This window comes from Perognathus longimembris, chromosome 1, assembly GCF_023159225.1.
Source record: "Perognathus longimembris pacificus isolate PPM17 chromosome 1, ASM2315922v1, whole genome shotgun sequence".
Taxonomy (NCBI): domain Eukaryota; kingdom Metazoa; phylum Chordata; class Mammalia; order Rodentia; family Heteromyidae; genus Perognathus; species Perognathus longimembris.
Window position 1 is genome coordinate 36,748,135 of NC_063161.1, and position 102,704 is coordinate 36,850,838.

The following is a 102,704-nucleotide window of genomic DNA, read 5'->3' on the forward strand; positions in this document are numbered from 1 at the left end:
AGTGAAAGGACCTCTTCAAACCATGGGAGAGGAAGTCACATTTAGCATAGTAACTACATGTGCATGTTTTTAAAATCCACTCCAAAACATGTCAGATTTATGAATTAGATAGCACTCACGGTTCAGGCCTCTAGACCTGAAGGATCAAGGTTCCAGGCTAGCTGGAGCAGAAGAGTCTGAGAGACTATCTACAATTAACCAGCAAAATGCCAAACTGGAGGTGTGGCTTAAGTAGTAGAGTGTTAGCCAAGAGGAAGCAAGCTGACAGAGAGTGTGCCCTACCAACATACCTACCAACTTAACTCAGATAGCTAAAATTGTGGTCTCCATTTCACAGGCCAGGAAACTAAATCACAGTGAATGGAAACAGCCACCAGGGTCTCAGCTCTTAAACACCCCAGCTCCACTGCCTTGGAATCTCTGAAGACCTAGGCATCCCCCTCTAAGTTCTAGGAACAGCATCTATACCTGAACTAAAGATCCTCAACCTTGAAAGACACACAGAATTCACCCAAGGATTCTAAAAACACACTTTCTTGCCAAGTGCAGTGGCTCACACCTGTAAACCTAACTACCTAACCTAAGTGAGGAGGCTGAGATAGGGATGCAGATGGGGATTTACAGGCCAGCCAAGACAAAAAGTTTGAGAGACCCTATCTCAACCAATTAAAAAGCTGGATGTGGCTTTGGGTATGTTCTCACAGCCATGCAGAAGGCCTAAGTAGAAGTCGCAAGGTCTGAGCTGGCCCCTGAGCAAAAAGCAAGACCCTAAACGGAAAAATAACTCAAGGAAAAAATGCAATGGATGTGGTTCAAGTAGAGGAGCCACCTACCTAGCAAGTGCAAGACCCTGGCTTCAAATTGTTTTATAAATCTGTTGCATTAATTTTGGGGGAGGCCCAATGCTATCTGAATGCTCTCTGAAATTGGCGGTTTCCAACCTTTCTGTATTCTTCAGACATTTCCGTGTCCTTGTGACCTGATAGGCCTCGCCCAGGAGGCTGCGAGGAGTCTTTCAGAGCACGACCACCATAGCACCCCATGCCAGCTCTCAGAAAAGTCACACAACCCTTACCATCTCCATACTGGCCTCCGCTGCTGACAGTGAGTGTCCCCTCAGCACTGCGCCCTAGGGCAGCCATGGACCAGGCCAGGGCACAAGTCCCACTTGGGGCACTGTAAAACACCGAGTCTGTGAGACGCCACCGCCACCACCGCCACCACCGCCCACCGCCCACCGCCCACCTGCAGAGGTGGCTGCACTGGCAAGGTCCGCGCCGTTTGGCGCACGGCGGCAGCGGCAGCAGCAGCAGCGTGGGCGCAGACTCCTAGGTGCGAAGGCGGACGAGGCCCCGCCCGCGAGGGACCTGCGAGGTTCCTGATTGGACCGTAGGAGGTTCTGGGGGGCGGAGCCAAGGCGCCCGCCTTCTGCCCGGGCTATAACTTTGGACCTTGCGGGCGGCCGCCGGCTGGCGGGCGGGCCACGACGCGCGCCTGAGCCGCGGTGAGTAGGGACGCGCGGCGCCGGGCGCAGCTGCTACAGCTGCCGGAAGGGGGCGGGCGGCGGGGCGAATGGCACCGAGGGCTGTCGGAGCTCTGGGTTGTTGGAGGCACCAACTCCCGAAGGTGTTGCTTCCCCAACTTTGTGCTCCTCGGGAAGCATCCGGGAGCGGGGCGTTGAGCCGGAGCGGGCCGCGTCCCCTGGCTTCTTGCGTCGCTTCTCGACTTTCTTCTTATTTGTATTCATCTCTAGAATATGGACTTCACATGCCTCTGGCTTGGGGTTCTACTCCCCTTGGTAGCTGCGCTGGATTTCAGATACCACCACCAAGAAGAGATGGAGACGTTCTTGAAGGGTGTTGCCCAAAACTACAGTTCCATCACCCACTTACACAGTGTTGGGAAGTCTGTGAAAGGTAGGGTCTGTCTCCTGCACACTTCCCCTTGCCCTGCCTGTTTCGTGTTAAATACCCCCTTAGCTGCATCTCCTCCACCTCCACCCCCGCCCAAGAAGCTAAGACAGCAACCTCCATACAGGTAAACCAGTGCCTCGCCAGGTGGTGATTCTCTGGTGTTATTTTGTTTTTATTTTGTCTTGTCTGGAGTGTAGGAGGGAGATCTGAATTTCACTGAGCCGCTGTTGTAATTCCTTGAGTCATTTCCATTATTAGAGTTCTGTGTTTAGGGATCTTACAGACTTTGTTCATCAGAGATGTGTATTTTAGTTCCTTCCCAAGATTAACAAGTCCAAAGAAGGCTACCATCCCTCGCAGTTCCCTTTGTTCTCATAGTAGGTGTCTTTAGGTTTTTCTTACACTAGAATATCAGTGTGGTTTCATTGATAAGATTACCTTGTCTGTGTAATAAACCCTGAGGCCTCAAGTTTTGCAAAACAACCCAGTTCTGTGACTAGAGGCTGTTTTAAAATTGTATCCATTTGAAAACAATTGCTAGGCAATAATATTGCTAGTGAGTTTTTACTCTTCCAACCTTTTCATAATTATCATTTGTTTTGGTGTTTTAACTTAGAATTACTCTTCTCATCTCTGGAGACTGAAAATTTGAACCATAGAGAAATTAATTATTTTGTTCAAATTCATCCAGATGGTGATTTTTTTCCCCCTCCAGTATTGGGAATCAAACCCAGGGCCTCAAACATGCCAGCAGGTTGTCACTGAGCTATATATCCAACCCTAGATAAAAAACTTTTTATCAGCGTTGACATTCAAGCTATTTTTCATGAGGCAAATAATTCCATCAGATGATATTATTTCTTAATCTTTTATTTCATCAGCACCCCTTCCAAGACATTACCAGAAAACTTAATGATTGAATTAAAGGCTTCATGAAATTTGAACAATTTGGATTTCAACTCTAGGTCTGTTTGAACTTTACCTAGAGTTTAGTTCCAAAATTTTAAGCTAGTTGGAAGTCTCTTAATGACCATATTCCTAAGTAGTCATTTTTCAAAAGAATTAAGGTTATAGTTCTTTTATTAAAAATCTTGAGTTGTGTGTAATAGTGCCTTAATTTTAACACACTGCTGAAGAAGTAGTGCCAGAATTAGTCTATATTGTTCTATAAGCCCAAATTATAGAGGTTGTATGTGTGAGAAATTGTATCTTAAATCAGCATATGTATTCAATCTTTTGAAATCATTTCCCCCTAGGGCTTGAGTAGAGCAATTTAAAAAGATCTAAGAATGCTAATTATATTAATAAAGAATATATAGAACATAACTAGCTTGAGTTATTGTTCAGTCATCATTTAAACTGCAAGATGATGATGATGATGTTAATTTTAAGTACTAAATGATTTGGTAAGTTTTCATTTTTTCAAATACAAAGTGTTTGTGAAAGACAATAGAAGAGTCTCTTTCAAAGTGTGAATCAATTATTCTGATCTATCCTGCATGAAATCAACCTACAGGAATAGTGAAAACGCACAGGCTTAATTCTCATTTCTTTTTTCTTTTTTCCAGTGGTAGGGCTTGATGTCAGGGCCTGGGTGCTGTCCTTGAAATCTGTGTGCCCACCTTGTGCTCTACCAACTTTTTGAGCCACAGCTCCATTTCCAGTTTATAAGTGGTTGATTGGCGAGAAGAGTCTCATGGAAGCCAGGCACTAGTGACTTATGCCTGTCATCCTAGCTACTCAGGAAGCTGAGAACTGAGGATCATGGATTGAAGCCACCCTGGGCAGGAAAATCTGTGAAACTCTTATCTCCAATTAACAACAACAACAAAGCTGAAAGTGGCACTGTGACTCATAAAGCTCCAGTTCAGTCCTCAAGCATGTGCCACCAGTGCCTGGTTCATTTGTTCTCTCTCTCTCTCTCTCTCTCTCTCTCTCTCTCTCTCTCTCTCTCTCTCTCTCTCTCTCTCTCTCTCTCTCTCTCCCTCTCCCTCTCCCTCCCTCCCTCTCCCTCTCTCTCTCTCTTTCTTTCTTTTCACTTGTGGGGCTTGAACTCAGGGCCTGGGCACGGTCCCTGAGCATTTTTGCTCAAGGCTAGCACTCTGCCACTTTGAGCCACAGTTCCACTTCTGATTTTCTGGTCTCACAAACTTTCCTTCTCCTGGCTGGCTTCCAACCACAATCCAGCCTCCTGAGTAGCTAGGCTTACAGGTGTGAGCCCCAGGCAGCCAGCTCTCTTTTCTATCTTTTTTAAAAAAAATTTACTTTGTTGTTATTATAAATGTGATGTGCAGAGGGATTACATTTACATGAGTCAGGTAACTAGTACATTTACTTTCATACAGCATCTTTCCTCACTGCCAACCCCTTGCATGTACTCTTGTGGTTAAAGGACTTAGAGGTTATCATTTAATAATAAAATGTAACACTAGCGGCCAAATGTTTGCATTGAGAATGTTTCTCTGAATAATTACTCAGATGAAGAAAAATCTCAAATATGCCTTAGGTTTTAAGTAGTAGGTTAAACTATGCCCCATTAACTCTGAGTCAGTTGCCAAAGTATCTGCATATGAGGGTGGTAACTGAAATGCTGTGCCTTTGTTGAAACTGTTTTTCCCTCAATAGGCAATTTCCCTAGTCACTGTGCCCACTGGTATAGGGTAAGTTTGCTAAGCAAACAGGATTTGCTATAAGTGTATCTTACTGATTTATTTTTATTATTAACATAGGTAAAAAGAAAGTAATAACCCTACCTAGATAGATTCATTTTGGAGTTTTGTATGTTTGTATCACATGTGTTTTCATTTTTGTAATTATGAATTATGTTCTGCTTCTTTTTCCATTTCACATGATTTCAGGAAATGAGAGAGTTCATTGCTGTATAGTATTTTAGCCTCTTTCTTGTGTAATTACTTCTTTATTCACCCCTTTAGAGGCAATTTCTCTCCTTCCTTCTTTCCCTCCCCTCCTCCCTGTCTCCCTCTCTTCTCTCTCTTTCTTTCTCTCTTTCTGTCTGTCTGTCTTTCTTGTCTCGGTCTCTCTGTCTCTGTGTCTCTTTCTTGCTCCAGCCCTGGGCACTCTCCCTGAACTTTTGTGCTCAAGACTAGTACTCCACTACCAGAGACACAGCTCCATTTCTGGCTTTTTTGGGGGGAGGTGCTTAACTGGAAATTAAGAGTCTTGTCGATTTTTCTGCCCAGGCTGTCTTCAAACCTCAGTCCTCAGATCTCAACCTCCTGAGTTGCTAGGATTACAAGAGTGAGCCACCAACATCAGCTAGGAATAATTTTATATAAGTAATGATGATACAAAGCCATTGATTTGTGTCATGATAATTACCATTATCATTGGGATTTTTTTTCACCTTTCATTTTCAAAATTTTGAAACCCACCCAAAAATTGAGTACATGTACTTATGCGCGTGTGTGTGCACACGTGCATTCTTGTGTTCACGCCAGTCCTGGGGCCTAAACTCAGGCCCACTTGGGTGCTGTGCCTGAGCTTTTTCTGTGCTCAAGGCTGGTACTCTATCACTTGAGCCTGACTTTCAGGTTTTTGGTAGTTAATTAGGCTTTGAACTGTAATCCTTGTATCTCAGCCTCCTGAGGAGCAAGGATTATAGTCATTAGCCACCAGCACCCAGCAAAATACATACAGTTTTTTACCTCAATTCATTTAGTAGATTGACTATATTTCAGTTGAGCCTTGTGAATGAATTGCCACTACCTGGTGACATAGTAAAGAAAAACATAGGTGAAAGAAGAGAAGTAACTTTAAAAAAAAAAAAGTATGGGTTGAGTTGACAAAAAAAATCTGAAAAGGTGCCACATTCATTCAATTTGTTCATTCTTTCCGCTGATCAGATAGGAATCATCTACCATTTTTGTTCTTAGCTCCTTTGTCTAGCAAGATGCTTGGAATATAATTAGTATTCTATATCTACTTAATGGATTGCATATTGGCTGAGCAACAAAATGTGTTCCATCTACTCCTCACCATCATGAACCCCCACTTTCCAATACAGATGTATTTTTGGACTTTTTCAGTGTTTCCACATCTTTCCAAATTAATTTAGGATTATTTTTGTTGTTTATTTTCTTTTTCCTAGAAAACACTGGGGCTGGGAATGTGGCTTAGTGGCAGAATGCTTGCCTAGCATGCATGAAGCCCTGTGCATGAAGTAGCGCTGTGGCTCAAAGTGGTAGAGCCTCTAGCCTTGAGCACAGAGAGGTTCAAAAATAGAGCCCAGGCCCTGATTTCAAGCCCAAGGACTGAAAAAAAAAGGAAGAAAGAAAAACACTTTTTACTACAGACTGACTTTCAAAGGAGCTGGTGTGTTGCCAATGAAACACCAAAGGATCTTTTTTTTTTTTTAATGGTTTCACATGGCATGTTGCAAATAATTACAATAGTGAGATAACACTTGTTTCTGTAACGTGGAGTTCATTTCACTTAGCATCATCTTATGTGGTCATAGCTATTATGTGGTGTAGCTATTGGGCTATTTTGATCTTTTGCTATGACTAACCTAGTCATGTACTAGCTATTCCCTATGAGGGACAACATAGGGTTTATGTTTCTTTGGGTCTGGGTCGCTTCACTTAGTATGATTATTTCCAAGTCCTTCCATTTCCTTTTTTTTTTTTTTCAAATTTTTATTATCAAACTTATGTACAGAGAGGTTACAGTTTCATACGTTAGGCATTGGATACATTTCTTGTACTGTTTGTTACCTTGTCCCTCATACCCCCCTCCCCCATTTCCTTATGAATGAGGCAGTATAATTCCTTCTGATAGAGGCATAGAATTCCATTGTGTATATGTACCACATTTTCCTGATCCACTTGTCTACTGAGGGGCACCTGGGTTGGTTCCATGTTTTAGCAATGACAAGTTGTGCTGCAATGAACATAGTTGTGCTGGTGGCTTTAGTGTTGCCTTGCTTGTAATCTTTTGGGTAGATGCCCCAAAGTGGGGCTGCTAAGTCGTAGGGGAGCTCTATGTTTAGCCTTCTTAGGTACCTCCACACTGCTTTCCAGGGGGGTTGAACAAGTTTGTATTCCCACCAGCAATGTAGTAGGGTCCCAAAGGATCTTTTTTTTTTTTTTTTTTTTTTTTGCCAGTCCTGTGCCTTGGACTCAGGCTTGAGCACTATCCCTGGCTTCTTTTTGCTCAAGGCTAGCTAGCACTCTGCCACTTGAGCCACAGCGCCACTTCTGGCCTTTTTGTGTATATGTGGTGCTGAGGAATCAAACCCAGGGCTTCATGTATACAAGGCAAGCACTCTTGCCACTAGGCCATATTCCCAGCCCCGCAAAGGATCATTTTAAAAGCAACTTCTACCACCTCTCTTTTAAGAGTTTTATCGGGAAGTGATTTTAAAAACTTCCTGATAAATCTAGTCTGTTTTGTCTAGGTTGGAAGGTTACAAAATGCTGTGATAATCAGCTCTGCTATCAAGTACTTTTCACAGGCTGTTTGAAACAGTATTTCAGTCCCTGCTGTTGAAAGTCACAATGACAAAATAGCATCTCTGCATTTACAGGGCATATCAAATGTAGGCAAATTAGTTAACCTGCTGAGGATCCCTGAGCTAATGAACATTAGGGGAAGATTCAAACTCAAGCTCCCCAATCTTCCAAGCACCTCCCTGTGTCTTCAGAGAAACACCTTGCCACAGATGGAAATGGCTACATAATATTTACTTTATTTATACACTTTTCCTCTCGTAAGCATTGTTATAGTGAATCTCCTCATAGCAAAGACAAGATATTCATTATAATTATTATAATACTATTAATATTAGTGTTGGATACACATAACTAAATTGGCTTTTAAAAAATTATCTTGATTTATAATTTCAAGAAATTTATATTAAGGGAAAAAATACCTCTTCTAAAATTTACAGTGTCTATGGTATGCTTGTTATAGTATCTAATTCTGTTGCTCATGCTTTTTCTTTTTTAGTGATACTGCACTTTGAATTCCATGTCTCATACTTGCTGCTGTGGTACTTTGCCACTTGAATAACACACCAGCCCCTATTTTTTGCTGGTGTTTCCAAAATAAGATCTCAAGAATCATTTTACCCAGGCCTGGCCTCCAGCTGAATCATTCTGCTTCAGCCTCTGAAGTAGCTAGGATTCTAGACCTGAACCAACAGCAACCAATACTAATGCTTTGAGAGATTATTATAGTATTTACTTGTCATTGTTATGTTTAAAACATAAGGAAATTTTTACTATGTCTCTTTCTGCAAGAACTCTCACGGTCACATATTCATTCAATAGCAGTTTATTGAATATTCTAGGAGTCCTTATACCCTTTGAAATGTTTAGAAATCTTCCTAAAGTTGACTTTGAATCTGGCCCTTACATTGCTTGTGCTATGTGTACATTCTGCCCTTGTTTGAGTAGGTTTTTGGCCAATTGCCTGCCCCCAGAAAAGAACATTATATAGAACATTTGGGCACAACACTTAGTTTTCTGTTACACTTTGTCTGTTTGCCAAATATGCTCCAGAAACTGGATGCAAATATTAACATATCAAGGACTAAATATCAAGAAAAACACTAAAATGTAAGAATTTCCACTAACGCTGGGCTCTAGTAGCTCATGCCTATAATCCTAGCTACTCAGAAGACTGAGATCTGGGGATTGTGGTTCAAAGCCTGCCTGGCAGAAAAGTCTATGAGCCTCTCATCTCCAATTAATCACCAGAAAACAGGAAGTGGAGCTGTGACTCAAAGGGGTAGAACACTACCCTTGAACAGAAAAGCTCAGGGATAGCTGAACTCAGGCCCTGAGTTCAAGCCCCATGACCAAACTCCACTCCCCCCACCCCAACACCCCGCAAAAAAAAAAAAGAATACCCACTACAATAAAGGGGTTTTGTTTGGGTTTGGTTTGGTTTGGTTTTACCGTCCTAGGGCTTGAACTCAGAGCCTGGGCACTGTTCATAATCTTCTTTGTGCTTAAGTCTAGCATTCTACTACTTGAGCCACAACCCCACTTCTGATTTTTTTGAGTAGTTTTATTGGAGATGAGAGTCTTACAAGGACTTTTCTGCCTGGGCTGGCTTCAGACTGTGATCCTCAGATCTCAGCCTCCTGAGTAGCTAGGATTACAGGTATAAACCGCCAGTGTCCAGCTAATACACATTTTTAATTTAAAATTATTTAAATACTTTTAACCTGAATAATAAGCCTTATTTTATGATTTTTGGGGCTTATAAAATAAACTATATTTTTTCTTGTAGGGAAATAAGTTAGATGCCCTCTATATTTTAACATGATATTTTAAGAGAATACTCTAAAAGTAACACAGAGGTTTGCTCTTCCCCCTAACATCTAATAACCATATTTATTCCAAATAAATATAGTTGAGCATCAATACTCTAGAGGCAAGTGACATGTGATTTTTTTTAAATACCGACACCCAGAATTTGAATTTTACTTTTTTCCTGTCACTTTGCATACATCTCATTCTAATAATGGTATGACACACCACTGCCATAGCAATTTATATGTTTTAACAAATGAGAATGAGGAAATGATCCCTTGTTGGTAGGTAATGCATGTCTGACTGGAACCCAAGTCTGTCTTGTGCCAAAGACTGAATCTCCAAGCATTTTTTTTTCTATCTCCATCTATTTTTTTTTTCCTGTTCTTGTTCCTACCTTGCTCCTGAACCTGCTCCCTCCCCCTCCCCTGGTCCCTATAATTCTGAAAGTTATCAAGCATTTTCTATCAACCAAGAAGTTGTCTGCATTAAGTCTACCGTCTGTGTTGAGTGATCTCTAATAGAATTCTTTGATTCCTTTTCATTGTTCTCAGTTTCATCCCAAATAGTTTTTTTGTTTGTTTGTTTGTGTGTTTTGTTTTGGTTTGTTTTTGCCAGTCCTCGTGCTTGGACTCAGGGCCTGAGCACTGTCCCTGGCTTCTTTTTGCTCAAGGCTAGCACTCTACCACTTGAGCCACAGCACCACTTCTGGCCATTTTCTGTATATGTGGTGCTGGGGAATCGAACCCAGGGCTCTGTGTATGCAAGGCAAGCACTCTTGCCACTAGGCCATATTCCCAGCCCCATCATCCCAAGTAGTTTGAATCCCAACCTTTGGTGTAGGATTTTGTTGGTCTTTCTTTTTTTTTCCCTCCTCTACTCTTTTGTTATAAAACAAAAAGAGAGGATTTGGTTGTGCTTTTCAGTTCTTGGAGCCTATCCACCAGATAGCCCTATTTAGTTTAGATGTTAAGAAAAAAAGGATTCTCATTAAGGACAGTGCTGCCCCCTAGGGGCGAATTAGGAAATGTGAAGAGAAGATTTGGGCCATAATTCATAGGTCTTTGGGGAGGGGAAGAGTTTCCTTCCTGATACATCTCGTTTATTCCACCTATCAGCAATATGAAGAATAGTTATGCACAGTGAAAGACTCCCCACCCCTCCAACCTTCTAATGTCCTCCATAATGAAAAGAGAATGTATGACTAAGCCTAAAATCAAACTGCTTATGTACCAACACGAAATACTTCACACTGTTTTAATATATACTGAATTTCCCAGGGACACAACTATATGTAAATGAAGTGGGAATAGTTTGTTTTGCTCTCAACTTCAGTGTGACATATTTCACATGCAGAAAATCCTACCACCAGTTCCCACAGAACTGAACCAGTCTGCATTTGTATGAATGCACTAGGACTCTGGAATGGAGATATAAGAATCTGACTCTTGGGGCTGGGGATATGGCCTAGTGGCAAGAATGCTTGCCTCATATACATGAGGCCCTGGGTTCAATTCCCCAGCACCACATATACAGAAAATGGCCAGAAGTGGGGCTGTGGCTCAAGTGGCAGAGTGCTAGCCTTGAGCAAAAAGAAGCCAGGGACAGTGCTCAGGCCCTGAGTTCAAGCCCCAGGACTGGCAAAAAAAAAAAAAAAAAGAATCTGACTCTCTGTTATGTCTTCCGGTGGCATGGTTCTCAAGTTTGCATGTATTGATGCCATAGTTTTATAAATAGCTTTCTTTTTTGTTTCTCATTTATACATAGTTTGAATGTTACATTGATCTTCTAGAAATTATGTATGTATATATGCAGATAAGGGTTGTGAATCATATGCCAGCATAGCAAAGTAAGAGTTGCAAAATATTAGACACAAAAAAGATGCAACATCTTAAAGAATTAAGAATTACTGGTCTAAAACTGCATGTAAGCACAGAACACTGATAAGGACACACTGCAAGTTTCTGTAGCCAGCAGCCTGAAAGTGGTTGGGTTTTCTCTCTCTCTCTCTGTGTGTGTGTGTGTGTGTGTGTGCTTGGTGAGACTCTGAATGAGCCTTAAAAGGTTTGCCATGCTTAGTAAATGAAACACAGGAGTCTAGAGATACTGTTCTGTTATCATAAATTATATGTGTATACAGGATCTATCTATATATAATTTTATATTTAGTCTCCCAAGATAGTGAAATTCCTTTCTTACATGGTAACCGCATTGGCTAAAACTAGTTTGATGGTAAGTAGTGTGATAACTTAGGTGGAATTGAGCTTCACAGTGATGTTTCAGTCAGAACGAGTCACTGGATTGTAGGGGGAGGTCTCAGAGAAGTTAGTGTCTTCAAGTAATAACAGACATAATGGAATTTTATATTCACTGAGGAGCCTGGCATTCTACCCCTACACAAACACCCTCTACCCCTCAAAGAGGTAATTCTAAGGAACAGTAGATTTTTTTTTGCCAGTCCTGGGGCTTGAACTCAGGGCCTGAGCACTGGCCCTGGCTTCTTTTTGCTCAAGGCTAGCACTCTACCACTTGAGCCACAGCGCCACTTCTGGCTTTTTCTATATATGTGGTGCTGAGGAATTGAACCCAGGGCTTCATGTATACGAGGTGAGCACTTTACCACTAGGCCATATTCCTAGCCTGGAACAGTAGATTTTTTTTTTAAATCTTTTTAATGGAAATAATTCACTTTAGCAGAAATGCAGACATCTGGAGATGTGGGGGGAAAAGAATTGGATTTAATATGTGACACTCCACAGGAGTTGTTTCTCTTGACTTTTTTTGTTTTTTGTGGCTGTTTCTTTTTGTTTGTTTGTTTGTTTGTTTGTCTGTCAATCATGGGGCTTGAACTCAGCGCCTGGACACTGTCCCTGAGCTTTTTTCTTTCTCTTTCTCTCTCAAGACTAGTAATTTACCACTTTAAGCCACAGCTCCTCTTTCAGTTTTCTGGTGGTTAATTGGAGATGAGTCTCAAAGACTTTCCTGCCACAGTTGGCTTCAAACTGAGATCTTCAGATCTCAGCATCCTGCATAGCTAGGTTTATAGGCATGAGGCACCAGTGCCGGACGTTATTTCACTTTTTTTTTTTTTTTTTTTTTTTTTTTTTTGCCAGTCCTGGGCCTTGGACTCAGGGCCTGAGCACTGTCCCTGGCTTCTTCCCGCTCAAGGCTAGCACTCTGCCACTTGAGCCACAGCGCCGCTTCTGGCCGTTTTCTGTATATGTGGTGCTGGGGAATCGAACCTAGGGCCTCGTGTATCCGAGGCAGGCACTCTTGCCACTAGGCTATATCCCCAGCCCTTATTTCACATTTTTAATCAGAAATTTTTATTTATACTTTCCAAACAATATTGAAGGTACATAGCATTAAAGTCCCAATATAAGCTGCTAAATTGGGGAGAGTATTTTTTTCTATTGCTCTTTGGGATATATAACCTTGTTGTAATAATAGATAACCTAGAGATAAGCTTTGTTGGCACATTCTTTGTTACTAGTATGTTCCTTTCCATTTGGGAGAAATAGAAAGATGAGGAAATCCCAGATCATAGCCTTCTAAATGGACACAATAAGTTTTCAAACTCTGTAGCCTACAGTCCTGACACAGAAACATGTTGAGCAGTGGCAGAGACTTTCAGATTTTTCATAATGCATGTTCTCTGACCAGTTGATTCTTGCTTAGGGATGAACGTGAGGCTTTCTCTGCTAGGCACTGATTTAGGTTAAGGCTACAGTAGCACATAAACAGGATTTCTACTCTGTTTCTTACATTGCCCTTGAGAAGGGGAAATGAGAGACAAAAGAAAGCACAGATTTTGATAATGGCTATGAGGCACTGAAAAAGGTCATAGAGAGTAACTATTACTTTTGAACTTAAGTACTGTGAAGGGGGCTGAGCCGTCCTACTAATTACAGTTTCTCCTTATCTCCAGTTTCACTTCCCACTGTTTAATTTACACAAGGTTAACTGTGACCTGAAAGAAGGCAGTGGAAAATTCCAGGAATAATTCATAAGTTTTAAATTACACACCATTCTAAATAGCATAAAATCTCATGCTATTCCTCTCTGTCCAGCCTGGCCTATGACCCATCCCTACCTGTCATATCCACCCCATATATGCTGCCTGCCCTGTAGACACTTAGTAGCCATCTCAGTTATCAGTCATTATGGTATCACAAATGCTTGTGTTTATATAACCCTTCTTCTACTCAATAATGATTCCAAAGAGCAAGTGAAGTAGTGAAGATGGCAATTATGTTGTAGTATATTGTTATCATTGTTCTATTTTATTTACATTAACTATTGTTAATATCTTATGGCATCTGATTAATAAATTAAACTTTACCATAGGGATATGTGTAGAGGGAAAACATAGTACATATTGGGTTTGATAATTCCCAAGGTTTCAGGCAACCATTGGGATCTTAGAACATATCCCCTGCAGTGCCTAGAACTGCCTGGAAATTATTATTGGTAAGAATGTGATAGGAATAAAAGATTGGAGCTGAGATGTGAAAAATGAGAATGGGCTCATTCTCACAGCTTAGTTTAGATGACACCACAAAGATCTCTAGGTAGACTGGGCTTGCTAAATTCTAAGAATAGAGATGAGACCAACATAGCTGGGGAAAGATGAGAGAAGATTTTTTTTAAGAAAAGTGGAGAGGTGTACAGAGGGCAGATTACAGAGCACCTAGTAAACCAGGTCTCACCTGTGTAGTCCAAATACTTTTTTGAGAACAATGGGGAAACATCAAATGGTTTTAATCAAAGAGTGATGCAATGTGATATACATTTTCAAAAGAGCATCTGGCTGAAGAACAGAGTTCATTAGACAGGGACAAGTATAGAGGCAGAGAGAATAAAATAGGTAATCCAGGCAAATGTTGGTGGTGGTAATTCAGATTAAAATGTTGTCTTAGTCATGGAGGGAAGCAGAGGGATTTGAGATTTGTTTTCAAAGTAAGTCCATAATGGATTGGACTGGGAGAAGGGTAAGTGTGAGGAAAACGAAAAATCAAAGGTGACCCTTAGATTTTGTGTTTTGGCAACTTAGTGTATGATGGGGGATATCAGAAGAGGACAAATTTGTAATAAAATGAAGGATGCTGACTTAGTCGATTTTCTTAAAATTTCAAAATCTTTAGAAATTACCCCGTTGGAATATCTGACAGGCAGGTGAGTATGTACCAGGTGCTCGGGAAAAAAGTTTGGCTTACAAGTCATAAACACTCATGGGATTGAAACCTATGGTAGAAATAATTAAAACAAGAGAGTGAGATAAACAGAAGACCAGAATAGAGCTTTGAGATGTGCCAGCTGAATCTGATCTACTGGTATCAACAGTAGAGGTGGAAATGAAGTTGGCAATGAGGAAGGAGGAAAACTAAGCGTTTGAGGCATCCCATGACCACCCATAGTGACTTTCTGAAAGGACTCACAACTCAGTGTAAGTTAGACTCAAAGCTAAGATCACAGAAAAGACTGCAGTACCAGATCCACAGGATAAGAACATGCGGTGGCAAAAGCTAGAGAAGGTAGTCCAGGCTTTGCTCCTTGTCCCATGTGTTTCCTCTAGCTGTGAAGTACAGAGACAACATGAATAACCCAGGGAAGTCCACTCAAGGCTTAGGTGATCAGAGTTCTTCAAGGGAGCTAACCCCAGAGTGTAGCCTCTCACTTGGTGCCTGCTACACATCTCCTCACGAGTGGTCACATTTACTTTCACAGTCCTTTCTTTAGGCTGGGTACATCCTGACTCACTCCTTAGTAGACAAAATAACTTCACTAATTAGTGAACATTTCAAGAGTTTAGTGCTGGGGTAGGAGTCAGGGTCATTGCCTTGACTGTGGGCATTCCCAGAGATAAGCCAGAACTAAACAAAGCAGATTGGTTATGTTAACTGTTTCCTCTCGTAGTCATGGTTAATGTTGAATGTGGCTGGAAGTCAACACTGAAAGTCATAAGGCTGAATAGGTTCCAAAGTATGGTGAAGGAAAGTCCATTTCTCTGTAGACAGACTTATTTGGCACTTACTGGATAACCATCAGAGTTGGTAGCATGTTCTAGCCTACTGTTATAGGGATGAAGAAGTTAGGCATGGCCCTGCCCCGCCCCCCCCCCCAACAGAGTTGGGGTAGACAGAATGGAATCGGCATCCACTAAGCACAGAAGTGATTAGCATGCAAGACCTGAAGGATCAAGAGCACTTGCTCAGGTGAAAGGGGAGGACAAGGCAATAGGTATTGTTTTTAAAAACCTGGATATAAAGGACCATATTGACCTTAAGGAACAAAACAAGTTCATTATGGCTGGCTGGAGAGGAGGGTGGAGGCTGTGACGAACCCAAGGGGGAAACTTTTTGCTTCATCCAAAGGGAAAGGCATAATCATCCTAGGAATTTATGCCTGATTGAAAAATGACATACTTGGTGGGATGTTGTTTTGTTTTGTTTGTAGTTATTTATATTTGTAGCTCTTTTGTTGTTGCTGTTGTTATTTTTATGATGGAATTTGTATGTGTATACTACATCTTGAACTCAAGACATTGCACTTGCTTGGCTTTTTCACTCAAGGCTAGTGCTCTACCACTTGAACATACCTCCACTCTCTTGTTTTGTTTTGTTTTTTAAGGTAAGGACTCACTTTTTTTCCCTAGGCCAGCCTAAACTACAATCCTCTTGGTTCACCCTCACTTAAAAGTATGAAGTTTTAGAACAGTTTTGTCATGGGGTTTGTTTTTTAAAACAAGTTGTTCAAAGAACAGTGATAAATAAGGAAAGTACTTCAACTCACGGAACATCTCACTAAAATTGGCAATATTTGTAGCCTCAGGGGAACTTTGTTTCCATAGGACATCCTACTGTCTTCAAAAATAAGAAGGATTAAAATGGTATTTGAAGATGAATAATACAAGTTGCATAGTGTGTGTGTGTGTGTGTGCGCGTGTGTGTGTGTATGTGTGTGTGCCATTCCTAAGGCTTAAACTCAGGGCCTGGGCATTGCCCTTGAACTTTTGCTCAAGGTTAGTGCTTAACCACTTGAGCTACAGCTCTGCTTCTGGCTTTTTTTTTTTTTTTTTTTTTTTGGTAGTTAATTGGAGATAAGAATCTGACAGATGTTCCTGCCTGAGCTGGCTTTGAACTGCAGTCCTTGGAACTCGGCCTCCTGAGTAGCTAAGATTACAGGTGTGAGTCACTAGCACCCAGCACAGATTCGCTTGAGATAACTGGGTTAGTAAAGAACAAAGATGGGAATTCAAACCCAGGCCTTTGAGGATTCCGAGCCCCAGTTGCCACTTGCAGTAGGCATGTAGGACCAAGCCGACTTCTGTGAAGGTGATGTGGCCACCTTCCTTAAACCAGAGCAACTCAGCTTTAACTTTTTGCATCGGGTTTCCATCTAAGACCTTACTGGAATGAAGGCTCCATGGCCAGTGATGAGCAGCATAATACATATTGCCTTGCCCTAGTACCTATCCAAGAGGAAACTGCGGCTGAATCACAAGTCAACGAGGCCGAGTCTGGAGGATGCCAAGAAGTAAGTCTTAGTCTTAGTCTTAGTCCCTGTGTCTAGTTGAGACATGTACATATGATGCTTTACAAAGAGGCTCACAGCCCTCTGAAACCAATCGAAACACAAGATGGTCGGAAAATACTGTATATATTCTCTGTATCAAGCCAAGTGCCTGGAGGTTATATAAATAAAAAGGTGTCTCAGTTGATTATGCTTACTCATGCTTACTCTTCCCTGGGCTGTATGTATGTTTGACTATCACAATGCTCAGGAGCATGTACTTGCCTCTCTAGATTTTCCTGAGCTCAGGAGCCTCCCTACTCACAACTGAGATTCAGACTAGGCTCCCTAGAGAGACAAGGTGGCGTGAGAAAGTAGGAGAGGAGAGGCAGAATGTGGCCATTAGGAACTTTGGGTTTTCCAGGAAGAATGGCGACTTTAGATGGAAAAAGTGCAGGCCCCCTAGTAGGATGCTGCTTGGTAGGATGGAACCCTTTCAACATCCTTCCGGTGGAAAGAGAAGAGGCAGGTGCAGTACCAGGGCACATAGGTGAGCACAGAATAGCCTTGCCTTCCATGCGGCCCTCACAGGGGGTGGTCAGGTGACACAAGTAAATGTCACTCACCATTTGGTAGAGTGAGGGGAAAAGCAGAGCCTTACCTTGTGTGCTATAAATGGAGAGAGGGGAAAATTAGGGAAGAAAATAAAATCACTCCTTGTCCTGGGTCGATTCAAAGAACTCAAAGCTGCCAGAACACTGGAATTTGCTCAGCTGGTTATCCAAATTCTAGTTCCTGGAAGGAACATACATGCTAGGGACTGATGTAAAGGTCAGTTCAATACAGGGAGAAGTCACTACTGGAGTGGAGTACAGCCTGCACAAGAAGTCATCCACCAAATACATGATTTCTAGAACTACAGTAGCCTCACAAGTCCATGTGGGCTAGAGAACAGAAGTGACCAGTAAGGAGTTTAATAATGCCTTTTCTTCTTTTCCTTGTTTTGATATAGACTTCATAACAAGTTATCTATTGGCAATCATTTAAAAAATAATATTCTAGAAACTGGGCATGGTGATACATGCCTATATTTCTAGCTACTTGAGAGGCTGAGGCTGGGGGATCCATGAGTTTCTACAGCCTGGGCAGCATATTGAGTCTCTAGAATGGGGGTGAGGAGTGAAAAAAAAAGTTTCTAAATTAGGTGGTAGGAGGACAAGTGTTTGGCAAAGAACTATCTTGATTTTCAAAAAATATGGACATTAGTACCAGACATTAAACTTAGAGAACTCTCAGGATAGGGGAAAATACCCAATTTATGCCTTTATAAAACACAGATAGTTGTAAACAATAAGGCAGTGTAATAGTGGTTATGAATATATAGACCTTGACTAGGTACAGTGGCATATCTCTGGAGACAGAGATCATGAAGACATTAATTCAAAGCCAAACCAGGCCAAAAACAAACAAATAAAGTGAGACGATATCTAGACATAAAGATGGGCTTGGTGGTCATTCCTGTAATCCCAGATGTGTGGGAGGCATAGGCAGAAGGATCAAGGTCTAAACCTGGTCCTGGGCAAAAAGGAAGACCATATATAAAAAATAAAACTAAAGACAAAAAGGGCTAGGTTATGGCTTACTAAGCACAAGACTCTGAGTTCCAATTTCAATATAAAAAAAATAAACACATTGAAGGGCACAAATTGTTTAAGTCCGAATCCTGGCTCTGCTGTTGAACAGCTGCCATCTTGAACCAGTGTCTTACCCTCTCAGTGTATGTTGCCTCTTATAACGTGGAAATAACATCTGCTGCTTCATAGACTACTAGGAACCTAAGGTAGTTAATAAATGGCAAGTGTTCAGAATGTGGTTGGCATGCAAATGCTGTAGAAGTATAGGGGACTTAATTGCTGTTACGTAAGTTGTGCTGGCTGGCAGCTGTGGAACGTGGAACTGACAAGCTTTGTTGTTTGAAACCTTCATCATTGCTAGGCACTGGTGGCTCATGCTTGTAATCCTAGCTACTCAGGAGGCTGGGATCTGAGGATGGTGGTTCAAAGCCAGCCCAGGCAGGAAAGTCCATGAGACTCTATCTCCACCAAATTACTCAGGAAAAAAGCTGGAAGTGACGCTATGGCTTAAGTGGTAGAAGAGTACTGGCCTCAAGCAAAAGAAGCACCTAAGTTCAAACTTCAACACTGGCACCAAAATAAGAGTTTACCAAGTATATCTTGTGTACCAAAAGTATTTTTGTCTTTATATACACAGCCAGGCAGTAATTCTGCCTTACTTTATGGAACCTTCCTATCAGCATGTAGTGGCAAAGGTTGCCTCTCCAAGGCTTAAGTAACCTGCCCTGTGCCACAAGACAAGCACCTGGTCAGAGTTGCAGGATGAGACTGATCTTGTGCCTGCCCTTCCTGTGCCAGCACCCCTGGGATCTGGGCCATATGGGTTATAGCACTCTGGCCAGCCCCTCTGTTGTATAACAAGGGACTTGAGGCCATGAAGTTAAGTAAATATTTAGAGGTCACTTTTGTCTGGCTAAGACAAGAAACCAGATCTAATGCCCATACTATGGGGCCCTCTATGGAGGGTCCAACTCCAGCAAGGTTGTCAGATACCAGATGATGTAGGCCGTTGGCATCTAACCATTTGTGCCCCGAGGTAGTGGGTAATAATCGCCCTTTGCTTTGATGGGTTTATGGCTATATACTTCACAATGGGAATGAACGTATAGAAACACGAGGCTGTGTTTAGGGATTTGCTTTTTCCACTTTTGAAAAAAATCTCTCTTAAAGGTTTAAAATTATGTTGAACAGCAATGTAGTCATCTTAGGAAAAGCCCAACCTGTTTTTCCACTGTTACCCTTTATATTGATGACTGTCGATGGCATTGAACTTTCTGTCCCATGGAAGCATTCATGTGAAGTATGATGAGGATGTAGATTTGCACTGCATATGTAAATATTTACACAATAGTAAAAACTAGAGCCAGGCACTGGTGGAATGCCTGTAATCCTAGCTATTCTGGAGGCTAAGGTTTGGAAGCTTGTGGCTCAAAACTAGCCAGGGGAGAAAAGTCTACAAGGTTCCATCTCTAACCAGCTAACTGCTACTGGGCTGGAAGCATGACTCAAGTAGAAGAGCAAGCATCTTGTCTAAGTATGAGGCCCTGAGTTCCAACCCTTGTACCCACACACAAAAAGAAAGAAAAAAACCTAGAAACATGGCCATCTAGTTAATGCTTCTGAGTTGTACACTTAAATAATTAAAAACGATAAATTTTGTTAGTTTGGCATAATTTTTAAAATAATGATGAAATACACCAAAATCCATTGAATCATATACTCATCACAAACAGGTGAATGGTATGCTCTGTGAATTTGATCTCAATAAATTTTTATGTTTGTTTGCCAGGCCTGGGGCTTGATTTCAGGTCCTGGGCACTGTCCCTGAACTTCTTTTGTTCAAGGCTAGAACTCTATCACTTGAGCCACAGTGCCACTTCTGTTTTTTTCTGTTTATGTGGTACTGAGGAATCAAACCCAGGGTTTCATACATGCTAGGTAAGCATTCTACCACTAAGCCACTTTCCCAGCCCAAATTTTTCCTTATTTTTTTTAAACATCAGTAGAAATTGAGATCTAAAGTTCTAGGTTTGAAGCCAGGTCAGGCAGGAATGTCTCTAAGATTTTTTTTTTTTTAATCTCCACTTAGCCACCTGAAAGCTAGAAGTAGAGCTGTGACTCAAGTGGTAGAGCATTAGCAATGAGAAAAAAAAACTCAGGGACAGTACCCAGGCCCTGAGTTCAAACCTCAGGACCAGCACAAAAACCTCTTGGCACCTGGCTGGAAGCTCAGTCCCCCACATTCTAACCAACACTTTGTTTTTCCTGTCCAGGTGGCAAAATACCAGCTCCACTTTAAATTCCTTGTTCATGACTGAAACTGAGAATGAGCATTCTTTCCTATTATTCAACATTAAATAAACATTGAGGTGCTGCTCTGGTGGCTCAGGGTGCTGGAGACAGCAACCAAACACAACCCCTGCCTCCAGGACCCTACAGTCAAAGCTTATTAGCCATTTGTAGTTCTTCCTGCCTTTTGTCCATATGTATCTAAGACTTTCACCAACCCCCTGACTTATCTACCAACCTTTGTTTTTAATGTCTTTGCCTTACAGCTGTTTTTTATTTGCACAAGGACATAGTCATCCTTCTTTTTCTCCAACTTGTGCATGTTATGTCTCATGTTAAGAGGACAACCTTTACCCCAAGCTCATAAATACATGCTGTACTTTTCCAATACTTCTTACAGTTACAGTTGTTAGAAACTAAATTCATCTGGGATCCATTTTGAGGAATGGAGCAGTATGTGGATAGATTTCCCTTCCTTTGTATATATTTCTGGAATGTTCAAGCTTTTAAAAATGTATAACTTTTGCCAGAAGCCAGTAACTTCTGCCTGTATGTAATTCTAGGTATTCAAGAGGCTGAGATCTTGGGATCGTGGTTCAAAGCCAATCTGAGCAGAAAAATCCAATTCATGAAACTCTTACCTCCAATTAATCACCTTAAAAAAACTAGAACTGGAAGTGTGGCTCAAGTGGTAGAGTGCGAGCCTTGAATGTAAAAGCTAGAAAACAGTGCCCAGCCCTAAGTTCAAGCCCCAGTACCACCACACACACACACACACACACACACACACACACACACACACACACACACACACACTAAATAGATGATAGATGGTAGATGGATACGTAGGTAGAGAGAGAGATCTGTCTCATCTTTTTAGCCCATCCATTGATGAAGTGTGGCAAAGTAGATGCAGGCAGCTTGGATAGGATTCCTGTCTCTGAATGCCTCAACTAAGGCACTGGGTCAGAGAGAAGATAAGACTGGCTACCAAGTACAGCAGATAACAGGTCCTAAGTTGTGATTTTTGCAGTGAGATAAATTAAGACTCCCTCTGCATACTGTGAGAAGTATCTAAAATCTGGGATGATTACATATCTAAAGGTCTAAGTCCCTGGAGTGGTTCTTATAATCCTTTGGGCTTCCTGCTATGGTTTCTTTGTCTTACCCTGGACAAACATAGGTCCCTCTCCAGAAGCTTGTCTTGAACTGTATGCACATGTGTGTGCATGAAATCAGCTCTAGGCCACTCTGGGAAATAGTCTGCCAGTGTGTAACGTGTGGTGTGACCAAGCTGCTTCCTCTCCTTGGAGAAATTGGCATGAATTGTTAATTAAATGAATGCAAACTAAGATGAAGATAAGATAGGATGTAATGGGCAGGTAACTCTGATGGCTCATTAACAGCTGCTTTTCAAACCCACATTTGAAGATAGAATATGGCCTAGATTTATCTGACCTTCAAACATGCAGTCCAGGCAAGGCAGTCCTATAATCTGGCAGATCGTTCAGAATCTTAGCACTCAGGGTTGTTCCTTTAGAGAAAAAGCTACACTCACTTTAAATGTCATTGTTAAAGCTATAGTCTTCTGGATACTAGCAGCTCACTCCTGTAATCCTGGCTACTCAAGAGACTGAGATCTGAGGATCATGGTCTGAAGCCAGTGCCAGAAAGGAAATCTATCAGATTCTCATGTCCAAATAGCCAGCAAAAAGCCAGAAAGTGGAGGTATGGCCCAAGTAGTAGAGTGCCAGCCTTGAGCTAAGGGATAGTACCCAGGCCCTAAAGTTCAAGCCTCAGTATTGGTCTACAGACACCCACACACACATACACACACACACACACACACACACACACACACACACACACACCTACAATCCTCAGCACGAGGAAAACTTAGGGTCAAGTAACTGTAAATGAACAGTCTAAGAAACAGTTGGGAAATTTCTGAGTTTCTAAAATAGAATGAGCCTTCTTTGTCTAGTGTGCCCAGACATACTTTAGAAATAACATTGACTTTCAGTTGGAGGCAGTTAGTATGTAGAAGCCCTTACAGACATGGAAGGAAATAAACTTATGACATTCCAGAGAACATCTTTTCAGTGATGATTCCAGTGCCACTACTGGTAGCATAACCTGTCAGTCATTGCTTCTTTAGGGTTGGAGGAGAGGTATAAGAGGTGAAGCTCTTGCTTTGTTTTGGGCATTTAAATACTTCAAGTTCTTTCTCCCAGGGAAGGTAAAGATCAGTTACATCTAAGGTGGTAGCAGAGGAAGCTATGTTGTACATGGGAAGAAAATATTAACTTTTTGATAAACAAAGACCAAGCCAAAGAAAGCCATGGCTACCCACATCTATCTTTTCATCTGGGAAATGAGGGCGATGCTTACTGCCTGCTTTCGAAATTATGTAAAATAGCAGGTTTTAAAGCAGGTATGATTGCCTGAAATCCTTTTCTATAACTACTACATCATTTAAATATGTTATGCTTTGTCATCCTAATCATCAAAACCTCAGTGATGCATTGCATAAAACCCCAAAGCACTAGGCATTCCTACTATAGCTGCTCAGCCTATAACCCCTGGATGAGTGGTAATTTTAATGGTCTGCAGAGGGCAAGTTTCCATTGCTCTGATAAGCTTGAGTCATTTGTTGGTAATTTTCTGAAGGCAGGGCATTAAAATGGTGGAATGACTGCTTGAAGGACTGGGATGTTTTACTCTTGTTTGTGCTGTATTGGGGTTTGAACTCATGGCCTGGGCTATCCCTTAGCATTTCACTCAGATTGACACTCTACCACTTGAGCCACAGCTCCACTTCTGTCGTGTGTGTGTGTGTGTGTGTGTGTGTGTGTGTGTGTGTGTAATTGGGGAGTCTCTCAGATATAAACTGTCGTGTGTGTGTGTGTGTGTGTGTATGTATATATATATTTGGAGAGTCTCTGACACTTGGAACTCTGATTCTCAGATCTCATCTTCTGGAGTAGCTAGGATTTGAGGTGTGAGTCATCCACTGGTGGCTGTTTGATTTTCTTTTTGTTTGTTTGTTTTGCTTTGAGTTTTAGGTAAATATATTTGTACTGACTTTTTAAACAATAGGCATGGAAAATTTAACATGCTGCTTTTGTATTGAAACTACTTAGCATCAACTCATGATTTAAACTCTCTAAAAATATAGTATAGAGTCAAAGTGGGCTCCTTTTCTTCTTGGCTATCATAAAAATACAAATAGTAAAAAATTCAAGGGGCTGGGGAGATAGCCTAGTGGCAAGAGTGCCTGCCTCGGATACACGAGGCCCTAGGTTCGATTCCCCAGCACCACATATACAGAAAAACGGCCAGAAGCGGCGCTGTGGCTCAAGTGGCAGAGTGCTAGCCTTGAGCGGGAAGAAGCCAGGCACAGTGCTCAGGCCCTGAGTCCAAGGCCCAGGACTGGCAAAAAAAAAAAAAAAAAAAAATTCAAATCAGTCTCATATATGTGAACTTCTTGGAAAGAAGTTTGAGTGATTCTTAAATTTGATGAAAATGTGCTAGGATTTTGTTAGAGGATAAATGGACAGGATCCTTGAAAGTAACAAATACATAGTTTTGCATTAACTCCCTTGAAGCAGAGCTCCTCAGTCTGAGTTCACAGGCTGGGTGACCTTGAGGCTATTTTTTTCTTGTACTTTCCTTCCCAGAGGGCCCCTACGTTCTCCTGAAGATCACCTCCTTCCCTTTCTTTCCTGCTATTCTTATTCCTGCTCTATTCCAGCCTTCAGATCCATTACTGTGTCATATAGAGTTAGTTCCACTGCCGTAAAGATCCTCTGTGTACCACTTTTTCATCCCTTTGTCCTTACTAACCTATTGCAGCCTCTGATATTTTTACTATTTCTTTAGTTTTGCCTTTGCCAGGACATCATATGCTTGGGATCATACAAGATGTACTCTTTTCTGTTTGACCTCTTTCCCTTAGTAATGTGTGCTGTTTCCCCCTGCATTTCATGACTCGATAGCGCATTCCTTTATAACACTAATATTCCATTGTCCAATGTACCACAGTTTATTTACCCACTCATTTACTACAGGAAATCTTGGTTGGTATAACAAGGAGTGATTGCTGAATCCTATAGTAAAAACAAATAAGTTTTGTTTTGTAAGAAACTTCCAGTTGTCTTTTAAAGTGATGCATTGTTTTGCATTCTTACCAGAAATGATGGTAAGAACATCAGAAGACCAATGATATAATGACCACCAACATTCAGTGGCATTGGAGTCACAGATTTTGGCTATTCCAATAGATGTGTGGTTTTACTAGTCATTTTCCTGTTTCTCTCCTTCACTGAGAGAAACAACATACGAGGTTTGTTTTAGACCATGGTCCTCTTGCTCCATTGCCGTTGGCCTGTGGTCAGGCAGAACATTTTGGCAGCTAGATCATGTGACAGAGCAAAGATGCTCATATCATGATGGCTAGGAAGCAGAGAGGGGAAAACAGAAGAGGCCACGGCAAGATACGCTCCCCTAGGACATGCCTCCACTGACCAACTTCCTCCAGCAAGGCCTTACCTCCAAAATAGTGCTACCCATGGGGACCAAGTCTCCAACATGGGAGCTTGTGGGGGAGACTTTTCATATTCAAATCCTAAAAGGGGCATCTCATTTTAATGTACATTTTCCTGCTAACATCAAATATGAAGCATCTTTCCATATGCTTACTTGTCATGTGTGTCTTCTTTGATGAAGTGTCTGTTCAATTCTTTGACCTACTGTTTAATTGGCCAAGTTTTTAATTGAATGGATTATTTTCTTATTGTCAAATTTTAGAAGTGCATTCTGTATTTTGGATACTAGTTCTTTATCCGATATGCTTTGGATACATATTTTCTCCTAGTCTGTGGCTTGTCTTTTATCCTCTTGACCCTTTCAGCTTATTTTGAAAATTTTCAATCCTACTGAAGAAAAAGAAAAAAAACAGTAAAATAAATGCCTCTATGCTCTTCATGTAGATACACCAGCTGTCAATATTTTGCCACATTTGTTTTCTCTCTCATGAGTGCTACCTGTTGCATTTACTGAATCATTAGAAGTGGTAAATAACATGCTACATATCCCTGAAGACTTCAGCATAAATCTCCTACATATAACTTCATGTGACCTCATCACAATAAACCGGAAAAATAATTTGATAATATCTAAAAGCATGCTGTGTTTCTAAGGTTTTTCAATAGTTTCAAGAATGCCTTCTATAGCCTTTTTTTTTTTTTTGCCAGTCCTGGGACTTGGACTCAGGGCCTGAGCACTGTCCCTGGCTTCTTTTTGCTCAAGGCTAGCACTCTGCCACTTGAGCCACAGCACCACTTCTGGCCTTTTTGTATATATGTGGTGCTGAGGAATGGAACCCAGAGCTTCATGTATATGAAGCAAGCACTCTTGCCACTAGACCATATTCCCAGCCCCACTTCTATAACTTTTTCCAGGTGGAGGTGTAGCTCAGGGGTAGAGTGCTTGTCTAGCACATACAAGGCTCTGTGCCATCCTAAGCACTGCAAAAAAACACAACTTCTCTCACACACAACATTTTTCTCCCAGAATCAAATTAAGGCTCATCCATTTGTTTGCTATGTATGTCTCTTTAGTCTCAAAATTTGGGACAGTGTTTGTGCTTTTGTTGATACTAACCAAGTCATATCGAATCAATTCTATGCCCTTGATTCGAGTTCTAACAAGTTCCTTGCTTACAAGCTCTAACCTTGCCTTCGTAAAATAGTGAGTTGGATTTTTCTCCACAGCAGCCAAACTGGAAATCCTCTACATGGTTTCCAACTTCATTTACTTTGAAAGAGTTAAAATCTCTATGATGGCCTCAGTCACTCTGGAGACAGGCCATGTGAGAAAATGTTGTGAAAAAATGTGTGTGTTGTTAATGATCCAGCACAGCAGAAGTGACCTGGCTTCTTGCCCCACCCTCAGAGCGATGTGAGAATGCTGCTTCCAGCTCGGGCACTCACTCTCCCCTGGAATTGTGCCCCAGAGAATTGTGAATGAGATTCAGTCAGTCTTTGGCTCTGAAGTTATCATTCACCTGTTGCCTGGTGGTGGTCATTTCTGTGATGGTTTTTGTACTATGACATTTTGAAGGACATGTTCTGTCAGAAGAAGTCTTCCACATTCTGAATTCACAGTCCAGTGTCTTTTCTCTTTTAACACTTAAGTGAGTGTTGGTGTATCCAAACTGAGATGAAGATCTAGAACATACATTTCTGCCAACTCTTGGTATAAGGCTTCCATCCATATATCATGTACACCATTTACATTTGACAACTTCCTTTGATTACTGCGATGCTACAGCTTCTGCCGTGACGTATAGCTTGTTATCAGCATCCCAGGAGTGCATTTTAGGCCCCCAGCAAACATGTGCTCACTGTTTCTGATGGCTTTGTTTGTTGGTTTTTTTTTTTTTATTCATAGCACTAAGGATAGAGCCCAGGGCCTGGAGCATACTAGGCAAGCCCTCTGTCACTGAGCTACACCTCCACCTCCCTGACACTATCTTGAAAGACTGAGATCTAAATGAGATAGCATCCCCCCACCCCCCAATAAAGTATATGTACTCAATCTCTTTGCATAGATGAGAAAAATGATTCACTCAGATTAAGCAACCTGCCAATACTACGGGGGTTTGGAAGTGCCAGAGCTGGTTGTAAACCCTGGCAATCTGATTCTAGGATCTGGGTACCACGTTGTTCTGTAAGGCGCCACTACAGAGTCTGCATAGCATTTAAGCAATCTCAAACTTTGTTCAGAGTGGCAGGTGCTATGCCACTGAGAAACTAGTTCGTTCACTGTTGTTTTTCCATGCTGGGGCCAGGATTCACTCTGCATCCCCAACCCTGAAATTCTGGTTTTGATGTCCTGACTAAACTGTGGATCCATTTGTACAGTTTAAACATCAAGATGGTGATCGTGGTGAGAAATCCATCTTTGTTAAGTCACCAGAGAGACAAGATTTAGGTCAAACCAGTCATGAGGTCCTAGAAGGAGCTTCATTTTGGCAGCTTCACACTTTTTCCTCTTGGGAACTCATTCATTCTAGACTCTGGCCTGCTTCACTTTAGGGCACAAACTTGGGGAGTAGGATGAGCTTCTGGGGAAATTAGCAAACTAATTGCCTGTGTTTCTTGCCACAATAAGACGAGTTCTTGGATAACAATAAATAGCAATAAGAATGAGCAGTCGAAGGAGGATTCATTGCCTTACTTATATAACAGTAAACCCCCTGTTTATCACCTTTACAATAAAATTTTTTTTTAACGGGAAAAAATAAATGGACCACCAACAAGCTGTCTTTTTCTGAAGTGGTTCAAAACGAACCTCATTATCAATTAAAGCTAGATGACTTTTGTAGCTGTAGACACACAGGTAGGAAATGAGACCACAAATGGGACAGGAAGAACCATAACCTCACCACTGAACCAGAAGGCCCCTGACCACCCAAGAGGAACCCCAAGTGGACAGTAAATGTATTATAGTGCAAGCTGGAAGTTCTCAGCTTTTTATAGTGTGGGGCCTCTAGTGGTTTTTAACTCTGGGGATTTAAAACCAAGTTTTCGGGCTGGGGATATGGCCTAGTGGCGAAAGAGCTTGCCTCGTATACATGAGGCCCTGGGTTCGATTCCCCAGCACCACATATACAGAAAATGGCCAGAAGTGGCACTGTGGCTCAAGTGGCAGAGTGCTAGCCTTGAGCAAAAAGGAAGCCAGGGACAGCGCTCAGGCCCCGAGTCCAAGGCTCAGGACTGGCAAAAAAAAAAAACAAGTTTTCTATCTTTATATGAAAAAAAAAGGACTGGAAAGGAACATAGAACAAAAAGTATAGTCAACACATGAGAACTATGTCTAATTTTTAAAACTCTGTGATAGAAAATTTCTTACACGTTTATAGTTTCTAGTTTTGGATGCTAAAAGGGAGGAAACGGATGCATTCATCAATCTCTGACTGGAACAGATTGAGCAGCAGAGAAGAGAGGGAAGGTGGAGGATTTGCCTGCCATCTTCTTGTTTTGGTTAGATAACTGCTTATAACAAGACTAGGTGCTCTGCTTCTCTGGGAGTCTTGACTATCTTGAAAACCAAAACAGAAAAAGAAAATTTATTCCAACCTGATGTGTCTTCAGATACTTCTTCTCCATTTTTTTTCAATAAAACAAGTGGGAATGTCAGGCTGGGGTTGTACTTTGATGGTAGAATGCTTACCTAACATGCACAAGCCCTGGCTTGGATCTCTGTAACACATACACACACACACACACACACACACACACACACACACAGGCATGCACAGAGGCATGCACAAAGGACAGCAATAGGACCTACATTCCATGTGCTAGTCAAGTAAATGGGGCCAATCTTAAGCAAGGCAGTCAGAGGAGGCCACATAAGCATGCGCTGAAATCACAGCCAGAGACAAAATAGTAATAGCTAACCTGCTGGAACCCAGCCCACCTGACTGGAATCAGAAACTGTCAGCAAAGACTCTGGTCCGACCACAGGTATGAGACCCAGCTGAGAGCAGCGGTCAGCACTGTGGCCTGCACCTGCGGCCTTGGTAGGGCAAATGCAGCTGCCTGGGGTGACCAAACCTGTTTGTAAATTCTGGCATGAACTTAAAAACAAAAAAATCAGTAGCCGGGTGCTGGTGGCTTACATCTATAATCCTAGCTACTCAGAAGGCTGAGCTCTAAGGATCACACTTTAAAATCAGTCTGGACAGGAAAGTCCATGAGATTCTTATCTCCAATAAACTACAAAAAAAAGTGCCAAGTAGAGCTCTGGTTCAAGTGTTAGAGAACTATCCTTGAGCAAAAAAGAAGCTCAGGGATAGCACCTAAGCCCTGAGTTCAAGCCCTGGGACTGGCACACACACAAAAAAAGTACATGTTCATTGTGTTAAAAAAAAAACACACACACTGTTTGATTAGTTAATTTAAAAATCAAATGAGAATGTCCCAGATTTGGACATTCCCAGATTTGAAAACCCTAAAGCGCCCCCCACCACCTGCTCAGCACAAAATTCTCAGGCATGAACTTGAAACATTAGTGCCATGGTGACGATACGTCAGCAAATGAAATTCTACCTTCCTATAATGATGGAAGAGTCTAACTTGAAGCCAGATGTTTAGCTGAGATCTCAGCACTTTCTTCTATGAAATATTCCAATTGAGTCCTTTCCAGAGCCCACTCATGAAGGCGTCTTGTAGACTCGTCACAGACATTTCCATCAATAGTGGAAACCAGCTAATGTCCATCTAATGTCTGAACCAGACATGTCAGCTCCTCTTGCTTATTAATTTAGCCACTCATCCATTTATTCAGGAAACATACATTGATCATCTACTGTGTGTGCTCCAGGACAACGCTTAAATTCTGCAAGCCCAGAAATCCACAGTCCCCTGTCTACAGGGGCCCTGTGGTTCCTCCCAGTTAAGTGTTAGACAATGGGTGACAGAGGAACTAGGAGCGCTCAAGGGAAGCATCTAAGCTGAGGCCAGCAATGGAGTGAGAGAGGTGTTGGGCAGGAAGGCAATTTTACATGAGCCTTGAAAAGACAGGTGGAAGGAAGTTGGCCACTTTGATCTGCCAGGCTAGGGATTTAGCATGCAGAAGGGAAAGCATATGTTACAGGTGTCACCTGGTGGGTGGCTCCTGTGGGGATTATACAGAATGAAAAGAGCTAACAAGGGCTGGGAATGTGGCTTTGGTGGTAGAGTGCTTGCCTAGCATGCATGAAGCCCTGAATTTGATTCCTCAGCACCACATAAACAGAAAAAGCCAGAAGTGGCGCTGTGGCTCAAGTGGTAGAGTGCTAGCCTTGAGCAAAAAGAAACCAAGGACAGTGCTCAGGTCCTGAGTTCAAGCCCCAGGACTGGCCAAAAAAAAAAGAGCTAAAGCTTGTTCTGTGGGACTATCATGGGAGACCCAAGGCGGAAAGATCGTGAGAGGCCTGTTCCCAGATGGGTGATCCCCCAACAGATGCTAGGTTTAGGTTTAGTTTACCAAGCATTATGCTTAAGTTGGTCTTCATTATGAAAGTTATATCAAAAACAGAAAATTAGTTGGGGGGGGTCCCTTTCGAGCAATGCAATCAGTTAGTGACTTGCATTTGTTTTATCTGGCCAAGTGCCAGGTTCAAGATAGACATCTATGAATATTTTTAAGTGGCTAAATGATTAAAGATAATTTTGTACCTGGTTACTGTTTACACAATGAACATATATCTGACTTTTGGTATTTTTTTTTTAAGTTCATGCCAGAATTTACCAACAGGTTTGGTTACCCCAGGCAGCTGCATTTACCCCACCAAGGCTGCACGCTGCTAAGGCCACCCTGCTCACCGCTGCTTTCAGCCAGTTTCATATCTGTGGTCAGGCCAGAGTTGCTAACAGGTCCTGATTCCTCCAGTCAGGCGGCCTGGGTTCCAGCAGGCTAGTGACTACCATTTTGATATGCTGTGTTTCAGTACTGGTACTTTTAATGAGATTGAGGCAGGCTGGTACCATCAAAAATGCCCAGGTTAAAACACATCTCTGGCCTGCATTTCTCTAGACCTCACTCTCAAGGGAGGAATTTCTTTTCTTACTTTTTTTGACTCTTGCACACCATATGCACTAGGGCTTCTAGAAACTTCTAGCATGACTGCAAAGTGGCCAAGAGAATAAAAGTCCTTGATGGTAAATTTTAAAAAGCCCAGGTTATAGGAGCTGACAGGTCTGGGTTTGAATTCTGCTTCTGCACTTACCTCATCTTCCTTGGTGACAATTGTGGATATTAACCACACAGCTCTCAAATAGCATGGAGTGCTTACTTAACATATAGTATCTAGACTTAGGAAGTGGTAGCAATTGGTATTCTAGTTTTTCTTGTGTGTGTATGTGTATATGTGCATACGTGTGTACGTGTGTGTATGTGTGTTTGCTATGACTGGGGCTGGAATTCAGGGCCTCACATTGTTGGTTAGTTTTTTTTCACACGAGCCTGGCATTATACCACTTGAACCACACCTCTCCCTCTAACTGGAGACAAGTCTCTTTTCTACCTGTGCTGGCTTCAAACCATGATCCTCAGATCTCAGCCTGCTAAGGAGCTACAGTTACAGGCACTGGTGAGTGCCCAGCTCTTCTTCTTTTATTAAAAAAAGATGGAAAAATGCTTTCAGACTGTTCAAGTAAATTATCTTATATGAGGTACACTAGAAAAATAAAGTTTACTAAATTTAAAAAAAAAAGATGGAAAAATGAAAAAAAAACTTTATATTTCTCACTCAATCCTTTGCTGTTTTCAACTCTTCTAAGGACTCTTCTATTTAAGTCTTTATGTGCTGTGGTATTATAGGTTTTTAATGAGTAATCTGTTTTTCATGGTTGGATATTACACAATTTTGCTTTCTGATTTTTTTTCACATTATAAACTATTTCAATTTTATAATTTCTGTATCTAATTGCCAGAGTTTGCATACACACCTGGAAATACTACTTGACTAAGTGGTAATGCACTCATATAATAAAACATTCAGTAGCTACACTAAAGATGTAGGAGAAGGGCTAGGAATATGGCCTAGTGGTAGAGTGCTTGCCTTGTATACATAAAGCCTTGGGCACCACATATATAGAAAAAGCCACATATATAGAAAGTGGCACTATGGCTCAAGTGATAGAGTGCTAGCCTTGAGCAAAAAGAAGTCAGGGACAGTGCTCAGGCCCGAGTTTAAGCCCCAGGACTGGCAAAACAAAACAAACGATGTAGGAGAAGTGAATTTCTTCACATAGAAGAAACATGCTCATGATTGCATGTGAATTAGTGGCTTTGTCTAAAGATCCACTTTCTGGACATCCACCAACTTGGCCTTGGTAGTTTCAAACTTTAATGGACCTCAAAGTTACCCAGCACTTGCTCAGTGTCTACCTGTGGTGTTTGGTCCAGTTTCTAGAGGCTGGGGCTCAGGAACCAGCATTTTTCACAAGGATCCCAGAAGAGTCTGCTGTGGGAATGGCACCCCTCCTATTTCTACCTGTGGAATCTTTGCTTACTTCTCCAAGCCTCTACTCCTTTTTTTCCCCCTAACTCCTAGAAGTTAGGGAAAAGTACATGGTTAGCACTTATTTGCTCTCTCATCTGGTAAATGTTAGTGAATCCTTCTAAACCACAAACCTTCTGATCTGCCATGTCACAGCCCAGGATTTGTGTGAAACCCTGAGTTAATACAGAATAATATTAAAGGATCTAGAAGCCACAGAACAGACAAGAGGCAGCAAGAGCACTTCAGAACTCTTGAGCACACCTATTAGCTGAAACTTTGAGGAATAAAGGGAGTCCTTTCAAACTTGTTATAAAAAGAAAACTCTAGCTAGGCATGCCTATAATCCTAGCTGAGATCTGAGGATCGTGGTTCAAAGCCAGCCCTGACAGGAAAAGTCTGTGAGACTCATATCTCCAATTAACCACCAGAAATCCGGAAGTGATGCTGTGGCTCAAGTGGTAGAGTGCTAGCCTTGAGCTGAATTGGTCAGGGACAGTGCCCAGGCCAAGAGTTCAAGCCCCACAGAAGGGAGGGAGGGAGGGAGGACTAATTACTCCTACCTTGGCAATCAGGCTGTTAAAAGTAAGAGGATGGCCTTTTGTATACTTCCTCTAGTTGACAGTTAAGGTGAGCTGGTCATTCCAAAAGAATTCTATGTGTTCCCAGGCTATTGGTTGGTTTTCAATTTTCAGACTTGGTCCCACTGAAATCATTCAGGCAAATTCCTCATCTTACAGTCCCTTGGAGGTCATTTGTGCTAAAATTGGGATTGATGTACCCACTCTAGTACTTCTTCACTTAGGTTTGATTTCCATCCTCATTTGAACTAAATATTATTAGATAACCATATTGTTGTTGTCTGTCCTGCCGTAATAGCTGAATATGAAGTAGAGATAATATTGAAATTTCCCCTTGCCTGTGAGGTGCCAAAACTATATTCTGTATAAATCTTGATTATTGTAGCTTTAAACGCATTAATCATTGCAGAAGAGGATTCTCCAAAAGTCCTTTTTGGCCTCACACAAAAATGCTAACTTTGTAGGACTAAAGTTCCAGATGACCAGAGAGAATTGATACCATTAGGGAATAGAGTGGTCTGGTTAATGAGCAGATGGAGTTGGACATCTCTACATGGGCAATGCATAGTCACTTTTCAGACCCTGTTCAGAAAGGTCACCTGTGAATCCATACATTGATGAAGTGTTTCAGCATCTCCTCCTTGGAAAAAGTTAACCATTTCTTTTATTCTACTCCATAACAGTACCCTGAGTAAAACCCACTAAGTATATGTATGAATGAATGACAATTCTGAACAGAAGGTACCAATCAGATGAACTATATTTTGTGGGTATTTCTGGAGAATTCCTGTAGTAGCTGAATTAAAACACCATCCTAGGGGGAGGGGGGTATGAGGGACAAGGTAACAAACAGTACAAGAAATGTATCCAATGCCTAACGTGTGAAACTGTAACCTCTCTGTACATCAGTTTTATAATAAAAACTTAAAAAAAACCCACCATCCTATTGTGGCAGATTTTCCTAAAATGTTATTCTAATTAATTACAAATAATTGTTGGAAAAAGACAAGTCCAATATTTGTTTCTTCCTCAGCCTCTCATGGTAACTAAATGTAGGGTCCCAGATTTAAAGAATGATATCTGAAATTCTATGGACACACCTTTTCAGTATTAACCCCTTACTTGCTGTTACTTTCCTGGGCTCCTACATTCCACATGAAGCTTAGTTATCACAGATATTTGGTTTCATGTATACATGCTGCATAGATGTCAACATACCCCAGTCACTGATTTTAGACTCTTATTTAAAGTGCCAGGCAATTTTAGAATTGAAAAGGACTACTTCATTTTTACTTCTTGGAAACAAAATCCCTTGAAAGATAGGTAGCTTTAGAGGTAGAGGAGCACTAGAATTGGAGTCCTGTTGACCAGGGTTCAGCTTTTGGCTTTAGGGTTCAAGTTATAACTTATTAGTGGCATTGTGAAGATTCGTTTTCTCACTTGTTGTTTGCTTAATAAGCCATCTCAATGGCTCATGACAAGGAATCGCCATTAATTATATGGAGCAGAGTGTCGACTGTAAAGTCTGCCTGCAGCAAATCCTCAGTGGTTTTCTTTTTGCCCTTCACTGGCCATATTGACAATGTCTGCCATGTCTGGGACTGAGTTTTCCTTGGCATTGTTAGCATGGGTTGTGGTTTCTAATCTACTTGGCAAAACCCATGCCCTTTAAAGATACAGCCAAGGAGCCCTGTCACATTAGCACTTGAATACAAGATTCAGAACTTCTTACTTTAAAAAAGCTCTCCTCCTGAATTAGTTTTATTGCTGTCATTTTTGTCACTTTTTTTGCACTTCAAATTATGACACCATACCAGTCAACCATCAACTGTAATTTAGATTGGTGTAATTGTGTACCTAAGCAAGATGGTTTCTATGAGAGTCTAAGATATCAGAGAAGGTATATAAACATTCTGGAAAATAAGAGCAATGTAACCTAATAAGTGGTCACATTTTAGAAGTCACATTGGAGAATAATAAATATTTGTATTACATTGAAAGGTTTCCTTAACTTCTGGCAGTCAGTGAAAATAATTTTAAACTGGAAATGTTAGCCAAATGAAGGAACTTAAGTCACCATGCTATGTGAAAGTAATCAGAAGGGAGACACAGCCTCGCTGGTCTCCTACTCTCATTCTCCCAATGTTCATTTGTCATTTTAAGAGACAACTTAATTTTCTCTTCTTTCCCCCCACCCCTGTAAAGGTAGAAACCTGTGGGTTCTCGTTGTGGGGCGGTATCCAAAGGAACACAGAGTTGGGATTCCAGAATTCAAGTACGTGGCGAATATGCATGGAGATGAGGTATGTACGTGCTGTGCATTTATGAAATGTCACCAGAAAAACTTCCCCTCGAGTGGCTGAGCTCTGGGTAATTGCTATGGAGGAAGCAAGGCAAAGTGTCATATTTCATAATAAAATAGCAAGGCCTGGAAGGTTCTTCCTGTGGGACCCCTGAGGGAACCTAAGAGGCCAGGTCCAACACATCCCAGCCACTTGCTTATGTGTTCGGTGCCCTCAGAGAGCAGCCAGGGCTGCTTTTATAGAAGGTGATGGACGAGCCACAGCGCTCAGCTCTGAACTCCTCAGCTGGGTCCCTTGACTCACTTCCTGGTTGGCATTAGGAACATACAGCATAGATTGGACACCAGTGGCTCACGCCTGTTACCCTGGCTACTCAGAAGGCTGAGATCTGTGAGCAGTGAAGTCTGTGAGCCTTGGGTCTACTTTCAACAAAAAGCTAGAAGTGTGGGGGTGGCTCAAGTGGTATCATACTAGGCCTTAAGTACTAAGTTACAGCACACAGGCCCTGAGTTCAAGCCCCAGCACTGGCATACTTACACACACATACACACAAAAGAAACAGTCACTGCACATTCCAATCTGCTCACACTGCCAACCTGGCACAACACTGGGGATTTTTTGATAGTATGAGCGGCATGCTCTAGTCTGTGCTGAGCTTCCTGACCTGGCTTAACCCCGACTTCATAGGGAATGGCTCCACCTTCATGACATACCTCTTGCCCCCGCCAGGCATGCTGACCAACATGCCCACCAAAGGGGAGACTTCTTGCAGCCAAAGCTTAGATGCACATACCTGTCTTCAAGGAGTAGGCCTCTGAACCAAATTCGGGGGTGGGTGAAACTCAATCCATCTGAGCATAATAGACTCGTTTTTCTAAGAATTTATGTTGCTGGAAGTTAAACCAAAGTTGCTTTTAATAAAACAACTGTTACACACAGCAGTGCAGACTTCCTGTTCCTTTTGCTATCTAGTCTATTGATCAAGGTCCCATGAAATCCATTTTTAATAAGAGACAGATGGCACTTATTGTCTCCTGTAGCTTGTTTATTGAATTCCTGGCATTTCAGAGCTTGCAGTCTGCTGCTCAGAAATTAATCCTCAGAAACTTCTAGAGATAAGCTCTTACTGAATTTGTTTGTTCTTTCCGTGCATTTCCCCAAATTTCTGGCATCTTTCTCTCTGGCTAGTTAGTGTTCCCCATCAAATCAAGACCTGCTAGTTCACCCTGATTCTTTGAGAAATGCCAAGCTCTGAGATTAGGCAGGAGAGGGAAAAAACAGTTTTCAGTGTGCTTTGGGGTGGAGACTTGATATACTATTGACTTCTTTTATGTCCCTGGTGGCAGGGTCTAGATTCTTTAGGGCTATTAAGAAATTTCTTATTCTGAATGTGAGGCTTTTGCATACTCTGCCCTCCTGGTGTCATTGGAGCTGGAAGACAGGAAAACCTGACTGAGGAACAGAGGAGCCACTGAGAAGTCTAGCCACCCCTTGTTTACTCTTGGAATTTAAAGAATTTTCAGTACCTTTCAAAGCCTTTCAAGGCTCTTAGTAGTACTGAAGAATGTAAGAAAGAAAATTATGGGTAGCAAAACCAGCTGAAAATGGCCATTTACAGACAAGTACTGGTGGAAGCGATAATATCAGTTGTAAGCCCACTCCTTAATTTTGTACATTTCTTAATGTATTTTCTTAGTCTTACAAGGATAAGATTGTTGTACTAGGGGCAAGGTCCATGGTGTAGGTAATTCTGATCGTGTGCAAAAGTCACAAGCTCTCAGGAAAGGCAACACTGAAGATCTGTCAGCTCTCTCTGTTCCACAAGTCTGCCTGTGCCCAGCGCCCTCTGCTGGACTACGGTGGAATCACCTTGAGGAGCTCACAGACACTAGCCAGGTGAACCTTTGTCTTGAGGACAGTATAGGAAGAACATTTTTGAGGTTCTGCCTTACTCATGTTAATGAGCCTACCTGGTGTGCTTCTGGTTCTTCCAGACCCTGGTTTGCACACACATCAGAATGTTCAAGTGTAGAAGCCCCAGTTCTAGGTTTAATTTATGTAGGCTGCTATTGACACACCTGAAGTTTAATCATTTTAATTGGAAGGGTAGAGCCAGCTCACACTGAATGGGGCTCTTCCTCTCCCTTACGTCAAATACTCAGATCATTTAGGGATCTTTTTATTTTTGAACAAATACTGGAGCTTGAACTCGGGGGCCTAGGTGCTGTCTTGTAGCTTTTTAACTCAAGGCTGGTGCTCCATTGGAGCTACAGCTCTGCTTTGGGCTTTAGGGTGGTTAACTGGAGATAAGGGTCTCATGAACTTTCCTTCCCAGGCTGGCTTCAAGCCTTGATCCTCAGATCTCCACCTCCTGAATAGTTAGGATTATATGTGTGAGCCACCACTGCCCAGTTAGGTGCACATTCTTCCATTGCTACTGATTTACTATCTAAAATCAGGCTTGTCTGAAAACTGTGTCCATACCCTCACACAAGAACAACTGACATCCTGATTGTTTCACAGGGAAGGAGCCCAGGAAGGTCTACGCCCCTCATCTCTTCCTCAAGCTCCCCTCAGTCTGTTTTGTGCCTGTCTTGGAGCCTGTGTTCTTCAGAATTTAGGAAAACATTTTTTCACCTGAGCAATTTTTTTGGCCAGTCCTGGGTCTTGAACTCAGGGCCGGAGCACTGTTCCTGGTTTCTGTTAGGTTTTTAAAGTAGGTAGCCGGTAAAGGAGAACGCCACGCAGTATTCAGGCAGGAGAGAACGTTTATTACCGAACTGCTGGCCTGTGGCCAAGATGATCCATGGCAGGAGAGAAGGGAGAGAGAGAGAGCGACCCCCACCCAGCCCTGCCTTTTATCTAGGGCAGGGGCAAGGGGTGTGGCCAGGTGGATTAGGAGGTGACCTCAGGGAAAGGGGAGGTAACTGCCTCCAGGCCTGCAGGTTACCCAGGTAACTGGGTAGAGACTTAATGAGGTAGGGGCATCTACATGGAGCCCTCAGGGAGAGGACCTAACAGTTTCTTTTTGCTCAAGGCTAGCACTCTACCACTTGAGCCACAGCACCACTTCTGGCTTTTTCTGTTTATGTGGTACTGAGGAATTGAACCCAGGGCTTCATGTATATGAGGCAAACACTATACCACTAGGCCATATTCCCAGCCCTAGCAAGTTCTGTTTTAATAAGATATTTCTAATTCCTCTCTAGTAGAAATATTCAAATGAGACTAAGTGTTTAAAGTTGTAAGTACCTGGGCCTGATCAGCAACTGCAGAGTCCTAAATTCAAACCCCAGTTCCAAAAGGAAAAAAAAAAAGTACCTAGAATTTGCAGCTAACATAGCAATGACAAAATGCAAGTCAGAGCCTAGGTCAGCTCAGCTCAGATTTCCTTGACCACAGTGTCCAATTCCTGATTACTAAAGTTGTAGAATGGATAGCTTCCTGGGTTTGTTTATTAAGCCTAACTGAATTATGATAGTAACTGGAGGGGGAAGAGGAGAGGAATTTTTTAAGCTTCTGAATTAGTTTTACTCTGACTGTATATAGTTTTAGGTATACAGACTCTTGAAAAGTGTACATCACATTAGAATTTCACATTTGGTGGCACTTACTTATATTCTAGGTACAAAAGTTGAAAAGAAAAAGATTCCCTGGATTGTTAGTGATTTATCACTCAACCTAAAAATTAAGGACTGATGATTCTTTACATATCTCCTAAATATAATAGTTCAAGATGCAATTTGTAGGCTTAAATGCTTGTGTTTGCAGTATATTTTAATTACTACATAGACATAATATTTGAAATTGCTCTTATCCTGGGAAAGTCTAGGATGTGTAGTCAACATGTAATAGGGGTTCCAGATTTATGAAAACAAACCCCCAAAGTAGCCACATGCCAGTGGCTCATGCCTATAAACTTAACTACTCGGGAAGATAAAATCTGAGGATCACAATTCAAAGCCAACACAGGCAGAAAAGACCATGAGACTGTTAAGAACTAGCAAACAGCTAGCACTGGAGGTATGGATCAAGTGGAAGAGAGCTAACCTTGAATGAAAAAGTCTAGCAAGAATTTAAGGGGGGCTGGGGATATAGCCTAGTGGCAAGAGTGCCTGCCTCGGATACACGAGGCCCTAGGTTCGATTCCCCAGCACCACATATACAGAAAACGGCCAGAAGCGGCGCTGTGGCTCAAGTGGCAGAGTGCTAGCCTTGAGCGGGAAGAAGCCAGGGACAGTGCTCAGGCCCTGAGTCCAAGGCCCAGGACTGGCCAAAAAAAAAAAAAAAGAATTTAAGGCTTGAATTCAAGCCCCAGTACCAGAGAAGCAAAGCTTGTTCTTCCCAATGTTGCTTACCAGTTTTTTTCTACCACTACTCTATAATAGCAAAATGATCTCAGTGGTGCAATGTTTAAATAATTAAACTGCTTCTTTTTTGAACCTAGACAAAGCTCTTTATTGATTATTCCAGGTAGTACATCATCTTCATTCTAAGCATATCTTAGATTCTTCAAGCAATGCTCTTTTATCCATCTCTCTTTTTAGTGACCAGACGCCCCAAGTTTTTGTCGTACACAGAAATGATAGCCCTGAACCATGTAACATTTGTTCAGTGTGGAAAATTCTTGGAACCACATTATTAATTGAGCACCTTAAGTTCCCATGTTTTTCAAAGTCCTTCCTCTTGACTTCCTCTTGACTTTGTAGGATTTGTCAACAATAGTTAATTAGCAGTTATTTATTAAGTACCTGGTATATCAGGAGCTGGGAGGAAATGGGTTAGGTTCCTGCCTCAAGGGCTAGCGTGGGGGAGTGGGGGGAGGGAGGGTCATTCAGGTGACTGTAGTGTACAGCATTAGTTAGCACAGAGGTGAGATGTGTGGGCCACCGCAGGAAAAGTTTGACAAATAAAGTAAACTCTGGGGTCTTGGGCCTGTGCGCACCAGGTTGTGAAAGAATTCACCAAGAGGCATATTGGCAAGGTGGCAAAGTGTCCACCATGGGCTTAAGGCTGGAGTTTATAAACATCATTGCTTATGGAGAGGAATGTGTTGTTGACATTTTGTTTTGTAATTTGAGTTCAGCTAGCTATTTTTAATTTATTTTATTAATTTATTTATCTTGGTAAGGGGGGTGGGGGGTTGTCTGTTTGTCCAATCCTTTCCAGGAATGTATTGTCAAAACAAGACATGGGTTGGGTTTTTGAGTTCAGAAGAACAAGCTCTCCAAAGGCAAAGCAAATAGCCTTCCTACCAGACAAAATGGAGTAAGTTAGACTAATTTGAGATGGGGGGAGGGTATCTCTAAGAGATAATGTAATATATCAGTTGATATATTTGTTTATTTGTTTTTTTTGGCCAGTCCTGGGCCTTGGACTCAGGGCCTAAGCACTGTCCCTGGCTTCTTCCCGCTCAAGGCTAGCACTCTGCCACTTGAGCCACAGTGCCGCTTCTGGGCGTTTTCTGTATATGTGGTGCTGGGGAATCGAACCTAGGGCCTCGTGTATCCGAGGCAGGCACTCTTGCCACTAGGCTATATCCCCAGCCCTGTTTTGTTTTTTTTAATCAGTTGATATTTGAACAAGAAGAACTAGCTAGGCAATCGGGTAAATGAATCAAATCTGTCACATACCACCGTGGAGTCCCAGAACTGATCATTTCCTCCTAGAAACTGCCTTGGACTATAGCATTTTAAAAGCAGTCCACCATTAGGAAAACCAAAGTTTCTCTCTCCATCTCTCCCTCCCCCCTCTTACACACACACACTACTACTACTATCATCACTACTACTTACTACCTGTGTTATGGTTTCTTCAAAAATTATCCTGTTCATAAGCATTCTTGGGAGAGCTAGACTCAGACTTATTTTTACCTACCTGGCAAATTGCACACTGGCAGAATTTGAACTAAACATGATAGGGAATTTGTGTTCTTCTTTCTGGATGATTGCCATTCTAACTGGCCTTGAGTCCCCCATAAAAGGCCCCAGAGGCTTGTGTGTGAGAGCTCTCTGATGCAGGATTCATTCTTGCAGTAAGGAAGCACGCACACAAAGGAAGTGCTGGCTGAGCAAAGGCATGCCAACCTGACCAGCTCTTTTTTAAAATTTGAACTCTCCAAGGCTACATATTCAAATATGTCATTTTAAAGTCTTAAAATTAGGAAGGGAAGCAAGTTTATGCATAAGACATAAATGAATACTGGAGATATTTATACTAAGGATGGGAAGAATTCATTTGAATAATATTTGGCATAAAACTACTGTCACAGAAGTATCAAATGTGGCTCAATATAAAAAGAGGGTTTTGTTTAACTCCCTCTGCAGTTTCATCTGTTTTCTTCAGTATTTGTGAAATTATCTGATGGTTAATTGGTTCTTTATCATTATCCCAGGAATGAAGAACACATGATGGTTGTGGAATACTGAGACAAAACACTTTAGCTATATGCTAATCTCCTGAACCGTGGCTTTAGTGTTTTTGTAAAAATAGCATAGGTTTAATTTTTAAAGTGGTAATAGAAAAATAAAAGTCACTCAAAATACTATAGCCATCCAAATAATTCTGCAGTAAGTGAAGGGAATTAAAAATATAAAATAAAAGGGGGAATGGAGATAGGAAAGAGTAATAAAGTGATTTGATCAAAATACATTATGTGAATAAAATAGCACAATGAAGCACTTCTGTACAACTAATATACTAACAAAATAAATTTAAAATAAGAGACTGTAAAACAGGTTGTATGGCATGTTGTATATATTACCTTTTAATAAGATGTATGAAATTTACTCATTTATATATATTAACCAGAGAATAAAACCAAATGATTGAAAAAGTCATGGTTGTGGGAGAGAAAAATGAGTAGGAAAAAACTGAAGTCAGATTTGAGTAACTTCCACTCTGAATTTTATTACTACCTGTGACTATAAAATTCACATATCTCAATTTTTAGACCCTGTGCCAACTATTCTTTGTTCATTAGGGTAACTAAGTATATAAAGGATGGCTTTTTTATGTGCCAGTGAGGTGGATAAAGGAAGAACAACCCAGGGGTCACTCATCCTGTGTCAAAATGATGCATTCCAATAGTGCAAACCCAAAGTAGCTTTGAGACTGCATTAAATGTTTTCCTGAACAGTACTAATATTCAAGTCCTTATCTAGCCTTTATCCCCCTTTGTCCTGGTTGCTAGCATCTGATTTTCTAACATCTGGTCTTCAGAAGCAGATTCCTCCAGCCCAGAGTTATAGATAAAAATTATAGATACAAGTCTTTCTAATAAAACTAAACCATTAATTTACTTTAAAAAAAATTTTTTTGCCAGTCCTGGGGCTTGAACTCCGGGCCTGGACACTGTCCCTGAGCTTCTTTTGCTCAAGGCTAGCACTCTACCAATTGTGCCACAGCACCACCTCTGGCTTTTTCTGTTTATATGGTACTGAGGAATCAAACCCAGGACTTCATGCATGCTAGGCAAGCACCCTACCACTAAGCCACATTCCCAGCCTTTACTTTTTTTAAAATAAGAAAAATTGTAAATTTCTTTTGGTATTATAAAGCAAGAACTCCTACAGGCCTTTAGTTTCTAGGTCCTTGATGGTACAGAAGATAATTTAGTTGAATGTAACAGCTTTTTAATATTTATATTCTTTTACTTGTTAGAAATATATGTATCTAGCAAAGTGGTGATGATATAGGGGTGTGTGTGTGTGTGTGACTTAGTTTTGAATTCAGGACCTCCTTCTTGCTAAGTGGGTACTATGCCTACTGACCAAATCTCTAACCCATTTTTATACTGGTTATTTCTGAGACAGCCTCACTTCCTAGGCATGCACCTATGTGGATCTCGATCCATTTATCATCCTACAAAGCCAGTATTAAAGGCATATCCCTTTAATACACACACCCAGCTATTGGTAGAGAAGGAGGTTACAAGAACATTTTCCCCTCTGGACTGACCTCAAACTGTGATCACCCTGTCTCAGCCTCCCAAGAAGCCAAGATTGCATGCATGAGTCAAGGTGCCTAGCTCAGTTTTGTTTTTACTATAAGCAAAAAAGTGAGTTTGTTTAAAAGAAAATAATATCTAACAAAAAAACAGTGGAAAATAGGCCAATGGCCTATTCAGCAACATCAAATGGGAATCAGAAATGCAAAGTCAGAAAAAAAAAACCCACAGAAATGTGCAAGAGGACTTGTATTAGGAGACTGTGGACATGTGAAACCTGTTTAAATTATTAACTGGAGTGATAAATTTAATCTCAATCTCTACAATGTTACATGTAGTAGTGGTGTCCATTCTCACAGACAACACAATTGCTGGCCTTTTCTGCTTCTTTCTTTACCATTTCATAAGCATCGTGGATGACAAGCAAGTAGAAAATACTTTGATCAGAACACATACACTTAACTCATTCTTGAAAAAATAAGTTATTCTTGGCTTAATCTTCACACATATACACACACATGTGAAATTATTTACAAATCAGTGCTTAAACTTGTGCTAGCAAATACATTTCAGCACACCTCATAATTGACTTACTTGTCAGCTTCAGAAACAGCGGTCTCAAAAACTACTTTGGGGGGCTGGGAATATGGCCTAGTGGCAAGAGGGCTTGCCTCCCATACATGGAGCCCTGGGTTCGATTCCCCAGCACCACATATATACAGGAAACGGCCAGAATTGGCACTGTGGCTCAAGTGGTAGAGTGCTAGCCTTGAGCAAAAAAGAAGCCAGAGACAGTGCTCAGGCCCTGAGTCCAAGGCCCAGGACTGGCCAAAAAAAAACACAAAACTACTTTGGTCTGAAAATATCATATGTTACAGACCCCTGTTGGGGACTGTTTTGTGGAAACTGTTTTCCTTATTGCATCTGATCTGATAGCACCCCTTTTCTCTTCCACACAGACTGTGGGGCGGGAACTGCTGCTCCACCTGATCGACTATCTCGTAACCAACCATGGGAAGGACGCTGAGATTACAAAGCTCCTCGACAATACTCGGATACACATCATGCCTTCAATGAACCCAGATGGCTTCGAATCTGTCAAAAAGCCCGACTGCTTCTATAATAGCGGAAGGTAAACGATGAGTAGATCTACTTGATTAAAAGCAAGACAAAATAATGAAAAGGCTCTCCTCATCAGGCAGGTCCCTGTCAGCCCAGAGAAGACAAAACACAGAATGGTATTGCCCCTGAGAGACTGTCATGTCAGGGGTGCTGATGCTCTTAACTCCTGCCCTTGACTGGTAGGATGAAACATGGAGTCCTGAGGATTCATGTGCCTTTCTGTCCCCTCCACCCTCTACCCTCAGATATACTACTCAGCCCCCTCAGTACCAGCCTCTCATTGTCTTCTATCTCCTGGACATTACACAAACATCCCTCTCCCTCTCTTTGCCTCTCCCTCTGCTTCAGTAGCAGCCCCTCAAAGATGCCCCTGACCACGTGTCCTCTATCAGGTCCCCTGGAAAACTCCAATCCCAGGCACTTTACCCTCAGAGCACTTTTTTCTAGAGCTTGATCGTAGGGCCTCAGTACAGTCCCTTAGCTTTTTCACTCAAGGCTCTACCACTTGAGCCAAAGCTCCACTTCCAGCTTTTTGATGGAGATAATAGTCTCACAGAATTCCCTGCTCTTGGCTGGCTTTTAACCACAAGCCTCACATCTCAGCCTCCTACTAAGTAGCTAAGATTACAGGTGTGAGCCAGCAGCACTCAACTCCAGAGTACAATTTTTGGTGTCTGATTTCTTGTTTAATGTCTCTTCTCCCTCATCACGACCACCCCACCCCCGGGCCATGGAACTGGAAACTACTAGAAGGCAGAATCCTCTCCATTTATCACAGCTACCTTATTCCTAACACAGAACCAAGGTCCTCAATAATTAACTACCATTGATTTACTAAGCCAGTTGTCTAAGAACTAACCAGAGAAAACTGGATAAGTTCTGGTTTGAACAATTTATTTCATTTCATGCTAACTTGGGAGGTTTAGAATTTCTCGGATATCTAATATTTCCCTAATATCTATTATACATGTGTAGTTGTACAATTTATCATTTTTTTTCTTGCCAGGCATGATGGATCATGCCTATAATCCCAGCACTTGGGAGTCTGAAGCAAAAGAATCATGAATTCACACCCAGTCTGGGTTGCATAGTGAGATCCTGTCTCAAAAAAAAACAATTTTTTTTCATTAAGAAAAAGAAATAAGGGGGCTGGGAATATGGCCTAGTGGTAAAGTGCTCGCCTCATATACATGAAGCCCTGGGTTCAATTCCTCAGCACCACATATATAGAAAAAGCCAGAAGTGGCACTGTGGCTCAAGTAGAAGAGTGCTAGCCTTGAGAAAAAAGGAGCCAGGAACAGTGCTCAGGCCTTGAGTGCAAGCCCCAGGACTGGCAAAAAAAGAAAAAGAAAAAGAAATAAAATCTCACCACTGGATTACTTTCTTTTTTTTTAATTAAATTTTATTGACAAGGTGTTGTGCAAAGGGGGTAGTTATGTAATAAGGCAGTGACTACATTTCCTGTGGTATCTTACACCCTCATTTTTCTTTCCCTTCCCTAGATCAGGTAGGCATATATACAATAACTAGTGTACCAAAATCATATCACAGTAACCACGTAGGGTACGCCAAAGGAAATTCATCTAGAACTTTAAAAATAACGTCAACAATAGAATCTTCCTGTGTCCTTCTCTTGGAGTTGTTTTTGCTTATCCTCATTTTAAGGATTACTTTCAATCTTGTTTTTCTAGTATATCTAACACAACTACTTCTCACAAATATGTTGGTATAAAGTGCGTGGTCTCCATTGTTTCTCAGATGCTGTGTAAGAAGCCATCCCCAAATTTGATGACTCAAAACAACAACCTTGTTATTTAATCTTGGTTCTGTAAGTCAGAATTCCAGGCAGGACAGAACAACAGCCAATCTCTCAACCTCAACCCAGCCTGTCTGAGACAACCATCCCTGGGACCATATGTCTGGGGTTTTATTCTGGCCTTCACTGCAGTTTTTCACTTCCCCATGGGGCCTCTCCAGGTGACCATCATTGGAATCTGAAGTTCTCAAAGGAAGTAAGCCAAAGTCCCAGATGTAAGCCTCTGCTTGTTTCATGATAGCCAATGCCCTATTAGTAACAGCAAATCACAACCGAAGGGACTACCTAGGCAAGCATGCCAGGTGTGGTTCTGGGAGGCCACCCAGGCCACAATCCACATTTGCATCCACATTTGGGAAAATATTCAAAGCCCGACCTAGAGGTCCAGCACTGTGTGACCATTTCCCTCCCACACCACTAATAAGCCCCAAAACATTCTTTCTTTTAAAGGGGAAATTCTAATGACTATGACCTGAATAGAAATTTCCCGGATGCTTTCGAAAACAATAATGTATCAAGGCAGCCTGAAACTCTGGCAATCATGAAGTGGCTGAAAACCGAGACATTTGTCCTTTCTGCGAACCTCCATGGCGGTGCCCTAGTGGCCAGTTATCCATTTGATAATGGTGTTCAAGGTAAGCCATCTAGGTCTGCTCAGTTTTTTCCGCGTGCAGGCAAGAGCTGCAAATGCTGTGACGCTGAAGGACGATGACAACTTTTTCTGGCTGGGCTAGGAGGAGCCTCATTTCCCCAGTCCTGAGCCTTGTGACTCTTCGCTAGGAGCAAGGCAGTGAGGATGAGCTGACAATCAACTTTGTATTTGTTAGTGAAATGGTACTATCAAGTGTAGATAATCTCCTAAGAGGTAACTTGGCTAAAAGCAAAAAAAACCAGAAGAACTTACCTTTCTTCCCTGACCAGATGGACTGGGATCGCTCACTCTCTTTCGATCTCTACATCAGGATAGATCGCTCCAAGCTTTAGGACAGCAGTGGCTTCCTATGGCCCATGTGGTATCTTAAGGAAACTACACACCTCCATAGATTAGCAAGGGTGACAAAAAGCAGATTTAATTTTTAGACTGTTTCAAGAGGAATCTGCCTTGTTTTGTGAGATATCACCATATATTAAAAAATAGAAAAAAATAAAAAATAAAAAAAATGGAAGACTAGGGCTGGGGATATGGCCTAGTGGCAAGAATGCCTGCCTCTTATACATGAGGCCCTGGGTTCGATTCCCCAGCACCACATATATAGAAAATGGCCAGAAGTGGCATTTGGCTCAAGTGGCAGAGTGTTAGCCTTGAGGAAAAAGAAGCCAGGGATAGTGCTCAGGTCCTGAGTCCAAACCCCAGGACTCGCAAAAAATAAAATTAAAAAATAGATAAATTTATAAAGAAAATAGAAGACTAGGCCAGGCACCAGCAGTTCATGCCTATAATCTTAACTGCTAAGGAGGCTGAGATCATGGTTCAAAGCCAGGCTGGGCACAAAAGTTCATGAGACTCTTATCTCCACTAACTAGCCAGAATTGGAGCTACAGCTCAAGTGGTAGATTACTACCCTTGAGTGAAAAGCTAAGGGACAGTGCCTAGGCACTGGGTTCATGTCCCAAGATTAGCACAAGAAAAGAAGGAGGGGGGAGGAGAGAAGATGAAGATTACAGTTCAAAGTCAGCATAGGTAGAAAAGATTGTGAGATTCTTGTCTCCACATAACCACCAAAAAGCCAAAAATGAAGCTGTGCCTCAAGTGGTAGAGCACCAGCCTTGAGCCAAAAAGCCAAGTGGTAACACAAGGCCCTGAGTTGAAGCCCAGTACCAGCACAAAAATCAAAAGAGTAGAGGAAGCATTTATGGAAGTGGGTAGATTGCCTCTAGGGAAATGACAGCATGTGTGCTTGTTATTACTGTGGTGTGTATTTCCTCTGCTTCTAAAGTCAACTGAAAGGTCTTCTCTGACTTTTAAATATAGCCACTGGAGCACTGCTGTCCCGAAGCCTAACTCCTGACGATGATGTTTTCCAATACCTTGCACATACCTATGCTTCAAGAAACCCCAACATGGTGAAAGGAGACCAGTGTAAAAATAAAATGAACTTTCCTAATGGAATTACAAATGGATATGCTTGGTATCCACTCCAAGGTAAGTCTCTCTTCATTTCCTCCATTCTCCATATTGATTTTATTTAGAGGTGCCAGCTCATTAATTCTTTACCCAAACATTGTCCAAAGATCTTCAGGCACAGCACAGGTCCTCAGTGTGTCTCCATATGCTGAAGTGTAATGCACATAAATAATAGAGGTATCAGTGTGATTTAGAAATAATACAGCATAGCTGTCTGGGAATGTGGCTCAGTGGTAGAGTACTTGCCTAGCATACATGAAGCCCTGGGTTCAATTCCTCTGTGCCACATAAACAGAAAAAGCCAGAAGTGGTGCTCTGGCTCAAGTGGTAGAGCTCTAGCCTTGAGCAAAAGAAGTTCAGGAACAGTGCCTAGGCCTTGAGTTCAAGCCCCAGGACTGGCAAAAAAAAAAAAAAAGAAGAATACAGCATAGCATACAGGTATAAAGCATAGGAAATAGAGAAGATCTTGGAGAAATGTACCACCTAGGTCCCTACTAGATAGGCAACTGATACTGAAATCCAGGTAATTACCACTATGCCAAAGTGGAAAGCTAGTATTGCCAGACCTTCCAGTTCATAAAGGAAGCTGAATCACATGCAGTTCCATGGTTTCAAAAACTACTATTGAACAGGCTAAACAAAAGAACTTTTCAGATAGAAAGAGCAAGAGGGGCTTCCAGTTTTCTACCCTTGGAATAGGGATGGCCGGGTCAGGGAGGGGGTGATTGCCATATAGGGTATATGGGAAGGAAGGATGTTTCTTTTTTTTTTTTTTTTTTTTTTTGGCCAGTCCTGGGCCTTGGACTCAGGGCCTGAGCACTGTCCCTGGCTTCTTCCCGCCCAAGGCTAGCACTCTGCCACCTGAGCCACAGCGCCCCTTCTGGCCATTTTCCATATATGTAGTACTGGGGAATCGAACCGAGAGCTTCATGTGTAGGAGGCAAGCACTCTTGCCACTAGGCCATATTCCCAGCCCAGGAAGGATGTTTCTTGCAAGAAGGAATTATAGCAAAGTGCCATGGACTGTTACTTTTGTGTCTGGCACACTGCAGCCTTTCCTGATAGTGTAAAATACACATAGACCATGACCGATCATGGTGCAGGCCTCAGGTCCGACTAGACACCACAACACCTCGGACCTCTCTGCTATCCATAATCTGCCCCTCCCCTAGGCCTCCATTAATTAACAGGGGCCCTGCCCTTGCCTCTTTGTGGCTAGCAAAAGACCCTTCAACCAGTGGCAGGGTAATCCTTCATGGGGACAAACCCACATGTGTAGAAAATGTACTAAAACTCACAGCTGCTATTGGAAATTGTTCCTAAGTATGTATATGAGAGTTCTATAACCACAGAAAAAAAGCAGCAACTTGAGAAGTTCAGAGCCAAGCCTCCTGACCCACTTGTAGGTTCTGCTGGCCATACCTGACTGGCTTCATCCAGAGTTGAGCATTCTTTCCCCATTCCCTGTGCTTGGCATTTCCAAGCCCAATTACTTAACTAGGGATCCTTAACATGCTTGGGATCCTTGATATTCTCAGCCTGCTGGCGTGAGCACATATCTCTCCTCTCTCTCTCTCTCTCTCGCTCTCTTTCCTCTCTTCCTCTCTTCCTCTCCCCCTCTCCTCTCCCTCTTTCCCTCTCTCCCTCTCTCCCTCTCTCCCTCCCTCCATTTTCTTTTTCTCACATAGGATCTCACATTTTTGCTTGAGTAGGCATGGACTGTGAGCTTCCTATTTATCTCTCCCACATAACAGAGATGGGGGAAAGGGCCTTGCTAATTTATTATCCAGGCTGGCCTTGAACAGTCATCCTTCTGATCTCTGTTTCCTAAGTCCTTGGGATTCTAGGCAAAAGTCATACCAGCCAGTCTCCTCACTTAATTGTGAACCACAAATGAACTTCAGTCATCTCTGACCGAGACATTCATATGGGAATATTTAGGATTGACTGGTCGTGCCTTGGGTAACGAGATATGAAGCCTTGATGTTATCACGTTAATATGTCAAATTCATGTTTTCCTGTGCCTTTTCTTGTAAGCCTCTCATTCACTTGTCCCCAAAGAATGTGATACTTGGTACCATTCCAATTTTAGACATGAACAAAAATTAAATTTGCTTGTTTTTAGGTGGAATGCAGGACTACAACTACATCTGGGCCCAGTGTTTTGAAATTACCTTGGAGTTGTCGTGCTGTAAATATCCTCGTGAGGAGAAGCTTCCGTACTTTTGGAATGATAACAAAGCCTCGCTAATTGAATATATAAAACAAGTGCACCTAGGTCTGTAAGATTTTACTGATTCCTTGCTAACGCAAAATAGCATATAGCAGGCCCACTGGCTGGAGCACATGTATGCTTCCTTCTTCATTATGCTATCGAACTTTGTTTGGGTCCTCTGTTGTTTCATATTTCTACATGAGGCATGTATCAACTTAACCTCAGTATATTACCCTGCAAATTCTTTTCTGAAATCCCTTTATCAGTATCAACAGGAGAATGCAACTGAGCAGGAAACACAAAGCTCTGCAGTGGAAGGGTGACCTTCAAAGTATAGTGCTGGCAGAATGTTGCCAGTGAAAGAGCTTTGTAAAATGGTAAATAACATAGAACTTGCAGCATAACAGCTGCTGTTATTAATTTAAAATTTTATTTAACCGGATACCAGTGGGCTCATGCCTATCAGCCTTACTACTCAGGAGAGTAGTGGTTCAAGTCCAGCTTAGGCAGTAAAATTCTTACCTCCAATTAACCACCACAATGCCAAAGGTAGAGCTGTGGCTCCCACCAAGTGGTAGAATGCCAGTCTTGAATAAAAAAGCTAAGGGACAGGCCATGAGTTCAATTAGTACTGACATACACATAAAAAAGTCCATTTAAGGCTGGGAATGTGGCCTAGTGGCAAAGTGCTCGCCTCATATACATGAAGCCCTAGGTTCGATTCCTCAGCACCACATATATAGAAAAAAGCCAGAAGTGGTGCTGTGGTTCAGAGGTAAAGTGTTAGCCTTGAACAAAAAGAAGCCAGGGACAGTGCTCAGGCCCTGAGTCCATGCCCCGGGACTGGCAACAAAAACAAAACAAATAAAAAGTCCATTTAAACTTACAAAACCATATGGTGTAAACCAACTGTACAACTCGTGGAGGGGGAGAGAAATAGGGAGGGGGAGGCGGGGAAAAATGAGGGAGGAGGTAACAAGATGGATAAGAAATGTACTCATTGCCTTACATATGAAACTGTAACCCTTCTGTATTTCACATTGACAATAAAGAAGAAAAATAAAGTCCATTTAACACTCTATTTTATGAGGAATATGAAGAACATATTTATTTATTTTGTTGGTCATAGGGCTTGAACTTAAGGTCTGGGTGCTGTCCCTGAGCTTTTTCAATCAAGGCCAGTGCTCTACCACTCTGAGCTACAGCTCCACTTCCAGTTTTCTGGTGGTTAATTATATATGAGATTCAAGTGCTTTCCTGCCTGGGCTGGCATCAAACTGCAATCCTCAGGTATCAGTCTCCTGAAAAGCTAGGATTACAGGTGTGAGTGACCAGATGCCCAGCTTGAAGAACATTTATCTACCTTCCTGTTCCTATAATCTGATGGAAACAACACAGTATTTGCAAACATACATCAACCCTGCCCCCTTGTGGTTTAAGACAGAGACAATTTTTTCCAAGTTTAATAATGAAATCATGTTTCAAAATACTGGTGCATGTGGTTATTACTTATAGAAATCTTCTCTCCCCCTTAGTGCCAGCGTATTTTTATTTGGAGATACTGGGGACAAGCACCCTCTTGTTGAGATTCCTGTAGTTTAAGAAAATTACTGGAATTGGTCAAGCTGTGTTGCCTTAACCATTCACCAAGAGGTTTCTGAGTCTGAGACTTTGACACACCTGTGACTGTCTTGTCGGCCTCTGTTTTCATGGAAGGTCTGGCCTGGAGGACCACTGGTTGGGGAGTTCCCAAGCTGTTTTGTCACCTGATGTATTTAAGGCTGGAACCACACTTGTCTGGACCTCAGCTTAGCCAGATGAGGGATTGTTTATTGTGCTGGAGATCAAATCCAGGACCTTGGGCATACTAGGCAAGCACTCAACAACTTAGCTATGCTTCAGGCCCAAACTGTTAGTGTCTAATAATATTAGACAACAATAACAATGTCTAACTTAGTGTTGATATGAAGATTCTAAGAGAAAAATGTGCCTTAAGCATAGAGCCAGGAGCCCACTAAGCACTTATAAACACTGTCTTAGTACTATTAAGTCTTCTGTCAATTCCATCCTTCAAGTAACCTGTGATTATAGCTTTCTCCACAGTTCTACCTGACTGTAAGAAAAAAACCATCAGGTTCCTTGTATAGATATCTTATAAATCGGGCTGGGGATATGGCCTAGTGGCAAGAGTGCTTGCCTCCTATACATGAGGCCCTGGGTTCAATTCCCCAGCACCACATATACAGGAAATGGCCAGAAGTGGTGCTGTGGCTCAAGAGGTAGAGTGCTAGCCTTGAGCAAAAGGAAGCCAGGGACAGTGCTCAGGCCCTGAGTCCAAGCCCCAGGACTGGCAAAAAAAAAAAAAGATATCTTATAAATCAATACACTGGCATTTTTTTGTTTAGGATTTTGTAAAATCCACCAATGGCACATTAAGTATGCATTAATGCTTGATCAAACAACTTGGAAATGATAGGAATGTACTTAGATGGTCATCTTTGTTTGTTCATTTTGATAATATGTGCAATGAGCAGAATAATCAAATAAACCTAAATAAAGCTGTAAATCAGACTGGGAGCTTGACTATAATGTAGAGATTAAAAAAATACCTTCCCTTTTGTAATACATTATTAACTCAAAACAGCTAACAAATACTGAGCATGTTTTTCTTAGTTACAGGAAAAATACTTCCTATGCCACAAAATATGATGCTTATATTCAATTTTTCTTTTGTCTTATAGGTATAAAAGGACAAGTTTTTGACCAGAATAGAAATCCATTACCCAATGTAATTGTGGAAGTCCAAGACAGAAAACATATCTGTCCATTTAGAACCAACAAACTTGGAGAGTATTATCTACTTCTCTTGCCTGGTTCCTATACAATAAATGTAAGTATGCAATCCCAGTTGTTTACAACAGTACAGAACTCACAATACTCACCCAGGAGAAATCTAAAATAATCCTGGAAAATTCAAAAACAGCATTAGGCCTGCAATTGGAAGGGGTAGAAGGCCAACAGAGATAGGAATGATAGGAACAAACCAAAAATAAAATGTTACTGACAATTTTTTTTTTCATTCATGAGGCTGAACTCTGGGCCCTGGGCTCTGTCCCTGAGCTCTTCAGCTCAAGGTTAAGCACTCTACATGAGCCACAGCACCACTTCAGGTTTTCTGGTGGTTAAGTGGAGATAAGAGTCTCAGACTCTCCTGCCTGGGCTGGCTTTGAACCATAATCCTCAGATCTCAGCCTCCTGAGTAATTAGGATTATAGGTGTGAGCCACCAATGCCCACCTCCTAACAATTTTTTAATTGAAGCCAAATCCTCATTTGTATGATATCTTTTATGATAAAGATGCCTCATTAATAACAAGATTAGAAGGGAGTCCATGTGGTTGTATGTGACTGCCAGAGAGAAGTCAGGACAGAAAAGAAATTTTATTTCAAGCGTAGTAATGAGGGAGGACTCTGAAAGCCAGCAAAGTGACAGGAGCCCTACCTGCATGGATATTGGAAAGGCAACCTAGAAAAAAGAACAAAGCAATCGGCACTTTAATCTTGGACTGAAACTGCTCTTTAAGGTCAGCAGGAAAGTGCCAGAGACCCTTAAGTACAGCGGTAGATTACTTTTCAGCTTTAAACCCAGTCTGGAGAGCTGGCTGTTCTAAAAATGACTCCTCTGCTTCAAAGAAGGTTCTCACTTTCAACTACCCTCAACTCTCAGAACTCAAATTACTAGGAGAGCTATTGCTAGTCACCATCTTGACTTAGGAGCTAGTAGCTTAGCCTTGACCCTGTCAGGAAATTTGAGCTTTTGCCTACTTCTCAGGGCAGCAGACAGCTGTCATCCTGTAGCTTCGAGAACAAACAGCTGTATACCCATACAAGTTCACAACCTTAGACATGTAGCCAGTGTTGCAAAGTCCCAGATTCACCCACATCTGTCCATGGGGAGTGTGGAAATGTCAAGTCTAGCTCCAGGAATGCAGCCACTGTGACTCCACTTCCCCCAACACCGGTACTCACCTGGTCTCCTTCCCAGCCCACAGTCATGGGACCACAGCTGTGTCTACAGAAACCTTGGCTTTCACTTTAACTTGTACCTGAGGGGGCATGGGAGAGGCCACTGCACATTTTTTTAGCTCCGGGACTGAAATTATTAACATCATAAGACATGTTTGTCCCCATCAGAGTTTACACTATATGACTGAGAACATACCCACCCACATCCTTCAGCTCCAGAACTAAAGATACAAAGCCATAAGTGCCATTAACTCCTGTTCTCAATCCATGGGTCCAAGAAAAGGTCTCCATCAGTTGCCTACACACAACTCTAGGCATGTGGGTACCAGTGCCACAAGCCCAGACACTATGCACTCATACCCCCAGAAGACCTAGGAACATCTTCACAGCCTGCAGACTTTGGAACACAGAAGTGGGATCATTTCTGATTATCTCATGGAGCCAGGAAAAGGTATGATCTGAGTTCCACTGCTACATACTAGTGGCTAAGGGTGCTAGATGCCTAGTACTACTGCAGCTGCCATGAGACCTAGAGATCTCCTCTGGGTTCCAAAACATTGAGTTCACAGTTATAGTGCCATGGATCCCAGAACTTTAAAAGAACAATGATAACTAATGAGGTTGAAACAATAATTAAAACATATCTTCCGAGCACCAGTAGTGCATGCCTGCAATCTTCAATTAACCACCAAAAAGAAAAAACCCCACAAAACTGGAAGTAGAGGTCTAGTCCAAATGATAAGACTGCCAGCCTTGAGCAAAAAGCTCAGAGATAACTCCCAGAGCTGAGTTCAAGACCCAGGAACAACACAAAAAACAAACAACAAAAATATCTCCAATCTAAATAGTCCAGGATTTTACTACCTCACTATGATATTCTAGAAAACATTTGAAGAACTAATTCTATTATTTACTTACACTAGTCCAAAATTTTGAAATGGAAGAGACTCTGCTAACCTATTATAACAGAGGCCAGCATTACCCTGATACCAAGGAAAGAAAAATACAGAACCATATCCTTGATGACACAGATAGAAATACAAAAAATTCTTGATAAAATTGTAGCAAGCTGATTTCAACAGTATATCAAAAGATAATATAGGGCTGGGAATATGGCCTAGTGGTAAGAGTGCTTGCCTCATATACATGAAGCCCTGGGTTCGATTCCTCAGCACCACATATATAGAAAACCGCCAGAAATGGCTCTGTGGCTCAAGTGGCAGAATGCTAGCCTTGAGCCAAAAGAAGCCAGGGACAGTGCTCAGGCCCTAAGTTCAAGCCCCAGGACTGGCAAAAAATAAAGAGCTGGGCGCTGGTGGCTACTAGATACTGAGGAGGCTAAGATCTGAGGATCAAGGTTCGAAGCAGCCTGAGCAGAAAAGTCCCGGTGAGAATCTTATCTCCAGTTAACTACTCCAAAAAGCCAGAAGTGATGCTGTGTTTCAAGTAGTAGAGCACTAACCTTAAGCACAAAGAGGCTCAGGGACAATGCCCAGGCTCTGAGTTCAAGCCCCAGGACCGGCAAAAGAAAAAAAAAAGGCAAAAGAATTAAGCCCTTCTCAAAAGAAGGTATTCAATTAGCTACAAGACATGCATGAAAAAAATGCTCAACACTGTTAATCAGGGAAATGCAAGTCAAAACCACAATAAGATAGTATCTCATCCCCCTTAGAATGGCCATCCTCATAAAGAAAAAAAGCAAGGCTTATTGTCAGGTGCTTGCATTCTCAGCACTCAGAAGACTTAGGATAGTAAGTTTGAGACTAGCCTAGGCTACTCAGCAAAACCTTGTCTCTAAATAAATAATTGAATAGCAAATTCCAAGAAGGATACAGAGAAAAGAAATCTTGTGTATAACTGCAGCACTAGAAAGGCTTAGGCAGAATTAGGAATTCAAGGCCAGTCTGGGCTACATAGAGACCTTCTGGAAGGAAAAACTGACCTTTTAAAGGAAGATTTATACACTTCAATCAGCAAGGAAAATGGGAATTGAGAAAAGGTACAGTTGTGATTTCCAACAAGGATATTAAGTATAGACTTGGGACAATAACTCACCTTTGCCCTCCACGAAAATGGCAGTAAAATCAGCTTACTGCTTGCTTCTTTCTCCTGACTTACATCACTAGATAAGGTGTGTGTCTTTCATTCTGTAATTCTTGGCAACAGTATTAACAACTGATCTACATCAGTAGGCCTTGGATAGCTTATCAGTTACCAGCTCATGAGGCCTGGCAGATTGTTTCATGTACTGCACAAAGGCTGCATTTTAGTGGTGGGTATCAATGTTTTCAGTATTGGCATTACAAAACATCTGAAGTCACTCATACAATTGTTTCTTGTTTCTCCCTCCCCCTCCCCCACCTCAGGTTACAGTCCCCGGACATGACTCACACCTCACAAAGGTGGTTATTCCAGAGAAATCCCAGGATTTTAGTGCTCTCAAAAGAGACTTTATCTTTTCATCCCAAGGGAAATTGGATTCTATCCTAGTATCAAATCCTTCATGCCCGATGATTCCTCTATACAAAACAATGCCAAGCCACTCCACTGTAACAAAGCCTAGTTTGTTCTTATTTTTACTGACTCTTATACACATATTTTTCAAGTAAAATGTGAAACTCAACTACCATCATCACCTGGAATCAGGGATTGGTCACTCCAGGTCACAGCAACTCTTCACTCTCTTTGGTGGTACCTCAATTGGATAAACTCTGCGGTCTTCCCTAAGAAGAGAAATGGATGCTCCCAATGTGTGGGGGGTACTAATGAATGATTCACTTTGGAATGGAAAAACTATCAAGTATTTCCCATTCACATTTAATCTTGAAGTAGTCTTAGAAATCAAGTTGAATTTGAGAAGCAAAACAGAGGGAACCAATTTTGTATATGAAAATCAAGATGAATACAAGCCAAGAGATGAACATTGACCACCTATTGCATACAAGACTTTGCCAAGTGCTATTTGTGAAGAAACAATGCTATACCTACTTCTCCACAAAGGAAGAAATGATCAGAAAATCGAATATTTAACTTTGCTAATGTTCTAATAAGGAGCCAAGAGACAAAATAGGCAAACGTCTCAGTGGCCCAAGAAATTATGATAGGATGGCAAAGTTATCTACAGAGCCCCAAGGCAGTACATCGGCTTGAGTCTTTCTCCCTCCAGAGCCTGCACTCCTGCCTTTCTGCATCTGGGTGTGTTTCTGAGGACATCCTAATGTGTAACTCTGCCTTCCTTTAAGCCTCAGATTTATGTCCAGCTGTCCACTGGACATATACATCTGGAGATGACCCATAGGTACATCACTCTACATTGAACATTCAGTAGTTTTCCCCTTCTTTATTTTCTATCTCAATTACTGGTACCACCACAATAGAAATCTGAGTTATCCTGAGGCTTCTTTATTCTTCATGCCCTATGTTCATAGGTTCATTAAATAACAGTATAAATGTTGGTAAGTTCTAGCCAAGCACTGCTGGCTTTCACCAATAATCCTAGCTACTTAGGAGGCTGAAATGTGAGGGTTGAGGTTCAAAGCCAGCTGGGGCAGACAAATCCAAGAGACTCTTATCTCCAATTAACCAGCAAAAAGCCCAGTAAGAGCAAGAAGCCCTGAGTTAAAGTCCTAGTACTGGCAAGAAAAACAAAATCAGCTGCTTTGTTTCCTAAACACTTACGTTATTTCTGTATGGGTCTGGAAAGACATTCAGATTCACTATTTTGTTTTCTGATCCTCTTTTAAAATGGCATTCTAGCTGGAGGCAGGGCATGGCTGAAGTGGTTAAGTGCCTCTGTAGCACGTGTAAAGCCTTTAGTTCAAATTCAGTTTGGGGCTTGGAAGGAGAGCAAGGGTGAGGAGATGAACTTTTACATAGCACTTCTAGCAGGAAGACTTTGATGATCATCCCATGCAACCCCATTCCATTCCTTTAAAGGAAATCTGGAGTTTGAGGCCCTATCTCTTTGCTTCCCCCAGATCAAATTGTTGACCTTGACTACTGAATTTACAACACTATAGTATGATCTGCTTCACATGGGCTTTCTTAGTAGACAAGCTCTTTGAGGTCACAGTCTATTTGGGTGAAAAATTCATGTGTATATCCTCATAGCCTAAAAGTACGTACTAAATGAACAAAAAAGGGTTCCAGGGCTGGGGATATAGCCTAGTGGCAAGAGTGCCTGCCTCGGATACACGAAGCCCTCGGTTCGATTCCCCAGCACCACATATACAGAAAACGGCCAGAAGCGGCGCTGTGGCTCAAGTGGCAGAGTGCTAGCCTTGAGCGGGAAGAAGCCAGGGACAGTGCTCAGGCCCTGAGTCCAAGGCCCAGGACTGGCCAAAAAAAAAAAAAAGGGTTCCAGAAACCTGCTGCTCCCAGATACTTCAGGAAACAGTAAGGCTTTAGATCATTTTATGAGAGTGTGCTTCTACAATCTCCAGCTCACTAGTAATAACTGACAAGTGTTTGCATGTACATATAAACAGAAAAATCTAAATGCAGTGCTTTCACTTATATGTCACAAAAAATTTGCAGAAAGGATGTTACCTAAACCAGTATAAGCTACCCTTAAAAAAATCAGAAAGCAATATTACTTTACTTGAAAATGCTCACTTTCAAAGGAGCTATTTTCCACTAAGATTTTACCTATGTTAATGAGTTATATGTAGGAATTAAAGGGGAGGGAAAGTCAAGTAAAACAAGTAGAGTAAGGGGTAAAAACAAGTAGAATAAGTACTGTGTGTTTCTAAGCACTATGAGTTGCCTTTGTTCTCAAATTCTACGGTAGTGGAAAATGAAACTACACTGGGCTTGGAATTCTGTGGACTGAAATACACAAACATTTAGGTGCCAATCTTATTCTATGCACAAAATCCATGTTATTATCAGTGGTATTTTTAGTTTTTAACCAAACTTATAAAATCTAGTAGTGTCCTAAAGTCTTGGTCATTTTTAAGCAGTAACATATAATTGAAAATATAATGCAAAATTTGATTTTTATGTATTAAAGTGTTAAGACTGGGGCTGGGAATATGGCCTAGTGGCAAGAGTGCTTGTCTCATATACATGAAGCCTTTGATTTGATTCCTCAGCACCACATATATAAAAAAGGCCAGAAGTGGCGCTTTGGCAAGAGTGCTACCCTTGAGCAAAAAGAAGCCAGGGACAGTGCGTAGGCCCTGAGTCCAAGCTCCAGGACTGGCAATTAAAAAAAAAAAAAAAAGTGTTAAGACTACTTGATTTGCCACCAAGCCCTGTACCACTTTTCAATTGAGAATTCTAACTTTTCTAAGAGCAGTTTTTTTTTTTGTTGTTGTTGTTTTGTTTTGTTTTTGCCAGTCCTGGGCCTTGGACTCAGGGCCTGAGTGCTGTCCCTGGCTTCCTTTTGCTCAAGGCTAGCACTCTGCCCCTTGAGCCACAGCGCCACTTCTGGCCGTTTTCTATATATGTGGTGCTGGGGAATTGAACCCAGGGCTTCATGTATACGAGGCAAGCACTCTTGCCACTAGGCCATATTCCCAGCCCAAGAGAAGTTTTTAAAGGAACATGAACTAAAATCTGAATTGGGTTCATAAACCTTAAGGTGAGTTACTTTTTCTAACCCAAAGTTTGTATCTAAATCCAATTTAAAACCAGTCATTCCAAGACAAATAGGATTAGGCTCAGTGGTGGTATGTGCTTAGAAATTTATGAAACTCTGGGTTCAATCCCCAAGACTCCAACCCTTTTTCCCAACAGACACAACTAGGGGATTCTGTATCAGAACAGGCCACCAGGCTCCCTAACACCTTTCACTATTCTTGGCCTTCTTAGACTGCTGGTTACAGTTCTCAAGCTCCAGGTTTAGATGTAATCCATTTCTAGAGAAACCAACATGATTAAAAAGTTTTCAAGAAGAATGCAGGAGTAAAATGGGAGCTAGGATGTCAGGAGCCCTTGGTTCAAGTGCAGCACACATGTAGTTTCCTTAACTGCAAAATGAAGACCTCAGCTCTCCTTGACTGATTACTAGATGCTAGAGACATCATACACTGGTGCTTTTAGTGCTTGTCCAGATGAAGCAAGGACAACTCATATTCAGGTGGATACTTTGAAGGCAGTGGAACAGACCTTATTTATTATAAACGGAATCTTGACCTTACATAAAAATGAAGTTGTCCTGAAAAACATCTTAACATTTGTTAGTGCAAACAATCATCTGATAGTCAAAGCTTTCATGAAGAGACATTAGCTTTCTTGGGTGCCTACTCTGAATTGATCAATATTAACAGACTTACACAGTGGTGAAGCAGTATTCATAAACCTGAATCTAAATGGGAAACACATCGATCACAAATGTATTTAAGAGAAATGTTAAATCACTGTGGACAAAAATGTCAGTGTTGATTTTGGTGCTTAATCGCAAGAGCTGCTGAATGTCAGAAATGTTGAAAGCCTCCTTTCAAGACTTCTGAGTTTTCTTCCCCGAATGAAATTTACATTTGTAGTCTATCTAAAAATGGTGTTAAGTTAGCTCTATGTTTAGAAAGTATAAACTGGTGCTGGATTGCAAGTATATTTTCTTAGGAAATCTAGAAAAATAAACATAGCATATTGTCTTAATTCCAACAGTGTAAATTCTCTATTGAGACATTTCTTATTCTATATAATAATACAATTAGTTGTTCATTTTATGAGCTATCATGTATATCTTCCTCATGACTAGGCGGAGGGGAAGGAAGGAAGGAAGGAGGGAGGGAGGGAGGGAGGGAGGGAGGAAGGAAGGAAGGAAGGGTGCCAAGAATTCCTAAAAGAGAAACAGTACTGCAAACAACCATCTTATCATACTTAGTATATTAATAACTCCACACAGCCTTTATAGATTTTATAACTAATTTTATAAGCTTTCACAGTGTCTTCCTTTTATACTATAAGAACTGATTAAAATGTAAAAACAGATTGTGAAGTTTATTTGGAAGGGGACATGACTACCTCTGGGTTTAGTAAGTGTATTTTATTCTCAATAAAGAATATTCATATACTGAACACTGCTTCTTTCCAGTGCCAAAATAAGTTTATCTTCCAAATATAATCAAGTTTACGTACTAGAGAAAACTGATTACCACAAAATAAGCCCTAGGGAAGATCAAATTCAATGTTCTTTATTAGACAATAATAATGCAACATCTCTTCTAAAATCCATAGTCCTTCCAGAACACTTTTTTTTGGCCAGTTCTAGGGCTTAAACTCAGGGTCTGGGTGCGGTCCCTGTTTATTTGCTCAAGGCTAGCACTCTACCACTTTGAGCCATAGTACCACTTCTGGCTTTCTTGTAGTTTAGTGTATACAAGTCTCATGAACTTTCCTGCCTGGACTGGCTTCGAACCACTATCCTCAGATCTCACTTTCCTGAGTAGCTAGGATTACAGGCATGAGCAACTAGCACTTGGCTTCTCAATAGTTGAAGCACAGAAGTTAATTAAATCACAGTCTACAAAGATTGCCTTTTTCTTTCTTTTTTTTTTTTTTAACCAGTCCTGGGGCTTGAACAAAGGGCCTGAGCACTGTCCCTAGCTTCCTTTTTGCTCAAGGCTAGCACTCTACCACTTGAGCCACAACACCACTTCTGGCTTTTTCTAGGCAAGCCGCTAATGCTAGGGCCACATTCCCAACCCAATGTTGCCTATTTTTTTTTTAAAGGAAATAAAAAGCACCAAAGCAAGCCTGGTAGTCTATTTCAATAGGAGAATGCATGCTTAATACATAAGGCCCTAGGTTCAATCCCCAGCACAAAGGGAGGGGAAAAGGCAATGAATTATACAATCCTGTCTAAAAATGGGGTAAATCTAGGAAGTTATAAACAAAAATCAAACACTAAAATTTAACTCCCATAAATGTGATTTTTTAAAAATTGTGGGCCGAGGACATGGCCTAGTGGTAGAGTGCTTGCCTCCTATACATGAAGCCCTGGGTTCGATTCCTCAGCACCACATATATAGAAAAAGCCAGAAGTGGCACTGTGACTCAAGTGGTAGAGTGCTAGCCTTGAGCAAAAAGAAGCCAGGGACAGTGCTCGGGCCCTGAGTTCAAGCCCCAGGACTAGCCAAAAAAAAAAAAAAAAAAAGCCAGGTGCCAGTAGCTCACACTTATAATCCTGTTACTCAGGAGACTAAGATCTGAGGATCTCAGTCCAGTTCCAAGCCAGCCTAGCAGGAAAGTCTGTGACACTCTTACCTCCAATAAACTACTCAGAAAAAGCAGGAAGTGGTGCTATAGCTCAAGTAGTAGATTGCTAGCCTTGAGCAAAAGAAGCTCAAGGCGAGTACCCCGTCCCAGAGTTAAAAGCCCCAGGGTGAGGGGAATTTTTTTTTTAATATATAAATACAAAAACACAATTCAGAATCCAACCAGAAAGTAGAACTGTTATCTTTTTATAGTACAATGCCATGGCAACTTGTTTACTATGAAGAGTCTATATACCTACATACTAAACTATCTGAAAGGCTTACCACCCTAAGAAAAGTCTAAGCTAGCTGGGGTGCTGATAGCTCACGCCTGTAATCCTAGCTACTCAGAAGGCTGAGATCTGAGGATCATGGTTCAAAGACAGCCAGTAAAGTCCATGAGACTCTCATCTCCAATTAGTTACCAGAAAACCAGAAGTGGCACTATGGCACAAGTGGTAGAGCAGTAGCCTTGAGATGAAGAGCTCAGGGACAGGCCCAGAGTTCAAGCACCAGGACTGGCAAAAAGGGAGGGGGAGGGAAGGAGGGAGGGAGGGAGGGAGGGAGGGAGGGAAGGAAGAAGGAAGGAAGGAAGGAAGGGAGGGAGGGAGGGAGGGAGGGAGGGAGGGAGGGAGGGAGGGAGGGAGGGAGGGAGGGAGGAAGGGAGGAAGGGAGGAAGGGAGGAAGGGAGGAAGGGAGGGCAGGAGGATAATGTTGAATGATGCTTGGAATTAATCCTCTAGCTTTTGGACCTGAGATCTATATGTCCTTGTTTTAAAGCCAGCTTCAAACCCAGGTCCCAGCTTTAATATTATTACTGAGCACCAACATATACACATCACAACCCAGAAGATCTAGGCTTCACAGAATTGAGTTTAGAAGATGACTAGAGACAGAAACAGGCAATTACAATAGGCCCAAATCTTACACTATCTCTTGTGAAAAAGCTATTCAGCCTACTAGTTGGTGTCCAAGTGAATAGCATATAGGGCAAATAGCATGTTCAGCCCCACTCACCTGGCACATCAACCTGCTCTTATTCAAGCTCTCAAAAGCTCCAAAACTGTATCAAGCTACCCAATGACATGTATTTTCTAAAGCAGAAAGGCACAGTCACTCCCAAGAAAAACATTTAAGTTTGTGTCTTTGATTACACAAACAGAAGAGTACTAGGAAAAAAATCCACAACTTTATAAGAGCCAATAATCACATTCTTGCAGTTCTTCATCATTTATTTGCAAATAAATAAATAAGTCATATACTAAACCTAAAAATTTAGACAAACAAGATTAGCCACCCATAAATAAGCATGTACAATGAGAGACAATCTGTTCAGCTGAATGCTGAGTCGACAGCATTCATGGCAGGCACTTTAATTTGCATCAGTTATCATCTACTAATTTTCCCCAGAAGGATGAACTTTTCTTAATGCTCTTTTCTTCTTGAAGTACTAAGTCCCAAATTATTAAAGCTCTCTCCTTTACTTCATGAATACTAAAATATTGATCCCATCTGCTGTTTTTTTCCCCCCATTTAAGATATGCTATCAATGGTAAGTCAGGGCAGAGAGGTGCTTTTCTTTTACTCAACAATTGACTGCTAGAAAAAGGCTATGCAAAATTATCCTTGGATCTCTTCTAAACTTACAGATCTAATTGAGGAATATATATAAAATGTCAGACACAGGACTGGAGCCTTAAGATCAAGGTGATTATTTTTCATTTTCTGAAGATGCTTAATTTAAATCAAGAAGTCAATATACATGGTCTAAAAGATCGTTTTATAGTGTCGTATTCTAATTCTTTCTTAACAGAAAGTGGACAAACTATCACCTTTCCAGCTAGTTTTTAAATGAATTGTTTATCAAATTTCTGAAATAATCCTTCTCAATTTATTGGTTTCTAAAACCAGACACAAGCACAAATCTGAAACTTAAAACAACTATCAGAGGCCATTGAGGCCAAGAAGGTACTTCCAAGTGTCCTACAGTTGTTCCAACTTAGAACAACAGATTCCATGAAACCCTAATTAAGTGTGGAAAAGAACCTGATATGCCCCAGGAAAATTCCACACTTCAAAAAAGGGAGCCTTAAAAAAGTTTTAGCCAGGGGCTGGGAATGTGGCTCAATGGTAGAGTGCTTGCCTAGCGAAGCGCTGGGCTCAATTACTCAGTACCACATAAACAAAAAAGGCTGGAAGTGGCACTGTGGCTCAAGTGGCAGAACACTAGCCTTGAGCAAAAGAAGCTCAGGGACAGTGCCCAGGCCTTAAGATCAAGCCCTATGACTGGGGGAAAAAAGTCTGAGCCAGGCATTGTTCAATTGCCTGTAATGCTACTCAGGAGGCTGAGGATAGCAGTTCAAAGTCAGCCAGATGGGAAAGTCTAGGAGACTTTTATCACCTAACCACCAAAAAGCTGGAATTGGGTCTATGGCTCAAGTGGTAGAATGCCTTGAGCAAAAAACAGTTCCGGGACAGAGCCCAGGCTGAGTTCAAGCCTCAGGACTGGCACTATTTTTTTTTTTAATTCTTTTTAGGGCTAATGGCTATCCTCAACTGATAACATTACTGTATCCCACACTATAGTAAAAAGCCTGAAAAATAAAGATGTTTTTACTTATATAGCACCAAATATAACACAACTTCTAAAGAGAGCTAAGGATTGGCAACTTTAATAGGAGTACCTAAAACAAATATTACATCATTATATATACTTTTTCTTCTTACATGAAAAGTATGTTCATGTGTCTTGGCCTGGCATGGTGGTGCACATCTGTAATCCCAGCTACTAGGAGGTGGAGGTAGGAGGATGGTGCCCCACAAAGGAAGCAATGAGCCCTGTCGTATAGTGGAAGTAGTAAAGTGCTTGCCTAGTATGCCCAAGTGTACAAGGTCCTGAGTTCAATCCTCAGCATCAAAAGGGGAAGGGGAAGGGGAGAGAAGAGGTCTTGGAGTTTTAAAAATTCAGATACTTCGCATGTAACAGAAAATTGCCTTATAAGAGAAAAAGATAAAAGATGGCCACTATATATAACACATTGAAATTCAAAGATAAAACATAATAGGAAATTTTCCTTTTTGAAAGGAATATTCACTTTCTCCTCCCAAAATAGGCAAATTACACTACAAAGAACTTTCCATGGACCCATATACTTTGTTTTGAATATGTAGAGTAAAATAAAATCTATGTTGTTTATATATTTTTAGGGCTATATAAGTTAACAATATATAATTCCATTTTGAGGAACGAATCAGCTAGCTGAAATAAGTTAGCACAATCATTTGAATTGGTTGTCTACATACTGGGCAGGGCTTATTCCTTTTCTTTAACTTCTTTGCACACGTGAAACATGACATAAGGTGTCCTGTTTTACCATGAACAATACACCCATTTTTAGGTCGACCTTGGCAAATTACACATGGTTCAATGGCATTAAGAGAAAAGCTAGATTTCATACTTTCTTCATCTTGTGTTTCTTCTTTCTCAGTGTCTTTGACGTCTTCTTGGCTATTATTGATAATGGTGCTGGAAGTCGATGGTTGAGAATAGTCCTCACTTTCTTGTGATTGGGAAGCTTGCATGAGTTCATCCTCATTTTCCTCAACACATGACTCTTTGGACTCACTCACCATCATTTTTTTACCATCAGGCACGTCTAAGCCCTCTTCTGCCTGAGCTGAATTTTCTAGTTTGGCTTTCTCATAGATTTCCTTTTTATCTTTCCCTTTATCTTCTGGAAGCCAATTCTCACGAAGGGCCCAACATCTGTTGCAATGTGACGGAAGGGGAGGATTCATTTCATTGCACGAAGTACACTTCCAATAGTCCTTTAATGAAATAAGACAGACTTAATTTCTCTACCACTTTAGCTACTTATCAGGCTAGCAACTTCAGTATGTCAAAAGTAGAAACTATCACATGGTTTAATTTTCAGCATTTCATGTTTGTTTTGTTGATGCGTGTCATGGGGCCTGAACTCAGGGCTTTGGCACTGAGTGTTTTCTCTCAAGACCAGCACTCTTTTTCATGTGAGCCTCAGCTCCACTTCCAGCTTTTTTGGTGGTTAATTGGAGAGTCTAACAAACTTTTTTGCCTGCGCTGGCTTCAAACCATAAACCTCAAATCTCAGCCATGTGAATAGCTAGGATTACAGGTATGCACCACCAGGACCTGGCAGCATTTCATGTTCCACATGAAACAGTCAACAAAACAACATGAAATCTACAGTTAATACTGTATTTACTAAAGAGTAGATCACACTCATACATACAGAAGAAATGTAAAATAATGGGTATCACACTGTGACTAAGTACTGGGGGTGAACTGCTATACAAAGGAGGGGTGGGGAAACACACAAAGACAACACTGGAAGTGGGAGTCTGGAAGAAGTCAACAGTGTCTCCTCAAGTATGTGATTGTAATTTAATTTTAAAGTACTTTTTCCATGCTGGAAAATCCTACAACTAAAATGGTTTTCAGTGTAATATTAATCATACAGTTATAAAGTTATATGATACACAGATGTTAGCTGACTCAACTAGATGAAGCAAGTACTGTAGGATCTTTCCTCTGGATTAAAGCCTACACCCAATTCCTTTATAAAGGCTCATTCATTCCTAGGCACGGGGCACAGATTCTTCCCAATCAATCTAGATGAAACCTGTCTCCTATAGGAAATACTTGTAATCCAGCAGTGACTGAGTATCCTTAAGACAAGGGAAATGCCAAAAACAATTATTTTCAGCAGCCACTACTAGCTAAAGCCTACAATCCTGGTCACAATCCAAAATATATGCCCTTCAAGCCCCACAACTGATTAAAAAAAGGGTGACAAACTCCTCTACATCTCTACCTCTTTACAGAACATGTCACTATCTTCTTGCCTGAGAACACTTTACATATAAAACCTGCTATGAGGTGCTTCCCACTATGAACAATGACATGACATAGTAGCACTAAGGATGAAGACCATTCTCCCATACTGCTTTTTTTTTTTGGCCAGTCTTGGGGCTTGAACTCAGGGTCTGAGCACTGTCCCTGGCTTCTTTTTGCTCAAGGGTAGCACTCTACCACTTGAGCCACAGCGCCACTTCCGGCTTTTTCTATATATGTGGTGCTGCACAATCGAACCCAGGGCTTCATATATATATGAGGCAAGCACTTTACCACTAGGCCATATTCCCAGCCCCCATACTGCTTCTTTTAAGTTGTCAAAGGTGGTTTCTACTAACTCCAAAATCCAAAGATAAAATCTTGCAATGGAACTCTCAAATAAAACACTGAAGTTCGAATTCCCAACAGAAAACCAATGGGATGTAGCTCATAGTGATTGCCTAGTAAGTACAACACTCTGGGCTCAATTGCCAGGCCCAAAAAAGTTTAAGTCAAGTGCTAGTGGCTCATGCCTGTAATCCTAGAGGTTTAGCCTCCTCAGGAGGCTAAAAACTGAGGATCCCAGTTCAAAGCCAACCCATGCAGCAAAGTCTATGAGACTCGTATCTCCAATTAGACACCAGGTAACTGGAAGTGGAGCTATAGCTTAAAGTGGTAAAACACTACCCTTGATGAAAAAGCTCAGGGACACAGCTCAGGCCCTGAGTTCAAGCCCCAAGGCTGACCAAAAAAAAAGTTTAAAAATGTAGGGCCTTGCACTCTCACATTGTTTTTTCTCTCATCACTGACACTAACATTTAAGCCACACCTCTAGTCTTTCATTTTTGCTTATTAGATAAAACTTGAGGACTTTACTCTCAGGGTTAGCTTCAAACTGAAATTCTCAGATCTGTCTCCGGAAAAGCTAGGATTTACAAGTGTGAGCTATTGGTACCAGGCTAAAACTTCTAATTTTATAAAAATCACCTCTTTTCAGGAAGTAAATTAAACACATTTTTCCAATTTTGACCATGGTATTTTTTTATTCCTTAAAAAAAGTACACATATACTTACAGCTACAGAAATTTCAGGATCTTCTTCAAATGAATCTGTATCACTTTCCCCTGTCTGATACACAGTAACTCGATATACCTACCAAAAAAACCAAGTCACTAGTCACCTTTTAAACTAAACTTAAACCAGAAAGGCTTCTTAGCAATGTCATAAACAAATAGCAATGTACTACCATGTATGAAAAATTCTAAGACAAAGGTCAAAATGGAGTGAGTATAAAGGAGGAAAATAGTAGAAAATGAAATCCTTACTCATCTTGGCAAAAGCTAACAGATTAAACAGTTTTAGGGATATTTGAATTTTAACTATTTGAATGTGTTGATTTTATAAGAAGCAAGCTAATATTAAAAGGGAACTGAAGGCTCATTAAAGTCTACTAACTTCTTGGTACTAGTAATAGAAGGATATAGTTAGTTGGACAATAAGTAATTATGAAAGTCTCAAGTCCACAAACCAATATTCTATTCTGAATAAGCCATGAAAAGGACTTCAAATGAGTCTGAACACATCTTCAATCTCATCAAAGTCAATGAACACAGAAAACATTTAATAATCTTCTAATCTAACTAGAAGGGAAAATTACCTCATCATCTTCATCTGAGAGTTCTTGTCCTTCTTCACTAAGGCTATAATCTTCTGAATCAAGAGATTCAACTTCAAATTCTACACTGAACTGATCAGAATCAGCAACTGAATCCTGATCCAACCAATCACCTGAATGTTCACTGACACCATCATCAAGATCCTAAAGAAAAGAAAAAAGAAAACTTAGTATACATTATTTCTTAGCCTGTTAAAGATCTTGTGCCTGTCAATTCACAATAGCCAAAATATGGAAACAACCCAGATGCCCCTCCACAGACGAATGGATCCAAAAATTATGGTACTTATACACAATGGAATACTACATAGCGATTAGGAATGGTGAAATATTGTTATTCGCAGGGAAATGGTCAGAACTCGAACAAATAATGTTGAGTGAGACAAGCCTAGAACACAGAAAACAAAGGGGCATGATCTCCCTGATATATGACTGTTAACAAAGGGAGATGGAGAGACAGTAGAGACCAAGTCTGTGAATACTGTATATGTTCTTGATACATTGTATATTGCATATATGTCTACCTGACCTAGACAAGGGATAGAAAAACAGGTCGTAAGATATCACAAGAAATGTACACACTGCCCTACTATGTAACTGCACCCTTTTTGCGCAACACCTTGTAAAAAAAATTTATGTTCAATTAATAAAAAAAAATAAAATAAAATAAAAAGATCTTGTGCCTGTTTCCTCCTCAGACCCATACAACACTGGCACTAGATTAAGGTTCAGTTATACATTAATATTTTTTCCCTACTCAAAATCCCATTACACATAGGAAAAGTCCCCTGCACTGAAGGAAAATAGTCTGACTCTTTTAAACACTTTCATCTCTAACTAGATCCCTTCCTCCCTTACTAAATATGTGGACAATCCAATCATATCTACAGTTCCCTTGACACTTGTATTTCTATACTTTACTTCACTAACTTGAATTAATTTGATAGTTTCTAAATCCTACTCATCTTTCTTTGGCTAAACCTCTACCAATACATATACACACAGCCTTTCAACTTTTAATTATCTTTACTACTTATTGGTTATTGATGATATATTCATACATAAGTTATGCAAGGCATAATTCCATGGTTCTCATGGAATATAGGTACTTGAACTAATGCCAGTTTTAATCACGCTTATATATTCAGAAAGACAGAGTGCTAGTTAAGACATATTCAACCCAGGTGCCCATGGCTCAAGGATCCTGTTTCAAAGCCAGCCTGGGAAGGAAAGTCTGTAAGACTTATCTCCAATTAACCAGTAAAGGCTGGAAATGAAGGTATGCCTCAAGGTGCAGAGCTCCCGCCTTGAACCCTGAATTCAACACCAATTAACACACACACACACACAAATTTGGTCTTTAATTTTTTTTCAATGAACTTTGAGAATGACAATGTTTTTAAAAAGAGAAAAACCACACTTAAAAGTTTGTGTACTCATCAAGTTTTAACTAGATCGAACTTTCAGATCATGCATAGTCACTTTTAAGAACCTATAGTTTTTCATAGGACTAATTAAATACTTTAATTGTTGATACCCATCTCCCATTAAGTCAGGAACCACATCTACCTACCACTGTATCAGCCAATGCCAAATATGAAACCTGGCAAAGATATGACACATTTACTAAATATAGAACTTGTTTGCAGACTGCATAGGAGCTCATCATGCCATCTGGTGGCTTATATGAGTAAGTACATACTCTGGAGAACATCTGTACTCTACATAATTGCTTTGAAAGAAAAAATGCACAGAACGTACAGAAATACAAGAATACGTAAAAAGAAATAATGAGGTTTTATCACATTGGTTCAGTGTTCTAAATATAAAATCTTCACTATTATTCAGAATAATAACTATAAGCATCATTGTATCACCAAGGTTTCAATTTGTAAAACATTTTAAAGGGCTAGGGATTAACTTCAGGTAGAGAAGACTGGCCAAGCACAAACAAGGCCGACTTTGATTCCTAGAAATGGATAAATTTTAAGGTAAATGTTTCATGATGGAGAAAATATCTCACTTGTCAAGCATTTTGCTAACAATAATACTGTCATTTGGGATATTTTGGAGTTTTAGTGGCACATAAATTATCAGCAAATAATTACTCTTTCATATCCATGCAATATTATGCCTACATTTCAGAGCTACTAGTAAATACACTTTTCTTTATGTCTAGACTTATGTATTCCAAATGTTAAAAACTGAAGCTATGGCTGGGTTAAAAGTTCTTTTGATGTTTTCTATGGATGTTTTGGGTGGTGCTAGGGACTGAACTGCCAGGATCTTGTACATGTTAGGAAAGCAAGTGCTCTACTACTAAGCTATGCTTCCCAGCACTTAAGACACTTACCCTAAAAATTCTATATACATGGGGCTGAATAATCAAACCCAGGGCTTCATGTATATGAGGCAAGAGGCCATATTCCCAGCCCCTCAGACTTAAAAGTTTTTAAGAACCTTGATTTATTTAAAATAAAAAACTTACTGGATTTGAGGGAGTCTCTGTTGATTCACTGCTACTGCTTCTTTCACGACACATGTGCCTTATTGCACACATATCCAGGCTTTCATCAAAGGAAAGGGAAATACTATCAGATTTGTGGCGCTTCCTTTGTTGTTCAGTAGATAATTCATCTGAGTTTTCCTCTAAACAGTAAGGAGAAAAATGGGTAATTAAATTCTGTTCTGTGGTTCAGAAGTTGAGATGTCTTGAGTACGTATACGAAATAAAATTGAATTTCAATAAAAACACAGAAAAACAGTAAATTGTTATTAATGTTTCAAAAGCCAACACTTTTTATTAGAATTGTCTTAGAGTTATAGCAGAAAACTGTGTTTTTTAAAGGATGTCCAGCCAGGTACCAGTGGCTCACACTTGTAATAGTAGCTACCCAGAAGCCTGAGCCCTGAGAATTGCAGTTCAAAGGCAGGCCAGACAGGAAAGTCCATGAAACTCTTTATCTCCAATTAACCACCAAAAAAGACAAAAATTGAGTTATAGTTCAAGTAACAGCTCTGAGCGAGAAGTCTAAGGGATAACCCAGGCCCTACTTTTAAACCCCCGTACCAACAATAGCTTCCCAGTAAGAATTTTATCTCTACAGTAAGTCATAATAAACTCAATTCATCTAGAGCTTTTACCAATCAGTGAGCCAAAAATTTGTAGGAGACTGCAAGGCCCTTGAGTTTGTACAAGCAGGCACACGTGAGTGCACACACACACACATACAAAAATAACTGCAACAACAGGACTCCCCCCCCCCCGATTATTAGGGTAATAATATTTGATTCAATACAAAAAACCTGTAAGAGGAGCCAGGAGTGTGGATGGTAGACCATTTATCTAGCATCCACAAGGCCCAAGGTTGAATTATAGCAGTAAAGAAAAAAAGAATAGGAGGAGGAAAAAGTTAAGAAGAGGAAAAAGACAAAAATATAAATAATCTATAATGCTACCATTGAAATAACTGACACTTATATTAATGCAAAATAATTTAGCTACTTCCTTGAAAAAAAAAAAAGACTAGGGGGCTAGCTCAGCAATATAGTTCTTGCTTAGCATACAAAATCAAGGCCATGGTTTTAATATTTTAAGCCTTACCCAAAAAACCAAAAACACATTTGACTCATGCTCTATGTTTTTTTCTTAAATATTTTATGTTTCTTTGTTTTTTACTGCCAGTCCTGGGCTTGAATTCAGGCCTGAGTGCAGTCCCTGAATGTTTGCACTTAGGCACTCTACCCCAGCTTCTGGCTTTTTGGTGTCTCACTGGAGTTAAGAATCTCAGGGACTTTCTTCCTGTGCTGGCTTAGAAGTAGGATTCTTTGATCTTACCCTCCTGAGCAGCTAGGAGTACAGGCTACTAGCACCCAACTAATATTTCTATACATAAATCTTGCTTTTACCTGATTATATCCCTAGGATAGACTCCTAAAACTGGACACTAGGGTAATGGTAAGAAATCTAAGTCTTTTCATAATTCATAAAGATATAACCAATTCATATCAATGGGCCTTAACAGTTATTAGTGCCAATATACAAATGAGCAAGGATAAGGTTTTTGTTAATTTAAGAGACTAGATTTTTATTACTGATAATGCTAAAATTGCCAAAATTGTCTTCACATACTTGTCATTCATAATCCTTGTGAGAAAAAGGTATTCCTACTTTTCTGCCCTTTTTCAATTTGAACTTTTAATATTTCTCCTATTGATCTTAGAGTAATCCTAATGCAACAAAGATGTTAACACTTAAAATTCTAGTCCTTATATTCTATTTCACTTTCTCTACTCTTTTTTTTACACTGGATTCATAACTTTACTTATCATAACTAAATAGAAAACAATGGCCTCATCTTTTCTCTGAAAAAAGTTTCGCCTGTTTTCTCTTCAAGTATGTACTGGTACGAGGGGCTTTAACTCAAAGCCTTGAATTTGCTTGGCTTTTGCTTATGGCTGATGTTCTATCACTTGTACCATGCCTCCAACACTTTGCTGGTTAACTGGAGATAGTCTCACCGACTTTTCTGCCTAGCTGGCTTTGAACTTTGGTCTTCCAGGTCTCAGGTTCCTCAGTAGCTAGAAAGTATGACCCAATTACACCTGGTTCCTCTCTTTAATTTCTAAGTTTACCTCCTATTTAAAACTCATTAGTGTTTTAGGATTTAGTAAAAATAATAATAAAAGGACTGGGAATATGGCCTAGTGACAAGAGTGCTTGCCTCATATACATGAAGTCCTGGGTTCGATTCCTCAGCAGCACATATACAGAAAAGGTCAGAGTAGCACTGTGGCTCAAGTGGCAGAGGGCTTAGCCTTGAGCAAAAAGAAGCCAGGGAAGTGCTGAGGCCCTGAGTTCAAGCCCCAGGACTGTCAATAATAATAATAAAAACAACAATTTGAAGTCTGATATAGCAGTACATATTTGTAAACCCAGTCATTTAGGAAGCTGAGGGCAGGAGAACTTCCACATCAGTCTGGACTACACACCAAGATCTCATACCAAAAATAAAATAGAAATTGAAGGCCAGGTGCCAGTGGCTCACACCTGCAATCCCAGCTATTCAGAAGGCTAGTCTAGATTTCAGTTCAAAGCTAGCCCAAGGCAGACAAATTTGAGAGTCTCTTAACTCCAGTTCTTTCTTTTTTTTTTTTTTTGGCCAGTCCTGGGGCTTGAACTCAGGGCCTGAGCACTGAGCACTGTCCCTGGCTTATTTTTGCTCAAGGCTAGCACTCTGCCACTTGAGCCACAATGTCATTTCTGTCCATTTTCTATATATGTGGTACTGAGGAATCGAACCCAGGGCTTCATGTACACGAGGCAAGCACCTTTGCCAGTAGGCCATATTCCTAGCCCTCAACTCCAATTCTTGAAAAGCCAGCAATGGAGGTGTGATTCAAGTGGCAGAGTGCTAGTCTTGTGGAATGGAAGCTAAATTGCAATAATGACAAAGATAGTATGGCTAAGAGTTTGTAACCTTGTTCCTATTATCTTGGTAATACACACCTAGGTAATGATTACTTCCAGTTGAATAAAATAATCACCTGTTGTTATAATTTGTAAACCAAATAAAACTATAAAATATTAGAAATTCATGAAACTCATCCAACCCAGTCTTGGGATATAGTTTAGTGACAGTGCATTTGCCTGCATGCATGGTTTGGTCTACAGCATTGAAGGAAAAAATATAGAATTAATTTGACTAAACAACAACAAAACAAAAAACAATTTCATTAAGCTTAAAAGTTAAGCTCATTTCACTAGAGAAAGAATATCAAACCACTGTTTAATTTGCCAAATATTCATATCTACCTGTCTCACTAATTGCTCTCCTTCTAGATGAGGTAGATGATCTAGAAACCAAATGTGAAGATGAAGGCTTCTCTTCCTGCAGCTCTTGCCCAGGACCCTAAGCATCCAAAAAAATAAAATAAAATACAACAAACTAAACTTCTAACATCAGGAAGCTAAAGTATGCTTTATACACTCCTTTCAATTTTCAAGAAACATTATAAATATGTTCAGATTACCTTCTGATCATTCCCACTCTCAAGATAGCATCTGTTCTCATTCATAGATGTGACAGATTCTGATGTTTCTAAGAGAAAATAAAAACACAATAAACAGAGCAATTCAAGAGATACTAGGTCAACACATACCCCATATACAATTTAACCTTTCAACAAACATTAAACATTTCCCAAAAGCTACTCACATGTTAAATGCTGGAGACAAAAATAAAAGAATTCAATTTTAAAAAGAAAACACATGAAAGTAAATAAACTCTTATCATATGGCATATTAGCAAAGAAAACATAGCAATAATTATTTGATAATGATAGCAGAGAGGGAGTTTTAAGGATTAAAGACTCAGGAAAGATTTTATAATAGAGTATATGGAAGTAGGATTAGGAAAGACATTCCAGACCAAGAAAATACCACGTTTACATGTGTTTACGCATCCAGAAACAATCCAATAAATAGTTCCTGTTGCAGTTTATTATACTGGAATAAAAGCAGGGTCAGGGTGTAAAAGGCCCTACTCATTAAGCCAAACAGCATTGATTTCAACAAAGAATGCCATCACACACTCTTCCCAGTTACTTCAAAATCATTCCTACAGCAGTCTTGCAAGTTTCTAATCACTTAGAAGTTTCTAGATCAAGTAATAAAACTAATTTCCTAGCTCAGAGAACTATTATCTCTTAGGAGCAATCATAAAACTCCTATGAGAAGAGTGGAAAAGTAGAAAAGTCAGCTGTAATGGCACATGTCTAAAATCCCAGCTACTTAGAAAGCTAAAGCAAGATTGCAACTCAAGGCCAATCTGAATAATTTCACAAGATCTGTTCTCAAAATACAATGAATAGGGTTGAGATTGTACTGTAACTAAAGTAGTAGAGCACTTGCCTAGCATGCATAAGGTCATAGGTTCAATCTCTACTAAAATTCGGAAGGGTTAAAATAATACATAATATTAATACCAATTCTAATACTCAAAAGTATTAAGACAACTGCAATGCACATCCAGAAAAATTAAAGATATGAAAACCAACAAATGAGCAGGGAATATGGCCTAGTGGCAAGAGTGCTTGCCTTGTATACGTGAAGCCCTGGGTTCAATTCCTCAGCACCGCATGTATAGAAAACTGCAAGAAGTGGTTCTGTGGCTCAAGTGGCAGAGTGCTAGCCTTAAGCAAAAAGAAGCCAGGGACAGTGCTCAGACCCTGAGTTCAAGGCCCAAGACTGGCCAAAAAACAAAAAACAAAAAACAAAAAAACCCATGGGGCTGGAAGTATGGCCTAGTGGCAAGAGTGCTTACTTTGTATTCATGAAGCCCTGGGTTCGATTCCCCAGCACCACATATATAGAAAACGGCCAGAAGTGGCACTGTAGCTCAAGTGGCAGAGTGCTAGCCTTGAGCAGAAAGAAGCCAGGGACAGTGTTCAGGCCCTGAGTCCAAGGCCCAGGACTGGCCAAAAAAATAAATAAATAAAATAAAAAAACAACAACTGGGGCTGAGAATGTGGCTTAGTGGTAGAGTGCTTGCCTCACAAGCCCGAAGTCCAGGGTTCGATTCCTCAGTACCACATAAACAGAAAAAAACAGAAATGGTGCTGTGGCTCAAGAGGTAGAGTGCTAGCTAGCCTTGAGCAAAAAGAAGCCAGGGACAGTGCTCAGGCCCTGAGTCCAAGCCCCAGGTCTGGGGCTTCAAATAAATGGCTCATAATTTGGTACAGTTTGATATTCAAAACAAAATGTTAAAACAATAAACATAAATGGCATAAATGAAAGAAAAACAAGACCTAGGGTCTGATATACAACATTCCACCTGGGTGAGTAAGTACATGATACCATTCACTAGAGACAAGCACTTTACCACTAGGCCATATTCCCAGCCCGGTACCATTCACTAGAAACAAACTTTAGGAAGGTAAATAATTTTGATGAAAAGAGAATGAACTCAAATTTATTACTCAGAGACGTATAGTATGCAGTTAGATGTTTAGCATCAAAATTCCAGATTTGGGGTATGTATATATACAAAGTCACAGTCAAATACTCTTCACTACCTTGGAAACATGATTTCATAGTGAAGTCTTGCTTGAGCACTAACATTTTGAAATGATACATTATAATAGTTCAACTTTTTTTACATTAAGAGTAAAACATTGACAGGAGAGAAAGATGGCGCCGAGACAATAGGGAGGCACCCCGACTCGCACCAACTGAATAGCGAGCTGGGAACTCCAACACCCAACACTCCACCAAGAACCCAGCAAAACCAGCATCCAGAAGCAGTGGAGAAACGCAGGAAAACAAAAAGGAGCAAAAAAGAAGAACCGAAAACCTACACGGAGCCGGAGATTCATCGGGGCACCCTCCCCCCACCAGCCGGCCCTGGCCCAAACAGGGTCAGGCTGGGAAAGGGAAACCCGGCGATCGGCAGACAGGTTGCCAGGAGCGCAGAATCCATATAGCGGGAGACCCCACGGACACAAAGCAGGGTGCGGACCAAGACACACCCAGCAGCGACGAGAAGTTCGGGTCCACACCGGATTCGGACAAGGGAACCCAGCGCGGCAGAAAGAGGGAACGGGGGAGCCACCACGACACTTCGCCAACCCCTGAAGGGCCAACGGCGGTGCGGGACACACACACAAAGCAGCAAAAGTGAGTCCCCCATAATCCCTTCCCCCAACGGGAGACCCAAGCCCGACAAAGACGATATATCTCCCTCCCTCCCCCTCCCCACTCCCGTGGGAACAAAGATTCCCCAAATCAGGCGGGAAGCTCCCAGCAGGCACTGGGAAGCCAGTCTAGCAGGGGAAGGGCGGAACAGCCCCAAGCCCCCAAAGGTTCCTGAACTGGCAGAACCGGCCCCGTCCCCTTCCCAACAGGGGCCAGGGACGGCCGGCAGGGCAAGCCCCACCCGAGGCGCCTAGACCTTGCGGACTCTTACAACTAAAATCACAGGCGCTGGTGGGCAATACCAGCCCAGCAGGGTCACCTGAGCCTGATCTCGTTCCCCCTCCTCGAAGCGGAGGCGAGGTCTGAGGGTGCCAAGCCACACCCGGACAGTCGATCCCACTGGGCCCCACACATACTGCTTCCCCCCCCCAACGGACTCGCGGGAGGGCGCAAGCACAACCCAACAACCCAGGGCTCGCTCTGGGAGGCAGACCCCACTTAAGTGCCTGTTGTAGGGGACTCACAGTGCACAGGAGGGCGGGGCCCCGGCGAAAGCGCCCGCTCTGATAGGCGTGCCCTGCACTGGTGGGCGGGGCCACAGCGACAGCACCTGCTGACGCAGACACGCCTACACAGAAGGGAGGGAAGATCTACACAGACTTCCAGATGCGCAAATCACAAAGAAACATAACTCAGTTCATCAAAGGACAAGCCAACTCGCCAGCTCCAAAAAGCAGCACGACTGGAGAGGAGATGGAGAATAAAAAAGCAAATGAGGACATGTTAACAGGAATGATCGAAACCGTCAGAAATGAAATCAGAAAACAATTCCAGGAGTTTAGAGCGGAAATCTGGAAGGACACCCAGGAAGCCAAGAAAGAAATGGAAGCAAAACTGGATACAATGCAAGCCTCGTTTAAAGAAATGGAAGCAAAAATGGATACAATGCAAGCCGCCTTTAAAGAAAATCTCCACACCCTGAGAATTGAAATGCATGAAAAAATAGATTTAAAATACAACTCTTTAAAGGAAGAAATTTCCACGATCAGAGCTGATATGACAACCATGAATAGCTCTCTGACATCCATAAACTCTGCAATTGAAACCATAACACAAAGAGTGGACCATATGGAATCCAGAATCTCTCGCCTGGACGATGAAGCAGCTGACAACAACCAGAAAATGACCACACTCCAAGAAAAGGTGAAGCTTCAGGGAAGATTACTCCAGGAACTAATGGACAAAGACAAGAGATATAATCTGCGCATAATTGGAATAGAAGAAGGAGCCGAATATCAGAGCAGAGGGCTTAATCATGTTCTCAATAAAGTTATTGCAGAAAACTTCCCCAATCTCACAGGGGACCCCATCCAGGTAACCGAAGCCTATAGGACACCTGGCAGGCCAGACCCCAGGAAAACCACCCCAAGGCACATAATATTCAAGACTACAGACCTCAAGATTAAAGAGCAAATTCTGAATTCAGCCAAAGCGAAGAAGGAAACTTTTTTCAATGGGAAGAGGATTCGAATAACATCCGACTTATCCACACAAACTTACCAAGCTCGAAGTGAGTGGAAGAACACCATCCAAGTACTTCAGAATAACAATTTACAACCTCGGATCAAATATCCAGCGAAACTGGAGTTCACATTCGAAGGGAGAACCAGATCTTTCCACACCAAAGAGGAGCTAAAGGAGTATGTGAATAAAAAACCAGCCCTACAGCGAATATTAAGAGGGGAAGCCCACCCAACAGAGATCGTAAAAGACACACAGACAGATTCAGAAAGAAACTTCAATAGCCAAAGTCCAGCAGAAACACAAGCTCACTAAAGACAAGAAGAAAAAAAAAAAAACAACAGGAAAAAACAGCCCAACAAGAAAATGGAAGGAGAAAAAACACCCTTATCCTTGATCTCTTTAAATATAAATGGCTTAAACTCCCCGATCAAGAGGAGCAGACTGGCAGAATGGATCCGCAAGCAAAAAGTTGACATCTGTTGTCTACAAGAGACCCACCTTACAGCAAGGGACAAAAACAGGCTTCGAATGAAAGGATGGAGCAAGATCTACCAAGCAAATGCACCCACCAAAACGGCAGGTGTAGCCATCCTGATCTCAGACAAGCTGGATTTCTCTTTAAAGTCCACTCAAAAAGACAAAGAAGGACACTACATATTGATACAAGGAAAAATCCAGAATCAAGACATCACGGTGATAAATGTATACTCACCGAACAAAAGAGGCCCGACATATGTCAAGCAAATTCTCACAGAATTACAGAGCAAGATAGATGCAAACACAATCATAGTGGGTGACTTTAATACTCCTCTCTCTCCAAGAGACAGATCCAACACCCAGAGGATTAGTAAGGGAGCTGAGGACCTAAATAACACCATTGCCCAAATGGATCTAACAGACCTATATAGAACCTTCCACCCTACAGAGACCCAATACACCTTCTTTTCAGCAGCCCATGGATCATATTCCAAAATAGACCACGTCATAGCCCACACAAAGAACCTCAGCAAATACAAAAGAATTGACATCATCCCATGTATTATATCTGATCACAGTGGATTAAAGGTAACCCTCAACAACAAAGGATACCACAGAGCCTATACACACTCTTGGAGGCTAAACCCCACGCTGCTATCCAACACTTGGGCCACAGATCAAATTAAAGATGAAATCAACGAATTCATAAGCCACAATGACAAAGAAAACACATCACAAAGAAACCTATGGGACACAGCTAAGGCAGTACTGAGGGGCAAGATCATTGCACTCAGTACCCACATTAAAAGAATGGAAGCAGAGCAGGTGAATACCCTCACGATGAAACTAAAACAACTGGAGAAACAAGAAATGACAGAATCTAAAACGACTAGGAGGGGAGAGATTACAAAGATTAAAGAAGAGATAAATCTGATTGAAAATAGAAAGACCATTCAACAAATAAATAAGACTAAAAGCTGGTTCTTTGAGAAAATAAACAAAATTGACAGACCCCTTGCAAGACTCACAAAAAAAAGAAGAGAAGAGACTCATATTCGTAAAATCAGGGACTCCACAGGAAAAATTACAACAAATACACACGATATTCAAACAATCATAAGGAGCTATTTCCAAAACCTCTACTCAACAAAAAACAATAATTTTACAGAAATGGATCAATTCTTAGAGAAGTACAAACTGCCCAAACTGAACCAAGAAGAAATAAATCAACTAAATAAACCAATAACTTACGGTGAGATACAGGAGGTAATCAAGAACCTCCCTACTAAGAAAAGCCCAGGCCCAGATGGATTCACCAATGAATTCTACAAAACCTTTAGTGAGGAGCTAATTCCAATACTCCTCAAACTCTTCCGCGAAATAGAAACGGAGGGAAAAATCCCGAACTCATTCTACGAAGCTAATATCATACTCATCCCCAAACCAGGCAAAGATCCAACAAAAAAAGAGAACTACAGACCAATATCACTAATGAACACAGATGCAAAGCTCCTCAATAAAATATTAGCTAACAGGATCCAGAAAGTGATCAAGAATATCATACATCATGACCAAGTAGGCTTCATCCCTCAGTCACAAGGATGGTTCAACATCCGTAAATCAATCAATGTAATTCACCACATAAACAGAACTAAAATCAAGAATCACATTGTTATCTCAGTCGATGCCCAAAAAGCCTTTGACAAAATACAACATCCATACCTATTAAAAGCTTTGGAGAGAACAGGAATAGAGGGAACATTCCTCAAAACAATAAAAGCCATATACAACAGACCAACTGCTAATATCATATTAAATGGAGAGAAACTTAAATCATTCCCCCTAAACACAGGAACAAGACAAGGATGCCCACTCTCCCCACTTCTGTTCAACATAGTACTGGAATCCCTAGCCATAGCAATAAGGCAAGAGGAGGACATCAAAGGGATACACATCGGCAAGGAAGAAATCAAGTTATCCCTATTCGCAGACGACATGATCTTATATCTCAAGGACCCAAAAAACTCAGTACCCAAACTCCTACATCTAATAAACCAATTTGGCAAAGTAGCAGGATACAAAATCAATCCACAAAAGTCAGCAGCTTTTCTGTACACCAGCAATAGACAAACAGAAAAGGAAATTATGGAAACGATTCCATTTACAGTAGCCAAAAAAAGAATAAAGTACCTAGGGATCAACTTAACCAAGGACGTGACGGACCTATTCAATGAAAACTACAAAAATCTAATAAGGGAAATCAAAGAAGACACAAGGAGATGGAAAGACCTCCCATGCTCATGGGTAGGCAGAATCAATATAGTGAAAATGGCCATACTGCCCAAATTGTTATACAAATTCAATGCAATACCTATCAAAATCCCAGCCACATTCTTCACTGAAATAGAGAAACCAATCCATAAATTCATATGGAACAGCAAAAAACCTAGAATAGCCAAAGCAATTCTAGGCAAAAAACATAGTGCAGGAGGTATCACCATACCAGACTTCAAGCTCTACTACAAGGCCATCATAACAAAAACAGCATGGTATTGGTATAAAAACAGATCGGAAGACCAGTGGATTAGAATTGAAGACCCAGAAATAAAACCGCACTCTTACAGCCAACTGATATTCGACAAAGGAGCTAAAGACATACAATGGAATAAACATAGCCTCTTCAACTACTGGTGCTGGGAGAACTGGGCAGCCATATGCAGAAAACTCAAAGTAGACCCAAGCCTATCACCATGCACCAAGATCAACTCAAAATGGATCAAGGACCTCAACATCAGACCTGAATCCTTGAAACTACTGAAGGACAGAGTAGGAAAGACACTAGAACTTATAGGCATAGGAAGGAACTTCCTGAATAGAGTCCCAGGGGCACAACAAATAGGAGAAAGACTCGACAAATGGGACTACTACAAATTAAAAAGTTTCTGCACAGCTAAGGACATAGCCACCAAAACAGAAAGACAGCCAACGATATGGGAAAGGATATTTACCAGCACAGCAACAGACAAAGGCCTGATATCGGTCATCTACAGAGAACTCAAAAAACTAAGCCCCTCCAAGCCCAATAAACCTATTAGGAAATGGGCAAAAGAGCTAAAGAGAGACTTCACAAGAGAAGATATAAAAATGGCAAAGAAACACATGAGGAAATGCTCAACATCCCTGCTAGTAAAGGAAATGCAAATAAAAACAACCCTGAGATACCACCTCACCCCAGTTAGAATGGCCTATACTCTGAACTCAGGAAACAACAAATGCTGGAGGGGCTGTGGGGAAAGAGGAACCCTTCTCCATTGTTGGTGGGAGTGCAAATTAGTACAGCCACTTTGGAGAACAGTATGGAGGTTTCTCAAAAAGCTCAATATAGACCTACCCTATGACCCAGCCATACCACTCCTAGGCATCTATCCTAAACAGCAAAACCCAAGATATCAAAAGGACATTTGTACTTCCATGTTTATCGCAGCACAATTCACAATAGCCAAAATTTGGAAACAACCCAGATGCCCCTCCACAGATGAATGGATCCAAAAAATATGGTACTTATACACAATGGAATACTACATAGCGATTAGGAATGGTGAAATATTGTTATTTGCAGGGAAATGGTCAGAACTCGAACAAATAATGTTGAGTGAGACAAGCCTAGAACACAGAAAACAAAGGGGCATGATCTCCCTGATATATGACTGTTAACAAAGGGAGATGGAGAGACAGTAGAGACCAAGTCTGTGATCACTGTATATGTGCTTGATACATTGTATACTGCATATGGGTCTACCTGACCTAGACAAGGGATGGGAAAACAGGTTGTAAGATACCACAAGAAATGTACACAATGCCCTACTATGTAACTGCAACCTCTTTGCACAGCACCTTGTAAAAAAAAAAATTTATGTTCAATTGATAATAAAAAAAAATTAAAAAAAAAAAAAAAAAGAAATGTACACACTGCCCTACTATGTAACTGTACCCTTTTTGCACAACACCTTGTAAAAAAATTTATGTTCAATTAATAAACAAATAAAAAAATCCCAACACCCCAAGTAAAAAAAAAAAAAAAAAAAAAAAAAAGAGTAAAACATTATACTGATTTTTCTAAAATTAAGAACATAGATTGTATTATCCAGAAATTTTGCCTTAGTATATTAGCTGCAGAAGAGGAGGGGAAAAAGAAAACTTGAATATGGAATGGTGGGATCAAAAAGTAGTCAAATCATTCTGAAAACTATCAGTTTCTAAGAGTAGTTTTTTGTTGTTTTGTTTTTTGTGTGCATGTGCCAGTACTGGGGCTTGAATTAAAAGGCCTCATACTCTCACTTGGCTTTTCTACTTACGGCTAATGCTCTTAAGGAACAACAACTCCACTTCTGGCTTTTTGGTGGTTAATTGGAGATAAAAGAATCACACAGACTGGCTTCGAACTGTGGTCCTCAGATCTCAGCCTCCTGAGTAACTAGGATTACAGGCATGAGCTATTCAGCAGGAGCCGTTTTTAATTTTAGGGACGGGTTTTAGGAGAGCTATAATGTGTCAGAGTTAGCTCATAAATATTATGATAAACATTATATCTCTTCCCAACTCAATGTTTGTAATCTAAAAATGAAAATATACTTGGAAATCAACAGCCCTACAAATGAGAACTTTGACCAAGGAAAGTGAGCTCATTCATAATCACAACATTATACATTTGGTGTTCAAAATTTAACTTACCCTGCTGATTGACTACTATCAAATTTCTGTAGATCATTGTATATATTTTCCTTGTAAAAAGAAAAAAAATCAATATACATTTTAAAATAAAAATATATTAAACTGGATTCAACAAGATTTCAAAGTATATTCAGCATGAACACATACAGTTTCAATGACATTATATCATTAATAAGATCCTAGGTCCTAAAAGCACCATAATTAAGAGACATAATAACGTTCATATACAGCTACTTTATTTTTTTATTTGCTAAGTGTGTTTCTATTCAAGTGGTGTACATCTGTCATTATTGAAAACTAGCCCCAAATTCTATAATATTTTAATGTTCTCAAGTTAAATAAAATATACCAAAGGTTTGATGATTTAGCTTGTTTGTGCTGAATCACTTTTTATTTATTTATTTATTTATTTATTTTTGGCCAGTCCTGGGGTTGGACTCAGGGCCTGAGCACTGTCCCTGGCTTCTTTTTGCTCAAGGCTAGCACTCTGCCACTTGAGCCACAGCGCCACTTCTGGCCGTTTTCTGTATATGTGGTGCTGGGGAATCGAACCCAGGGCCTCATGTATATGAGGCAGGCACTCTTGCCACTAGGCCATATCCCCAGCTCTAAATCACTTTTTAAAACTTTATATTTGAGGCATTTATTATAAAAAGTTGGTACTCAAAAATTAATATGAACTTAAAATTTATCATAAATTTACTTCATTTTTTAGCTTGACCTTCTAGTAAATCTTTAGCTTCATTGATTCTGGCTGCTATGTAAGGAGATCTTCCTTTGTCTGGGTGGTTTAAGAGCATAATTCGTCAATGAGCATCTCTTATCTTTCCTTTATTGGCAGTAGGGCTTACACCTATTATTAATGCTGCTTCCTGTTTTGTCATTTTGGGTTCAAATCCACCTCTGTAATAGCCACCGCTGAAGGCAGATTTTTGGTAAGCTTTGAAAAACTTGTTTTACTTGACACTCCATATGCTTCATGGCTTGTAAAACGTAACGGCCTGCAAATCCTGCAGCAGCCATCGTCAGCCCAACTGCTACCACTGTACTGGCCATGGCTTAGCGCTGCTGTACTGCCTCCACCAGAAGTGCGTCTCATGCTCGCCCGAAGGCCTGGACCTTCACCTCAGGTGCAGCCCCTACAGCTACTTTATTTTTATTTTTTATTTTTTGGCCAGTCCTGGGACTTGGACTCAGGGCCTCAGCACTGTCCCTGGCTTCTCTTTGCTCAAGGCTAGCATTCTGCCTACTTGAGTCACAGCGCCACTTCTGGCCATTTTCTATATATGTGGTGCTGGGAAATTGAACCCAGGGCCTCATGTATACGGGGCAAGCACTCTTGCCACTAGGCCATATCCCCAGCCCCCTACAGCTACTTTAATCATGGCTCCAAAACTACTTTCTCTAGCTCAAAGACTCACAGCTCCATTTCCTGATTTGTCCTTTGTTAAACCTTATTAAATGACCTCTAAGGAATGAAAGTGCACAAACAGGAGGCAGATTAGCATAGCTATTCTTAACAATTTGTAAGCACTGTGCTTTAGAAGCAAACTACCTTTGAAAATAATAGGTTATCCCAGGACCGGCATATATACACATATACACATGCATGTGCCTGCACAAATATACAAACACATTATACACTCATTAAAAATAGATTTACTTTCTTGATCTTATAATTTTTAAAGGCAAAGCAGTATGCATTTATTTAATAAATTCAGATTGAGAAGTAATTATATACTTGGTCACTTTTTTAGATACTGGGGAAACAAAAGACTGACAAATCTCTGCCTTCATGGAGCTTATAATCCAATAAGACGACAATCACCTATCCCAGTATTCACTCATGTAGGACTTTTTGCTTTTGTTTTTCAACTAACATGCAATGTTTACCAGTCCAATGATAACATTTCTGGACTGGGAATGTGGCTTAGTGGTAAAGTGCTTGCCTAGCATGTATGAAGCCCTGGGTTCAATTTCTCAGTACCACATAAACAGAAAAAGCTGCAAGTGGCACTGTGGCTCAAGTGGTAGAGCACTAGCCTTGAGCAAAAAGAAGCCAAGGACAGTGCCCAGACCCTGTGAGTTCAAGCCCCAGGACTAGCAAAAGGTAAGGCGGCAGGCGGGCGGATGGACGGAAGGACAGACAGAAGAAAGGTAAGACAAATTCTCAAGGCTAAAGGGAAAGTATCACTCCATCTAATTTCTACCTGAGGATTAATACTTTTTTTGTTTACAGTGCTGGAGAAAGAATCTAGGACCTCACACATCAGACATAAGCTCTACTGCTGAGCCACACCTTAGCCTCCAATACAGCAATTGAAACCCACAAATCATATTCCCATTCATATCCTTTTTCAAGTCAGTAATTTCCCCAGTCTCTAATCTCTCAATTTAAGATTCAAATCAATGATAATTATGGATGTGGGGGGGGAGAGGGAAGAAGGGAGAGAGGGAGACAGAGAGGGAGGAAGGGAGGGAGGGAGAGGGAGGGGGAGGGGGAGAGAAAGAGAGAGAGAGGGAGAGAGGGAGAGGAGAGGGAGAGGGAGGGAGAGAGAGGGGGGGAGAGAGGAGAGAGAGAAAGAAACTGAAAAAAGAGAGTGGGAAGAAATATCTTTATACCCCATGAAGGAAAGAGAAGTTAAAGACTCTGAATCAAGGATAACCTTAAAGATTATGCTTTTCCTATTAGAAATTATACCTCCAAATATTATTAGGAAATCAAACACACAACCAATATGAAATCAAAAGCTATTTCTTAATAAAGTTAAATTTTATATCCCAAAGCCAAGTATAAAATAACATGAATGAATATTAAACACAGAATTTAGTAATGGAATGATGCTTCTATGTTATATTACAAAACAATATGAAGGCTGGGATGTAGCTCAGTGGTAAAACATATGTTTAGCACTCAGGAGGCCTTGAGTTCAATCCCTAGCACCAAAATATAAGTAAAATTTAATATAAACACCTTTCATTTATAAGCTACAGTAAAATTTTTCTGCTTCTACTGAGTGTTGTCTTTTCCTAGTGCTCAATAATGTATACTGATTATAAATTGAAGTTGTAAACATTCCATTTACCGTGTGTGGTTACGTACTATTTTTCTGTGTGATGCTAGAGACCAAACCCAGAACCCTGTATATGCTAGGCCAGTGCTCTACAACTGAGCTATGCTTCTAGACCTAGTATTATTATGCATGAAATTAGTGGAATCTGAGTGTTTAAGTAAAAAGTATCCATCCTATATATTAAGGTATAAATGTTAAGGCTCAACAGACTTGAGTATGCTAAAGTAATTAGAATGAGTAATTCCAAATAAGGTTAATAATGACTAAAGTCTTCAGTTATCAACAGAATATCCTAAAATTAAAGTTATCTGGATTAAATTCAGCTGATTAACTGCCGTAATAGGGGGAAAAATGACTTCTAAAGTAATTGAGGCTCAAATTTAACCCTTTACTACATGTAAAAGCCTAACTTTGGAAGTCAATAATTGATAACATATAATGACTAGTGCTAGTATGTGTAAGGTTTCCATGTGCCAAAAATGTTTTTTACACAATGTCTCTTTGTGAGATACTTGTCACTTCTGCACAAGGCATTTATATTGTGCTATTTCATAAAGAAGGTAGGGTCAATGTACCTATACACAGAACTAGTAAATGTCTGGGCTAGATGTCGAAAACAAATTTCTAAGATTCCAGATGGGCTGGAAATATAGCTCAGTAGTTTAGTGCTTTCACAGCATGTGCAAGGCCCTGGGTTTGATCTCTACACCGCAAAAATAAAAGAAAATAAAAAACGAAGGATCAAGGCCAGTTATAGTACATGCCTGTAATCCTAGCACTTGGGGAGACAGGATAATCAAGAGTTCAGGGGCAGCGTGGGCTACACAGTGACTTCAAGACTCTGTCTCAAAAGAAAAACAAAACATTCAGAGATCAGGTTCTCAAAAAATAAGTATAAAGCTAAGATACCCAATTTCAGAACTAGGGTTGTAGCCTAGTAGAGTGACTGCCTAGCATGCAGTAGGTCCTAGTTAGATATCCAGGGATACCAAAAAAGAAACTAAACTTCAGCAATTTGTGTGTATAGTAAACCAATTTATATCTGATAAAAAGGAGGACAGAGGTGAGCAGCAATACTTGCCTACCTGGCTTTTTACAATGCACTAAGTAGAAGAATTTACCTGTGCTCTTTCACAGAGAAACTTGGCACTCCAAACAAATCTCCCAGGAGATCATTTGAGCAATATACAATGTGTTGTTGTTTCTCATCATATAATCTTTTCGTCATAATATATTGGCCAAGATAAAAAATGACCTACAATAGAAATAGGATTTGAACATTAAATAAACATAAACCAATTGTTGTTTACAAACATATTCAGTATCCTAGTTATACAAAAAACATTAACAAACAGCAAACACAGCCACAACCATGTCAGACAGCAACCTTTTTTTTAATTGATGGAAACAGAAATATTAGGCATTACAAGTAACCCAAAGATGATTTAAGTATAGGGGAGCAAAGGTTATATGTAAAACCTAAACCTAAAACTTTTTTTGAGGGGGTGCCATTAATGGAGCTTGTTCTCATACCCTCATTGAAACTAGCCTCCAGTCAAGTTTTGACTTTTCCACATATGCTGGCTTCTAACCGCAATCCTCAGGTCTATTTCCTAAATATCTAGGATTACAAGTTTAATAATTCAGTGGTGTATAGCTTAAATCATCTGATTACACAAGAGACTTGAACTTTGAAAATGAAGTCCTGGAACCAACCAATACCCTAAACAGCAAAAGAAGACTTTAAATTATTTCTGCTACATAGCGTAAGCGTTCTATATTATGATGCCTCTAATCTATTTTGTTTCTACCTACTGCTTAAATCATATTTTTCATTTCCTTAATTGATTATATTAAAAAGATCAATTTTAAGCATTAAAAACATCATTTAATAATTTGGTACTTCTAAAAGGAGCACTTTTTGTTTTTACATGTTTTGTGGTATGGGGTTTAAACTTGGGGCCTCATCATGGTTACTAAGGCAGGAACCAATCTTAAAGGAATATTCCTACAAAATTATGGATTGGAGAAATTATTGGCAACTAATAGTAAAAGAAGGAAAAGAATCTACTTTTTGTTCCTACCAAACATTCCTTGAGGAAGGTTACAAAAGTGTAGCTAAAAATGGAAAAGGTTCTGAAATTTCTTCCTGCCCCACTGTTTTGTCATAAGAAAGGACCTTCAGTGTATTCAGAAAATGAGTCCTGCAATCTAAAGTGGGTGAGATGAGGAACAAACACATTTCAGTCACACTGAGATTTTGCTAAAATGCCTGATGACTCACTGAAAATCTTACTTTTCAAAAGAACAAATTTCAATGTAAAGAATAATGCACTGTATCCACTAAACAGAAGGTATGTTCATGAATCAGCTCACCTCCATCCCAGAATTTCAGTACAATATATTATACTCATGTATCTAGTGCAGAAGTTCTTAACCTGGGATCCAGGAATGCCAAAGAAGTCCTTAGATAAAATTCAGGGGGGTCCATTAATTTGGGAGGTGAAAAAAATTCTACATTTTCACTATATTTGAAATGAAATTTAGTTCTTCCTTTAAGTACAGATGTAAGTAACAAATCACAACACTACTAATAGTACTTGTGATTATCAATAAAAATCAAAATGTTTTCCTATCACACTATGCTTGTGGCAAACATCAAAACTTGTTTTCTATCCCTCACATCAAAATCACATTCTTTAGATCTATTACTAAATTTCAATAAAGTGTTATAAACCACATATCCCAAACTTCTTACTGCACTGATAACTGTATTTGAGTGTGTTACTTTTGTAATCATATATATTTCACTTCATGGATTTACGATATGATTCTGAGGAGTTACCAATCTGGGAAATTTCTAATCAGTCTGTCAAATAAGTTCACAGTACAGCAAGGCCAAGTAGAGCTTATTAGTCTTTTTTTATTTTTATTTTTAACACCCAAGTAAAAACTTTATTTGTTCACACTAGGAATTAATTGTGTAACAGAAAAAACAAAGCAGGTGGAAGGATAGGTATACACAGTAAGCCCCTTGTTCACATTATGATCATCAGGGTGTTAAAGTCAACTCTACCAGTAGGCACAAACTGTACCAGGAAGGCCATTTCCTCTTCCTCCTTCACTTATGTCTTAGTTAGCAGGCTCCCTGGCTTGGCAACACCAGCACTGAAGTACCTTACTCACTCCTGTTATATCACTGGCCTATGAGTTTAACGGCGCTTTACGTTCATTCGTCTGTCCACTGGATCCTCACAACACCCCTGTGAGGTAAGGAGGACAACAGCTTCCCCCTTTAGATAAGGAGCCTGAGTTATGGAATGGCAAAAGGCTTGTCTGAGTGTATCCAGGCTGCATAACGGTTGGGCTTGGAGCTTAGGCAGGATTCTCAGCTTGCTTTCTGGAATCTGGGCTCCCCTACTGCAACTTCCCTCCCCTTGATGGTTTTGCAGAGCTTTTGTGTTTTGTTTATTTCTTGGGGACCCTTCCTTGAGTTTCATATATATTATGATTACTACGCCCCTCGGATTTTTTTACAATACTATCTGTAAACTTAACTCCACTGCTACTCTTTAGAACTTCTCTTACTCAAAAGAAATTCCTAAGTATTTTGCTACCATTAGTAGAGTATACTTTCCTGTTTCCCCAGGAAATTTACTTATGTACTCATCTGTACTAGTGTTACATTGCTGAAAGGGACACATATCCCTTCCATATAATGGCCTAAAACAAGTGACACAACATAAACTTACGTATCCATCTCAATGCCTTAATACGTGCTTTCTAAAAGTAAGCACTCTGTACTAGTGTGATGCTTAAAAGTTCCAGAGCAAACATCAACATCCAGAATGCAATTGTTAAAATACAATTTCCACCAATATTTCAAACATGGAGGAATATGTCACTGTAACTGCAAATGGTAACTTCGCACTTTTTTTTTGGTGGTACTGGGGTATAAACTCAAGTTTTGTCCATGACAGACAGGCATGTACTCTACCAGCTTGAGCCACTCCTTGAACCTGTATTTTGCCTTATACTATTTACATATTTTAGAACTCAAGATACTAGGAAAACACCAACCTAGTACAAATCTCTTGATTTAAAGATAAAGAACTTGAGGCACCATAGGGGCAAGTGATTTTGCCCAATGAAACCACTGCAAGAGAACTACAGTCCATGAGTTCTATACTATATACCAGCATATTCTACCCCTCACCTGCCACTTACACAGGCACCAGATGGGTCCCAGTTTTCTTGTCCATTTCTTCACCTATTGCATTGTCAGCAGTTAGGTTACTACCAGGTTATGTATAAAACATAACCTCTTCCAACACACCCTCTCATTTCTTTCCCAGCTTGACTGCAGGAAAGCCTTTTAAATAGCAGACAGTGTGTTCCCTGAAAGTATGTGAACTATTATTGAGTGATGGAAAAAAGTGGGAATGTTGCCTTTTACCTCTCCCAAAGGTGGTATGTGTTAGGTGAGGGCTTGTGCTTATTAAAAGAAGTCTCTATCCACACCACCTCCAGTGTTCTCAAAGCTAAAGGGAAAACAAAATGGGTCTATTTTGCCATCTGCCAATAACCAGATCAACTTTTACCTAGGTCATCTGACAAAAAAATTAACCTTGACAAGTTCCCTAGAGGAAAAGCTTTCTATGACCTAGATAACATAGTAGGCAAAGACATAAAAACAAAACAAACCAAAAAAACAACAAGCAAATAGGAAAAAATGAAATTAACTAAAAGCAGATTGCAAACTGGTACAATTCAAATTGTTTCTATAAGGTTCAAAGGGCAACTAAAACTTACACACAGAAAGGGACCCAAATAATATGGAGCTATTAGTCTGGTAGAGCAAAGCACCCCTGTAAAGATTCCTCTAGTCTCCAAGTTCCTACTTGAGAAACTCATACAAGAATTAAAATTTTCAGCTTCAAAATACAGTCCAAATGATCAAAAGCAATGTTGGTACTTACTGAAATCTCTAATAGACAATTTCTCCCATGATCTTGAAAACTGTTAGGCATGGTTATATATATAATTAGTAAGACATTAGCTTTCTTAAACTCAGCTTACCTCTTTCATAGTGTAGGTGTCTTTTTGTGCACCAACAGACTTTAACAACTTCAAAAGCAATGGCTTTGGTCTAACCTGTAAAGAAAAAAGACCTGCTATCATGTAATTGCAAAACTGTTCTGAAACTATAAATGGCCTGAAGGAAGCCCAATAAAAGTAGCAAACTTTATTTTCAACAATTTGAGAAATTTAATTATCGAAAAGTTGTAATAATTTACACTAAGTACAAGAGACTAGGCAAACTAAATACCATCAATAATCATGGGGCATGAAAAAAATACTGGGGAAAATCTAATATAATGAAATCATCAAGAATTGTGACCAAAAACAATACCAATTTCAAGACAGTAGACACTATTCTTTCTCCTCCAGCTATGTCTGTTATCTGCTGACTGCCATGTCAATAATCATAAATGGTTAAGACCCAATGAAACTACTACTCTGTACAGATTCAATCAGCTCATTGTAAGCAAATTTACAGAATCTAAGAGAAAAAAAATAAAGTGTTAGGGTGAGTACGGTACCAATCTTTTATTAACTAGGTTCCTTACTTCTAGAGAACTTAAATAACCCAAGCTGAGAAGGGTAATTAAGAACAAATCAGAGCACTCATTTTCCTCAGCAACAACTTGCATTTCTTTCTGGATGGTCTATAATTCAAAACTCCTATCACACACTTATTAGGCTTCTACTATGCACCAAACAGTACTAGCTAAGGCAAAGAATAGTGATAATGATTTACAAATAAGATATACAATGTATTTTAAGTTTGCTAACTAGACCCGGGTACACTTCTTTCTATGAAGAGACTGACAGCAAATATTTGGATATTTTCATGTCAGATGGACTATCTGACTTAGAAACACAGATATTATATACACTAATGGGAATGGCTGCATTCCAATAAAATTTTATTTTCAAAAACAGGTGGCAAGCCAGGTACTGGTGGCTCATGCCTGTAATCCTAACTATGCAGGAGGCTGAGTTCTGAGGACTGCAATTCAAACCAGCAGGGGCAGGAAAGTCTGTAATTATTTCCAACTAACCACCAGAAAACCAGAAGTGGCGCTGTGGCTCAAAGTAGTACAGCTAGCCTTGAGCAAAAAGAGATTAGGGACAGCACCCAGGCCCCAAGCTCAAGCCCCACAACCAACTGAAATAAATGAATGAATGAATGAGTGGCAGCAGGCTACATTTAGCCCAGTCTACCTGCTTGCCTGAATTGTGACATTAAGAAAATACATAGGGCTGGGGATATAGCCTAGTGGCAAGAGTGCCTGCCTCGGATACACAAAGCCCTAGGTTCGATTCCCCAGCACCACATATACAGAAAACGGCCAGAAGCGGCGCTGTGGCTCAAGTGGCAGAGTGCTAGCCTTGAGCGGGAAGAAGCCAGGGACAGTGCTCAGGCCCTGAGTCCAAGGCCCAGGACTGGCAAGAAAAAAAAAAAAAAAAGAAAATACATAGCATGCTGGTAAAATGCTCGCCTCATATACATGAAGCCCTAGGTTCGATTCCTCAGCACCATATATATAGAAAAAGCCAGAAGTGGCACTGTGGCTCAAGTGGTAGAGTGATAGCCTTGAGCAAAAAGAAGCTAGGGACAGTGCTTATGCCCTGAGTTCAAGCCCCAGCACTGGCACAAAAAAAAAACCAAAAAACAAAAAAAAAACAAGAAAATACATAGCTCAGGTGGTAAGATTAAAATACTGCTCCTTCTCCCTCCTGCTCTGCTCTATCAGCATCTGCAACCTCAATTTTACAGTATGCCACAGACACACAAATCTGTTTCTATACCTCTCATCAACCGCCCATCCTGTATCTAACTCTGAAATGCTCAAAAACAGGTTTTAAAACACTGCTTATTTCCAACTTATAAACAAATCACTTAAGTGAAAACCTAAAATAAGAAATGTAGAACTGCTTTGGTCACATACGTTTTTAAAAAATGCATGTATTAGAAGCGGATATTCAGGCTAAAGAATTCTCAGAAAGGAGTTGAAAATTGCTTGTTTATTCCTAAAGTTTTTCTCTCTATGAATTTGTATGTTGTTATTAGCAGCAGCCATGCTAATCTTCTATTGTTTCTATTGTAGTATATGTGCTGCCAACCTAAGCACTCTCTAAATCTTTCTATATGCTATGTTAACTTCAAATTACATAAAATAACGCAAAGTAAAAATGGAAAACTTGTTTTTGTTGTTGTTTGTTGTGGGGCTTGAACTCTGGGCCTGGGCACTATCCCTGAGCCTCTTTGGGCTCAAGGATAAGCTCTCTACCACTTGAGCCACAGCACCACTTTCTGGTTTTGAGTGGTTAATTAGAGACAAGAGTCTCACAGAGACTTTTCTGCCTGGGCTGGCTTTCTCAGATCTCAACCTCCTAAGTAGTCAGGATTATAGGCCTGAGCCACCAGCGCTTGGCTCCAGTTTCTTATTAAGGTTTATATAACACAGATTAATATGAAAAACTATAGAAAATATAATTTGTAATATTACATTTAAAAACACAAATTCCAGATGAATATCTAAGCATGAAAGTTGAAAATATAGAATATATTCTGTATAATTTGGGCCTGGGAGAATTCTTCTCAAGGGTTATAGGAAAATCCAAAAGCCAACAAATGTGACTTCATAAAATGTCCTAAGTGGGGAAATACAATAACAAAGTAAATACAGAATTTCTAAACAAAAGTTAAATGCTTGAAATATAGAGAACTACTCAAGCTATTAATATTAAAAACTCAGGGGCTGGAAATGTGGCGGTAGAGTGCTTGCCTAGCATGCATGAAGCCCTGGGTTTAATTCCTCAGCATCACATAAACAGAAAAGGCCAGTAGGGGCTCTGTAGCTTATGAAGTAGAGAGCTAGCCTTGAGCAAATTTCAGAATAAATAAGTGATTTAGCAATAGAAAAGATGCCCAACCTTACTAGAGACTTGAGATACTCATATTTAAATAGCACAGTATCTTATAACTCCAAAAAAAGGCAATGATAAAGACTAGTTCACAATAATTATACCTTTTTATAAAAAACCAGAAGGGAAGTTGGGCTGGGGATATGGCCTAGTGGCAAGAGTGCTTGCCTCGTATACATGAGGCTCTGGGTTCAATTCCCCAGCACCACATATACAGAAAATGGCCAGAAGTGGCACTGTGACTCAAGTGGCAGAGTGCTAGCCTTGAGCAAAAAGAAGCCAGGGACAGTGCTCAGGCCCTGAGTCCAAGCCCCAGGACTAGCCAAAAAAAAAAAACCCAAAAAAACAGAAGGGAGTTTAATGGGTCTCATCAAAGAAATGGTATGGTTTTTAAGGAAATGGAAATGTTACCTTAATTTGGTCATTACACATCAAACACATGTATCTAGGTATCAGACTATAACTTACAAGTATGTACAATTACATGACCATTAAAAAAAGCTTCAGTGTTAATGCCTGTAATCTTAGCTACTCGAGATGCTTGAGATCTGAGGACAACAGTTTGAAGCCAGCTAGGCAGGAAAATCCATAAGACTTCCATCTTCAGTTAACCAGCAAAAAGCTGAAATGAAGCTGTGGCTCACATAGTGGAGCACTAGCCTGGAGTACAAAGTTCAGGAACAGTGTAGAGGTCTCTTGAGTTCAAGCTCCAGGACTGGCACAACAACAAAAGCTTGTCATTAGGAGTGACAACTCACAACCTTTTGGTTATCAAGCTATAATTAGCAATCAAATATGTGCATAATTCAAGATTCAGTTCTATATCTGTATCTTTCTTACAGAAATACCCACATAGTACTTATCTTAGAATTTATGTACAAAACAGTACTATTTACAATACTCAAGAAGTCAAGTCTTAAAGTCTGTCAGCCTAGTCAGGTACCTGTGACTCATACCCATAATTCTAGCTACTCAAAAGGCTGAGATCTGAGGATCACAATTTAAAGCCAGCCCAAAATACCTTAGACTTTTATCTCCAATTAATCACTTAACCTGTGGTTTACATGGTAGAGCACTGGCTTTGAGCTAAAAAACCTCCCAGGTCCCGAGTTTACACCGCACGACCAGCCAAAAAAAAAAAAAAAAAATCTACCCGTGGTAGTATGTGGTAGTTAAGTTACAGACTAGTTTCATGGTGTAGTCTGGATTCAATCCCTAGTACTGAAAAAAAAAAATTATTTCAATTTTAGAACACTGTCAGGACATAACTAGTAAAATATTAATGTTATCAAATACTAGAAAGTACTAAAATAAAAACCCAACCTCTAGAGAGCTTATTTCTGTAGTTTAATTCTGATGAGTTGTAGAACACTTTAGTCTCATCTTGATCCAACATACACTTGAACACAACATACACTTAAATTTAAATGTTAATATATATAGGTGCATACAGAGAAAAAATTTAGAAAGAGGCATGGGATAAAACACTGGAATTTTCAGTTTTTACTCATTTCTGTAATGAATACCTTTACTTATAAGTATGAACTATTTTTGTGACTTTTTTTGGCCAGTCCTGGGCCTTGGACTCAGGGCCTGAGCACCGCCCCTGGCTTCTTCTTGCTCAAGGCTAGCATAGCACTCTGCCACTTGAGCCACAGCGCCGCTTCTGGCCGTTTTCTGTATATGTGGTGCTGGGGAATCGAACCCAGGGCCTCATGTATATGAGGCAGGCACTCTTGCCACTAGGCCATATCCCCAGCCCTTTTTGTGACTTTTTGAAACCACTTAACAAATACTGACAAGCCAAACTCAATTATGTAAGTCACATAGTATTCATGGCTGAAAAATATAATGGATTCATTAAAAAAAAAAAAAACTTGTGGTAACAGGGCAAAGAAAGTAGGTATTTGTATAATCTCACATTTAGCTCTGATGCAATTATGCCGGTGAAAGCAGACGGTAATTAAACATACACTTAAGTTAATTAAATACACACCATGTAAACAGCCTTGCTACAATGCAAGCTTACAAAATCACTTGATTGCCGCCCCCCATAAGGTTCTTTTTAACAGTTATACTTGAGATAAAAAAAAAAAAAAAATTCCTACCTGGGTCTCTTGTTCCGAATCTGGAAGATGCGAGGTGCTTACAACAACATCAGTGGACACGGACATGTTGGTATTGCACTCTGGCCTTAACGTAGAACACACACACGCGCTCGCTAAAAACTTGAAATAATAACACGTCTACGAAGAAAAAAAAGACAAAAACCCCATAGAAAAGTGGTAGATTACGAAGCGAAGCTATCGGCAACACAGGTACCTCATCCCCGATGGCCAGTGGACAACAGCTGAGGAAAAGGCGAGGCTTTTAAATAGCCCAGCTGCAGACAAGTCAGGACTTAGCTCCTGTGAGGCCACCCTGGGGACGTGTCCGAACTTGACCAGCTCAGCAGGAAAGGCTGAGTCAACCCTGTCCACGGACCAGCTCGAACTCGCCCAGACTCGGCACCCCCAGCGAGACAGACACCTGTCGGCGTCGCGACCCCAGCCGCGCGCGCAGCCCCCGCCCACGAGGCCCAGACGCCAGGCTTCCCAGAGGACCCTCCGCCCCCGCCCCGCCCGAGCGCGGGCCCGAAACTCCGCCCCCTCCCGGCCGCGACGCCCGGACCACCCACCAACAAGACCACCGCCCCGCCACGTGCCCCCCTACCACCAACAGCACAAAAGCGGCCCGCACGCCCAGGTGGCCGCCGCACCCGGACCTGGTCCGTCGTGTCCGGGCCCGTACCTGCTCCTCCCGTTGCGGGTGTCTCGGCTTTGAGTGCAGGGGGTGAGGGTGCGGGGAATCCTTCAAGGAGCAGAGGGTTGGGGACCGTGAGCAGTCCTTCAAGGAGCTTCGGTTCTCTTCACTGGGCCTGCGGAAGCCCAACGCCCAGGGACTTGGCGACCATTTTGCTCAGAGATTCAGGCCACTCGAACGCTTTTAAGTCTGACGAGAAAGGTGGCTCCTGACGGCGAAAGCGACAGGGCGGCGGCCAGAGGGGTCAGGATTTACCCCTCAGGCTCGGCTTACGGCTCCATCTTCAGGGAACGAACACAGCCGTCCAGACCTCGCCAACGGATCCGAAGTCCGCGGCGCGCGCCGCTTCCTACCGCCGGCGGGGAGCGCGCCGGAAGCCGCGACCCATCTCATCTTTGCGCATGCGCGCCCGGCGCCAGCGTCGCAGCCACTTAGGGGACGGGCTAGCTCCCGTCCGGGTGCCGAGGGCGCGCGCGCGCGCGGCCGCGGCGGAATTCTACAGATGCGGAGGGATCGGCCTGGCGCGCCACGCTTGGCTGACTGGTGCTACTGTTAGGTGGTTTTTTTGTATTTCGTGTGTTTACACCTCTGACCGCAGAGAAACTGTGGGTAAGTTGGTGTCCCAGGGTTGCTGCTGCTAAAAAGAAACCAAAAGGAACAGCTGTCTTATTTTAAGTCCACCGTGCCAGCTGCCTAACCTATATACAAATGTTATTCCAAAACTTAAAAAAATAAAATAAAAATAGCCTGTTGGCCTGTGGCTTGTGTCTGCAATCCTAACTACAACGTTGGCTGAGTTTGGGAGGATGACAGTTTAAGAAGCCAGTCCAGGCATACACACATGACCTCAACCCACAGCTGGGTGTGGTGGCAGCACACAGCTCTCATTCCAACCACAACTCAGAAGCATAAGAAAGCAAGACCCTATCTCAAAGTAACCAGTTAAAGGGAAAACAAACAACAACAACAAAAAAGCCAGGCGCCAGTAACTCAGCCTGTAATCCTAGCCACTCAGGTGGCTGAGATCTAAGGAAAAGTCTGGGGGAAAAGTCACACTCATCTCTATTAAACTACAAAAAAAAAAAAAAAAGCCACAAGCTGCATCTGTGGCTCAAGTGTAGAGCGCTAGCCTTGAGTAGAAAAGCTCAGGGACAGTGCTCGGGCTCCCTGAGTTCAAGCCCCACCACTAACAAAAGAAAAAAAATGTGAATGAGTGTTTATTCTTATCTATTGCTTATTTTCCCCTGTATTTACAGAGGACCATGTGACTTTCCTACTGTAATTCGTGGATGTGCTGAGATTATATTGGTAGAATCTGATTTTGACTATCTTTTTGTATTTTGAGTGTGGGTTCTAGAGCTTGACCTCTACTTCCCACTTTTTGGTGGTTAAGTGGAGATAAGAGTGACTTTCCTGCCTAGGCTGGCTTTGAACCTTGATCCTCAGGTCTCAACCTTCTGATAGTTGGGATTACAGACTTGAGCCACCAGTGCCTAAACCTTATTTAGGTACAGTAGTCTTGTTTTTGTTTTCAGGACACAGATGAACTTATAACAGGAATAATATAATGGGATGATAGGAGCATAACTGAGATCTTATCATGACTTTAGAAAATATTAAGCATTTGAGAGATTTTGGTGGGAATTTTACCCTGTTGAGAACAGTTACTTATGTAAAGCTAAGTCAAACAAGACCCAAATCTTGTGTTGGGGATCTAACCCAGCACCTTACTCATGCTAAGCATGTGCTTGATCACTAAGCCATTGTCTCTAGCCCCAGGCCTAGTTCTTTGTCTGAGCTCTGGTTTTCATTGAGGCTACACACACTAAACTCACTTGACCAATGTTAAACATGGAGAATTTTAAGGAAGGTTGTGAAAAACATAAGTGGCTATTTGAAGAAATGAAGATTTTGTAATCTCTTTATTCATGCCTCTCAAAAATCTTGAGTTTTTGATTGGATGTTATCTGAAAGTTGCTGAACTACTCAATAGTTGACACATTGCTGACACAGAATGAGCAGCATTCACTTTAGTGCTGGAGTTTCTCCAAGCCAAGTTGTCCCTATGGAAAGATAGCAGAGTTACACAGTTTAAAAAAAAATTACTTTCGGGGCTGGGAATATGGCCTAGTGGCAAGAGTGCTTGCCTCGTATACATGAGGCCTTGGGTTCGATTCCTCAGCACCACATATACAGAAAATGGCCAGAAGTGGCGCTGTGGCTCAAGTGGCAGAGTGCTAGCCTTGAGCAAAAAAAGAAGCCAGGGACAGTGCTCAGGCCCTGAGTTCACGGCCTAGGACTGGCAAAAAAAAAAAAAAAAAAAAAAATTACTTTCCATGGGGAAATTACCTACCTCTCAGACTGAGGTAGGAGGACTGCTTGAGACCAGAAGTTCAAGGTCTAGCTTGGGAAGTATGCCCACATAAGGTATTTTATTTCTGTTTTTGTATTTTTATCAGTTGTGGAGCTTGAACTCTGGGCCTAGGTGCTGTCCCTACGCTTTTTTGCTCAAGGCTAGCACTTTTAGTCACAACTCCACTTCCGATTTTTGAGAGGTTAATTGGAGATAAGAATCTCCTGGGGACTTTTCTGCCTGGGCTGGCTTTGAACCAAAATCCTCAGACCTCAGCCTCCTGAGTAGCTAGGATTACAGGTGTGAGCTCTGGCATCTGGTTTATTTGTTGTTTTGATACTGGGGCTTGAACTCAGATCTAGGAATCATCCCTTACCTTTTTTTTTTTTTTTTTTTTTTTTTTTTTTGCCAGTTCTGGGGCTTGGACTCAGGGCCTGGGCACTGTCCCTGGCTTCTTTTTGCTCAAGGCTAGCTAGCATTCTGCCACTTGAGCCACAAGCGCCACTTCTGGCCGTTTTCTGTATATGTGGTACTGGGGAATTGAACCCAGGGCTTCATGTATATGAGGCAAGCACTCTTGCACTAGGCCATATTCCCAGCCCCTATCCCTTACCTTTTTTACTGAAGACTGCACTCCTAACACTTGAGCCTCAGATCCACTTCTGGCTTTCTGGCAGTTAATTGGAGATAAGAGTGCTTTGTTCTTTTCTTCTTCTTTTTTTTCCCCCTCTTTTCTTGCCAGTCCTGAGGCTTGAACTCAGACCCAGGGCTCTGTCCCTGAACTTCTCTGTGCTCAAGGCTAGCACTCTACCACTTGAACCATAGCACCATTTCTGGCTTCTTCTGTTTATGTGGTCCTGAAGAATTGAGCCCAGGGCTTCATGCGTGCTAGGCAGGCACTCTGCCACTAAGCCACATTCCCCACCCTCATGTTCTTTTTTCTTCAGCCTGGCTTTGCACTGTGATCCTTAGATCTCAATCTGATAGCTAGGGTTACAGGAGCAAGCCACCAGCATCTGGACAAGAAAAATCTTTCTTGCTTTCAAATTGTGTTTTCTGTCACTCTTTGTCTCTTATGGATAAGCTCAATATTTTCATTGTTGTTGTTGTTTTTTGTTTTTTCCATAAACTCTGCAGTGGGACATGCCTGTACATGTTTTCTCTTTCATTTGTTAGTCCTCTTAAGAGGTAAAGGTCAATATGTGTAACTGCTGAGTCACAGGGTATGTGAGTCTTGTACTCTGTAGTGCCACATTTCCCTTCCAGATAGTTATTATCAATTTTATAGTTCCAGTAGCAGTATGCAGCTGTTTTTCCACACCTAAGTCATTACATAGCTTTATTGTGTTTAATTTTTGCAATATATTAGCTGAAAATTACGTTAGTGTTACCAGGTGCTGATGGCTTGTATTATCACACTTGTCATCCTAGCTAGCAAACAGGAGGCTGAGGATCCAGTTTCAAAAGCCAATCCTAGGAAGGA

At 40.9% G+C, this 102,704-nt stretch overlaps 2 protein-coding genes, 1 long non-coding RNA gene and 1 pseudogene across 5 annotated transcripts; 2 read left to right on the forward strand and 2 right to left on the reverse strand.

Annotated features, from left to right (window-relative positions):
• The first annotated feature begins 1,473 nt into the window (after positions 1-1,473).
• On the forward strand, positions 1,474-58,404 carry Cpm (carboxypeptidase M). 2 transcript variants are annotated; one of them, XM_048359899.1, is made up of 9 exons: positions 1,474-1,504; positions 1,754-1,916; positions 35,470-35,567; positions 44,475-44,647; positions 46,904-47,088; positions 48,426-48,596; positions 50,704-50,856; positions 53,535-53,683; positions 57,185-58,404. In XM_048359899.1, the coding sequence occupies exons 2-9, from the start codon at positions 1,757-1,759 to the stop codon at positions 57,425-57,427; spliced, it is 1,332 nt and encodes a 443-aa protein (XP_048215856.1). In that variant the 5' UTR covers positions 1,474-1,504; positions 1,754-1,756; the 3' UTR covers positions 57,428-58,404. The 2 variants fall into 2 exon arrangements, with proteins under 2 accessions (XP_048215856.1, XP_048215865.1); XM_048359908.1 differs by lacking the exons at positions 1,474-1,504; positions 1,754-1,916 and adding an exon at positions 12,445-15,408 and having other exon boundaries at positions 35,474-35,567.
• A 769-nt stretch (positions 58,405-59,173) lies between these two features.
• LOC125361431 lies at positions 59,174-59,570 on the forward strand. Its single transcript, XR_007212947.1, has 2 exons — positions 59,174-59,484; positions 59,528-59,570. It is a non-coding gene; the product is annotated as an uncharacterized LOC125361431 (long non-coding RNA).
• A 6,642-nt stretch (positions 59,571-66,212) lies between these two features.
• Positions 66,213-99,217, reverse strand: Mdm2 (MDM2 proto-oncogene). Of its 2 annotated transcripts, none has more exons than XM_048359924.1 (11): positions 98,851-99,217; positions 98,175-98,254; positions 93,151-93,225; positions 89,193-89,326; positions 84,998-85,047; positions 75,604-75,671; positions 75,386-75,482; positions 72,059-72,219; positions 69,553-69,714; positions 68,970-69,047; positions 66,213-66,850 (listed from the first exon to the last, which is right to left on the reverse strand). In XM_048359924.1, the coding sequence occupies exons 2-11, from the start codon at positions 98,238-98,240 to the stop codon at positions 66,278-66,280; spliced, it is 1,464 nt and encodes a 487-aa protein (XP_048215881.1). In that variant the 5' UTR covers positions 98,241-98,254; positions 98,851-99,217; the 3' UTR covers positions 66,213-66,277. The 2 variants fall into 2 exon arrangements, with proteins under 2 accessions (XP_048215881.1, XP_048215888.1); XM_048359931.1 differs by having other exon boundaries at positions 98,175-98,312; positions 98,857-99,024.
• LOC125361454 lies at positions 85,620-86,053 on the reverse strand (annotated as a pseudogene).
• Positions 99,218-102,704: the final 3,487 nt, after the last annotated feature.

What these genes read in the sequence shown, in the direction of transcription:
- Cpm (XM_048359899.1), top strand. Translation starts at nt 1,757, where the DNA reads ATGGACTTCACATGCCTCTGGCTTGGGGTTCTACTCCCCTTGGTAGCT. An exon ending in CGAATATGCATGGAGATGAG is followed by an intron (nt 35,568 to 44,474) that starts GTATGTACGTGC and finishes TCTTCCACACAG; the next exon opens with ACTGTGGGGCGGGAACTGCT. An exon ending in CTGGTTCCTATACAATAAAT is followed by an intron (nt 53,684 to 57,184) that starts GTAAGTATGCAA and finishes CCCCCACCTCAG; the next exon opens with GTTACAGTCCCCGGACATGA.
- Mdm2 (XM_048359924.1), bottom strand. Translation starts at nt 98,240, where the DNA reads ATGTCCGTGTCCACTGATGTTGTTGTAAGCACCTCGCATCTTCCAGAT. An exon ending in ATTCGGAACAAGAGACCCAG is followed by an intron (nt 93,226 to 98,174) that starts GTAGGAATTTTT and finishes TTTTCTTTACAG; the next exon opens with GTTAGACCAAAGCCATTGCT. An exon ending in GATAGTAGTCAATCAGCAGG is followed by an intron (nt 75,672 to 84,997) that starts GTAAGTTAAATT and finishes ATTTTCTCTTAG; the next exon opens with AAACATCAGAATCTGTCACA.